Below are 144,179 nucleotides of genomic sequence, written 5' to 3' on the forward strand. Positions count from 1 at the left end.
CAGGGATTAGTGTGTTCCCACACTGCCACAGTCCCCCCCATTGGGGTCCCTGCCCATACTGGAGCTCAGCTGCACCATGTCCTGACCATGTTCAAAACAACAAGACAGTAGAACTGCACAGATCAGCAGAAAGATCATTGCCAATAGACCTCCACCTCATTGAGGTCTGACTTAGATGCTTGGTAGACAGTTGACTAATCAAGACAGGCTTATTGATTAAGTGTGAGAGAGACAGTGATCTGGCATCTGCCTCTGACACACATAAAGCCAAATAGAGAGCCAACATCTGGGCTGGCCCAGAATTCAACCTCCCACTGGACAACAGTGATGGTTAGGAGCAGGTATAATGCTGAGCATAATGCATTACAGAGGACCTAAACGCTGTAAAACATACACTATTCCTCCTTTGAGTGGCTCTCAGGTATATCTAATCCATTGGTAAAATAGTATGACAGGATCAGGTACATCCAGAGGGTCTGGACTCACAAAGGAGAAGAGAAGAAAGGTAAGGCTCATGATTGCCCTCTGCTGGTATCTGATGAATGTGCATGTATGTGGGTGCAAATGTGACTGTGTGAGCTTAGAATGAGTACACTTTCGAGGGGCTTAGGCGTAAACAACATCCTCAGATAGATTTCCATGTTGCTCGGTCAATGAGCTTAGGTCATTTAGTCATAAGAGGACGGGTGTTTGAAAGGAAGACAAATGCCACTTACGGAGCTGCCTAGCTCACACTCAAGCTCATTCAAGTGGAACTCAGCATCTATTCTGACAAGCCTCTCAGTACCGCAAAGCTGCTGCTTCTCAGATAACATGGAACTAGAGCCCATTTTGGTATTCAGACCATAACCTACAATATTTTCTAATCTGTCATGTTCTCCTCATGAGAGTATAATTTCACAGACTCAACAGAGAATGGTACTGTAGTATTCATAAATAGCCTCCAACCCACTCAACTCCCTGGGGAGTATACATTCACAGAAGAGAGTCAGTCATATGTCCTTAGTTTAGCATCCACCCACATTGGATTTGATGTTACAGACTTTCTTTGCCATGAAAATGATTTCACACCTTCATGAATAGGTGAGTGAAGTGGCTAAATGAATGAGTATATGGTCACATGGCTAAGGGAATGAGAGGACTTGATTTATTCCCTTCAGCTTCTAGTGGAGCAAAGGGCCTAAATAGTATATCTCCACTCTCCAGTGAACTCTGGTCTGGGTGGTTTTCTTGACCTCATTCCATGTGGTTCCTGACTTCTTCATCTCCTGCTCATTTGTCCTTCTCCATGTCTTCTGAGAATGAGAGGAGATCATGTCGCCAAACGTACCCTCGTAAAACTGACTATCCTACCGATCCTTGGCTTCGGCAATGCCATATACAAAATAGCCTCCAACACTCTACCCGGCAAACTGGATGTAGTCTATCACAGTGCCATCAGTTGTATCACCAAAGCCCCATATACTACACACCACTGCGACCTGTATGCTCTCGTTGGCTGGCCCTCACTACATAACCATATCCAAACCCACTAGCTCCAGGTCATCTATAGGTTTTTGCTAGGTTATCCCCAAAGCCAACACTTCATTTAGCCCCCTTTATTTCCAGGTCTCTGCTGCCAATGACTGGACCGATATGCAAAAATCTCTGAAACTGGAGTAATATTTCTCCCCCTCTAACTTTAAGCATCAGCTGTCAGAGCAGCTTACCGATCACTGTACCTGTACACAGCCAATCTGTAAATGGCACACCCGACTACCTCATCCCCATATTATTACTTATTGCTAAATTGTAATTATCTTCGCCTCTAGTGCCTATTTATTGCCTTCCTCCCTCTTCTAAATTTGCACACACTGTACATAGATTTGTTATGTACATATATTTTTAAATAAAGGTGAATTCAAAATGTTTTATTATTATTTTAAATCACGGTACAACGCATCATTGTTCTAAACTGCAATAGTGGAGCAAGTACAAGAGTATTTCCTTTCATGAGAGCTGTATTTGGTATTGCTACATGTAGATCTCTTTCCACACATTCCATCTGATCTCGAGTCTTGCCTATACCAAGTCCAAAAGGATTTAAAATTGTGGAGATTTCATGCCAGCAAAAACAGAATAGAATGAGCATTTCTGTAAATTGAAGAACTGGGAAAGGGTGTGTGGAATTGAATGCTTTAAGGGTTGAAGGTGAGGACACAGGTGAACTCCAAATCACCCCGTTCTATTTCAACAGAACCATCACTCATGTGGATAGATTGGTCCTGAATCTGAGCTGATGATGCCGTGCAGGAGAGATATGGTGTGCCCACAGTCCTCTATCAGTCAAAGCTCCTTCAGTTGTCATACATTTTTATTTTTTCTCTCCTTCAGCTCTCCCCTCTCTATAGTGTTCAGTTGTTTTGTGTGTGTGTGTGTGTGTGTGTGTGTGTGTGTGTGTGTGTTGTGTGTGTGTGTGTGTGTGTGTGTGTGTGTGTGTGTGTGTGTGTGTGTGTGTGTGTGTGTGTGTGTGTGTGTGTGTGTGTGTGTGTGTGTGCGTGCGTGCGTGCGTGCGTGCGTGTGTGTGTGTGTGTGTGCGTGTGTGTGTGTGTGTCTAACAGAAAGCTCACTGCCAGCAGCTAAAAGGTGATTAATGAAGCACCATTAAATCTTTAATCATCAAATAGGAGATAATTTAAGTCTAATGAGTCTATGAGCATAAACATCTGAACCAAAGGTAATACAAGGAGAGTAAAGACTGCATGGTGGAGGGTCAAAAATGTTTTTTTATTTGATAGTCTATAGGGATTTTAAAGACTACCTTACAATTTCACCGCAATACAGTATTTTAAGGAACGTAATTCCTTAATCTATACGCATTCATTCTGTGACATAGGCAACAGAAATTTAACTTGTTACATGGCAAATGACAGGTTCCTTATCCAGGCGTGAACAAAATGTCCTGTATTCAGTACCATGAATGTTGTATCTCTGTGCTTCGACTGCGAGCTGAAAACAGACAATCGTTGTGGGTTCATGTTTACTAGATTTCTTCTCTTGGCTGTGCGATGGGCCTCTATTCCCCCTGGCTCTTATAGGCAGGCAGCATCCTCCGGTTTTGACAATAAATCATCATTAGGTGATCCTCAACATTTTATTAAACTCACACATGTATATGCAATTAGAGGCATCCCCTAGGAGTGACTGCTTCACAGCAGAGAGCTGGGGGCCATATCTCACTGCTGCCAGAACCACACACACTCAGGCATGCCACACCAAGATAAATACAAACAACAGTTACAGTACACTCTATGTTCTCTGTATGTCATCCATTGCTCCAAGGCGTCAAATTCCCAGAGAAAACACAAGGCAGAAATTGAGAAAAAAAAGAAGGTAGCTGGGTAAAAAAGGAGAGATGATCGAGAAAGTAAGTGTTATGAAGCACCTTGGACGTGTCATCTCATGTCATTCCCAGAGATTACTGCCCATGGAAACCCCCCAGCAGGCTAGCAGACTCCCTCTGGAGCCAGTGCTGTGGATTAAGGCTAGCTTGCCCCTGCCTCACATCCCCCTCTCCTCACCATTAACCCAAGGACAAAAAATATATAAAAATTCACTCACCAGCTTCAGCATCATCACAGCCATGGCAGGGCTCACCGGGGTAATCAAAGGCTTTTGGCAGGTATACTGTATGCTGGAGGAAGAAGGACAGGTTAGAAAAGGATGGAGGGAATATATTGTCTTGGAACAAAGTGCTTCTTAAACAACAGACAGATGTTTTGCATAAAGATATTAGAAGTATCTGGCAACTGTCATTCTCTCAATGGCTGAGGTGAAATGGAGAAATGATTATTCATGCATTATTCCACCGTGGTGATTCTGAGAGCCTGGGTAAATGAATAGTACACCGTTGCAACATCGGCTTTGAGGCAAGTGGCAGCTAAAGTGAAAATAAAGAAGCGTCAATTTCTGTTTTGTCATTCATTTCATTTAAAAATGTAATCAGGCAGCCCTGTACATGGCTAAGTCTTTTCTTTGTGACTGTCTCTGTGACAGTCTCTGTGACAGTCTCTGTGACAGTCTCTGTGAGAGCATATCCTATTTAAAAGACTTCCTCGGGATGTTTCCCTGCTGTGCTCTAACAGAAACTAACATCAACATGTGTATTTGCTGTTTAGATTAATAACATCAGCATGTGCACAGCTCAACAGCAGCATAAACCGCTTGCAATTCCCTATGGTGAATTTTTTGATTAATGGAAGGAAATTATTCTTTTGGAAATCAGAATTGTGGAAGAAGTGAATTTCAGAAATAGGAAGCATAAGGAGAAAAGTCCTGGACTGGGAAGATACTTGAAAGGTCAGAGAGTGTGCAATTCCCTGAACTAAGACATTTTATTCAACCATTTGCATAATTAACATTTCATGTCAACGCACAAAATTAAATTAGCACACATTAAGGACCTTAATTTGGTGAATATCAATCTAGACTCGCTTGATAACATATTTCACGCATGCCTGTAATAAACCCTCATGGAATAATTACAAGATAATCTAACTGTTTTGATTGCAAGACATTTAAACTGTGAGTAACATTTATAAGACTTTTAGTTTCTCATTTGTGCTGGGCTGGCATGTGGTGCAGTTTGAATAGAGATACAGTACTGTGTGAATGTGGGTCCTTACTCTATGGTCCTTCTCACTCAGACTATGGTTCCATCTAATCTCATTCATGTAGAGGAGAATGTACAGTAGGGACACTTTACAAACACCACATCCCCTTGGAGACACAGACTTCTTATTCCTCGTTCTATCAAGACTCCAAATAGAGGAGACAATTATGGAAACAATTAATGATATATATCCTTCCTGTTTGGCCCTGTCTGGGGGTGTCCTCGGATGGGGCCACAGTGTCTCCTGACCCCTCCTGTCTCAGCCTCCAGTATTTATGCTGCAGTAGTTAATGTGTCGGGGGGCTAGGGTCAGTTTGTTATATCTGGAGTACCTCTCCTGTCCTATTCGGTGTCCTGTGTGAATCTAAGTGTGCGTTCTCTAATTCTCTCTTTCTCTCTCTCTCTCTCTCTCTCGGAGGACCTGAGCCCTAGGACCATGCCCCAGGACTACCTGACATGATGACTCCTTGCTGTCCCCAGTCCACCTGGCCGTGCTGCTGCTCCAGTTTCAACTGTTCTGCCTTATTATTATACGACCATGCTGGTCATTTATGAACACTTGAACATCTTGGCCATGTTCTGTTATAATCTCCACCCGGCACAGCCAGAAGAGGACTGGCCACCCCACATAGCCTGGTTCCTCTCTAGGTTTCTTCCTAGGTTTTGGCCTTTCTAGGGAGTTTTTCCTAGCCACCGTGCTTCTACACCTGCATTGCTTGCTGTTTGGGGTTTTAGGCTGGGTTTCTGTACAGCACTTTGAGATATCAGCTGATGTACGAAGGGCTATATAAATAAATTTGATTTGATTTGATTTGAATGATGTGATTAGCATCTTAGGAAGCTGAATCATATCAAATCATGATTGGCACAGTATCAAAACAGAGCTTGTTTCCCACTTCCTCCCAGGGAATCTGTAGGCCTATCAGCTACAGTGCCTTCAGAAAGTATTCCTACTGCTTGACTTATTCCACATTTTCTTGTTAAATAAAAAAATGATTAAATGTAGTTTTTTCTCTCACCCATCTACACATAATACCCCATAATGACAGTGTAAAAATATTTGTAGAATTTTTTACAAATGTATTGACAATTAAATACAGAAATATATAATTTACTTAAGTATTCACACCCCTAAATCAATACTTTGTAGAAGCACCTTTGGCAGTGATTACAGCTGTGAGTCTTTCTGGGTAAGTCTCTAAGAGTTTTCCATACCTGTATTGTAAAAAACACTTGCCCATTATTTTTTTCAAAATTCTTCAAACTCTATCAAATTAGTTGTTGTCATTGCTAGGCAACCATTTTCAGGTCCTGCCATAGATTTTCAGATAGATTTAAGTCAAAACTGTAACTCGGCCACTCATTCACTATCTTCTTGGTAAGCACTCCATTGTACACTGAGTGTATAAAACATTATGAACCCCTCCCTAATATTGAGTTGCACCCCCTTTTGCCCTCCGAACAATCTCAATTAGATTGGGGCATGGACTACAAGGTGTCAAAAGAGTTCTACAGGGATGCTGGCCCACGTTGACTCCAATGTTTCACACAGTTGTGTCAATTTGGCTGGAAGTCATTTGGGTGGTGGATCATTCTTGATACACAGAGGAAACTGTTAAGCATGAAAAACCCAGCAGTGTTGCAGTTCTTGACACACTCAAACCGGTGCAACTGGTACCTACTACCATACCCTGATCAACACTTAAATCTTATCTTGCCCATTCACTTTCTGAATGGCACACATACACAATCCATGTCTCAATCGTCTCAAGGCTTAAAAATCCTTATTTAACCTGTCCCCTCCCGTTCATCTACACTGACTGAAGTGGATTTAACAGGTGACATCTATAAGGGATCATAGCTTTCACCTGGATTCACCTGGTCAGTCTATAGCTAGGTTTCCATCCAATTTGCGATATATTTTCATGCAAATATTCAAAAATCCACATAAAGAAAATATGCAAAGTTTTCTACCAGTGGACCCCATTTTGCTCCACAATTCCAATAGGCAGAAATTCAAACAGGAAGTACCCGTGCTAAGGTCTATTCAACGCTGGTCTGACCAATCGGAATGCATGCCTCAGGATTGTTTTGATCACACGGACTGGGATATGTTCTGGGTAGCCTTGGATAATAACATTGATGTATACACGGACACGGTGACTGAGTTTATCAGGAAGTGAATTGAGGATGTTGTTCCCATTGTGACTTTTAAAACCTACCTAAACCAAAAACCATGGATAGATGGCAGCATTCGTGTTAAACTGAAAGCACAAACCCCCGCATTTAACCATGTCAAGGTGACAGGGAATATGGTTGAATACAGTGTAGTTATTCCCTCCGTAAGGCAATCAAACAGTCGGTGTCCGCGACATGGCTGTGCAGAGACAAAGTGGAGTGCAGTTCAACGGCAAAGATACGAGACGTATGTGGCAGGGTCTACAGACAATCACGGATAACATAGAGAAAACCAGCCACATCGCTAACTCCGACGTCTTGGTCCCAGACAACCAAACACCTTCTTTGCCTGCTTTGAGTGCCATCGACGTGGCCCGTTCCCAAGGACTGTGGGCTCTCAATCTCCGTGGCTGACGTGAGTAAGACATTTAAGCGTGTTAACCCTCTCAAGGCTTCCAGCCCAGACGGCATCTCTAGCTGCGGCCTCAGAGCATGCGCATCCCATTGTTCCTGTACCCAAGAAAGCAAAGGTAACTGAACTAAATGACTATCACCCTGTAGCACTCACTTCTGTCATCATAAAGTGCTTTGAGAGACTAGTTAAGGACCATATCCCCTCCACCTTATCTGACACCCTAGACACACTACAATTTGCTTCCCGCACCAATAGATCCACAGACGATGCAATCGCCATTGCACTGCACACTGGCCTATCCCACCTGGACAAGAGGAATACCTTTGTAAGAATGCTGTTCATTGACTACAGCCTTGCCTTCAACACCATAGTACCCTCCAAGCTCATCATCAAGCTCGGGGCCCTGGGTCTGAACCCCGTCCTATGCAACTGGGTCCTGGACTTCCTGACGGGCCGCCCCCAAGTGGTGAAGGTAGGAAACAAAAGCTCCACTTCACTGATCCTCAATACTGGGGCCCCACAAGGGTGCGTTCTCAGCCCCCTCCTGTACTCCCTGCTCACCCATGACTGCGTGGCCACACACGGCTGCAACTCAATCATCAAGTTTGCAGACAACACAACCATAATAGGCCTGATTACACACAATGAGGGCACTGGCGGAGTGATGGCAGGAAAATAACCTCTCCCTCAACAAAATGAAGGAGCTGATCATGGACTTCAGGAAAAAGCAGAGGGAGCACACCCCTATCCACATTGTCGGGACCGCAGTGGAAAGCTTCAAGTTCCTCAGCGTACACTTCACTGATGATCTGAAATAGTCCACCCACACAGACAGTGTGGTGAAGAAGGCGCAACAGTGCCTCTTCAACTTCAGGAGGCTGAAGAAATTTAGCTTGGCCCCTAAGACCCTCACAAACTTTTACAGATGCACAATTGAGAGCATTCTGTCGGGCTGTATCACCGCCTAGTACAGCAACTGCACCGCCCGCATCCGCAGGGCTCTCCAGAGGGTGGTGCGGTCTGCCCAAAGCATCACCGGGGGCACACTGCCGGCCCTCTAGGACACCTACAGCACAGGAAGGCCAAAAACATCATCAAGGACACCAACCACCCGAGCCACGGCATGTTTACCCCGCTATCATCCATGTGACGAGGTCAGTACAGGTGCATCAAAGCTGGGACCAACAGACTGAAAAACAGCTTCTATCTCAAGGCCGTCACTAGCCGGCTACCACCCAGTTACTCAAACCTGCACCTTAGAGGCTGCTTCTCTACAGACATAAAGTCACTGTTCACTTTAATAATGGAACACTAGTCACTTTAATAATGTTTACATACTGTTTTACTAATTTCATGTCTATACTGTATTCTATTCTACAGTATCTTAGTCAATGCCACTCTGACATTACTTGTCCTAATATTTATAGATTTCTTAATTCCATTCTTTTACTTTAAGATTTGTGTGTATTGTTGTGAATTGTTGTGAATTGTTAGATACTACTGCACTGTTGGAGCTAGGAACACAAGCATTTCACTACACCCGCAATAACATCTGCTAAATATGTGTATGTGACCAATAAAATTTGATTTGATTTGTTTCCACCAAACAAACTTGAGGATAAAAGTCAGTGCATGATGACGTAGCGCACACAAAAAATGTTCATGCACCAAATAAAAATCTAAAGTTCAATGCGTTTCCGTCATTTTGAACTCTACTGATAGTTTTTTCACAGAAACTGTTGTGTTAAATAGCAAGTGTGCCTATTCTGGCCTTGGCACATGCGCTCAACAACAGATACAGTGCAGTTAGGCTAGTCTTTATGATGAGAAAAAGTGAATTGCTTTGCCACATTTTTTGCAGTATTACTTTAGTGCCTTGTTGCAAACAGGATGCATATTTGGAATATTTTTTAATCTGTACAGGGTTCTTTTTCACTCTGTCAATGAAGTTAGTATTGTAGAGTAACTCCATTGTTGTTGAGCCATCTTCAGTTTTCTCCTGTCACAGCCATTAAAGTCTAACTGTTATAAAGCCTCTCTGTGAAATCCCTGAGCGGTTTCCTTCCTCTCCAGCAACTGAGTTACGAAGGACGCCTGTATCTTTGTAGTGATTGGGGCTATTGATACACCATCCAAAGTGTAGTTAATAACTTCACCATGCTCAAAGGGATATTCAATGTCTTCTTTTTTTAATATATTTTTACCCATCTCCAAATAGGTGCCCTTCTTTGAAAGGCATTAGAAAACCTCCCTGGTCTTTGTGGTTGAATCTGTGTTTGAAATCCACTGCTCAATTGAGGGACCTTACAGATAATTCTATGTGTGGGGTACAGATCGGGTAGACATTCAAAAATCATGTTAAACACTATTATTGCACACATTTTCTCCTTAAAAAAGGGGTTGAATACTTGACTCAAAGACATTTCAGCTTGTAATTTTTAATGAATTTGTAAACAATAAAAAAACATAATTGCACTTTGACATTATGGTGCATTGTGTATAGGCCAGTGACAAAAAAAATGTAAATTTGATCAATTTATAATTCAGGCTGTAACAAAAAAATGTGGAAAAAGTCTAGGGGTGTGAACACTTTCTGAAGGCACTGTACATCTAAACGTAATGCCCTATGATGACCGACATAAAGGTCTGTGAGACAACAGAGGAGTTTGGACTGAGGAGGCTGCATACTGAAAAACAGGACAATTAGAAAAACGAGAAGAAAGCAAATACAGGGAGAAGAGGCTATGGAAATGGTAATCCACTGACTGTCAACTGGAACACAGCATATTTACATGTGATTATATTTACCCCTTCCGGTGTGTAACTCATTTAGATTATTAACAGCACGCAACGTGGAGAGGAGGAAATAAAATGTTGAAATAATTGTAGATGGTGTTGGCTTTGTTTTATTGACACAGCCTCATAAATATTCATGTTAGTTTGTACATTTTTTTCATTTCAACTGTAAACTGAGACAACCAGGAGCATGAGGAGAATTCTCAATATTCTTCAGTCTCTCACTCACATTGATGATGAAAAAAACATTTCCAAGTCATTCATTGCAAACTGTGTATGCATATGGTCTTCTACAAGTAATCCAATTTTTGTTTGTTTTTAAACCATGTTTGGAGTGCATCCTGAATGAGGTGATGTGCACCCAGCTACTCACAGTGCTATTCAGCGACAACGGCCCACAACGAAACAGCTCCACTTTTTATTTTGTCCTGTGACAGTTGATTTTAATATACATGTAAAGTACCAGTCAAAAGTCTGGACACATCTACTCATTCAAGGTTTTATTTTATTTTAATTTTTTAAACTATTTTCTACATTGTTGAATAATAGTGAAGACATCAAAACTATGAAATAACACATATGGAATCATGTAGTAACCAAAAAAGTGTTAAACAAATCAAAATATATTGTAGATTCTTCAAAGTAGCCATCCTTTGCCTTGACAGCTTTGCTCACTCTTGGCATTCACTCAAGCAGCTTCATGAGGTTTTCACCTGGAATGCATTTCAATTAACAGGTGTGCACAGTTAAAAGTTCATCTGTGGAATGTATTTCCTTCTTAATGCCGTTTGAGACCATCAGTTGTGTTGTGACAAGGTAGGGGTGGTATACAGAAGATAGCCCTATTTGGTAAAAGACCAAGTCCATATTATTGACAAGAAAAGCTCAAATAAGCAGAGAGAAAGGACAGTCCATCATTACTTTAAGACATGAAGGCCATTCAATACAGAACACTTCAAAAACTTTGAAAGTTTCTTCCAAGTGCAGTCGCGAAAACCATCAAGCACTATGATGAAACTGGCTCTCATGAGGACTGTCACAGGAAAGAAAGACCCAGAGTTACCTCTGCTGCAGAGGATGAGTTCATTAGTGTTAACTGTACCTCAGATTGTAGCCCTAAAAAAAAAACACTTCACGGAGTTCAAGTAACAGCCACATCTCAGCATGAACTGTTCAGAGGAGATCGCGTGAAACAGGCTTTCATGGTCAAATTGATGCAAAGAAACCACTACTCAAGGACACCAATAAGAAGAGACTTGCTTGGGCCAAGAAAAATTAGCAATGGACATTAGACCGGTGGAAATCTGTCCTTTGGTCTGATGAGTCCAAATTTGAGATTTTTGGTTCCAACCGCTGTCTTTATGCGACACAGAGTAGGTGAACTCCGCATGTGTGGTTCCCACCATGAAGCAGGTGGTGTGATGGTGATTTGCTGGTGACACGGTCTGTGACTTCTTTAGAATTCAAGACACACTTAACCAGCATGGCTACCACAGCATTCTGCTGCGAAACGCCATCCCATCTGGTTTGCACTTAGTGGGACTATCAATTGTTATTTCATAGTTTTGATGTCTTGTAGAAAATAGGAAAAATACAATCCCTTGAATAAGTAGGGTGTCCAAACTTTTGACTAGTACTACATATACATAACATCTCATTTACATTCTTTAGATATAATAAAAAAACTAACCATTTTTCCTGCATTACAGTCATCAGTGGATATTAAAGGAAACAAAACATTTAAAAAATGCTCACATACAGTATGAACAAAAGCTATCACTTCAAGGTTTTCTTAATACTCTTTGAACACATCATGCGAAACAAACAAAAGGCACACAAAAGTTCAGGTTTGTCAAGAGAATGTACATATATTTTCCATGGCTTATGACAGAGGACATGATCACATCCCTATCATATTAGTGTTGCGGTTCATTTGGATCAGTCTGTTTCTCACCCTTAACGTGTAATCATTCAATAATATTCATCTTAAATTAAAGAAAAGCATATGACTTTTTTATTGCGATGACTAATCCTTCGACATATATTCATCATTTAAATGTCACCAAAGCAACCTAAATATCTCAAGCGTAACCAATGTATACGCTTGATCCAATGGGTAGGTTAAACGTATACCCAAGACTTCCTATCGTGTCCTATATTTGTCCTCACAGCGCTGAAACACACGGAAGACCTCTGAGCTCCCCTGTTCTGAGTCTGGGGTCAGTCCTTATATACCATTTATGGGTCAGCCATGCAATGTGCTCCCATAGGTTGGCATCTACACTGTAGTGAATATATGGGTGAAAACAGGTTTCTCAGCAAAACTGAAAAGAAACGGGTGAGAAATATGTGGATGAGATGTGTAGTGACAGTCACTATTGAAATGGGAGGAAAAACATTTGAATTCATGTAGTCATATCTATAGCCACAAAACACAACATTTCTTGAAAGTATTATTGAGGCCTCCAGAAGCAAAGCATGGTACAACATTACACAGTGTGCATTCAAAATCAAATAGAACACCAGGAAGCTCTATTTGTATAAGGCAACCAATGTCTGACACTTATAGTAAGTAGTGGAGTACATAGTGTGTATAGTAAGGAGTAACAATTATAGGACCAAAGGAAATTACACGGACACAAATTCAGTTAACTTAAAAAAATAATAATTCTGAATGTGTAAAACCAAAAAACGAAATTGTACATACACTTCTGTTTTTATGAGTCAAAACTTAGTGACAGAGCAGCTGAAGCAAGGCATTAGTCAAATTCATTATTGTCTGGTCAAACTGCTGTCCAAAACAGATCAGAGAGAGGAAGAACTGTGGTGCTATAATGTGAAGGAGGATAACTATAGTCTAGCGATCCAGATTTGGAAACACTGCTGCACCAGTGACCACAGTGGTAAGAACAGAGGCAAAAAAAAAGGCAAGTCTACCTCACAGATACAGTATATTATACACACTTAGAAAAATATAATTTCATAAAAAATATAACTTATTTTGAACCAACTGCATTCAAAAAAAGGGGAAAATCTAGTCAGTCAACTATGGGATAAATTATTTTAAAGATGTCGTGTTCATATGACTTACACCGCAAGGAAGAAACTCCAACACATACTTTAAGTCTGTCTCTTTCACAGAAAAACACTGTCTGTGGGTAAGCAACACTTTCCGTATTGCAATCTCTGCATAACAAAATGCCTTCTGAAGACTGAATGTGTCAGGCTTCTTAGCTCTCCTATAGTGTTGTCAGACACACTGCTCATGAACAAGACTATTTGAAAGCCCACCCGAGGGCAGTCACAAGTTTCAAAAACGTAAAATAAAATAATGTCGGTGTTAAACGAACAGTGTGTGGTAATGACATACTTTGGTGTAATTTGAACTGTATTGTTGGTTAAGGGCCTGTAAGTAAGCATTTCACTGTTGTATTCGGCGCATGTGACAAATACAATCTTATTTGTCAGTGTCATGTCTATCGCAACAATACTAAATGTACCATCTGCCCTAAGAGACAAAAGTTGGCAGATGTTAGTGTGCAGGGACACCTCGGTAGCTAACAGTAGCTCTGTCACTCTGCTTAGACGTAACAAAAAACATACACTAAAAATGCATAGAGAATGGAGTAGAGGGAACAGCGCATAACACTTACATGAAAGAAACATTTTGTTAAACAGATTCAACATTTTTGGGGTTATCTGAACATAACAAAAGGATGGTAAAATCACCTTCAGGTCAATTTCCACACAATAGATCTGAAGAGGAACACCATAAAAACACATGATTCTTCTAGCTTTGGCATAACAAAGATGATATATTCCTCGACTCCAACATACAGTACCCCCCACTTGGTATACAGCTGGAGTGCAGTAAAAGATAGCCAAAGCTTTCTTTGAGATTTGAGAGGTTTCATTAAAACTTGAGCCATGCTCTAAAAGTATGCCATCTCCATTTCAGATTTGAGGAGCTGAACTACACTTTTTAGTGCAATTTGCAATACACATACAAATAAAAATATAGCTATAAAATAAAGATAATGCACTTGCTGATTTACCAGCTCCATCAGATGGAAGAGGGGATGCTAAGCTATTTAGGCATTAACAAATGTACTGTACAAAGTATAGATTTTAATGACCCAAACGATTAGCATTTTATTTGCCGAATATTACATTCGTAGCTAGCGAGTCTTAGTTCTTCCACCACTGACATTCACCATGATGCATTTTATACAGACTTCTCATGCCATTTTATTTCTCAATCATTTCTTTCAAATCTACTTTGAAATGAAAACCAACATGATAGTTCCACAAGCAAATGGCATGAGTTCAACATTCACAATTCAATTGCACTTCTTCCATTTCTATCCTCACAAATAATATACTATATTTGTTCTGCAAAACAAACAGCAGAGACAATGTTACAGAACAGTACTGCTTTCCTAAGCATAATTAGTGTTGGTACTTTGCAAACTAGACCAAGTTTAACCAACTATTGCTGTCATTCAAACCACTGTCCATGAGTCCAGCAGTTTCCTCTTAACAGATCACAGATTAAACAAACAATGGAAGGAAAACATGGCCTACTTGTCCAACCAAGGATTACGTGAAGGAAGTGAAAAGCGTGGAGCAGCTGTGGGCAGTGCTAGGCTCACTGGTACCCCAACCACACCGGCAGCCCACACTGCCCACGGCTCTGACATCACATCTAAAAGAGATGACAGGTGTTGAGAGGGAAGCAGGTTATACCATAACACGTCAGGGTGGGGGGAGAGAGAGGGAATGGAGGAGTGAGGAGAGCCATGGCTGGCATGGTGGGCTGGGCCTGGGGGTGGACTGGAGTGGGTTAGTTGGTTGGCACCTCTCAGGGCGTCTGGGACCCAGACCTCTTGAAGCTGCCCAGCAGGCTCTGAACCCCCTTCTTGACACTGGAGCCCACACGACGTGCCACGGAGTCGGCCGGTGGGCCTGGCAGACAGGAGCTGGTACTGGGGGGCCTGGCGTCCAGACACTTCTGGTAGCGCAGCTGTCAAAAGTCACACAACATAAGCACCAAATCTGAATATAAAATTAAACTTGGACTCAAAATATTTGGTGCAACAAGGCTGTGCATGTTTAATATTACCGTGTAGTAAAACAGTCCAATCCCTGCAAACTCCTCCCATTTAGAAGAACCACTCACCTAATGTTTCTGAAAAAGTTGCCATATCAAATAGAAGTCCATTCACATTTTTAGTTGTGCCCACTGCCATTTCATTGGCTCCTTGCACATTGGCTCCTTGCACATCTCTCTGTCCATCTGGCTTACCAACATCCTCCGTTTCAGTGTCAATTTATTTGTCCACTTATCTGTGCTTCCATCCTTGGTACCATAGCTAGTTAGCTAACGTCATTTGCACTGTTTTGGGCATTTTTAAGCGAACTACACAACCAAGCATTAGACTAGCATGAGAAGGAAGCAAAATGACTTCATCTAAATACTCCATGCTGGACTTGTATGACATTTCTGTACATTCTCTTACAGGGATGTCTAGCAAAACACTTCTCCCCTGTGTGCATAGAGCTGTCACGAACTCACTGACATGGGTAGCTTTGCGGGGCAGCACCAGTTGATACAATGTTGAAAGTTTGCTAGCGACAGTGTGAGCTCAACACAGACAGGCGGAGTAGAGAGAAGATGTGACTGAAAGACAACCTGAACCAACCTCTGTGCATAGCCAATGTACTTTGTGGCGAAATCTGCACGGAGCCTTCACCGTGCGCTGCCACTTTAAGAGAGCATGAGCAGTAAGGAAGGAGGAAATAAAGACAGCTCTTTCAGCTCTTTTGGGAGGCGCGACAGTTTGAATGTGTGTGCTGCAGAAGTTTTGTTTGTTTTCAGCGTGTGTAGTTTATAAAGTATTTAACTCAATCATCGGTGTGATCGCTCTACGTCGTGGTGGTTTTCGTTTGGGACCGCGCCCGTTATGGATCGCATGGATTAGTAGCAACATTGTTGCGAAGCTTTAACATACAAACCAACAAACCATCGGACAGTACACCAGCACGCCTGAAGACCACAGCTAAGATCTCTCGTTCTTTCTCTTCCCTCTATCATCCCAGTGCTTTACACTGCAACAGACTCTCTATTTTTCAAATGTACTTCCCATTGAAGTTCATTAGAGCTTGACTATTATTGCCCTGCCAGAAGCATTTGGGTGGACATTTTACTTAAAAGGGAGGTTGCTTGCAAGTTGTGTATTGTTATGTGAACTGTATTGAGGTGAGGTGTACTAATGACATGTGGCCGAGAAGATTGTGGACATTTTTAAGGCCTTTGTTGTGTCTATGAACACCCCCCACATTCATACCCTCTGCACTCATCCACTGGAAGATAATACATATTATTGCAAATCCTGTTGATGACTGGGTTCTTTCTTGTATTAAGTTGCTGTTAAATTGCTCTGCCATTATTAGTATTATGATTGTATGAGGTATTTTTGTTGGGGTTACCCCTGTGCTGTGATGTGGGTTTTATATGGTGTGTATTCTCTTTTCTCTCCACTGGCTATCTGGTAAACAGGCTACACTCTAGGCAGTCTCTTCTGCTGATGTGTGTGGGTCTGGTAGTGGTACTCTCTCTATTCTACTCTTTTCCTTTCGGCATGGTTAATACCTGCCTGGCGTCCAAACAAAATCTTTCTTTACCCCTCTCTAATAAATACCGCTACAACTTTATAAAGGATATTTATTTTTATAAGGATATTTTCTGCTGGACAATGTGTCCGGCAAAGTTTTTATTTGTCTGCTTGAATGCATTTGTATTGGCCAAAAGCCGTCAATCGTTGGCTGACAGAAACGTTGCACTCACCATGCAGGCGGCCTGCACAGCCTCACTAAGGCTGGCAGCGTTGGGCTCACACCAGAACATGTGGCAGATGAAGTCCCCGGGGCCCTCGGCCATGATGAAGGCAAAGGTGTGGACGTCCTTCCCCACGCCTATGAAGGACAGGAACCGCACACGGCACTCAGAAAGAACCTCCTCTGTCTGCAGGGAACACAACAGAACACCTTGGGTCAGACTATTCCCACAGCAATTTAAACAACCTCAGAGCTTCATATTGGAAAGACATTAAAAATATATATATTTTTGAGATTGTGCATGTACATTTGTGTGTGTGACTATCTGTGTGTGTGACTGTGTGTGTGCTCACCTCAGCTGTGACTATTGTAAGTGTGGCTGAAGCCACGTTCACAGTAACTGGCGTCCACTCTTCCTTCTCTTTGGAATTGATTGCTGTGTTGAGGGCTACGTTGACTAGGTCCATACCTGGATAGGACATACCACTCAGGTTAGCTGCACATCTGAGTACACTCAATACCTGAGAATTTCAGGAAAAAGGATGGAATTACAGGAATTGTGTTAGTCATACTTCACAGAAAACCAAGTGTTAGGTAATAGCTCAATATCCCTAACAAGAGGATAGCTCATAGCAGTCGAGACGTCACACAATAAGACATCAGTATCACAACCTGTAGAAGAAATGAGTAGAACACATGCAATACTTTGAGACATTCAATAAGTCAATGTATATTAAGTGAACCCCAACTTAGTTGAAAGTCAGTATTCATTTAATTACAGTACCAACATACGGGAGGACAAGTGGAAGGTTAAATACAGGCAGTGACCGAGAAACATACACAAGTTTACCTGAAATGTAATTCAATACACACCATCACAACTCTAGGAAAGAGAAGAAAAAGCATTCCTTACCAAAGCGTTCCTTACCTACGGGTTTAGCCACCGGCACGTTACCCAGGTAACGTACCTGGAAGGACTGGACTAGCTCATTCTTTGGTGCAGGGAATTCTGTAGGGAGAGGAGAGAGACAGAAAACCACTGTGACATCCTATTAAAACCATACAAAGGACCTGAAGTTGCCCATAAATACATTTGGTTTTAGATTATACAGTTAAGTATATGGTCATACTAGGCTCTGGCAGTATCCAGATTGTCATACCGACCTTGTACCATACCAGGATATTTGGTAATACCGGCACTGAACACAAGGGACGCCGTTTTCAAACCCCACTGATAGCATTTCTAACCTTCAGATTACAGAGTAACAAGTATATGTAAAATCCCATACAGAATGCTAACTAAATGCTAACGAGCGCAAAGCAAACATTTTATAGCATCTGACCTAAACTATACAACTAACTCAAAAATGCTACTCACAGTTTGCTTGCACGCACAAAACAAATATTAGGCACCTGATCCAGGAAGAGATTTTCTGCTGTTACCAAGCGAATGCTTGATTTTGGAAGAAGCTAATCACTTAGCTAGACGGCTAACTAGCTACTAAATTAGCAGAACAAATGCACAACTGCAGAGCATTTAACACATTTTAGACAGTTAACTTAATTGTTATTAGATATCAAGCTGGCAACCATTTAGTTGTGAATTCTATACTGCAATTAGATCACATGGCGCATGCTGCACAACAGTGAGTGACTCACAAGGCTCCAGTCTCTCGTTATTCTGTGCTTGTAAACAAACACCAGGTGACTAGGGACTAACTCACAAACACCCCGGTATACCACCAAGCCTACGTCATACATCAAGTGCCAGTGTTTTACCCTGGAAAGGAATGTCCACCAGTTTAGAGGGGTCTATGTTGAGTCTGTTCAGAGAGGACTTGGATGATTTCCTCTGGGCCATTATCTACAGAAAAGGAATGACAGGAAAAACCTGATACAACATGTCAAAAAATAAAGACACAAACGACCCCTGAACCCCAGTCCCAAAGTTAGGTGAAAAAAGGGAGATTTCATTCAGGTTCAAAGTGGAGAGTATGGTGCAGTGAACCAAAGCAGATGGGCTTACCTTAGAGCAGATGTCATGCATGCTGGTGGCAATGTTCTTAGCAGGTGTATCACACCTGAACACATGGCACTTCAGAACATGAGTCAGTTTGTCTCTCGCCACGTAGGCAAAGTCCCTAAAGTTAACACAAACAAAGATGCTCTCTTGAGAGGCCGTTATAAAGGCTGATCATGACAATTGAGGCAGATGAAATGGACAATGCTGAAATCAACAAATTTTGATAATATCAGGATTTACTCAAGAGAACTAGCAACCTAATAGCATAAGCTTTCACAAATACAACAATGAACAAATGTACTAACAATTAAGACTGAGAAAACTTAGTGTTGTCAAACTATGATTAATAGCTAAGCAAACATTCTCGTCTATAGAAACTGATCAGAAAGTCAGGGGTGTGATTGAGAAATCATGGGTGTGATTGAACATTATGGGATAGGGGTGTGGAATCAATATGCTAACTATGAAAACCACAACTATGATCAATTCTATGTGACATGACGGAAGATGGTGGATACGACAATAACAATACACTACCTCTCCCTGTGTGCCCAAGTGCAGCCGGTTAGAGAGAGAACCCCAAATTAATCAATTCAACAGAAAAAGCAGGGTTCACAAAATAAGGCAACAAAAGCCAGACAAATAAAACCAAAATAAGAAACATTGTCTGTAGTAAACTGGCACACATATTTTTAGTATTCAAATATGAAGAAAATATAAAGAAATGTATACTGAAAATATAAACGCAACATGCAACAACTTTAAAGATTGCACTGAGTTGTAAGGAAAACAGTCAATTAAAATAAATAAATTAGGCCCTAGTCTATGGCTTTCACATGACTGGGAATACAGATATGCCTCTGATGGTCACAGAAACCTTTTTTTTTTAAGAAGGTAGGGGCATGGGATCAGCAAACCTGTCAATATCTGGTGTGACCACCAATTTCCTCATGTAGCACGACATCTTCTCATAGAGTTAATCAGGCTGTTGATTGTGGCCTGTGGAATTGTCCCACTCCTCCTCAATGGCTGTGCGATGTTGCTGGATATTGGCGGGAACTGGAACATACTGTCTTACACGTTGATCCAGAACATACCAAACATGCTCAATGGGTGACATGTCTGGTGAGTATGCAGGCCATGGAAGAACTGGGACATTTTCAGCTTCCAGGAATTGTGTACAGATCCTTGCGACACGGGGCCGTGCATTATCATGCTGAAACATGAGATGATGGCGGCAGATGAACGGCACGACAATGGGCACCAGGATCTCATCACGGTATCTCTGTGATCTCAAATTGCCATCGTTAAAATGCAATTGTGTTCGTGGTCCATAGCTTATGACTACCCATAACATAACCCCACCACCACGGGGCACTCTGTTCAGAACGTTAACATCAGCAAACCACTCTCCCACACAACGCCATACACATGGTCTGTGGTTGTGAGGCTGGTTGGGCGTACTGCAAAATTCTCTAAAACAACATTAGAGGCGGCTTATGGTAGAGAAATTAACATTCAATTCTCTGGCAACAGCTCTGGTGGACATTCACTGCCCGCTCCCTCAAAACTTGACATCTGTGACATTGTGTCGTGTGACAAAACTGCACAACCACAGCACAAGGTGCACCTGTGTAATGGCCATGCTGTTTAATCAGCTTGTTGATATGCCACATCTGTCAGGTATTATTTTGGCAAAGGAAAAATGCTTACTAACAGGGATGTAAACAAATTTGTGCACAAAGTTTGATCGAAATAAGCTTTTTGAGCGTATGGAAACTGTTTAGGATGTTTATTTTCAGCTCATGAAACTTGGGACCAACACTTTACATGTTGCGTTTTGGTTTTTGTGAAGTGTAGTTAGAGTAGCAGGGGACTGACCTGCCGTTGTCCCGGCCCACTCCCCACACTCGGATGCTGACGATAGGCTGGGTGTGCAGCAGAGTCTGGCCCAAAGGATCAATCAGGTTCAAGGTCTCATTCTCCAGAACAAGGAGCATGTCTTTTCCCTGTGTGAAAACACATTACAGAACATTCCTCTTAACATTGTTCTACCAACACTATCCAGGTAATATTCCCACACATAAGCCATTCTCTGACCTCTCCCCAGATCCCAGCCGTGTCGTGCAGGTTGTGTTTGTGGTAAGAGAGCTGTCTGATGCAGTTGTTGACAGCCACGCTGCTCTTCCCTGGAGCCATCTCCTCCTCTGATATCTCCACCCAGCCCAGAGACCGCACAGCAAAAACCTTTTGAGAGACACGAGGAGTGGGAAAGAGTGATTAAGAGCATGTTGAGTGTTAAAACAGAAAATAATGTGTGTGGGATGGGAGTGTAATGATTGGTTATGTCTATTTGTCTGAAGTAGAGCACATACCTTAGCGTCCAGGTCATTGATGAGTGAGCTCATCTTCTCCTTTCCTTCAGACTGTGAACAGCTGGATGTGAAGGGAATCAGACAATATAAGCATACAATGATAATACATTGTACCTGAAGGGTGGGTGGGGGACTCACCTGAGATTGATAGAGGCATAACGCAATGTGGCTCCTTCAAAATCCTTCAGGGTCTGATCAGCCATTGCATCTTCCTCCTGAAGACATACCAACAACAGTAAGAAGTCACATTTCCACATTTGAGATGTGCAAACCTCTGAAAAAAGGTTTGCAAACTGCATTGATGTTAGGTTTGTTTCAAGTACATTTGGCACTCACCTTCCAGAACTCCTCGTCATTAAACCTGTTGGGGCGGGTCTGGGTGAGACTACTCCACGTCAACTGAAGATACAAAAAAGAGACAAGGACCAATTAGAAGTAGGAAACTAAATCCGTTAGCAGTAGCAGTGGATGCTTAAAAGGAAATACAATGACGGTGTGACCCTAATTGCCACAGTCAGGCCAAAACCTAAAGGACTGTGTCCACAGACATGGAAGGAAGCTAAAGTAATTCCACTACCTAAAAATAGTAAAGCACCCTTTGCTGGTCTAACAGCCACCCAATCAGTTTGCTGCCTGTTCTTCGAAAACTGATGGAGAAAATTGTGTTTGAACAAATAAAATGCTATTTTTCAAACAAGCATGCAAATAGGAAAGGGCACTCAACTTGTAATGCACTGACTGAGATGATTGATGATTGGCTAAAATAAATGTATAATAAGATACTGTAGTTGGAGCGAGGGCTGTGGCGGTCATTACATTTTATCAGGCGGTTATTGTCATGCAAAAGACTGCCGGTCTTACGGTAACTGACAGTTAATTAAAATAAACACGTTTAGCATCTCCAGGCCTCCAAGCTGTATTCAAGCCACAGATGTGAGCCATTGAATCTAATAAAAAAAATTGAATAAATCAATTTAATATACACCATCAGAATAAATCCATGATTTATTTTAGGCAGGTCTAAATAAACAACGATATGAAGAAAATGTATTTCAGAAGAGCAGAATATGAGTTGGCCTACTGTATGTTACCTGGCTATGTGCCATGCCACTGGCTTGTCCACTTAGCAGACAAGATATGCTTATAAATCCTGTGCCATAATTTTATATTATATGAGTTTATAGTAAGAAGAATAAAACATAAAAAATATTTTTCCCATTCTGAGGCGAAGTGGCTATTTTGAACTCAAAAGTGATCATTTGAAAAAAGTCCTACATTTGAAGTTTACAAACACTTAGGTTGGAGTCATTAAAGCTTATTTTTCAACCACTCCACAAATTTATTTTTAACAAACTATAGATTTGGCAAGTTGGTTAGGACATCTACTTTGTGTATGACACAAGTCATTTTTCCAACAATTGTTTACAGACAGAATATTTCACTGTATCACAATTCCAGTGGGTCAGACGTTTACATACACTAAGTTGACCGTGCCTTTAAACAGCTTGGAAAATTCCAGAAACTTATATCATGGCATTAGAAGCTTCTGATAGGCTAATTGACATCATTTGAGTCAATTGACATCATTTGAGTCAATTGACATCATTTGAGTCAATTGACATCATTTGAGTCAATTGGAGGTGTACCTGTGTGTATTTCAAGGCCTACCTTCAAAGTGCCTCTACGCTTGACATCATAGGAAAATCAAAAGAAATCAGCCAAGACCTCAGAAAAACAATTGTAGACCTCCACAAGTCTGGTTCATCCTTGGGAGAAATTTCCAAACGCCTGAAGATACGACATTCGTCTGTACAAACAATAGTACCCAAGTATGAACACCATGGGACCATGCAGCCATCATACCGCTAAGGAAGGAGACGCATTCTGTCTCCTAGAGATGAACATACTTTGGTGTGAAAAGTGCAAATCAATCCAAGAACAACAGCAAAGGACCTTGTGAAGATGCTGGAGGAAACGGGTACAAAAGTATCCATATCCACAGTAAAACGAGTCCTATATCGACATAACCTGAACGGCCACTCAGCAAGGAAGAAGCCACTGCTCCAAAACCGCCATAGAAAAGCCAGACTAGCGTTTGCAACTGCACATGGGGACAAAGATCGTACTTTTTGGAGAAATGTCCTCTGGTCTGATGAAACAAAAATAGAACTGCTTGGCCATAATGACCATTGTTATGTTTGGAGGAAAAAGAGGGAGGCTTGCAAGCCGAAGAACACCAACCAAACCGTGAAGCACGGGGGTGGCAGCATCATGTTGTGGGGGTGCTTTGCTGCAGGTGGGACTGGTGCACTGCACAAAATAGATGGCATCATGTGGAGGAAAATTATGTGGATATATTGAAGCAACATCTTCCGACTTCAACTGTATTTGTTAGATTTATTTGGCAAATTTAGTTGTGAATGGTACAAACCTTAGAAATAAAAACATATGGGCTGCAAGATTTGACTATAGGCTATTGATGATTTGAGAAAGTCACAAAAAAAGCGCTCTGTTCCTTGCTTCAGGCTGCACACACCGTTCTCTCAAGTGATCATATTTTCACCCATCAGACTATTCTCAATTTAATCTCATCTTTACTATTAAGTCAAATCAGTTTAGATTTAGAATGACCCATTATGGGAAGGAACAGGGGCACCTTTCCAGGCGGTTCATTTTTCAATCATGCCGGGCAGGCTCCTCCGGTTATTTCACTCCATGCATCAACCCCTGTTTGAGGAGCATGCAGCCTCTCGTTTCATGACAGGTGATATTCCGCCCAATCTCTGTATGCCATGGGCTCTCCAACCCTGTTCCTGCAGCTACCCAGTGCTTAATTTGGGAAACCAAGTGAAATCTGTTCAGGAACATTGTTGTTATCACAAATAAACATATTTCTGTTGTCAGCCCCTCTCTCTGCAGCTCGAGAAAGGAATGAAGGAGAGAGAGAAGATGGAAACACATGGTAGTGAGATATTCTGTAGTTAAGGTAGTGTCAGCCTATTAATTATAAAAATATATTTGTTAATTGCTATTATTAGGCTATTCAAAATCAAATTCACTCTAATTGTAGGCTAACTAAACCAAATGAATCTTCGCCTTAGAAAGCACTGTATATTTTGTTGTGTTAAGCTTTGAAACAACATCCACAACAACCATGTTTTCCACTCAGTTTCAACCTGTTGTTAAACTTCTTTTTTCAAATTGATCAATAACTGTGCGGTGAATTTTAAAAGCATGTTACTGTTTTGATAGTGATAGTGTTTGATGTGATTTTCAATTGTATTTACACTGATGTCAAAGTGGTTAGAGGGACAATAGATCCCCATGTACCAGGCCATTAGCGACCTAATGGTCGTTAGCGCGTTGGGTACTACCAACACATGTCCAGAGTGCATAAGAAGAGATTACCGTGACTCAATGGTCAGGTGGAATTTTATTGTGGTCATGACTCATGACTGCCGGTGCGGCGGTAATACGGTCACCACAAAAGCCCTATTTGGAGATGTATTGTTAGATTTCAGTGCAGCCTTTGATGTTATAATTTCTTATTGAAAAAACAAACTTGTTGTTTCGGCTTTACGTCACCCTGCCATCACATGGTTGGAGAGTTACTTATCCAATAGAATATTCTTCAATGGAAACTTCTCTTATATTAGATATGTACAGTACCTCTATTTTTACAAATGATTTGCCACTTGTTTTACAAGAACTTAAAATGAGTATGTATGCTGATGATTGCACACACTCTGCACAATAATCAGGTCTTAAATACATCTTAAAGCATTGTATTTGGTTCAAAACATTCTCTAAGACCTAAACCTCAACTGGAGATGTGCATAAAGGGTGTGACCATTGAACAAGTTTAGGAAGCTGAACTCCTAGTAGTAACATTGGATGGTCAGTTATCATGGTTAAGTCTTAATGAAAAAGTTGTTGTGAAGATGGAGAGGGGTATGTCTGTTTTAAAAAGTGTTTGACACAAAAATCAACTGCACTAGTTGTTCAGGCTCTGATCTTGTCCAATCTTGATTACTTTCCAGTAATATAGTCAGATGCAGCAAAGAAAGACCTAGCAAAGCTTTTTATTTATTTATTTTAAATGTAATATCTTATAACTGTACTGTGTCATGTATTTGTATGTTTTATGTGGGCACCAGTAAGAGTAGCTGCTGCACGCGCAGTAGCTAATGTGGATCATAATAAACTAAACTATCTCTGCCCTCTAGCTCTCACCTGTGGCTCCTCACTGGGTGTGATGACAGGGGAGGTACTGGAGGGTCTCTCTGGGGCTTCTCCCTCCTCTAGGGGAGAGGGGGGCTCCCACTGGGTGGTGCCTGTGGGGATGTGCCAGTAGTAGGTACCGGACTCGTCTCTGACCCGCATCCACCCCGCAGGCAGGTCTGTGTCCGTCTCAAACGCACTGCGATCCCAGTAAGATTCTATACAACGAGGAGGAACAAGTGAGATAAATGTAAAGAGAGAACTAGGAAATAAGAGATGACAATAGATGCTCAAACCCGGAAAACTATTTGATTGTGTCACAATCCCTGTTTACGGCAAAAGCAAAGCGCAAGTCTTATACACAACCCTTTCACTCAAAGCCCATCCATTGTTAAGACATTTTGTTGCCCCTCTTACCTGGGTCACCATCTGGCGTGCTGTTGGCTGTGCTGCCCTGAGACAGTGACATACAGCTGGAGTCCTCATCACTGGGTGCTGCATTTCTGCCCTGAAACAGCAAGCAGGTTTCCTTGACTTCTCTACTGTCATCTCTCTGAGACTCACTGCTACTTTGCGCCTCAGACGAGTCTGTGTCCCTCTCTCCACCTGTTGGAAGAAGTAGAGGCTCTTCCTCATCTTCCTCTTTCCCATGAGGGGCTTCTGAGTTTTCGATCAGCAGAGGCTCATTCAGGTCAGAGCACAGGGACCTCAGGGTCTTAGAAGAGGGGTTCTGCTCACTGTCCTCCACCTGCTGGTCCACCACTAAAGAGTTCTGGTTGGGGTTTCCTTCTGGGCTCTCGTTGTGATTCAGATCTTGGTCAGAATTTCTATTCTGGTCCTGCTGCCTCTCTGCCACCTTGCGCAGTTGATTCTGATCCTCCTTGAGCCACTTGGCATTGGTCCCTGTGCTGTGCTGGCCCTGCTCGTTCTCCTGGTTCCGGACCCTCTCCTCCTCTCGCTGCTGACTGCACTCATCCTCATCGATGTCATTGCCACCCTTGGTGCCATTCAGCAGGTCCAGAGGAGTGGATGTGGCATAATTGTGGCGCTTCTTGGTGGAGGTGGTGCCTTTGGCCTTCTTGCTCAGGTCCGAATCAAGCAGAGCACTATGTGGGGAGCGGAGGTCAAGGGTCAGTGAGGACGGCAGACATGTGTTCTCATTGGCCAGATCGGAGGTCTTCTCCAAAGACATAGCAGAGAGCCACTTTTTGGGATGTGGGGAAACATAAACAGGAAATCACACAGAGGTAGGCCTAAAGGTGTTTGTTTACCACAACATACACAAATGTATGGAGACTGAGTCCATTTATCAGTGTTTAAATGGTCTGCATTAGATAGATCTCATCTCATTACAAAAATATAGCAGGCATATGGTTGCCAACCGTTAGCTAGCTACTGGCAACGATTGTTATGCAGTGATTTGAGCTCCTCCCACCAGGAATCCAAGGCTACAGGCAACACAAACTGTATGCTAGTTAGGTAAGGGCCCACTGCATATTAGCTAGATGCTACTATGCAATAAAAATGAGGGACAGAGGACAGCACATCTAGCAAGCTCTACAGAAGAAAATACAGTATCTTGGAATGTAGCCAGCTAACGTTCGTTTTCTAGGCTATCACTATTTATATCTCATCACGTGTGGCACACGTCTATCTATCTAGCTTTATAACTAACGTTAGAATGTGTATCATAGTTTATATGCGGTCAAAATGAATCGAGTTGGCAAGCTAGCTACTGTTTGCTAGCTAGTTGACTCATAACACCATTATTATCCCATTATAAACACACTCGTGTGTGCCAGCGACGCTCTCTAAATAACTTAATTGACCTGGTAACTTACCCTGAATTGTATTTTCCTCGCTTTAGTTTTCCTCCCACCTTTATTTCAGCGGTAAATAGATCTTCTTCGTGTGGCTTTCCGGCAGACTCGACGCAGTGTTGCGTATTGCTGCCTTTCGCAGGTCGGAGTGCGGATTGCACATTTTGGCAAAAAAAAAGCGATATGGGAAAAACTGAAATTTCACCACATCCCACTGCTTTGGCCCTAAACCAGTGGTATTCATGACCGGAAGTGTCATTCTAAAGCATATATCTGGATTTGATTAGAGCTTTGATCAGCTTGTAAAATCAAGTCTGATACTACTTGAGCCTGATGAGCCTTACAATAAATATATTTATTTTATAATCCCTACATTAAAGGCATTTTATGAGCCCAAGCCCAAAAAAGACCAAAGGATTGTGCCATTATCTATTTTTACCAATACATAGCCTATGATATGCTACCGCACATTACACAAGACTGAAAAACATAAATGCCCATAGATGTAGCTATGCTCTCTTGGGTAAGTAAATGAAACAAGCTCCAGTAAACAAATCTCTTTGAGTGTGGATTGATTAGAGTACCACAGTATGAGTCATAATTCCCATAAAACCTAGTGTGCAAACAGGAAATGTTTAAAATAGTTTTTCCACCATTCATTTTTCCCCATATGGGATTTTAGAAACACTTAAAATAAGGGCTGTGTTTCATGTAGGCTTACCCTGGCATGACGTTTTGATAACCTTGTAAATCTCTCTACAATAAGGTGACTTTTATCAATATATTCATCTGTTTTTACTCCCCCCAAATGAAATGCTATTTAGCTGCTAATGTGGTTATCATAAAGAACAACAAAAGCCATGATGATCTGGACGAGACTACGAGACTCCTGAATCGAGGCAAAGGTCAGATTCTCTCTAACTGTCTAATGTTAGCTAAATTTAATAATGATGCTGGTGCAGGACATACGGCCTACACAGTTACAATTAGGCTGTAAGCTGACGCATGTATACATTTCAAAATATTTTCCTTAACGTTGTGCAATGTGCGTATTAGCATACCTGTTCTTTCTCGATTGTTGCTTCATTATTTCCTTGCATTCAACAGTTAAAAGTTTTGTTTTCCAGATCTTCATTGTAATGACATACTTGAATAATATAGAACTAGAATAAGATGCAGATTACTTCCCTTTCTCTTCATTAAGATTGAATGGTTACGGGTCTGAACAAATAACTGCTATAGCCTACCGCCATCCTGAGTTCACTCTTCTTTCAAACTCCCCAGCCGTGAGTTCTATTGGCTGCTGTATTTATCATTCAGCTATTGTGTTTCAGGTAAGACCCAAATGCAGACTGTGTTGAAGTAACAATGTTTTTTAAAGCAACAGGGGCAGGCAAACGACAGGTCAAGGCGGGCAGGGGTCGATAATACTGAGTATTGGGGCAAAGGTACAGGATGGCAGGCAGGCTCAGGTCAGGCAGAGGTTGGTAATCTGAGTAGGGGCAAAGGTGCAGGCAAGGTCAGGGGCAGGCGGGCTCAGAATCAGGACAGGCAAGGGTCAAAACTAGGAGGGTGAGGAAAATGAGAGACTGGGGAAAGCTGAGCTGAGACAAAACACTGGTTGACTTCACAAATGAAACAAACTGGCAACAGACAAACAGAGAACACATGAATAAATACACAGGGGATAATGGGGAAGATGGGCGACACCTGGAGGGGGGTGGAGACAATCACAAGGACAGGTGAAACAGATCAGGGAGTGACATTCAGCAAACAAGAGCTTGCATCCTTCTTCCAACAGTCTATTAGTATAAGAGATGCTAAAAATAAATTCTTCCAGCAAGCTATTGTAGTCCAGCTTTTCCTGGGATTCCAAGAGCAAAGAAGCGTTTTTTAAGGAGAAAGGCCAGCAGAGCACATGGTGTGTAAGAGACAGAGGCTATGAGTTAGAAGCTTATTTATCGCCCATCATTCATGAGCTAAATATTTAATTTATTATCTGAAATTATTAGCTGAAAGAGGTAGGCTAGGATATATATATATATACTTTTTGAACAGGATTATCTATTTTGGATGCAATTTGAATGGAATTGATGGAGAGAGAGAAAGACAATGACATAGTGCTCCGGTGCACAATGATTTAAAGCAACAATATGCAAGTGGTATTCTGTTTTAAAACTATACAGCTAAAATAAATCAAAAATAATATTTACAATAAAAAAATTGGTTGACCCCCGAAAGTCAGATGGAGATGTGTAAATTAGATGTGCATTTAGTCCATATATTACTAGCATATGCTGCAGCAAATGTAGGGGCCACAATGGAAATTAGTCCCTGACTTTATTGTGCAATCCCAGTCACTTTTACAATGATTTGTTTATACTGTATATGTGGGTTTTTTTTACTGACAAATACAATCAATCAATCAATCCAAACTGTCCAGCTGCAATTTTATAATTGGAAAGAGACTAAAAAGTTTAATGACATTAAGAGATTGTCAAGCCAAGCCTTTGATACTTGGTAAGCCTAAGGTAGGAAGGGATGTGTTTTCTGTTTGTTGAGACAGTATATTTGTTGTTGTGTTGAAAATGAAAACCGTGATATTGAAGACCCGAAGTCGGTATGTTTTGTTTTGGTTGTGTGGTGCATTGGCACATAAATCTGTTGGTGGAAGATTTGTTGCATATACACTGCTCAAAAAAATAAAGGGAACACTTAAACAACACAATGTAACTCCAAGTCAATCACACTTCTGTGAAATCAAACTGTCCACTTAGGAAGCAACACTGATTGACAATACATTTCACATGCTGTTGTGCAAATGGAATAGACAACAGGTGGAAATTATAGGCAATTAGCAAGACACCCCCAATAAAGGAGTGGTTCTGCAGGTGGTGACCACAGACCACTTCTCAGTTCCTATGCTTCCTGGCTGATGTTTTGGTCACTTTTGAATGCTGCCGGTACTTTCACTCTAGTGGTAGCATGAGACGGAGTCTACAACCCACACAAGTGGCTCAGGTAGTGCAGCTCATCCAGGATGGCACATCAATGCGAGCTGTGGCAAGAAGGTTTGCTGTGTCTGTCAGCGTAGTGTCCAGAGCATGGAGGCGCTACCAAGAGACAGGCCAGTACATCAGGAGATGTGGATGAGGCCGTAGGAGGGCAACAACCCAGCAGCAGGACCGCTACCTCCGCCTTTGTGCAAGGAGGAGCAGGAGGAGCACTGCCAGAGCCCTGCAAAATGACCTCCAGCAGGCCACAAATGTGCATGTGTCTGCTCAAACGGTCAGAAACAGACTCCATGAGGGTGGTATGAGGGCCCGACGTCCACAGGTGGGTGTTGTGCTTACAGCCCAACACCGTGCAGGAGGTTTGGCATTTGCCAGAGAACACCAAGATTGACAAATTCGCCACTGGCGCCCTGTGCTCTTCACAGATGAAAGCAGGTTCACACTGAGCACATGTGACAGACGTGACAGAGTTTGGAGACGCCGTGGAGAACGTTCTGCTGCCTGCAACATCTTCCAGCATGACCGGTTTGGTGGTGGGTCAGTCATGGTGTGGGGTGGCATTTCTTTGGGGGGCCGCACAGCCCTCCATGTGCTCGCCAGAGGTAGCCTGACTGCCATTAGGTACCGAGATGAGATCCTCAGACCCCTTGTGAGACCATATGCTGGTGCCATGCTAGACCTCATGTGTCTGGAGTGTGTCAGCAGTTCCTGCAAGAGGAAGGCATTGATGCTATGGACTTTGATGCTATGGACCGTTCCCCAGACCTGAATCCAATTGAGCACATCTGGGACATCATGTCTCGCTCCATCCACGTTGCACCACAGACTACCACAGACTGTCCAGGAGTTGGCAGATGCTTTAGTCCAGGTCTGGGAGGAGAACCCTCAGGAGACCATCCGCCACCTCATCAGGAGCATGCCCAGGCATTGTGGAGGCCACACACACTACTGAGCCTCATTTTGACTTGTTTTAAGGACATTACATCAAAGTTGGATCAGCCTGTAGTGTGGTTTTTCACTTTAATTTTGAGTGTGACTCCAAATCCAGACCTCCATGGGTTGATAAATTTGATTTCCATTGATAATTTTTGTGTGATTTTGTTGTCAGCACATTCAACTATGTAAAGAAAAAAGTATTTAATAAGAATATTTCATTCATTCAGATCTAGGATGTGTTATTTTAGTGTTCCCGTTATTTTTTTGAGCAGTGTATTTTATATGATAAAATATGGCATCAAAATGTTGAAAATCTGATTCCCCCTAGCTGATCATTGTCTGCAACCGGCTTTGATCTTGAAGTAACGAAACAGGCAGGGAGAGTGAGCTCTTCTGTGGTTGTCAGCGAATCCTCAACCTTCTGGCCCGTAGCCCTGCATGGCACCAACTGTGCCACAAAAACATGCAGAAGTGGCAAAGTTGATATCCACATTTATAAACACAGGGTCACTAAAGTTATTATTATTTTAGTTAATTCCATTTACTTTACAGTACAAGGGGAGGGTCATGCATTTATGACACCTGGAGTTGAACCAGGTGAAAGCTGTGATCTGATTGATTTCACTTGTTAAATCCACTTCAATCAGTATAGCTGAATGGGAGAAGACATGTTAAAGAAGAATTTTTAAGCCTTGACAAGTGAGACATGGATTGTGTATGTGTGCTATTCTGTGAATGGGTGAATGGGCAAGACAAAAGATTTAAGTGCCTATGAACAGGGTATGGTAGTAGGTGCCAGGCGCACCGGTTTGAGTGTCTCAAGAACTGCAACACTGCTGGGTTTTTCACTCTCAACAGTTTCCTGTGTGTATCAAAAATGGTCCACCACCCAAAGGACATCCAGCCAACTTGACACAACTGTGGGAAGCATTGGAGTGAACATGGGCCAGCATCCATGTGGAATGCTTTTGACACCTTGTAGTCCATGCCCCGATGAATTGAGGCTGTTCTGAGAGCAAAAGGAAGTGCAACTTAATATTAAGTAGCTGTTCCTAATGTTTTGTCCACTCAGTGTAAGGTCATTGTAGTAGACCTACTTCCCTAAGTACAAGAAAAAGCAGATTTTGCAAACATGCACATCCAAACATGTTATGCATGAAGTAACTTGCACATATCAAAGATGATCTATATACTGAGGCTTCACCTCTTCCTCTCTACACATATTCAGTCGTCATGAAGGAGAGTAAGGCAGACTTGATCTTGGTCGCCATATCCAACATTGGCTAGTCTGTTGTTCACTTTGATGTAATCCTGCAGACAATATACAAACACAAATTACTGCATGGAAAGGTAACATTTTGCATGCCTAGATTGCCTCTTAAATACGTTTTTACAACAGAGAAGGATGGGAGATGCAAGGGGAACGGTAACTGAAAACGCCACACTCACTGCATCATCCTCCAGGATGTTCTCCAGGACACTGACTATGTCGTTGAAGGAGGGCCTTTGGGTGTAGGGCTCCAGCCAGCAGTCCTTCATCATCTGCAGTCTAGAAGGAAAGGGATATGTGGCATAAACACTGGTGTAACTCAGGCAGTTGTTGTTGCCATCCTGTACCTGTCCCGCAGGTGTGATGTTAGGATGTACCGATCCTGTGCAGGTGCTGTTACACGTGGTCTGCCACTGCGAGGACGATCGGCTGTCCATCCTGCCTCCCTGTAGCGCTGTTTTAGGCGTCTCACAGTAAGGACATTGCAATTTATTGCTCTGGCCACATCTGCAGTCCTCATGCCTCCTTGCAGCATGCCTAAGGCACGTTCACGCAGACGAGCAGAGACCCTGGCCATCTTTCTTTTGGTGTTTTTCAGTCATTAGAAAGGCCTCTTTAGTGTCCTAAGTTTTCATAACTGTGACCTTAATTGCCTACCGTCTGTAAGCTGTTAGTGTCTTAATGACCGTTCCACAGGTGCATGTTCATTAATTGGGAAACAGTGTTTAAACCCTTTACAATGATCTGTGAAGTTATTAGGATTTTTATGAATTATCTTTGAAAGACAGGGTCCTGAAAAAGGGACATTTCTTTCTTTTGCTAAGTTTACTAGCGCACCAGTATCATGCAAATACACATGAGCAGTCAGATATGCCTGGAAATATTCCATGTAAAAAAAGTATCTGAAGGGGGATAATTACTCACATCTCTGGCCTACATGTCTCTGGTTCTGAGTTCCTGTGTCCAGAGCAGATGTAGCGCACCACCAACTCTAAAGTCTCCAGGTTGGGATATGGTAAGGTCCCTAAGATTAAGACAAATCATTACAGCACTGTTAAAAAATACATGGCAAATGGAAATCCAGTATGGATGGTGTTAAGAGCTAGATGGGAGGGGTTGAATGGAGCTGAAGGGTGGGACTAATAACAACAAGATCACAAATGTAAAATATACTGTGTCTGTAAAATTGATATATTTTCAAAACTTTTGTGAAACAGCAAAGTTAAACATCTACAATGTAGAAAATAGTAAAAATAAGGAAAAACCCTTGAATTGATATACCCCTAAAAAATGAAAATTCATTAATAATACGTTAGTGAATACATTTTTCTCAGTTAATCTCAGGTGCTCTTTCCATTTTACCAAATGTTTGCATCTCCCACAGCACAATGCCAAATGCCCAGACATCCCCTTTGAAGCTGTAGTAGTTGTTTCTGAAGAACTCTGGGGGATACCAACGCAGGGGCACTTTTTGCTACGAACAGAACCAAATAAGAACAGCCAAGTTAAATTATGCTCTGGTCACAACATCTGGGTGACTCCAAGACAGTCCTCCTCACCAAGTGGTCTCCTTTGTGGCTGCTGCGACGGCTGCTCAAAAGAGTCAGGTCTTGGGCCAGTCCAAACTCCGCCAGCTTCACCTCTCTGGGGAAATGGTTAACCATGATGTTCCTCAGGGCTAGGTCACAGTGCACCACCTGTAGTATGAACAATTGTGCAACAGAGATTATGGGGACTGTAGTCAAATATGTATGTGTGGTGACCACAGGCAAAAGTGAAATATATGACATTGTTGATGGATTTTTCAAATGATTCTAATGTACCATTTTAGAGTGCAGGTGTCTCATTGCATGGGCAATGTGATATGCTGCTGTGGTGAAGTGCTTTTGCAGATCACTGTCTCTGCTCAGTTGGTGTTGATTCACTTGCAGGAAACTGCGCAGGGTCCCACTGCTCACCGACTCCAGGATCAGCATGTAAGGAGCTGGAGTAAAGGAAAATGAAACACACACAACACCACCTTAGTGTATAACTTTTTGCCATGGTCCAAATTTCAGAAACAATGAATGCTTAATAAACGAGTCTGTGACTCTTACCCTGTGTGATGTTCCAGTCTAGCAGCTGCAGCACGTTCTTGTGGGTACCCAGCTTCCTCATGATGTTCACCTCTCTGGCTACCCTCCTGTGGGTAACCCCTACAGAGAACAAACCACGCTTATCAACTGTTTTGGTAGGTATAAGCTCCTGGGTGCATTTCAAACAGTAAACCTCTGATGGTGAGGGCTGTGATTGGTACATGTATTATTGTGAGGTGTACAGTGCATTGTCTTTTTGGTATTGTCTAACAAAAAAATAAACGTCCTCAAACTGTCAACTGTGTTTATTTTCAGCAAACTTAACATGTGTAAATATTTGTATGAACATAACAAGATTCAACAACTGAGACATAAACTGAACAAGTTCCACAGACAAGTGACTAACAGAAATGGAATAATGTGACCATGAACAAAGGGAGGGTCAAAATAAATAATAACAGTCAGTATCTGGTGTGGCCACCAGCTGCATTAGGTACTGCAGCGCATCTCCTCCTCATGGACTGCAACAGATTTGCCAGTTATTGCTGTGAGATGTTACCCTACTCTTCCACCAAGACATTCCTGTCTAGCAGGAAATCACGCACAGAATGAGCAGTATGGCTGGTGGCATTGTCATGCTGGAGGGTCATGACAGAATGAGCCTGCAGGAAGGCTACCACATTAGGGAGGAGGATGTCTTCCCTATAACGCACAGCGTTGAGATTGCCTGCAATGACATCAAGCTCAGTCCGATGATGCTGTGACACACCGTCCCAGACCATGACGGACCCTCCACCTCCAAATCGATCCCGCTCCAGAGTACAGGCCTCGGTGTAACGATCATTCCTTCGACAATAAACGCGAATCCGACAATCACCTCTGGTGAGAGAAAACCGCGACTCATCGGTGAAGAGCACTTTTTGCCAGTCCTGTCTGGTCCAGTGACAGTGGGTTTGTGCCCATAGGCGACGTTGTTGCCGGTGATGTCTGGTGAGGTGTTGTTACACGTGGTCTGCCACTGCAAGGACGATCAGCTGTCCGTCCTGTCTCCCTGTAGCGCTGTCGTAGGCGTCTCACAGTATGGACATTGCAATTTATTGCCCTGGCCACATCCGCAGTCCTCATGCCTCCTTGCAGCATGCCTAAGGCACATTCACGCAGTTGAGCAGGGACCCTGGCCATCTTTCTTTTGGTGTTTTTCAGAGTCAGTAGAAAGGCCTCTTTAGTGTCCTAAGTTTTCATAACTGTGACCTTAATTGACTCCTGTCTGTAAGCTGTTAGTGTCTTAATGACCATTCCACAGGTGCTTGTTCATTAATTGTTTATGATTCATTGAACAAGCATAGGAAACAGTGTTTAAAGCCTTTACAATGAAGATCTGTGAAGTTATTTGGATTTTTACAAATTATCTTTGAAAGACAGGGTCCTGAAAAAGGGATGTTACTTTTTTAGCTGAGTTTAGTAGTAAGCTTGGTGGATTTGACATTACCCTCTTTGGTCATCTTGCAGGTGACAATGGAGTGACCCTTGCAGGTGCCATGCGTCATCTTAGCCTTGTAGTACACCCCTTCCCTCCCTGCTTTGATGAGTTGCTGCATGCCCAGCCCTGATGTGTTGAAGCAGGAACCCTGGGAAATTAAGTCCACGCTGTTACAACATTCTACAGCTAGATTTAAGTATGAGAATGTTATTTTACCCTGTAGCTTTTTCTTCAACCTGAGTTTACCGTTTGCTGTGGTCTCCAGAGAGACCTAGAAGCTGACTTGGTTGTCTGCCTGAGCAGGGGAGTGGGCGAGCTAGTGTTCTGATACTCCTGTCCCAGAGTGACAGACACAAGCTCTAGTGGGCTTCTAGTCTCACGCACTAGACACTTCCTCAGGGTTAGGGGACTTAGAGCTGGGGGGTTGGATGGAGGAGCTCTGCCCAATAGACCCTCAACACCCTGCAGCTCTTGAATGGTGTGAATCAAAGTGCGATACCTGGAAAGGGTATGAAGAAAGTTAGTTGTACTGTATATTACTGCATCCAGTATGGAATAAACACATCCGCCGCTGATACTGTATTAAGGAAAGGTACACGTTTGATATGTTAACAAGTAGTTGAGCTATAAACTTACTTCATTGTCCACAGAATGGCCAGTAAAAGGACAATGGTAACAGTAAACCCAGAAATACTGATTAAAATGTAGAACATCCCATTAAATTTGACACCATCTGAGAAAAGACATGTTCACCGTTACATCACAGCATGAGAAACCGCCATCAGTAAACATCTCACATGACATATGATTATATGACTCACCTACTATAGGATCTGTTGAGGATGTATTATCAAGATAATTGATTATATTTGAAGGTCTTGTTACGTTGTTGATGAGGGAGGTTTCTGTGTGATTGTTGCTTGTATTCACATATGACATTGTTCTTTTGAGTGCGCACATTGCCTTCATCTGAGGAATCGAGCAAAAATGTGAAATGATGAGCAAGAAGTTGTTCTAAAGTCCCCATCCACATCGATGGGACCACAGTGGAGAAGGTGGAAAGCTTCAAGTTCATCAGCGTACACATCACTGATGATCTGAAATGGTCTACCCACACAAACACCTCAGGAGGCTGAAGAAATTTGGCTTGGCCCCTAAGAACCTCAAACTTTTACAGGGGCACGATAGAGAGCATCCTGTCGGGCTGTATCACTGCCTGCTACGGCACCAGCAACCGCAAGGCTCTCCAGAGGGTGGTGCAGTCTGCCCAACGCATCACCGGGGGCACACAGCCTGCCCTCCAGCACCCAATGTCACAGGAAGGCCAAAAAGATCATCAAGGACATCAACTACCTAAGCCACGGCCTGTTCTACCCGCTATCATCCAGAAGGCAAAGGTCAGTACAGGTTCATCAAAGCTGGGACCAAGAGACTGAAAAACATCTTCTATCTCAAGGCCATCAGACTGTTAAATAGCCATCACTAGCCAGCTACCACCCGGTTACTCAACCCTGCACCTTAGTAGCTGCCCTATATACATTGTCATGACGTGTCCCTTTCTGGGTATAGATCGGGGCTTCCCCCTCTCTGTCTCTCCTACACCCAGGTTCGGTCATCTCAGGTCGTAATTCCTGGCGGAGACTCTCTTCCCCTTTTCATGCAGAGAGACCACAGAGTGAACAAAGGATTTCACATGGCCAAACCCCTAAATCCCCAAAATGGGAAAATGAAACAAAATGTCCACTTCTGAGAAGGTGGGAATGGTCCGTGGACACTTAACTTAGGGGGCAGCTTTGGGAATTTTGGATGAAAAGCGTGCCCAAATTAAACTGCCTGCTACTCAGCCATAAAAGCTAGAATATGCATGTGGTAGATTTGGATAGAAAACACTCTGAAGTTTCTAAAACAGTTTGAATGATGTCTGTGAGTATAACAGAACTCATATGGCAGGAAAAAACCTGGGAAAAAATCCTACCAGGAAGTGGGAAATCTGAGGTTTGTAGTTTTTCAACTCTTAGCCTGCACAGTGTCTATGGGGTCATATTGCACTTCCTAAGGCTTCCACTAGATGTCAACAGTATTTAGAACCTTGTTTGAGGCTTCTACTGTGAAATGGGGGCGAATGAGAGGGGATTGAGTCAGAGGTCTGCCAGAGAGGCACGAGCTCAGTCTCACGCATTCACGTGAGAGCGAGTTCTGTTCCATTGCATTTCTACCGACAAAGGAATTCCCCGGTTGGAACATTAGTGAAGATTTATGTTAAAAACATCCTAAAGATTGATTCTATACATCGTTTGACATGTTTCTACAAATTGTAATATGACTTTTCTTCTGGACCTGCCCGCGTGTCGTGAGTTTGGATTTGTGAATTGAACGCGTTAACAAAAGGAGCTATTTGGACATAAATGATGGACATTGTCGAACAAAACAAACATTTATTGTGGAACTGGGATTCCTGTGAGTGCATTCTGATGAAGATCATCAAAAGTAATTGAATATATACAGTGCCTTGCGAAAGTATTCGGCCCCCTTGAACTTTGCGACCTTTTGCCACATTTCAGGCTTCAAACATAAAGATATAAAACTGTATTTTTTTGTGAAGAATCAACAACAAGTGGGACACAATCATGAAGTGGAACGACATTTATTGGATATTTCAAACTTTTTTAACAAATCAAAAACTGAAAAATTGGGCGTGCAAAATTATTCAGCCCCCTTAAGTTAATACTTTTTAGCGCCACCTTTTGCTGCGATTACAGCTGTAAGTCACTTGGGGTATGTCTCTATCAGTTTTGCACATCGAGAGACTGAAATTTTTTCCCATTCCTCCTTGCAAAACAGCTCGAGCTCAGTGAGGTTGGATGGAGAGCATTTGTGAACAGCAGTTTTTAGTTCTTTCCACAGATTCTCGATTGGATTCAGGGGGGCCGAATACTTTCGCAAGGCACTGTATATATAATGTTTTTTCTGACTTCTGTTGACTCCAACATGGCGGATATCTGTTTGGCTTGATTTGTCGTCTGAGCGCCGTACTCAGATTATTGCATTGGTTTTCCGTAAAGTTTAAAAAAAAATCTGACACAGCGGTTGCATTAAGGAGAAGTGGATCTAAAATTCCATGCACAAGTTGTATGTTTTAGCAATGTTTATTATGAGTATTTCTATAAGTTCATGTGGCTCTCTGCAAAATCACCGGATGTTTTGGAAATACTGAACATAACGCGCCAATGTAAACTCTAATTTTTGGGATAGAAATATGAACTTTACCGAACAAAACATACATGTATTGTGTAACATGAAGTCTTATGAGTGTCATCTGATGAAGATTATCAAAGGTTAGTGATTAATTTTATCTATATTTCTGCTTTTTGTGACTCCTCTCTTTTGCTGGAAAAATGGCTGTGTTTTTTTGTGACTTGGCTCTGACCTAACGTAATCGTTTGGTTTGCTTTCGTCGTAAAGCCTTTTTGAAATTGGACACTGTGACTGGATTTACAACAAGTGTATCTTTAAAGTGGTGTAAAATACATGTCTGTTTGAGGAATATTAGCTATGGGATTTCTGTTGATTTGAATTTGGCGCCCTGCAGTTTCACTGGCTGTTGACGAGGTGGGACGCTACCGTCCCACGTACCCTAGAGAGGTTAAGGGACGGGTATGACAAGCGTGTTTCATTTGGTGACCTCAGAGAAGACAGGAAACACACATAACTACAGTTGAAGTCGGAAGTTTACATACACCTTAGCCAAATACATTTAAACTCAGTTTTTCACCATTTCTGACAATTAATCAGAGTAAAAATTCCCTGTCTTAGGTCAGTTAGGATCATCACTTTATTTTAAGAATGTGAAATTTCAGAATAATAGTAAAGAGAATGATTTATTTCAGGTTTTGTTTCTTTCACCACATTCCCAGCGGGTCCGAACTTTACATACTCTCAATTAGTATTTGGTCAAACTTGGGTCAAACATTTTGGGTAGCCTTCCATGCGCTTTCCACAATAAGTTGGGTGAATTTTGGCCCATTCCTCCTGACAGAGCTGATGTAACTGAGTCAGGTTTGTAGGCCTCCTTGCTCGCACACGCTTTTTCAGTTCTGCCCACAAATTTTCAATAAGATTGAGGTCAGGGCTTTCCTAAAAAGTACGATCTTTGTCCCCATGTGCAGTTGCAAACCGTAGTCTGGCTTTTTTTATGGCGGTTTTTGAGAAGTGGCTTCTCCTTGCTGAGCGACATTTCAGGTTATGTTGACATAGGACTTGTTTTACTGTGGATATGGATACTTTTGTACCTGTTTCCTCCAGCATCTTCACAGGGTCCTTTGCTGTTGTTCTGGGATTGATTTGCACTTTTCGCAGCAAAGTACGTTCATCTCTTGGAGACAGAACTCGTCTCCTTCCTGGGCGGTATGATGGCTGCTTGGTCCCATGGTGTTTATACTTGTGTACTATTGTTTGTACAGATGAACGTGGTACTGTCAGGCGTTTGGAAATTCCACCCAAGGATGAATCAGACTTGTGGAGGTCCACAATTGTTTTTCTGGGGTCTTGGCAGATTTCTTATGATTTTCCCATGATGTCAAGCAAAAAGGCACTGAGTTTGAAGGTAGGCCTTGAAATACATCCACAGGTACACCTCCAATTGACTCAAATGATGTCATGTCTTTAGAAGCTTCTGATAGGCTAATTGACATAATTTATCAGAAGCTTCTAAAGCCATGACATAATTTTCTGGAATTTTCCAAGCTGTTTAAAGGCACAGTCATCTTAGTGTATGTAAACTTCTGACCCACTGGAATTGTGATACAATGAATTATAAGTGAAATAATCTGTCTGCAAACAATTGTTGGAAAAATGACTTGTGTCATGCACAAAGTAAATGTCCTAACCGACTTGCCAAAACTATAGTTCGTTAACAAGAAATTAGTGGAGTGGTTGAAAAACAAGTTTTAATGACTCCAACCTAAGTGTTTGTAAACTTCCGTCCTCAACTGTATATCTCTGAATGTGCACATTTCTCAATTATGATGTTTCCATCTAATTCTTGTATAAAATGAATGAGTTGAAGATGAAACTATTTGTGAAATGATGTAATGTGATGTTAAGCCTTTAATGTGATAGAACTGTATTCCCTTTAAAGTTTAACTAAGTCATTGACCCGCCCCCGTGAGCACAGACATGATCAGGCATCATAGAACTGCCTTTTCTACTGTCCCCCCCGAGGAAATCCTCTTCAGACCATGCGTACCTCTGTGTAAACTGACGTGGCACAGGTTTGAGTACCAAGACTAAGCAAACCCACCCGCGTGAGCTGTGATTGCAAATAGTTATTGAATTCCTAACCATACCACGTGGAGCATTGGCTACACGGCTGGAAATGGTTCAACTCTGAGACTATCAATCCCTACAGAATAAGAGCAAATCTTAGATACTAATTACTAGTCTGCAGCTAGAAATTATGTAAACCTGGGATGCGAAGAGATCACGACGACACATGGGTGTAAATATATATCGATTGCAATTATTCCCAAATGAGTGAGTGTTCATGTGCAAAGGATTAGCATTTCAATAAATATAATTATCAACTGTGTGTAGTGATCCCTTTTGTCTTTCCCACTCTTTCTGTCCACACCCACTTCCCTTTGTCCACCAAGCCATCATATTGGATTAGCCCATTGGGGAATCTTCCCTATCCTTGTTAGCAACCTATCTACTGTTTGTTTGTTTATGCATTTCTGTGATTATTTAGTTAGTAAATAAATGATTAAGCCAATTGGTGTATAGATGATTCATAGTAAAGGCTGTGTTCGCGGAGATAACCAACAATTTACGACGTTTGGATTGAGACTGGTGTGAGGTAAAGAATAATTCATTAGTAGAAGACTAATTGATCAGATATTAAAATATCTGAAGAGTTATAATTTGGTAATCTGAAGATTTTCCTTAGTGCCCTGACTTCCTAGTTAATTACGTTTACATGATTAGTTTAATCACGTAATAATAATTAGAGAATTGATTTGATATAATAAATCTTCACTTTTAATGATGCCAAAGACACGACAGCATAGGCATGGAATCACTGGCCACTTTAATACTGGAACACTAGTCACTTTAATAATGTTTACATACTGCTTTACTCATCTTATATGTATATACTGTATTCTATTTTAGTCAATCCCACTCTGACATTGCTCGTCCTAACATTTATATATTTCTTAATTCCATTCTTTACTTCTAGATATGTGTATTGTTGTGAATTGTTAGATACTACTGCACTGTTGAAACTAGGAACACAAGCATTTCACTACACCCGCAATGTCTGTTAAATATGTGTGTGACCAATAAAATGTTATTTGAAGTAGGCATAGAGCTATAATTAGTTTTTAATTAGTTTTATTGAGCTGATATAGAGAGATCTTACCCATAGAGCCCATGCAGGTAGATATTCAAACACCTTCTATCCAAATTCATGTGAAATCTTTTCTATTGTGATCACTTTGTGGACCACCTACATATGTTCTTTACCTCACTTCCTGTTGTCCCTCACTCACAGGAAAGAGGAGCTTAGTCTTCAGCACCACTGTCTCGCTGCAACAATTTAGCTTTCAAGTCATCCTACAATCATGTACTAGTATGAGCTTTTGGGTGACAAAAGAAGTGGCTGTTGATTAACACTTTATGACGGGCCACTTATTGTTTTAAATGAAACATTAAGAGTTAAAGCTGGAAATTTGGCCATGTGTAAAAAAAAAAGAAGTTTCCATTTAGTCATCTCTGTGGTTATCAAGCATGTGTGTCATGGACTGCTTATGAGGTGGGAGGCATTTCCCTGCAGTGCTCTGATGTTTACATTCACCAACAGTTACATATCTCTAAGGGGGATGGGGGCCGACATGGTGTCTATGTTGTGGTTTCCTTATAGGAAGTACTTCTACAACAGTTCTTTGAGCTTTGCTTCTCGAACATATGTGGTCCTAAGGTTTATTAACTCCTGGGGATTACTATACAACAGACCATTCTGAGAATATTGTCTAGTTTAGGCTAGTTATGACATTGTTATTAAGTCATGACCATTATACATTTACATGACATTTTTCATGTTAACCATCCCAATTTTTAAAAACCTTTATTTAACTAGGCAAGTCAGTTAAGAACAAATTCTTATTTTCAATGACGGCCTAGGAACAGTGGGTTAACTGCCTTGTTCAGGGGCCAAACAACAGATTTTTACCTTGTCAATTTGAGGATTCGATCTTGTAATCTTTCGGTTATTAGTCCAACGCTGTAACCACTAGGCTACCTGCCGCCGAATAAGTCTGTACAAGAAAAAGGGAGACAGGCTGTGTAGTTCATTGGCTGCTTTAATAGTTACAGAAACTAATTCACTCCATATACAAGGCAGATTTTACAGTTCATATTCCAATACATCCTTTTTACAAAAGTATTTATGTACATTTAAGTTTTTCCTCAAGGGTTATTGCAAAATACATTTTAAATTTAAACATTTTACAAAAGTACATGAAATTAATAAATTAAAAAACTAAATAGACATAAAACAAAATAAATAAATAATTCAGTAGTATTCACTGCATCAAGCTTTTCGGGGGGACAATTCTGAAAATGACCACGGCAATAGCCGGCTAATGTTAAAAATGTAAAAAAATATAATTGTTATCAGGATGTGTATCATTCTACCATCATAGGCCAGGTAGAGTTGGTAGGTTTCTGTCCAGCTGTTATAATCAGTAATTGATTCACCAAATAAAGCATATACCTCAACAAGACTTAAGAAATGAGAGCTGTGTATTGTACTGGATATACTATAGCTCACAGCCTAGAGTTTGTGATTTTTTTTTCTCCATCTGATTAGATTCAATTCAACTCCTATGTGTCACATACAGTGTATGTCAATATAGTTACAGTAAATACATCTTTCAAAGCTCAGAGGGAAAAGCTAGCTATTCACTTGTTGAATAACGGTAAGGTAAAACTGCTCAAACTGTCAAATGTTCCACTCTGCCTAAATCAAATACCCCATACCCATGGCATTCAGAAAGATGCAACATTATTCACAACTTCTGCCCTTCGAATTTGTGATCTCATGACTTGCATTAGGGCTCCCGAGTGGCGCAGCGGTCTAAGGTACTGCATCTCAGTGCTAGAGGTGTCACTATAAACACCCTGGGTCGAATCCAGGCTGTATAACAACCGTCCGTGATTGGGAGGCCCATAGGGCGGCGCACAATTGGTCCAGCGTCGTCAGGGTTTGGCCAGTGTTAGGCCGTCATTGTAAATAAGAATTATCATAACTGACTTGCCTAGTTAAATAAAACAATGTACAGTTGAAGTCGGAAGTTTGCACTTAGGTTGGAGTCATTAAAACTCCTTTTTCAACCACGCCACAAATTTCTTGCTAAAACATTATAGTTTTGGCGAGCCGGTTAGGATATCTACTTTGTGCATGACCCAACTCATTTTTCCAACAATTGTTTACAGATTATTTCACTTAATCACAATTCCAGTGGGTCAGAAACGTACATACACTAAGTTGACTATGCCTTTAGACAGCTTGGAAATTCCAGAAAATGTCATGGCTTTAGAAGCTTATGATAGGCTAATTGACATCATTTGAGTCAATTGGAGGTGAAGCTGTGGATGTATTTCAAGGCCTACCTTCAAACTCAGTGCCTTTTTGCTTGAAATCATGGGGAAATCAAAAGAAATCAGGCAAGACCTCAGATTTTTTTTGTAGACCTCTACAAGTCTGGTTCATTCCTGAGAGGAATTTCAAAATGCCTGACAGTACCACGTCCATCTGTACAAACAACAGTACGAAGGTATAAACACCATGGGACCACGCAGCCATCATACAGGCCAAGAAGGAGACGTGTTCTGTCTCCTAGAGATGAATGTACTTTGCTGCGAAAAGTGCAAATCAATCCCAGATCAACAGCAAAAGGACCTTGTGAAGATGCTGGAGGAAACCAGTAGAAAAGTTACTATATCCACAGTAAAACAAGTCCTATATCGACATAACCTGAAAGGCCGCTCAGCAACGAAGAAGCCACTGCTCCAAAGCCGCCAGTAAAAAGCCAGACTACGGTTTGCAACTACACATGGGGACAAAGATCGTACTTTTTGGAGAAATGTCCTCTGGTCTGATGAAACAAAAATGGAACTGTTTGGCCTTGATGACCATCATTATGTTTGGAGGAAAAAGGAGGAGGCTTGCAAGCCGAAGAACACCAGCCCAACCGTGAAGCAGGGGGGGGGGGCAGCATCATGTTGTGGGGGTGCTTTGCTGCAGGAGGGACCGGTGCACTGCCTCATGATGCCATCTATTTTGTGAAGGAAAATGTGGATATATCGAAGCAACATCTCAAGACATCTGTCAGGAAGTTAAAGCTTGGTCACAAATGGGTCTTCCAAATGGACAATGACACCAAGCATACTTCCAAAGTTGTGGCACAATGGCTTAAGGACAACAAAGTCAAGGTATTGGAGTGGCCATCACAAAGCCTTGATCTCAATCCTATAGAAAATTTGACGGCAGAACTGAAAAAGCGTGTGCAAGCAAGGACTGAATTTAAATGTATTTGGCTAAGGTGTATGTAAACTTCCAACTTCAACTGTATACACTACCGTTCAAAAGTTTAGGGTCACTTAGAAATGTCCTTGTTTTTTTTAAAGGAAAAATCACATTTGACCATTAAAATAACATCAAATTGATCAGAAATACAGTGTAGACATTGTTAATGTTGTCAATGACTTGTAGCTGGAAACGGCAGATTTTTTAAATGGAATATCTATATAGGCGTACAGAGGCCTAACCATCACACCTGTGTTCCAATGGCACGTTGTGTTAGCTAATCCAAGTTCATCATTTTAAAAGGCTAATTGATCATTAGAAAACTCTTTTGCAACTATGTTAGCACAGCTGAAAACAGTTGTTTTTTTATTTATTTTTTATTTTACTAGGCAAGTCAGTCAAGAACAAATTCTTATTTTCAATGACGGCCTAGGAACAGTGGGTTAACTGCCTGTTCAGGGGCAGAACGACAGATTTGTACCTTGTCAGCTCGGGGATTCGAACTTGCAACCTTTCAATTACTAGTCCAACGCTCTAACCACTAGGCTACCCTGCCACCCCCCTGATTTCTTTTTTTTTCTGATTAAAGAAGCAATAAAACTGTCCTTCTTTAGACTAGTCGAGCATCAGCATTTGTGGGTTCGATTACAGGCTCAAAATGGCCAGAAACAAATAACTTATTTCTGAAACTCGTCAGTATATTCTTGTTCTGAGAAATTAAAGCTATTCCAGATCTCGTAGAAAGCTGTGTCCCTTCACAGAACAGTGCAAACTGGCCCTAACCAGAATAGAAAGAGTGGGAGGCCCGTTGCACATCTGAGCAAGAGGACAAGTACATTAGAGTGTCTAGTTTGAGAAACAGACACATCAAGTCCTCAACTGGCAGCTTCATTAAATAGTACCCGCAAGGCCGTCATTGAAAATAAGAATTTGTTCTTAACTGACTTGCCTAGTTAAATAAAGGAAAAATAAAAAATGTATAACATTAACAATGTCTACACTGTATATCTTATCAATTTGATATTATTTTAATGGACAAAAACAGTGCTATTCTTTCAAAAACAGACATTTCTAAGTGACCCCAAACTTTTGAACGGTAGTGTATATAAAGAATTGTGTTAAATTGAGCACAATGATACAGCCTGTTGGTGGCATACTGTAATGACACGACTGTTGATGTGATAACATCACAATGTTGTGGATGGAACAGACTGATATGTTGTTGGAATGGACCTGCACACAATTGGTACAAAGCAGGAAGATCAAACAGGAAGATCCTCTCAGATCGGTGAGAGTCTGAGGCTTTGTTCTTAAAAGACCTGACACGATAAACAAACACAAAAGATACATTGCAATGCAAATACATAAATGTAGTTCAGAAACACTGAATATAATCCAGGCCTATCGGTCTGGAGTCTAAATCATTTACATTTGAGGAGGACAACAAAAAAGGGAATTTTAGAATTGGGACATTGCATTTGACTCCTGTCCAAAGAAGGGTATGATGAGGTAGTGAACACTTGCTTCTTCTGCAATCATTTTTTTGTATTATTCAATGAGGGGATGTAACTGCAGTGCGTACCAATCAATGTGTCGAAACATTAATGGCATATTGCAACTGGCATTGGTTTACAAACAAAAACACACACTCCCACATTTGTCACATTTGGCCTAGGACCAACACCATGGGCCTAAGCATTGTCACTCCCCAAAACAAACCAATACACAGCCCACCGTTTTGTTTGACATCGCAAGCGGGAAATACACTTGAGTACCATTACTTGAAAAAAAAGATCCATCCACTATGAAGGTGTAAAAATGGTTGGTTGTCCACTTCTAACCACCAGGGATGATTTCTAAGCTTCAGCTCATCTCAACCTGAGAGATTTCAGTCAAATAGTAAGGTGGTTTTGTAGCACAAGCATGTCGATGAACCGGCAGCACATTGACACATATCGACAGACAGTCCATTACTGAAGAACACAGTACTTCTTATAGTCAGACTCAAAGTCCTCGTCCATGCAAGTTGTGTCGGCCATCTTTTTGCCGTCAGTTTTGGGCATGAACAGAGAATAATCCACTTCCTGCTGCTCATAGAACAGGATATAGGCAGAGTCTGCATCAATCTCCTCTGACTGCAACTCCTGAACACAGAAAACACAGTGAGGTTTGTTTATACTTGTGAACTTTAAATAACTGAGTTACAGATGACAATGGACACTGCATCACATAGCAGAGATATAAGTTCTGTTTTTGGCATACAACTTACCTTACAGCTACTGTCGTTGTAACAGTACCACTTTTCATTTGGGTTTTTGGCGTATGTCACATAGTGGCCTCCTCCTAGGATCCCTGAATGGCACTGCAAACCCAAAAGTGATTGGGGGTTAGAGGATATTTCAGATGGTAGATAGACAGTTACTTTACTCTCAGGCTTCAGGCTAGGACAGTAAAATTCTTACAGAGAAAAACAAATATTTGACCCACTTAATACTTACTGAAATTGCATACAAGTTGTACATGGGATCCAGGTCTCTTTGGCCCTGGGAGGCCTCCAGATCCATGCTGTTCTCAGTGTAGCCATTGCTGTTGAGCTCAGACACAGACTTTGTGTTGTCACATTCTCTGGCCATGTCCTCACCAGAGGTGGAGTCACTGAGGCCTTCTCCCATGCTCCCCATCCTCGTCCTGCTGGCCTCCAGCTCCATGGGGCTCTCCCTGCCACTGTCCAGGCTCTCCTTACTGAGGGACAGTTGGTACCTGCTTCCCGTGGGAAACACCAGCCCACGGCCCTGCCTCCTGCCCTCACTCTCAGGGCTGCAGTTGAGACCGACGTCTTTGCTGAGGGGGGTGCTGGCCATCCTCCCTGAGCACAGAGGGTCTGCAAACATACACATATTCATAGAAGACCACCAGCCTCCTTAAAATAATAAGTGGGATATGACAGGTACATCTGAAACCCGTCAAGATGTTATACAAACCTTTCCCATTGTTGAGAGTCAGGGCAGGGTTACAGACAGTGTCTCCACCCCCAGACTTTTTCACTCCTCCCTCTGTGTCATGTAGCTCCTCCCCCAGCTTATCCCTCCAGCTCTCTTGGCTTTGGTCTGCATCTCTTGGGGTCAGGAAAGCACTGGGGTCAAACGTCTCCATGGGAAACCTAACAATCTTCTGGGATTTGATCCACCGCCCATTCATAAACTGGAACCGTTTTAAATGAATTATCTGCAATTCAAATGGGCAGAATAAAGGAGTTTTAGAGTGGGTGATGTCATGTGCAATCTTGCACTTCAGACATAGCATTAAATGTTTGAGTTGGGGGTTATTCATGTATATTTCAACAGGTTTCAAATGTTGCCTATTGACACAAATATGAATAGGGAAAGGACAGGGAAGTTAACGCAGAGGGAATGAGCTCTATGTCTGACCAGGATGGGCGGCAGCCTCCACAGGTCCAGTTTCTTGGTGGCCAGGCGGTGGGTCTTGCACTTGGAGCAGTAGTAGAGCTCATCTTCTCCCAGCTCTTCCTCACTGGTAAAGGCCTGCAGACAGCTGTCCAGACTGATGGGCTCTGCCTGGGCCCTGCGACTCTGTTCCACACTGGGGTGCTCCTCCACGATCTGCAGGACAGACAAACATTACTTAGTGTATGATGTATATCCATTAGATATTGAATAAATACATTGATATGACCCCTAGGGTTCCATTCCATCCCCAGCCTCATGTCTCTCTTACCCTCTCCTGAGAGGTCTGGTAGCGGAGGTGCAGAGCAGTGGGGTCCCAGTCCACAGCCATGAAGGCATTTCCCACAGCAGCCCTCTCATCGTTACACTCCACTGTGCAGCCTCTGCAGAACCTGAGGGGGACAACAATACAGGGTATCAATGAACAGATTCTCTATCTTCAACCGTATAGTGATATGTTGTACTGTGTGAGACTCAATTACCTGTACCACGGACACCAAGCGCAGGAGTTGCCATCTTTCTGCACCACGCGCAGGGTGAAGGGATACTGGTAGCCCATGCTGTCATCACTGTGTTCACACACACATACACATCAGCATCACACACCTGTACCTTTAGGAGAACACTGCAAAGCCATCTGACAAAATACAGAGAGTGGTCTGGAGAGACTGACCAGTCCTGGGCGTGGTTGCTGGCCTCCTGAGGGGGCAAGGGACTGGCCAGGCGTGACACCTGGGTCCACACAGAATCATACAGGTCCCTGGTCCTGGTGCGGACTGTACACGGCACGATCAACGGCATCCCAAACAGGCTGGGGCGGTTCTTCTGACTGGACAGGAAGTATAACTCTGCCCGCATCTACGAAACAAACACAAATGACACATTGTTTAGAAGTGAGCATTATATAGACTTTGACTAATCTTGATGCACTGCTAATCTTCTCTCCATCTTTAGCCCATCCTGCAGTTCTTACCATCTTCCTGTGGATGGTGATAATGTACCCAGTGAAGGGGCTGTCTGATGGGAGCACCACGGGGCCGTCGGGGAGACCGTTAGCAAGGCTGCCCTCTGTGCCACAGGGAACCACAGTGCTGGGCATGCCCTTGGGGATCAGTCCCAGGTTCAGAGAGTTACTGTCAGTTACCATGGTAGCGTTCCCATAGGCTAGTGCTTGAGCTTCTGGAGATGACACGAAGAACAAATGTTATACGTTATATTTTCCAGTGTCAAAGTATCTACCTTTTTTCATCTGTTTAATAGAACCTGTGCATTTGTTTACATTCCAAGGTGTGTTTGGTTGCTACTTCTTTGGATTCTAAACCCCTTTCATCACTTCTTACGGATTGCCTTTGAAAAAGGAATGAAAAGAGATGAAACGTCGCTAATGAACAGAAGAACCAATTGGTATACCATCTGTTTGTGTGGGAGTGGACACCACAGACGTGGGCGCACTTGGCACCGGGATCTCAAACGCACACAGGAAGCCGCTCACCGCCTGACGCACTTTCTGGTTGTCCAGTGGAAAATTCTAAAAATAGGGTAGACAATCATTAGTCTACGTGCAGATTGTGATATTGACAGTGTGATGGATGTACAGTGTTGGATAATAGATGACTGCACCACCTTAATGTTGGAGGCATGTACTTCAGCCAGGAGGATCTGCTCAGGATTCAGGCAGCAGAGCTCACTCAGGAGTCTCTTCAGGCCTGTGTACTTCTCATCCGCATTGAGCCGGAGCCCATACCGCACTGGGCATGACCCATCCAGCTTAGTGACTGGACAGAGGAAGCAAAGAGCAAAGTGTTTCAGAGGCACAGGATCCAATTTACATTCCCTCAAAAGACAACAGGAACAAAATAGCTTTCTATTCAACACCACACTGTTACTGTAAAGCTCAGAGTCCAGTAAAAGAAAGGGTGGACAGGCGACAGACTTCCTGAGACATATCTCCAATATGATGCTAATGTTTAATCTTTTGGAATGTATTTTCTGGATGTTGCACTGTAGTACTGTATACACTGCATTTCACTACACCCGCAATAAGATCTGCTAAATATGCGTATGTGACAAATACAATTTGATTTATAAGGCTCACCTATGATCTCTACGTGCATGGAGTTATCCATGGGCAGAGGGAGAGAGAGGAAGTTGAAGGGATCAAAGCGTGCACTGACGTGGCCACAGGTCTTGCACTTGACCTGTGACCTGAGCTGGCCATGGAACAGGTCCACCACAATGGAACGGTTTCTCCTCAGGTGATTCTCCCACGCCTGGGGGAACACAATTTACCATCACACCAGACAATAATATATGGCATTTAGCAGACCCTTTAAGCCAAATCGACTCACAGTCATGCGTGCATACATTTCACGTTTGGGTGGTCCCCGGGAATCGAACCCACTACCCTGGCGTTACAAGTACCATGCTCTACCAAGTGAGCTACAAAGGATAACTTCTAGCAGTTGAAGATGATACAGAAATCTAATATTATACCTCCAAATCAACATTTATACTCCCAACAGCTACATGAGGTGATTCACCTGAGGCCTTATTTCTGGATCTCCCCACCATGACGATAGGAACAGTGTGTATGAACTCTGACCTCAGAAGCAACCTCCCAGTCTGGTCGTCCGTCGCTGTCCTTCAGCTCCACGTAGGGCTTCTCGTGAACACGGTTCAGGTCCTCGTGAAGGCCATCCAGCAGGAAGGCCAGCAGCTCCTGGGAGTCCTGCTGCTGGAAGCCATTGAACCGGGGAGCGTACTTCGCTATCGTCCACTGAGGGAAGAGACGGAGGACAAGGAGAAAATGGAAAAAGACAACCATTTGACTCTTATTTTTTAGGTTGAAAGAAAGTACATTTAGGTTGGACATTTAGGGGGGGTGTCAGTTGGAGGCTTGTTTGTGGACATACTCTGAGTTTCAGAGGGGCCAAGTTCTTCTGTGTTCCGCTCCACAACTCCTGAACCAGATCACCATAGCATTTGGCCATGTGACCCCGCATCCCAATTGGATTGGTCCTGTTATGGAGACAAACAGCACAAATTAAAAAGAAACTTGCACACTCATCTCTGCTAGCTGTGGATTTATTTGAACGAGTAAAGAGTATAATAAGCATGTATAATAATACTTTCTTGTATAATAAGCATGCATTCTTTTAAGTCTAAAATAATGCACACACATACCTGTTGAGTTCGTAAAGGTGGTTTCCTGAGGTGAAGTAGTCTGTGAGAGGCTTGGTGTTGCTCACACACTGGATACTGGAGTTCATGAAGCACGTGTTGCCAAGGTTGCTCAGTCCAGTGGCACCTTTCTCAGTAGGGACTGTGAACAACAGCAGGAGGCAACAGTCTGAGGACGCTATTCAACCATCAAAAGCTTCTACAGCAGTCAGTACGACCCCTTCAATATGTTTGGAGCCCACAAAACAAGTACTGTCTGACAGACTTATCTATAATACATCCAAGTAGCAATCAGCTCAGTTAATGTTAAATTATCAATAATGATTACATAATAGGAGTGCTAATGTTGTGTTGGTGCTGTAACTGTATGCAGTGACGGTCTTACCATTGTGTCTGTTCATCCTGTTGCTGTTTGCGATGAAAGACATCTCCTCTGGCCAGCTCATGTCCTTGTTCCGAACTGATGAAAACAAAAGTGTCTTCATCTACTCATCCTGACAATACATGACGGAGCCATTAAAAACACAGAGAGTCGTTACGATGCATACCTTCTATGACCATGTACTGTTCATCTGGGATCTTCAACCCCTCCAGGGAATGGTCTTCATCATCAAGGAGGGTCAGATAATTCTGTGGAATACAATGTTTTGAACTGTAAAATTAGAGTGTGTGTGAGTATTTGAGTTTGAGTGTTTACTGTGCACGTCTGTTTGTGCAGTGTAGGGTTCTCCCCGGGATTTGTTTAAACAAGGTGTTGCTGATGAATCAGTCGAGGGGGAGGTCCCAAGGAGGGCCGTGGCCCCCTTTGGACTCAGAGATGTGTGTTTTTTGAACACCTGTAAGTGCCATTTCCTGCAATCTAGAGCCTTAAATGATAACAAATAAAGCGGCACACACTGGTTAAGTGCAAAATAATTATTTAATATTCTTCACAGTATCTTTTCTAGAATTATCCTAGTAATGTCATTATTCAATGATCTACAGAACAGGGACCATAGGTATGAGGTCCAGGCAAGAGCAATTCACAGTGTGTGTGTTTACATTTTGTATTTATTTATTTGTGTTTATTTTTTTAATAGTGGCGCAGTGCCCCTCTTACATTCTTTGGGTAGAACCCTGCCGTGTATGTTGACGAAGGGTCAACCTTCTATGAGTCACACCAACCTCACTGTTGTAGAGCCAGAGGCGCATGTCTTCCTCCTTGATGCGGAGTCTCTGGGACAGGTATTCATGGATGTCCTTGATGGTGCCCACCCTACTGAAACAGCCCGTGTAGACCAACACACGCTTTAGGGGGGCACTAGGAGAGGGAACGTTACCTGGGGGAGTTCAGGGAGACACCACGGACACATTGAACTGCTCTGCACACATGATTGGTTGAAAAAAAAGGACAGGAACGGGTGTGGAAGAATATCCACAGACCATGTTGCGTTGGTCAAATGCTCTGACTTATGAGGCCCAGATCCTACATAGCCCATTTTATCTCACACTGCAACACTGCCTGGCTGGAGCTGTGCGAACGTGATAAGCGGAGTGAAAGATTTATTTTTAGAAGCGCTGCGCACAGGCATAAAAGTTGGTCTAATTTACTTAAAACGAAAGTCTGCTGAAGTGAGACTTTTTGTCCTTGTGTTTCTTGGCTATTTACATTGTTTTGTTGACAAGCTAGGTTGTTTTTCTATGTTTGAGTTTCAACAGCTAGGGAAGAGAAGACAATGCTTCTACTAGACAGACTCAATCTCACAGACACAAACATGACTCTAGTCATGCTACCATGGTAACCTCCCGCCCTTACAGGGGCATGTGGACATCTGTCGTCTCATCTGTGATATTTTGGTTAAAAGTGTGTCCCTGTGCTGCCCCAAGTCTTGTGACCAATGTTCCCTCTAAGTGCCTTCCTCCTCCTGGACTGCTGTGCAGAAGAAATGCCAGCCCGTGCAGAGAATTCTAGTGATTAAACTTTACTACTTTGCCCAGTTACATACTTCCTTAAACAGATCAACGCTTCCCTCTAATGTGGGAATTATGTTTGAATCAATATAATATCAGCCCCCTTCAATGCAACCACCCAAATCTAACTTGCAAGATTGAGTCGTGATTGTGTTGTAGGCAGAACGCATCTATCGCACGAGTGGTCTTTCAATCATCCGCAGTTGGGAGTGGACGTGCTTTTCAGATCAACATGCTGAATGGCCCTGGACACTCTTGGGCAGAATGTCACTAGGGCATTGTGCTATTCTTGTCCCTCCTTTGCTTTGTAACCTTTGGAGAAGCGCTGGAGACACATGCAGAGGAACCTCTTACCCATATTGACCCAGACGTTGTTCTGGGGGGTGCGGGGGGGGGGCTGCTGCTGCCTCAGGAAGAGCAGGTGTCGGGGTAACAGCTCCAGCTCAGCACAGTCTGTCTTGGTGTTTCTGATCACCTGGGAATGCCAACAGGAGAAGGGATGGGAATGTGCAGTTATCACAATGTCAGGATCAATAGGGATGATAATGGTGATGGTTTAATGGAAAATCCACAAGTGGTCCTGCTTTACAGAGTTGAAATGTACGTACCGGCCTGGGGAGACCCAGGTTGGCTCCGTACCAGTGGTAGAGTGACCTCCACACAGGCTCTGGCACAACCTCAAAGTCCCTGCCTAGAATCAGGGACGGGGAGCGCCTCAGTAGGCCCCCCTCCATAGTCAATGTGGGAGCCTGGGGGAACAGTTCAAGATGGACAGATTTAAAACTGAAATAATATGGCAAGGCCAGTTTGAAGAAGAGGAACATTTTAATCTCCAATTAGTTCATCCCCTTCCACAGTGTTGTTTGTGGTGCCTAACTTACCTTTAAGGGCTCTGATCTGACCAGAGGCTGGTTATCGATGGCCCCAGGCCTTAGAACCACCATGTTCCCATCAGCCCCCAGGAAGCACTGGTTGTCTGTGTCATCATGCTGACGGGCAAAGCAGATATCCGTAGCAGTCGAGCCCTGGGGTAGAAGGCCTGAGGAGAGCAAATTAATGGTTTTCAATGACATTCAGTTGTACACTCACTCTCAGCACACAGTATGCAAGGCCAGGCAGGTATAATGAGTGGTGCATTTCCTTATTATTAAGCTGTACTAGTATCCAACTGTTTTGCTAATACTAAGTGTTACGCGGGGTGCTGAGAATTCTTAGCCACTCACTGCCGCTGGTCGTCTCGGAGGCCTCTGATGCACTGGAGATGTTGTCTACGAACTTCTCCTCTGTGGAGCTGTGGGAGCTGGCCATGCTCTCCCCCTCTGGGCCTTGCTCTGCCCTGGCCTGGGTTCCGGCCCCTACACCACTCCTCACTGTGTCAAACACTAATGGCTGCTCCACCACAATATGCTTGTTATCCTGGAAGAGACGCCAACAACCACAATCACATCAGCAAAGAAATTATAGTGTAGAATGGGCACAGTATGATAAACAGATGGTCATGGTGTCAAGCAGCAAAAAAGCCTTCCTTACATATTTGACGTAGTCCCTCCACTGCTGCCACCATGGCACTGCTATGAGGAACCAGTAGTCTCCTGGCTGGAGGCCGTGTCTGCTCGCCCTCTCCAACCAGCCCCTGCAGACACAAGTGAGTGAGTTCGTGAGTGTTTGATTGATTGATGAGGGGGTAAGGAAGAATGCGTATGACAGCAGGAAAGGACACTGACATGGTGACACAGACACACATACCTGATTATCTGTCCCTCCTCTTCAGGGGAAGCAGGCCGCAGCCCCAGGACAATATGACACACCTAGAGACCAACACGATAGCAGAAGACTGGTGATCCAGCAGAACAAGAAAAGCACACACAGCACATAATGGTGACCAATGTAGAAACACATGGTGGCTGGCTCTTACCTGAAACAGCAGGTTGAGGAACTCATTGGCAAATGCACTCTTCACACTCCATATTTGGTAGTCCTCCAGGGTCAAATGCCCTTGCTAAAGAACACAACAACCACCAATAGCCAGTTTCAACATTTTCTGACAACTTTAAAGAAATCTATATGAATCCAAAGTCACGCAAGCAGTAAGGTAATACCTTCGTGGTGTCATGCTCCTTCAGGATGTCTTCCACAATGGCATGGACATTAGTGTCCGCTTCCTTAAGGGACAGAGGCAGGGTAAGGCTTAAGTAAGATCCCAGAGTAGTAATGGGACAGGTTAAAACAAAACAATCTAACTACAAACATTACAACAGTTATCATTATCTACAGTATGTCCAGTCTGGCCAAATTGTACTTACAGGTAGAAGGTCTATGCGATTGTCTTTCCACACCTCCAGTAATGCCCCAACCATTTCTGTGATTTCCTTTCGAGACAGAAGCCCATCATGGTCTACGTCAAACACTTTGAAACAGACTGGGGAAAAGAAACAAGAGGAAAGTCACCCATTGAAACTGACAATGTGATGAAATAATGACAAACAGCAAGGCTTAGTGCTTGTATCTACTTACACTTCTGTCTCTCTGCCAAAGGCCCTCTGCAGCAAGCAGATAGTCCACATGAGATTTCCTTAAAATCTATGTGATTGTCCCTGTTTTCATCAAAGGCATGAAACAAACCTGCACAGAAGGAGAAATGGATGTAACGACCGCCTTCAAAAGAAGTATCCAATAAATTAAATCCACATCCTGCGTATACTCTTACCTTCACTTAGGGATGTATGAATAGTGGGAGAAACTAAAGCGACAAAGGTTTCCAGGTCAAATCGTCCTGTCCGAGACTGAGCTTTCAGCAGCCAGTATCTCTTCTCCAGGTCAATGATATCCGATTCCTCTACTGCAAAAAAAATAAATCTATAAGTGGCATGACAAGACCCCTAGCCTAGGTTATTATTTAGTACATCTCCCAAAGGATCAGGATGACAGTCACTCACAGTGTGTTACTCCAGCCAAGGTCTGGTAGAAGGTGGGTGTGTCACTATCGTCTGTCAGGGTGACACACACCCCACTGGACAGGAGCCAGCGGGAGAAGGTGAAGGCATCCTTGTTCTGCAGGAGCCAGCTCTTAAATTTCTCATAATTTACCTTCTCACCCTGGTAAAGAAAATAACAGGAACTCCACTAAGCCTTGAACAAAGGTGCAAAACATACTGGAATTATCTTCCTGTGTAAAGTAACATTAGCGGCCCTGTGCACTTCTTTTATTGAACCTTTATTTTACTAGGCAAGTCAGTTAAGAAGAAATTCTTATTTACAATGACGGCCTACCGGGTAACAGTGGGTTAACTGCCTTGTTCAGGGACAGAACGACAGATTTGTACCTTGTCAGCTCTGAGGTTCGATCCAGCAACCTTTTGGTTACTGGCCCAACGCTCTAACCACTAGGCTACCTGCCACCCCAAACAGGTAACATAAGTTCTGTCAGCAGCTTACAATTAGATAAGGCTACATTAGATAAGGATCCGTGGCATGTTTGTAGTGAACAAATAAAATAGACCTGGTAAACATGTAATAGCAGATTTGCAACCACCCTGGTGGTCATACAGTTTGAAAACATGGCTGTCAAAATGTGTGTTTAAAACAGTAAAATACAGGTAACTGCTAAAATAAAGGAAATACTTGAGTAAATGAGGGATACAACGCATATTGAAAGCAGGTGCTTTTACACGTTTGGTTTGAGTTAATTAAGCAATTAAACTCCCATCATGCTTAGGGTCATGTATAAAAATGCCTAGTTGCTCATTATTTTGGATACCATGGCTAGAAGAAGAAATCTCAGTGACTTTGAAAGAGGGGTCTCAAAGGAGCTTAGGGAGGTTAAAGTGTGCGTGTGTCTCTCAACGACCAGATCTCAAACCAATTTAACACTTCTGGAGTGGCACCCGAGACAGCTTTTACCACAACCATCAACAAAACTTCAAATTATGGAATTTGTTGTGGAAGAACTCCAATAGAGTTCCAGACACTTGTAGAATCTATGCCAAGGCACATTGAAGCTGTTCTGGCAGCTCGTGGTGGCCCAAAGCCCTACTAAGACACTTCATGTTGGCGTTTCCTTTGTTTTGGCAGCTACCCATACATATTCATTCAAATAAGGCTTATGAGCTAACCTCAGAGAAACACTTCCTGAGAGAAAGTGGGATCTCTCCATCCACAGTCTGCAGCATGCTTTCCATGTCCTCTCGCGTTGCATGATTGCCCAAATCGCTGGCAAACAGACTGAAAATGTCTGAAGGAGATTCACAATTCACATTGTGATTCACAATGGGGGTGAATCGCATAAGACATTTTCAAGAATACAAATTAGATACCAGTACAAAAGAGGGGTCCATTTGTGTGAAGGTCTATTTGTTTGTTTTTATTCTCAGAGATCCTATTAAATTATAGATGTAATTATATGATTATTCTTGTAATTACATGGTCAACACAAGCATCTATAGAGGTTCCATAAGTCTGTTGGTTACAATACTCACATTTAGCTTTTTCTTCATCACGTCCTCTAGTCAAGAGAACCAGGCCAACAATTAGGTTGTTGAAGTGCAGGCCTTTAGAGGTCCCACCGAATGAGCTGTATATCACCTAGAAACAGGGGAAGGGAGCTGGATTCAATTCAGGTAAAAATATCAACTCATTCCGGTCGAGTCCTGACCTACTTGTTGTTGTAATTTGGAGAGTGAGTTCCCTTTCAGAAATCGCTAAAAAGGTATATTATCTCTGACAACCCTGTCAGGTGGACTAAAGCTGAATTCAAATATACAAGCTTGCCCAGGTTACGAAGCTAGTTAGACTCATATCAGAAGAGCACAACAGGCTACAGTCCCTCCTGAGTCATTCCACCTTAAAAAACACAAGAAAGAGGATTGACACCCACCATCTCAGATGGTTCCCAAATCATTTCTGTAGTTTGAAACAGATAAGCGTTCCTGAAACATTTTGTTGAAAGACCATTTGAATGCATTATACGGCCTGATATTACCAGGTTCTGACCACTAGACGGTGGTGTTGCTGCTAAACAGGCTCACTATTATATCCAGTTAGAAGTTGTCAATAAATAAAAAACATTCAATACAAATTAATGGTTAAGATTAGGATTGGTTGAGATTCGGATTGAGGACAGGTTAACCTCCCAATCAGAACAGCTGAAGTTGGGTACTACCCAGGTAGAGGTATAGGCGCAGGGGTTTTCAACCTCATGAGCAACATTTTATTGGTTGAGAATACATTGAGTATGTGGCCAAACCCCTCAAAAAAGGTTTGAAGCAGTTAGACCTTTTCCGGTGAACAAGCAAACCACTAGGCTACAGCAGTTCTAATGGTTCTGGTCTCTAAATGGTCTTCAAAAAGGAAAATACCCCCAAAGCACATTGTGTTTTGCAATAGTTTCTATTGGTGAAGGCTTAATTGTTTATATAATGGTTTATTGCGTAGGTTTAACGGTTTCTTATGGAAAATGTTCTAATTGGTTCTCTTTTTAATAGGGTTGTCATGCTCAGCATTTCAGTCACTTGCCAATTGCTCCAACGTTTTGGGCTAGTAGGAAACCCCTTAATGAGAATTGCACCATAGGGAAATACCTCTGAGAGTTGCCATTCAATGGACTATTCAAGGGCAGTTAGTTTGAAGCATGAGGTAGCTAAGAGGACAAACTAAAATTGTTTTCATGGAGGACAGGTTTGACTTGAGGATGACCACACAATTTGCAAAAGCTATTGATTATCTACTCAAACTTCAAAATAAAATGTTGTGATCCATTTAATAATCACAAGAAAGCAGTAAATAGATCACTCAGAAGTAAATGTGGAGGTAGCTAATAATTAAGGGACTGTTCAGTGGCAATGTCATCCCTGGAATTAAATTGTGTCCATGATGCCGCATTGCTTTCAATGAATAGTGACAATGGAGATCGACAAAATTCATCTGGTCATGATGTTGACAGTGAACAGGCTGCTAAAAGAATGAAGTCCTGTCTTGACTCCAGTTTAAGTGGCATTGGTGTTAATTCCACTACAGCTCAAAAGGAGAGGCATCTCATTCCAAGGTATCCTGTGCAAAAATAAATATTCATGTGCAGATCAAGATCAAAGATGCACAATACATCAGCAGGCTGCTCAAGCTGTCAATGTATCTCCTGAGGAACTGGCGCCTCAGAGCAGCCTGAGATCTTTAAAGAAATTAATAAAAATGCTGAAAATGCTGATAAAAATGCTGATCTTGACAGGCTCATTTACTTAATGAAAGAAAAAAATAATTATCACCCACAAAGTAAAAGAGACAAATATTAATAAATGGCTCCACCATTATGGTCTATAGTCAAAACTAAAGAGGTCTTTAATGTCAGTGTTTACATAAAGGCAGCAAGAAAACTGGTTTCAGAGAAAGGTATCATGGAGTTGCCAAACCAGAACACTCTTTGGCAATGATTTTCCAGTTGAGGATTTAGTCATTATATTCTACAATGACAATGTATATAGTAGAGTTTTGCCAGGAAAAAAGGATTTTGTCAAATTCTAAATTCACGAGCAGAAAATACTCATTCTGTGCAACCTTAAAGAACTGTATGCAGCGTTCAAAAATAAACTGCAGTCTGTCCGAAGCATTGTGTGGCAGTCGGCTCATCTGGAACACATTCTGTGTGTATGTACAATACATCAAAATGGCACTAACGTTAAATGCAGTAAAGGTGGACAAGGGCTGCCATGCATTTGTGGACCTGATGGTGTGGTGCATAGATGTGATGTGAAAGTGTTTTTCATAGAACAGGGCATGGAAAATGTGCGCATAGAACTCAGGGAAAGATATGCGAACACAATGACTCTGCCAGGACCCTGCAGCTTCCATCACTTTGTTCCACTCTACAAAAGCCTCACAGGTGCAGAGTTTCCAGTAACCAGGTTTCCATCCAACCACTTCATGCGGATAAATTACCTGACGAATGAAAAAAGTCACGACCAGGCTGATGGAAACAGGATACGCCAGTACAACTTCACATATGCCGACAGACAATTTGTTCATTTGACAAGGTGTCGGTAAAATTTCTTCCACTGCCATTTCTTGCATAAATGAGCAAATATTTATGCGCAAATATTGATATAATAAACATCATATCGAAGTAAACTTGCGTGGTCCTCCCACTACGACTAGGGAAACGATGCAGTTTATTAGACTACAGATTAAATAAGTTAGGATGAACTTCACAGGGTGGTGAAAGTTAATTTGATGTGCTTGATGCTCCTTTAAAAAGTGAGGGTCTTATTCTAGTGACGATGATCGATGCTTGGCTGCCTTTTGACAAATAAAAATTACATCGGTATATGCATAATATTTTCAATATAGGTAGCCTACCCGTACTGCATCTGCGAGCTGTTGGTTAGAGCGCAAGTGGCAAGACCAGAGTGGGCATGTTTGCTATATAATGCAACCGTTTGTGCCAAAACCATCAGTAGCATTAAATGCGATGAAACCCATTTAACTTGTATTTTCATTCAATACATAAGAATTTAACCGCAAAAGTTATTTTACGTGCACTACGTCAAAAGTGCATACTTTTATCCGCAATAAGTGAGTTATGGGAAAATATATGGTGTTAAAATGCACATTGTTTTATGCAGATTTTAAAATATTTGCATGAAAATCTGTCCAAAATTGAATGGAAACCTAGATTCTGACACAGATTATGCCATTAAGTTTGACTTAGTCCTCAGAAAATCCATAGATATAAAATGGTGAATGTGCGAGCATCTGATTTTCTAGTTTGCTGCTATGATGAATACTGGATTGTAATTGTGGATGATAACATGGACGTAAAAGGTGAAATTCCTGCATCCAAGTTATCCAGCAAGGTTATTTTCTTGGCCAAATAGAGAGGACACGTTATGTTCCAAATTTTGCACCATCTGCATCATTAAAGGGTTACTTCATGCTAGCAGATACCCATAGACTTTTAGTCATTGAGCTAAGGCTAGTTAGTGTTGGATCGCAAAACTACCTCAACTTCCTTCATACTGGAAACAGAGATATGGATTTTTTCCCCCACCTATTGACAGGAACAGCATCATCTAGTGGTCAAAATGTGGTAATATCAGGTTGTATGGTGGGCCATAAACCTAACTTTAATGACTAATTTCTTTGAACAGGGGGAAAAATATCAGATTAACAAGGAATCCATTACAAAGGATGAAGACGCAATACTCCCAAGCCACAGCTCCATACTTCTTGTCAGACATAAAGAACTGATATTGTATACTGGTTGTTATGGTGGGATATGTGGGTGGCTTATTGAACTTTGAATTCCTCATGTTTTAAAAAAACAAGTTTGGTCCAAATCGGATGTTCGGTACTATATTTATTGAATATTATGTGAATCGTATAAATGAAAATGGCCAATAGCTTATTTTCTCAGAGATCAAATTACATTACAGCATAATAATGTTGCAAGAATTAGAGGTCATCACGTGTCCAAAAAGGAGGAGGGAGAGACAACAACCAACCAAGCCAACTCGCGCTATAGTAGACTAATAGTTGCCATAGCTAGGTTATTTATTATCAAATATGAATACATAGCACAGTTAGCTAGCTAGGATAACTGAGGCTGCAGTGCATACACTTTCTCATCCTATGGTTGAGTGATAATTGCCCTCGAAGCCAGTGTTTGGAGGATATATTGGCACAGGTGTTGTGAGGCAACCCATGCCAATATATCCTCCAAGCAGCGGCTTCGAGGGCATTATCAATTTAATACAACGGGTTACCAAAATATTAAAATAATGACTGACATATTTTCATAAATAACCTTATTTTGATTAATATTATTTTATCCTTCCACAAGATGTAGTCCCAACACAAATTTAGGGTTGCTACCCAAGCCGGCTGGTCGGTCGTTCTATTCGTTCGGTTACTAGAGACGCATATCCTTCACCTTTAACCTTCAATTTCGTATTTTTAATTCTATCTTCTATTTACTAGATATCTATTAACTTTTGCCACACATGGAGTCGAGGCTCTATGGCTGTAGCCTATTGCCAATCTACAGTACCAGTCAAAAGATTGGCCACACCTAGTCATTCCAGGGTTCTCTATTTTTACTATTTTATACATTGTAGAATAATAGTGAAGACATCAAAACTCTGAAATAACACATATGGAATCATATAGTAACCAAAAGTGTTAAATAAATCAAAACAGATTTTTGATTGTTCAAAGAAGTCACCCTTTGCCTTGATGACAACTTTGGACACTCTTGGGATTTTCTCAACCAGCTTCATGAGGAATGCTTTCCCAACAGTCTTGAAGGAGTTCCCACATATGCTGAGCACTTGTTGGCTGCTTTTCCTTCACTCTGCAGTCCAACTCATCCTAAACCATATCAATTGGGTTGAGGTCAGGTGATTGTGGAGGCCAGGTCACCTGATGCAACACTCCATCAGTCTCCATGGTCAAATAGCCCATAAAAAGCCAGGAGGTGTATATTGGGTCATTGTCCTGTTGAAAAACAAATTATAGTCTCACTAAGCGCAAACCAGAAGGGATGGCATATTGCTGCAGAATTCTGTGGGAGCCATGCTGGTTATGTGTGCCTTGAATTCAAAATAAATCACAGACCATGTCACCAGCAAAGCACCCCCACATCATCCGTTCACCTACTATGCGTCTCACAAAGACACGGCAGTTGCAACCAAAAATCTAATTTGGACTCATCAGACCAAAGAACAGATTTCCACCGGTCTAATGTCCATTGCTTGTGTTTCTTGGCCCAAGCAAGTCTTCTTATTATTGGTGTCCTTTAGTCGTGGTTTCTTTGCAGCAATTCGACCATGAAGGCCTGATTCACACAGTCTCCTCTGAAAAGTTGATGTTGAGATGTGTCTGATGTGTCTGTCTTGAAGTCTGTGAAGCATTTATTTGGACTGCAATCTGAGGTACAGTTAACTCTAATGAACTTATCCTCTGCAGCAGAGGTAACTCTCGGTCTTCCTTTCCTGTGGCGGTCCTAATGAGAGCCAGTTTGATCATTGTGTTTCGTGTTTGCGACTGCACTTGAAGAAACTTTCAAAGTTCTTGAAATTTTCCACATTGACTGTCTATGTCTTAAAGTAACAATGGATTGTCATTTCACTTTGATTGTTTGAGCTGTTCTTGCCATAATATGGACTTGGTCTTTTACCAAATAGGGGTATCTTCTGCATTAAGAAAAACTGTTTAACAAGGCACACCTGTTAATTGAAATGCATTTCAGGTGACTACCTCATGAAGCTGGTTGAGCGAATGCCAAGAGTGTGCAAAGCTGTCATCAAGGCGAAGGGTGGCTACTTTGAAGAATCTCAAATATAAAATATATTTTGATTTGTTTAACACTTTTTTGGATACTACATGATTCCATGTGTTATCTTATAGTTTCGATGTCTTCACTATTATTCTACAATGTAGAAAATAGCAAAAAATAAAGAAAAACCCTGGAATGGGTAGGTGTGTCTAAACTTTTGACTTTTCACTCTCGTGAAATGCAAAACCATCAGCACAAATTATAAAATGTCTCGCTCTCTCTACTGCAGCAGTCACATTCGGCCTTCCAGACAAGATAGTTAAAATTACACATAGCCGATACCAGAAGGGTCGGAAACTTTCCGATAAATTTCCAGAAATTGTCCATGGGAAGTTAAGTCCTGGAATTAGTTTTTTTTTGCTTAAATTCATTAAAAAAAGTTAGCTTATAACAGTGACCCTTTTTTGTGAGATACACATAAGGCAATTCTAGGTCTTGTGGCATATTTTGGTTAAACTATCCCCAATTCAATGGAATCGCAACCCTCTGCAAGCACAGTACATTCTTCCATCACATTCGCAGTGCACTCTTCCATCACATGTACAGCTGATTCTCAAGATCTTGCACACTAATGAGATGCTATTGAGCCCACACTACTACACTGTCTGAGCCAAGGACAACATGCATTCTGTTACGTTTGAACTCTGTCATATCAAATAAATTCACCCCAGTAAATAGTAGCCTACAGCAAAGTGTGTTTAAATAATTTCTACCTTGTTAACAATTTCTGCTAGTTCGTTTTTGCTACCATGTGGGTTTTAGCTCGCTTGAGCCTGCTAACTGAGGAGTGTTAATTCCTCTGTTGACATACATGTTTAATTTTTTTAAACATTTATTTTACAAAGGAGTTGTTTAATATAACTGCTTAACTATTTATCTGTACATGGAATTGTATGTTGTTTTTTTAAAATCATTTTTTCAACTCTTTACAGGAAAATGCCACGGGCACTATCTGATGTGTAGAGACATTTCACTGCAGCTAATGTAGTGCCAAATCATGTAAAGAATGCAACAAAGAGGCAGAATAATCTGGCCAAGTGCATAAAGTTCCATCAGCACTCACAACAAGCAATCTCTGACAAATGTCCCTCTACCTCTATTCGAGGTGAAAATTATGAATCAGACACCTTATCGATAGCAACAGCTTATGGTCTTTCTGGAATCAGAAGTTTTTTTTGACTCAATGGAGGAACATAGTCAGAGAAATGCTGATGAATGTCTTGCTTGAGCTGTGTATGCATCTGTTTCACCTCTGATGCTCACAGGCAAAGTGTATTGGAAGAGATTTCTGAATGTTCTTCGCCCAGCATACACCCCTCCAACCAGACATGCTATATCTACTCATTTGCTGGATGCAGAGTTCAGAGTTCAAGTGAAGGTCAAGAAAATCATAGAGAAAGCAGACTGTATTGCAATTATCTCTGATTGGTGGTAGAATGTTCACGGGCAAGGACTAATTAACTACATCATCTCCACCCTTCAAACAGTATTTTACAAGAGCATAGACACAACCGTCTCTACACTGCAGATGAGCTGAAGGCAGTCAATGACCTTGGAACACAGAAGGTATTTGCACTGGTGACAGACAATGCTGCGAACATGAAGGCTGCTTGGTCTAAAGTGGAGTAGTCCTACCCTCATATCACACCCATTGGCTGTGCTGCTCATGCGTTGAATCTGCTCCTCAAGGACATCATGGCACTGAAAACAATGGATACCCTCTACAAGAGAGCCAAGGAAATGGTAAGGTATGTGAAGGGTCATGTAGTTATAGCAGCAATCTCACCAAGCAAAGACTGCTGAACAATTAATAAAATCGCCACCAGACAATTTACATTAACCCCCCCCCTTTTGTACACTGCTGCTACTCGCTGTTTGTGATCTATGCATAGTCACTTCACCCCCACCAACATGTACAAATTACCTCAACTAACATGTCCCGCCAATGACTCGGTACCGGTGCCCCCTGTATATAGCCTAGTTATTGTGTTAATTTTTTACTTTAGTCTACTTGGTAAATATTTGAATTCTTCTTGAATTGCACTGTTGGTTAAGGGCTTGTCAGTAAGCAGTTCACGGTAAAGTCTACACTACACTTGTTGTTTTCGGCGCATGTGACAAATAATGTTAGATTTGAAGTGAGAAGAATAAGAGCACCACATTGAAGCTACCCTGCAACACCCGTTGGGGTGGTGTTGTCAAGATCATGTTTGACAGTCTCCTGGGGCGAAGGAGTCTCCAAGAAATGGCCATATCAGTCTGCCGATATGGACAGCCCCATCAAGAGAATCCTCCTGGATGATATATTTCGGGAAAGAGTGATAAGCAGCCCGAAACTCCTGAAACCTATAGCAGTAGCCATTGCACAGATTGAGGGAGATAATGCCATCCTGCCTGATGTTCAGACTCTGCTTGCAGATGTAAGAGAAGAAATCCATACTGCCCTGCCCACTTCACTGTTGCTCCAAGCAGAGGAAACTGCAGTTCTGAAATACATCAAAAAGCGTGAAGACTTCTGCCTGAAGCCCATACACACCGCAGTGTACATGTTGGACCCCAAGTATGCTGGCAAAAGCATCCTGTCTGGTGCAGAGATCAACAAGGCCTATCGTGTCTCGCCACCTTGGCCTGGATGAGGGCAAGATTCTTGGCAGTCTGGCAAAGTACACTTCTAAGCAAGGGCTTTGGGATAGAGATGCAATATGGCAGTGCCAACATATCTCATCAGCCACCTGGTGGAAGGGACTTTGTGGATTTGAGGTGCCTTCCCCTGTTGCCTCAATCAATCATTCTCCAAATTCCACAAACATCAGCCGCCTCAGAACGCAAAAGGTCCTTGTTTGGGAACACACACACCAAAGCACGCAACAGGCTGACCAATACATGGGTTGAAAAATTGGTGGCCATCCGGGCAATTTTTTGGCTTTTTGAGCCTGACAATGTGCCATCCTCAACAGGGTTGGAAAGTGAGTGAAGATGAGGCCTCAGAGTCTGATGTTCAAGAGGTGGACATTGAGGAGGTCCAGGGAGAAGAAATGGAAGCCTGAGAGGAAGACAACCAAAGCTTTAGTTTCTAGACTATCATTTTATGGATGTATGTTGAAAACATTTTTGGGATCCTTGATGAGGCAGTCCATATCAGCAGATGCAATGGATCAGTGGAGATCATTCAATATTCCCTTTTGTTGTTCAGTGAAATCATCCCATGTGAAGAGTCAACTAATTTAATTAAAGTTCAATTCGTAACAAAAGTTTTTTTTTTTTTTTTTCTATTGGAAGGATTTTATCATTTGCAATTATGTCCACTATGATAAGATAAAAAGTTTTTATTCTGTCTCCATATGATATGGTAAATATATCCAATGCAAAAAACATCTACATTTAAATGGTATTAATATTAATTTGCATATATTCCCGTTAAATCCCACATCCTTATGTAATACATGTATCACTAGCCACTTTAACTATGCCACTTGGTTTACATACTTATCTCATATGTATATACTGTACTCGATATCATCTACTGTATCTTGCCTATGCTGCTCTGTACCATCACTCATTCATATATCCTTATGTACATATTCTTTATCCCCTTACACTGTGTTATAAGACAGTAGTTTTTTTTGGAATTGTTAGTTAGATTACTTGTTCGTTATTACTGCATTGTCGGAACTAGAAGCACAAGCATTTCGCTACACTCGCATTAACATCTGCTAACCATGTGTATGTGACAAATAAAATTTGATTTGATTTGATTTAGAAAGTTTCCACCTCTGAATATTCCCCAAAATGTGCAAACCGACTTGTGACATAGAATTCTGGATCCGGGAAAGGTGATCTCAGGTACAGGTGGATACGTGAAGACCTTTAGCAGGAATGCTCCTCTTATCTGTTTCGAACTACAGAAACTATATCAGAACAATCTGAAATGGTGGGTGTCACGGCTTGCGGAAATTACATTGAGACTCTCCCATCAGACCTCATGTAACCCTGGGGCCGTCTGTCTGTTGAACAATGCTCACCTCAGCAATCCTGAGTGGTACGACGTCTCCCAGCACCTCCCTGAGGAAGCACTGCTGGCTCATGTAACAGGACAGGCCACTGGTCCTCCGGAAGGCATCCTTCAGACGCTGGAGTTCCACATTAGTTACTGGGAGGGATAGAGACACAGAGATTGTGAAGAAGCTTTTCTGTGAATTAAAACATGGACTGTATGGTCAGGCAGAGCATTAAACCATGGTCAACAATACAATCTTAGGCAGTCTAAACCAAACCCACAATAGCTATTACACTGTATTACCATAGCAACTATCATAACTAATCAGTAATTGCGGGAAGGTATATGTCTGCCACCCAGCCAGATTTAGAAATGCTTGCAAGTGCTCAGCACTACAATAGGGAACTGGCAGACGCACATACACCACCACCATCATCAACAACAACAGTATACTGCTAGTTAGCTTCATCAGCTGTTAGCTACAGTGCCTTTGGAAAGTATTCTGACCCATTTACGTTATACACATTTTGCCTTTCCAAAGACACTGTAGCCTTACTATAAAATTGATTAAATAAAAATCCTCAGCAATTTACACACTCCATTATGACAAAGCAAAAACAGGTTTTTATTCATTTTTGCAAATGTATTACAAATAACAAAACATAGCTTCAAAATACAAAAGTATTCAGACCCTTTGCTATGAGACTTAATTGAGATCGAGTGCATCCTGTTTGCATTGATCATCATTGAAATGTTTCTACAACTTGGAGTCTACCGGTGGTAAATTCAATTGATTGGACATGATTTGGAAAGGCACACGTCTATATAAGGTCCCACAGTTGACAGCACATGATACAGCAAAAACCAAGCCATGAGGTTGACGGGATTGTCCATAGAGCTCCGAGACAGGATTGTGTCGAGGCACAGATCTGGGGAAGGTGTACCAAAAACATTCTGCAGCATTAAAGGTCCCCAAGAACACAGTGGCCTCCATCTTTCTTATTATGGATGATGTTTGGAACCACAAAGACTCTTCCTAGAGCTGGCTGCCCAGCCAAACTGAGCAACTTGGGGAGAAGGGCCTTGGTCAGGGAGGTGACCAAGAACCTGATTGTCGCTCTGTCAGAGTGACAGATTTCCTCTTTGAAGATGGGAGAACCTTACAGAAGGACAACTACCTCAGAATCACCCCACCAATTAGGCCTTTATGGTAGTGGCCAGAAGGAAGCAACTCCTCAGTAAAAAGTACATGACAGACCATGAGAAAACAAGATTCTCTGGTCTGATTAAACCAAGAATGAACTCTTTGGCCTGAATGCCAAGTGTCATATCTGGAGGAAACCTGGCACCATCCCTACGGTGAAGCATGGTGGAGGGAGCATCATGCTGTGGGGATGTTTTTCAGCGACTGAGAAAATAGTCAGGATGCAGGCAAAGATGAACGGAGCAAAGTAGAGAGATCCTTGATGAAAACCTGCTCCAAAGCGCTCAGGACCTCAGACTGGGGCGAAGGTTCACCTTCCAACAGGACAACGACCCTAAGCACACAGCCAAGACAATGCAGGATGGAGGCGAAGATGTATACTAGCAGTATACTGCTAGTACATCATCAGGGCCAAGCTTCCTGCCATCCAGGACCTCTATACCAGGAGGCGTCAAAGGAAGGCCCTAATAATTGTCAAAGACTCCACCATAGTCATAAACGGTTCTCTCTGCTACCGTACGGCAAGCGGTACCAGAGCACCAAGTCCAGGTCCAAGAGGCTTCTAAACAGCTTCTAGCCCCAAGCCATAAGACTCCTGAACATCTAATCAAATGGCTACCCAGACTATTTGCATTGCCTCTCCCGCCCCTCTTCTACGCTGCTGCTGCTCTTATTATCTATGCATAGTCACTTTAATAACTCTACCTACATGTACATATTACCTCGACACCAGTGCCCCCGCACAGTGACTGTGTACCGGTACCCCCTGTATGTAGCCTCGCTATTGTTACTTTACCGCTGCTCTTTAATTATTTGTTACTTTTATCTTTAAAAAAAAAGGTATTTTCTTTAACTGCATTGTTGGATAAGGGCTTGTAAGTAAGAATTTCACTGTTGTATTCGGCCCATGTAACATAAAACCTGATGAGTGGCTTCGGGACAAGTTTCTGAATGTCCTTGAGTGGCCCAGCCAGAGCCCAGACTTGAACCCGATCGAAACACTCCCCATCCAACCTGACAGAGCTTGAGAGGATCAGCAGAGAGGAATGAAACACTTTTTGCTTTGTCATGAAGGTGTATTGTGTGTTGATTGATAAGAAAAAACTAATATTGAATCAATTTTAGAATAAGGTAATGTAACAAAATGTGGAAAAAGTAAAGGGGTCAGAATAGTTTCCAAATGCACTGTATATGGCTTTTCAAGGTCCCTGATTGCACAAGTTCCAGCTCAAGGCTAGGCCTGAATATCATATATTAACTAGAAACATTGGCACAAAGGACAGACACCATGTCAACAATACAGTATTGGCAGAGACAAATACACCAACATCAGTATACTGCTAGTTAACGTTAGCTCTGTCAGCTAACTATACTGAAGAAAAAAATGTACGCAACATGCTACAATTTGAATGATTTTACTGAGTTCGTTCATAAGGAAATAGATCAATTGAAATAAATTAATTAGGCACTAATCTATGGATTTTACATGACTGGGCAGGGGCACAGCCATGGGTGGGCCTGGGAGGTCATAGGCCCACCCACAAGTCCTCAACTGGCAGCTTCATTAAATAGTACCCGCAAAACACCAGTCTCAACGTCAACAGTGACGAGGCGACTCTGGGATGCTGCCCTTCTAGGCAGAGTTCCTCTGTCCAGTGTCTGTGTTATTTTGCCCATATTAATCTTTTCTTTTTATTGGCGAGTCTGAGATATGTCTTTTTCTTTGCAACTCTGCATAGAAGGCCAGCATCCCAGAGTCGCCTCGTCACTGTTGACGTTGAGACTGTTGGCATTATGCATTTGGGCAGGTAGCGTTCTACTGGCATCCGCAAAACCCAGGTTCATCCGTCGGACTGCCAGATGGTGAAGCGTGATTCATCATTCCAGAGAACACGTTTCTACTGCTCCAGAGTCCAACGGCGGCGAGCTTAACACCACTCCAGCCGACGCTTGCCATCGTGCATGACGATCTTAGGCTTGTGCGAAGCTGCTCAGCCATGGAAACCTATTTCATGAAGCACCCGACAAAAACAGATATTGTGCTGATGTAGCTTCCATAGACAGTTTGGAACTCGAGGACAGACTATTTTTATGCGCTTTAGCACTCTGCGGTCCCGTTCTGTGAGCTTGGGTGGCCTACAACTTCACATCTGAGCAGTTGTTACTCCTAGACGTTTCCACTTCACAATAACAGCACATACAGTTGACCGGGGCAGCTCTAACAGCTCTGACTTGTTAGAAAGGTGCCACAATGAAAGTCACTGAGCTCTTGTTTGTCTATGGAGATTGCATGGCTGTGTGCTCGATTTTATACACCAGTCAGCAACAGGTGTGGCTGAAATAGCCGATGGGTGTCCAGAGCAAGGGGTGTCCATATACTTTTGTATATATAGTGGATCATGAATATTTAACATTTTAACACTGAGGGGGTTAAATTAAATCGCACCTGGGTGCCCTGTGTGTGTTTTGCATCTGTTGAAAGTTGATTTGGAACTGGGCTGCCTCCCAGGCATGAAGCAGGAGCCCCTTTTAAAGTCCACCTCGATGTCAGCTCAAAACAAAGGTGACATAATTAAGCACGTGTAGTCATTAGTAGGATTCTGTGTTATCCCATGCAAAAGTTATTGTTTTTCATAAAAACGCTTCATCTGCCTTCCCAATGAAAAATAGTTAGAAAATTGAAAGATTTAGGAAACGATGCACAAATTACTGTTAGATTTGAGAATGGCGCTCCTCCCTCCCATTTTCGCTCGATGACGTGACTGGCCTTTGCCCGGTGCCCCGCTCAGCATAATCGAATCCGCCCACACAGTACCACCAGGCACACACAATGTCAACAAACAGCGGCTACTTGGTGTCATTAATTTACTTCTAGTTGACCGAAGTGCAGATAGCTCTAGTTCTTAGTTTCCGGTCGTTGGCCTCTACCTGATCCCGAGGGCAGTAGCGGTTTTAGGGTCAATTTAAGATAGCCTGTTAATTTACCTAGCTAACCGCCTACCTGGACCCGCTGGTATATTTGAATTACACTTTAGTACAATTGACAAGGTTATCTAGCTAGTTAGTTGCCTGTCCCATTGTTGTTCGCCATCTAGCTAGTAACGTTAGTACTGTTAACACATTACCCACCCAACAGTTAGCTAGCCTTACCTTCATTAGCTAGCTGTCTATAACGCTAATGTTTACAGCTAGCCAAGGTTAGCAAATTATCAATTTTTACCTCTGTTGATGGCCTCTTCGTACGAGAGGAAACCTATCCTTGACTCTTTAGCTCCCATGTTTTTCTCATTTCATAGCAACATCTTAACAAATAAAATAGGTTGTTATGAACTGCTTTGTTGGTTTAGCTTATACACACACGGCAGTCATATCTAATAATGTAGCCAGCTATGCGTCTACTGACGCCTTGCCAACGCCAACCCCCCCCGGAGTCACGTGATCACCTGTCAAGGCCCTTGAATTATTTCAGGAATGTGCGTTTACATATTCAATACTTACTGACCAGCAATTTAGTAATCCTTGTAGTATTTATTGGCAAATAATAACGGACACAGAGTCATAATGTACAAACAAGTTTAATATAATTTAATGGTGGTGCATTGGACTGTGCAGTGGCGGAGTCCTAGCCTGGGTAGCAGTTTAGTTAGCTAACATTCCATTCCTTGCTACTGCCACTGGAATGTTAGCTAAAAAAGACTGCTACCCAGTCTAGCAGAGTTCTGCTGGAGCTTGCGTCACATACACAAGCCAAATAACGTTCATGAATGTAGCCAAACGTGCGCACTGTGGCACTAATGATGTCAATGTTTACATGTTAGTGCTTTTTGAGGTTGTTTCGGTTTAATTATAACATAATAATCACGGTTGTCGATGTTTTTTTTGTTACATTTAATGCATTATGAAATAATTAGTGAACATTCAATTGCCAAAACATTTGAAGTATTTCATTCTCTGTCAGGACCAAATAGAAAAATAGGACATTAGTATGAAATAAAATATTTCAGTTGTGTACATTACTTGGTTTTATTTGACTACTTTATTTTTTATTCCTTAAACTATTTTCATTTCCGCTCACAGCCTGGTCTCAGACTAGACATAACATAGTAAATTCAATTTCTCAAAATAGTATATGTTAAGTTTGATATGGTTACATAAGACAGAAGGTTACTTAAGGCAACTAAAGTAGGGTGGTTGGTCGGGGTGGGTGTATAATGTCTAGCAATACAAAGGTTAAGTGTTCAAATCTCATCTTGACAACTTCAGCATTTTAGAAACTCCTTTACTACTTTGTAGCTACTTTACAACTACTTAGAATGTTAGTTTAAAAAAGTTAACTAACCCAATTCCTAACCTTAATCCCTAGCCTAGTTAACGTTAGCCAGCCAGTGAACATTAGTCCAAACAAATTGGAATGATAACATGTTTAGAAAATTCAAAATAATATGGTATGTTTGGCTAATTCGTAACATAGCTTATGATTTGCAATTGGTAACATATGATACGAAATGGATGATGGATCTTCACAGACTAATACACACCATATGAAACGTAGCATACTAAATGGAAAGTTCGTATTTTCGTACAGAATAATACGAAATGCTCCGAGACCAGGTTGTTTGCAGGTAGTAGTAGCCAGCCAAACCATCTAACTTTATCTCTGTTCTCCCCATACTGTATTGTCTTTAGTAATCCTATTTAGGTAGGCTAGCCTACCTAAATCTGCAGCAGAGATGTCCGACAATCATTTCTCGTTTTTGAAAGTAGATAAAAGGCATACTTCACGAACTGTCTCCATCCCCCTCTCTCATCGTTGTGTTGTGTACATTCCCCTTGCAAGCTGCGGTGTATGCGTAAGCATGTAAGCACAGTTCCTAAACATACTCTACGGTCTTTGGTAAAAGTGTATCTAAGCAGGCAAATATACGCAATGGATTATGGTCATTGTAGCTAATTACAATATTTCTGTGCTGAAATAGTTTGAACATTTGCTTAATGAAAAACTACAAATCCCTTCAGCGAAGCGTCCCATATAGTTCTTGATTTCATTTCTCTAGTGAATTATCTCTAGAGAAACGGCGCGCTTAAAAAAAACTACTACATGGAATTCCAAGTAATTGAACCGACGTCTGTCAATTAGTTGTGTAATAATGAAACAAATTGTTTCATCGCTCTGCACTAATACGTCTTTAATTTTTAGACATTTTAATATTCATATTTTCTGAGCTTTGAAGAGAACAATATTTCCAATGTAAAATGTTAATGTACAAAAACATGGTAGCTACAGTGTTGACATGAAGCAAAAGAAGATGCTTGAAAGCCCTCATGTAATATTTTTTTTTGTGCGATTTCATTTTAAGAACCCATCCCATTACCGAATAATGGGCTGACCCACTGTTGCTAACTGTCAAAAATGGATTTGGAGGTACTGCAGAAGGCATTCAAATAATGGAGAGAATACATAAAATGACAACTATTTTCATGTTTTCAGTACACACATTACAATAATTTCATTTACCTTTCTGGGTAGACATGGACAGCATGAGGAACAACCACTAAGACCACTCTTAACTAGAGGACTGTATACACACCTTTGTAGCAGGCAGCAATACAACCAGTATGCAATGAATACATATCAAAAGATCACTTCAACGCACACCACAGTTCCTTAAACTCTGATAATGCATGCATGGAATATCGGCAATCTAGTTCTGCAAATCCTGCCAGATACTTCTCTCAGGGTCATACCTAAACTCAATGTGTCTACACTTGTAACACAGACGCACAGTACTTATACTCTTAACACATGTAGGAACAGTTTCACAGACCAAGATTAAATTATTGCAGGAGTTGGACAAATTCTCTGTTAATAATCACGACCTTTAAATGTGATTTCAAGAACATAGTTAACTATGGATTAAATACAGGTGATGCAAGCCTCTTAAAATGAAGTTTAGCCATCTCATCATAACCTTAATCAAAACTTTAGTCCAAGAGTGGCCTTAATGTAGGTCTATGAAACTTGCCCATATTTATACTTGTAGAATTGGACAACCTTCCATATACAGGAGAGTTTCAGAGTGAGCAATGGTTAAAATGTTAGTGTGGAAATAAATGTGCCGTAAAAAAAGGCTGGCGTATTGCAATGCATGTGAGAATATAGACAGCACATGTATAAAAACAAAATAAAAAGCTTAAATGGGCTGTACTTGCTCCAGTTCCAGTGGCAAACTTGTCTTGAAGAGAAACTCAACAGTTGTTCCACCTATAACAAACCAAGATGAAACTCCTGATTTAAGAGCCGTCTGCTTCCAGAGACACCGTCAATTAATCTTACTGCAGTCTTGCGGACATTGACAGAAAGGATAGGGTGTGTGCTGCAATCACAAATACCATATGATTTTTTAAGGATCCCTTCCAGTAACATTCACAAGAAACAATTAGAGCCTTGTAAACAAAACTAAGGACATACAGACAGCCATATAGCAGCCAGGATGGACCACAACCTCCGATTACAAGGTGGATCACCTCTTTCAACATCTAATTTCTTAAATCAACACTTTCAATTGTCAGATTTACACAGGCAAAACACTTGGGGGTGAAAGGGTTAGAAATCAAGATAACAACAATGTCTATTTGCTTCACTTGTTCAGATTATGACTTTGTAGCTAATCTGTCTGTCCCTTGTTCTGCAGTGTTCATCTTTGTAACTCGGTTCATCCTCATGCATCGCCCATGGTTCAATACTTTTCATAACAAAGCTGTTGAGGAAAGCTGGCTGACAAATGGGGCTAGTGGTCTTCACTCAGAAAGACTGGGTGTCCTTGATTTGAGGACAACATGAATTAGCTCGTCAAACAACTACAAATCTTGGGCATTAATATGGAGTTGGTCCCCCCTTTGCTGCTATAACAGCCTCCACGCTTCTAGGAAGGCTTTCTACTAGATGTTGAAACATTGTTGCAGGGACTTGCTTCCATTCATCCACAAGAGCATTAGTAAGGTCGGGAACTTATGTTGGACGAATAGGCCTGGTTCACAGTCATCGTTCTAATTCATCCCAACGGTGTTCGATGGGGTCTAGGTCAGGACTCTGTGCAGGCCAGTCAGGTTCTTCCACACAGATCTCTACAAACCATTTCTGTATGGACCTCACTTTATGCACAGTGACATTGTCATGCTGAAAAAGAAAAGGGCCTTCCCAAAACTGTTGCCACAAAGTTGGAAGCACAGAATCGTCGATAATGTAATTGTATGCTGTAGCATTAAGATTTCCCTTCACTAGAACTAAGAGGCCTAGCCTGAACCATGAAAAACAGCCCCAGACCATTATTCCTCCTCCATCAAACTTTACAGTTGGCACTATGCATTCGGGCAGGTAGGGTTATACTGGCATCCGCCAAACCCAGATTGGTCAGTTGGACTGCCAGATGGTGAAGCGTGATTCATCACTTCAGGGAACGTGTTTCCACTGCTCCAGAGTCCAATGGCGACGAGCTTTATACCACTCCAGCAGCCGCATGGCATTGTGCATGGTGATCTTAGGCTTGTGTGCGGCTGCTCGGCCATGAAACCCATTTAATGAAGCTCCCGACAAACACTTCTTGAGCTGACGTTGCTTCCAGAGGCAGTTTGGAACTTGGTAGTGAGTGTTGCAACTGATGACACACGATTTTTACTCGCTTCAGCACTCTGTGGTCCTGTTCTGTAAGCTTGCGTGGACTACCACTTCGCGGCTGAGCCGTTGTTACTCCTAGACGTTTCCACTTCACAATAACAGCACTTACAGTGGACATTGCAGCTCTAGCAGGGCAGAAATTTGACGAACTGACTTGTTGGAAACGTGGCATCCTACGACGGTGCCAAGTTGAAAGTCACTGAGCTCTTAGTACAGGCCATTCTATTGCCAATGTTTGTCTATGGAGATTGCATGGCAGTGTGCTCGATTTCATACATGAAATAACTGAATTCCCTAATTTGAAGGGGTGTCCACATACTTTTGTATTTATAGTGTATACACACTACCGTTCACAAGTATGGGGTCACTTAGAAAAGTCCTTGCTTTTGAAAGAAAAGCACAATTTTTGTCCATTAAAATACCATCAAATTGATCAGAAATACAGTGTAGACATTGTTAATGTTGTAAATGACTATTGTAGCTATAAACGGCAGATTTTTAATGGAATATCTACATAGGCGTACAGAGGCCCATTATCAGCAACCATCACTCCTGTGTTAAAAAACCCTTTTGCAATTATGTTAGCACAGCTGAAAACTGTTGTTCTGATTAAAGAAGCAATAAAACTGGCCTTCTTTAGACTAGTTGAGTATCTGGAGCGTCAGCATTTGTGGGTTTGATTACAGACTCGAAATGTCCAGAAACAAAGACTTTTCTTCTGAAACGCGTCAGTCTATTCTTATTCTGAAAAATGAAGACTATTCCATGGGAGACATTGCCAAGAAACTGAACAGCACAAACTGGTTCTAACCAGAATAGAAAGAGGAGTGTGGGGCCCCAGTGCACAACTGAGCAAGAGGACAAGTACATTAGAGTGGCTAGTTTGAGAATCAGACGCCTCACAAGTCCTCAACTGGCAGCTTCATTAAATAGTACCCGCAAAACACCAGTCTCAACGTCAACAGTGAAGAGGCGACTCGGATGCCGAGTTGCAAAGAAAAAGCCTTCTCAGATTGGCCAATAAAAAGAAAAGATTAAGATGGGCAAAAGAACACAGACACTGGACAGAGCTACTCTGCCTAGAAGGCCAGCATCCCAGAGTCACCTCTTCACTGTTGAGACAAGTTTTTAGCTGTACTAACATAATTGCAAAAGGGTTTTCTAATGATCAATTAACCTTTTAAAATGATCAACTTGGATAAGCTAACACAACGTGCCATTGGAACACAGGAGTGATGGTTGCTGATAATGGGCCTCTGTACGCCTATGTAGATATTCCATAAAAAATCAGTCGTTTCCCACTACAATAGTAATTTACAACATTAACAATGTCGACACTATTTCTGATCAATTTGATGTCATTTTAACTGACATTTTTTTTTGCTTTTCTTTCAAAAACAAGGACATTTCTAAGTGACCCCAAACTTTTGAACGGTAGTGTGTCAGGTCAAACATATGACCTTCCTGTCTCTCTCCAGTGTGGGTATTTGGAAAGCAAGCATGCTAAGAACCAGAACAAGAGCACCTTTGGCTGATCGTCCTTTAAGGCGAAGGCTTGGACTTCAGTTGAAACATAACAGCACATGTAACAATAACATCCATTAGACAGACATGCATTTGTTCAAAAACAAGGCAATAATTTCCATTGACCTAGTCGACACACAATGGGGTACTTACTACATTACTTTGGAATAGGTAATCCTTCACTAGGCAAATGGTTTCTAAAATGAAAACAAGGCCTATTCTATTGTTAATGGTGTGTTTGAGGACCCCTAATCTCGTTCCCAGACACTTCAGCCCAAATGCCCGAAGAGTCTGGTAGTCCAACGGGTCAAACTTGACCTTTGTTAGCCAGTACAGAATGCCCGGGAGAAACTCCTGAAGCATAGGCTTAATCTAACAACCAATCATCTCCCACAACCTCCCCCCTAACACTCCCCCGTACACTAGCATACCACAAGCACAGAGCCATGCCTCGCAGTTGTGTGATTCGCTAAAATTAAATGACAAATACTTTCCTCCGTATGGTCACTCCCACTAAGGCCAACTTTGAATCGATTTACCAGGCTTATATGCACAATAGCCTGGGAACGATGTTAGAGGACCTCCGTCTGGGCGTTTGCACTGGAACACAGGGAGGGAGTCATCTGAATAGCAGGTTTAAGCTCACCTGTTTTTGGTTTAGATATATGAAATTCTTTAGAAATACTTGTCATTTTAATTCCTAAAAAAGAAAGTACCCACGTACACTTTCAAATAAACTACACGTAAGTGCAACAACAACAAATCTACTGAGCACAATTGTGGTCAAATTTAATACACACACTGGTGCATTTCAAATTCATCAAATCATGGACAACCTTTAAGCACAAGCATAAAGACTGCGCCAACGTCTTTAGATGGAGACAAAAACAGGTGTTGCAAAAAGGAAACTGAAGATTTGGTCCATGGATGAAAACTCTTTTGTAAACTCCCTCATGACATTAGAACAATAAAATAAGGATTCCACCCACAAGAAGTAACTTGCTCTTTATAATTAGCCAAAGTAAAAAGGTGCTCCATCCATGCTTGTAGGGGACATCCCAATGGTCAACAAAGGGCAAGCGCTGACCAAAAATGAAGCCGAAAACAAACCAATTCCTATTCTAGAGCTAGAACACACTATGATGTCGTTGTTTTATTTTACCCCCTTTTCTCAATTCCTCTTACAGAAGACTGAAGGTGATGAAAGCGATGTTAGGTGATGCGAAGTGGATGGCAAGAGGTTCCTTCCATCAAATGTTCAATACCGGTTTGATCACAGGACAATGCCCCCGTTGGGCGCAAAAGTGAGGACAAAAACACTAGATTATATGCATTCCACAGGCGATAGTGCATTTTCCCATAGCCAACCATATAGCTTGATGTGGAGAGGGTGTGTTCAACAAATGTAAGTGAGCCGTGAACACCTTTAGCGTTTCTATCAGTATGTGGGCATGTGTGTGTCTGTGTGGTGAGCCTAAGCAGGTGGGCCAGCCCCATTGTTCTGTGACAGTAGGAAGGACTGCACCACCTCCCCGGTGGCCTGGGGACTGGTGTTTACGTCCTCTAAGGCATCAGCCACAGCAAACTGCCGGTCCCTCAGCCGGTTCCAATTGGATAAAATATTGTGGTACTCAAAGACTTTCTCATAGTTCCCCACAGAGTTGTAAAGTTTAATTAGGCCCCTGTAGTCGTATTCCAGTCCACTGTAGCCCTCCCCAAACAGCTTTTTACCTGCAGGGGGGGAAACACACACACACAAGTAAGAATATGGAATAGTAGAATGAGGAAGAATAGATTACAAAAAAGAAGAGTACACAAGGGAAGAATAGACCCCAATCTAGCCTGAAGACTGACCGATAGCAATGGAGCGCAGGTAAAGCCTCTCTGCATCTTCATACTGGTTCATGTCGTAGTTGTAGAGAGAGGCTAGGTGGCCCACAGACAGAGCCACCTCATAGTCCTCCTGACCCAGAAGCTGCTCCTTGATCTGGATGGCCTTGATGTGCATCTCCTCTGCCTCCTGAAACAAACAGGGTAAGTGAGACTTCAGTCATCCACAGCCTTGGGGTCTGCATTTTCAACTACCATAAAACCCCAGAGCCCCTGTGACATTTAAGCCTCCTTAGAAAGAGGATTCACTTCCTGCTATCAAAGTGAAATCACAGGGTTGGTAAACACTGTGGAGAAGATTTGGATGGAAGTTTACCAGACAGAGCATAGGATGACAGTATGTCAGATGTCAACCACTGCATGTTTTCTACAGACACTTGGATGAAAGGGAGGGATGATCTGACCTTGAACTTCCTCATGGACTGGTAGAGGCGGCCCAGGTTGCCATAGTGCTTCGCTGTCTGAACATTGAACTCCCCAAAGGCTTTCTTGGCCAGCTGGAGAGAGGAGAGGTGGAGGTCATGGGCATCCTGGAGCAGCCTCTCCTCTGTCTCCTTGTTGTGGCAGTCAATAGCAATCTCCTCCAGGATCAGAGCTGAGGGAACAGCACAACACAGTCAGAAAGAGAACAGAGTCAGATGGTCATCTGAACAAGTTAGTTAGGAAATGAAAGATATCTACTGATCCAATCTATTTATTCTCCAAATTACAGACCTCTCATCACCTCCATGATAAAACAAATCCTCTACATTAATTTACTCTACCGCAGTGGAACGTATTGGATACCCGTGAGATTCACAGACATCCATGTGCCCATCACAGAGGCCGGGGAACAGGAGTACACAGATAGTTGTGAAAGCCGTTTTTACCTTTGACTCTTTTGGAGGAGGCCAGCAGCAGATGATCCTCCGGGAGAATGTGAGTGATAATGTCTATGGCCCGCTCTGCATGGAATCTGTACACAAAATACCCAGAGGGCACAGCAGGGGAACAGATTGTACTCAGCGACACAGTTACATCAGAAGCTAAAGCACAAACATGGCCTGCAAGAACTTCAGAGGTTGGAATACAAGTAAGAGTACATAACATGAATGGAAACCAAGTACCTTGGTCTAAATTTAAGGTCATAAGAGATGGTGACATAGGGCTGAGCGACATGGCCTAAATATCAGCACAATATTGTTCACATTTTTTTTGAATTAAAGTTCTAAATATGCTTTATGAGTAGGGTATGATGGGGGTGGGGCTTGGTGTGTGTGGAATGAGGGAGAGACAACTCAAGAAGCAAACAGAATAAACTATAAAAATGGACATTACACGGGGCAGAGTGGCATTTACACACTTAACAAATCAAACATTAAAATACCATTATACAAGGTAAAGTAAAAATCCAAACCAGTCCGTGCATCAATACCGGTGTATATAGTAAAATATGGTATACTGCCGAGCCCTGTGGAATTTGTATTTATAATGGATCCCCATTAGCTGCTGCCAAAGCAGCAGCTACTCTTCCTGGGGTACAGCAAAATTAAGGCAGTATATTCCATTTGAAAAACATTACAATGCATTCACAGATTTCACAACACACTGTGTGCCCTCAGGCCCCTACTCCATCACTACCACATATCTACAGTACTAAATCCATGTGTATGTATCGTGTGTCTGTGTCTGTTTGTGTTGCTTCAAGGTCCCCGCTGTTCCATAAGGTGTTTTTTATAATCTGTTTTTTTAAATCTAATTTTACTGCTTCCATGAGTTACTTGATGTGGAATAGAGTTCCTTGATGTGGAATAGAGTTCCATGTAGTCATGGCTCTATGTAATACCGTGCGCCTTCCATAGTCTGTTATGGACTTGGGGACTGTGAAGAGACCTCTTGTGGCATGTCTTGTGGGGTATGCATGGGTGTCCGAGCTGTGCGCCAGTAGTTCAAACTGCCAGCTCGGTGCATTCAACACCTCTTAAATACAAGTAAAAGTGAAAGTCAATCTCCTCCACTTTGAGCCAGTAGAGATTGACGTGTATATTATTAATATTAGCTCTCTGTGTACATCCAAGGGCCAGCCGTGCTGCCCTGTTCTGAACCAACTGCAATTTTCCTAAGTCCTGTTTTGTGGCACCTGACAACACGACTGAAGAATAGTCCAGGTGTGACAACTAGTGCCTGTAGGACCTGCCTTGTTGATAGTGCTGTTAAGAATGCAGAAAAGCACTTTATTATAAGGACACCCTTCTCCCCATCTTAGCGACTGTGATATTAATATGTTTGACCATGACAGTTTACAGTCCAGGGTAACTCCAAGCAGTTTAGTCACCTCAAATTGCTTTATTTCCACATCATTTATTACAAGATTTAGTTGAGGTTTAGGGTTTAGTGAATGATTTGTCCCAAATACAATGCTTTTAGTTTTTGAAATATTTAGGACTAACTTATTCCTTGCCACCCACTCTAACTGTGACTCTTTGTTAAGTCTTTTAGTCATTGCAGTCGCTGTAGTAGCTGACATGTAGTGTTGAGTCATCTGCATATATAGACACTCTGGCTTAACTCTTTATCCACAATATAGCAGGGGGTGTAAAGCCATAACACATACGTTTTGCCAGCAACAGACATTGATCGATCACGTCAAAAGCTGCACTGAAGTTTAACAAAACAGCCCCCACAATCTTTTTATCATCAATTTCTCTAAGCCAATCATCAGCCATTTGTGTAAGTGCTGTGCTTGTTGAATGTCCTTCTCTATATGTATGCTGAAAGTTTGTTATCAATTTGTTTACTGTACAAGCATTGTCTGGTCAAACACAATTTTTTCCAAAAGCTTACTAAGGGTTGGTAAAGGGGACTTAGCGGAATTACTTTTGCTTCCCTCCAAGCCTGGGTGCACACACTTTCTAGTAGGCTTAAATTGAAAATATGGCAAATAGGAGTGGCAATATCATTCGCTATTATCCTCAGTAATTTTCCATCCAAGTTGTCTGACCCCGGTGGCTTGTCATTGTTGATAGACAACAATCATTTTTTCACCTCTTCCACACTAACTTCACAGAATTCAAAATTACGATGCTCGTCTGTCATAATTTGGTCAGATCGACTTGAATATATAGTGTCAGCATTTGTTGCTGGCATGTCATGCCTAAGTTTGCGAATCTTGCCAAATTAAAAAAATCTAATCAAATTTGAATTAGTCACATTAATTAGTCACAATTTTAATTAGTCACTGTGAAATTAAATGCTTACTTACCAATAATGCAGTTTAAAAAAAAAGAAATGAATAAGAAATCAAAGTAACAATTAATTAAAAGGCAGTAGTAAAATAACAATAGCGAGGCTATTTACAGGGGGTACCGACACAGAGTCAATGGGCACCGGTTAGTCGAGGTAATATGTACTTGTAGGTAGAGTTATTAAAGCGACCATGCATAAATAATAACAAAGTAGCAGCGGTGTAAAAGAGAGGGGACAATGCAAATGGTCAGGGAGTCTTATAGCTTGGGGGTAGAAGCTGTTTAGAAGCCTCCTGGACCTAGACCTGGCGCTCTGGTACCGCTTGACGTGTGGTAGCGGGAGAGAGCAGTCTATGACAACTTTTAGGGCCTTCCTCTGACACCGCCTGGTAAAGAGGTCCTGGATGGCAGGAAGCTTTGCCCCAGTGATGTACTGGGCCGTACGCACTACACTCTGTAGTGCCTTGCGGTCGGAGGCCGAGCAGTTGCCATACCAGGCAGTGATGCAACCAGTCCAACCAGGATGCTCTCGTTGGTGCAGCTGTAGAATCTTTTGAGGATCTGAGGACCCATGCCAAATCTTTTCAGTCTCCTGAGGGGGAAAAGGTTTTGTTGTGCCCTCTTCCCGACTGTCTTGGTGTGCTTGGACCATGTTAGTATGTTGGTGATGTGGACACCAAGGAACTTGAAGCTCTCAACCTGCCCCATCGATGAGAATGGGGGCGTGCTCAGTCCTCATTTTCCTGTAGTCCACAATCATTTCCTTTGTCTTGATCACATTGAGAGTTTGTTGTCCTGGCACCACACAGCCAGGTCTCTGACCTCCTCCCTATAGGCTGTTGATCAAGCCTGTTGATCAGGCCTACCACTGTTGTGTCATCTGCAAACTTAATGATGGTGTTGGAGTCATGCCTCGCCGTGCAGTCATGAGTGAACAGAGAGTACAGGAGGGGACTGAGCACGCGCCCGAGGGGTCCCTGTGTTGAGGATCAGCGTGGCGAAGGTGTTGGTACCTACCCTTACCACCTGGGGGGCGGCCCGTCAGGAAGTCCAGGATCCAGTTGCAGAGGGAGGTCTTTAGTCCCAGGGTCCTTAGCTTATTGATGAGCTTTGAGGGCACTAGGGTGTTGAACGCTGAGCTGTAGTCAATGAATAGCATTCTCACATAGGTGTTCCTTTTGTCCAGGTGGGAAAGGGCAGTGCAATAGAGATGGCATCATCTGTGGATCTGTTAGGGCAGTAAGCAAATTAGAGTGGGTCTAGGGTTTCTTGGATAATGGTGATGTGAGCCATGACCAGCCTTTCAAAGCACTTCATGACTACAAATGTGAGTGCTAAGAGTCGGTAGTCATTTAGGCAGGTTACCTTAGTGTTTTTGGGCACAGGGACTATGGTGGTCAGCATAAAACATGTTGGGATTACAGACTCGGACAGGTTGAAAATGTCAGTGAAGACACTTGCCAGTTGGTCAGCGAATGCTTGCAGTACACATCCTGGTAATTCATCTGAATTTTGACCTGGCTAAAGGTCTTACTCACATTGGCTGCGGAGAGCATGATCACAGTCTTCCGGAACAGCTAGTGCTCGCATGCATGTTTCAGTGTTATTTGACTCGAAGCGAGCATAGAAGTAGTTTAGCTCGTCTGGTAGGCTTGTGTCACTGGGCAGCTCTCGGCTGTGCTTCCCTTTGTAGTCTAATGGTTTGCAAGCTCTGCCACAACCGACGAGCGTCAGAGGCGGTGTAGTACGATTCAATCTTAGTCCTGTATTGGCGCTTTACCCGTTTGATGGTTCGTCAGAGGGCATAAAGGGATTTCTTATAAGCTTCCGGGTTAGAGTCCCGCTACTTGAAAGCGGTAGCTCTAGACTTCAGCTCAGTGTGGATGTTGCCTGTAATCCATGGCTTCTGGTTCGGGTATGTACGTATGGTCACTGTGGGGACAACGTCATCAATGCATTTATTGATGAAGCCAATGACTAATATGGTGTACTCCTCAATGCCATTGGGAGGAATTCCGGAACATATTCCAGGCTGTGCTAGCAAAACAGTCATGTAGCTTAGCATCTGCTTCATCTGACCGAGTCACTGGTACATCCTGCTTTCATTTTTGGTTGTAAGCAGAATTATGCCAAATGGAGGGCGAGCTTAGTATGCGTCTCTGTGTGTGGAGTAAAGGTGGTCTAGAGTTTTTTTTCTTCTTGTTGCATATTTAATATACTGATAGAAATTTAGTAAGACTGATTTAAGTTTCCCTGCATTCCTTTCCCCGGCCTCTAGGAGCGCCGCCTCCGGGTGAGCATTTTCCTGTTTGCTTTTATGGCGGAATACAGCTCAATGAGTGCAGTCTTAGTGCCAGCGTCAGTCTGTGGTGGTATGTAGACAGCTACGAAAAATACAGATGGAAAATCTCTGGGTAGACGATATTAATTGTTTGATTAATATTATAGTGTTTCTATTCCAAGAAAACCTGAGGATTGAAGGATTCTAAATTAAAAATAAAAGCCGCCTCGTGGGTCTCCCGGGGGTGGCCGGCACGGGTATCGAACCTGCATCTGTAGCAATGCATTTTGCACTGTGCCACTCTGGAGGCCCCATCCACAAAGTATCAAAATACAGAGAGGTGTTGTTAAATGTATATTGTCCTACTAATAGCCTGCTAATAACATATGGGCTATTATAATACCGTACATGGTGTCCGGGTCAGTTTAACTAAAACATTTCTTTATTAAAAGACGATCAGAAAGAATGTTGGTACGTATTTATTTGGATCCAGTCACTCGGCTTTATGTAGGTGCCCGCTATATGACTGTGCCATCAACTTGATAATATATAACGATATTTTGGAGGTTATTTAGCTTTCAAAAAAACAATACTGAGCGATTGTAATCTGAATAAAGGCCAAAACATTTTTCAGTTTTTAGAGGGAGAGAAACACTGGGCCAATTGTGCGCAGCCCTATGGGACTCCCAATCACGGTCGGATGTGATACATAAATAATATTAATACTTAGGTTCTAAGTTAACTTAGAAATACATTTGACGATAGAATTCTCCCTCTACCCTCCATCTATGCAAATATATTGTCCAGCTACCTGCTAAAACAGCGAGAACCTTTCCCTAGTCAGCGCCATTATTAGTGCAATGCCCCTTAAAAAGTGTTGCTCTATAGAGTGTGGAGGGGTGGGGGTCCACCCCCATCCTCCCTTCCCCATTGGCTAGGTCTGTCTTCTGTGCACGGCTCTGTGGCCCATCCCATGCCCCCTGCCCTCGTGCCTTGAACCTCGCGTGCTTTCAGTGGATACAGCTGGAGAACTGCAAGGCAATCCTATTGTGTGTCACTCAGGAGCCATGACCAATATACAGTGCCTTGCGAAAGTATTCGGCCCCCTTGAACTTTGCGACCTTTTGCCACATTTCAGGCTTCAAACTTAAAGATATAAAACTGTATTTTTTTGTGAAGAATCAACAACAAGTGGGACACAATCATGAAGTGGAACGACATTTATTGGATATTTCAAACTTTTTTAACAAATCAAAAACTGAAAAATTGGGCGTGCAAAATTATTCAGCCCCCTTAAGTTAATACTTTGTAAGCGTCACCTTTTGCTGTGATTACAGCTGTAAGTCGCTTGGGGTATGTCTCTATCAGTTTTGCACATCGAGAGACTGAAATTATTTCCCATTCCTCCTTGCAAAACAGCTCGAGCTCAGTGAAGTTGGATGGAGAGCATTTATGAACAGCAGTTTTCAGTTCTTTCCACAGATTCTCAATTGGATTCAGGTCTGGACTTTGACTTGGCCATTCTAACACCTGGATAAGTTTATTTTTGAACCATTCCATTGTAGATTTTGCTTTATGTTTTGGATCATTGTCTTGTTGGAAGACAAATAAATCTCCATCCCAGTCTCAGGTCTTTTGCAGACTCCATCAGGTTTTCTTCCAGAATGGTCCTGTATTTGGCTCCATCCATCTTCCCATCAATTTTAACCATCTTCCCTGTCCCTGCTGAAGAAAAGCAGGCCCAAACCATGATGCTGCCACCACCATGTTTGACAGTGGGGATGGTGTGTTCAGGGTGATGAGCTGTGTTGCTTTTACGCCAAACATAACGTTTTGCATTGTTGCCAAAAAGTTCCATTTTGGTTTCATCTGACCAAAGCACCTTCTTCCACATGTTTGGTGTGTCTCCCAGGTGGCTTGTGGCAAACTTTAAATTACACTTTTTATGGATATCTTTAAGAAATGGCTTTCTTCTTGCCACTCTTCCATAAAGGCCAGATTTGTGCAATATACGACTGATTGTTGTCCTATGGACAGAGTCGCTCACCTCAGCTGTAGATCTCTGCAGTTCATCCAGAGTGATCAGTCTTCTCCTTGTATGAGCTGAAAGTTTAGAGGGACGACCAGGTCTTGGTAGATTTGCAGTGGTCTGATACTCCTTCCATTTCAATATTATCGCTTGCACAGTGCTCCTTGGGATGTTTAAAGCTTGGGAAATCTTTTCGTATCCAAATCCGGCTTTAAACTTCTTCACAACAGTATCTCGGACCTGCCTGGTGTGTTCCTTGTTCTTCATGATGCTCTCTGCGCTTTTAACGGACCTCTGAGACTATCACAGTGCAGGTGCATTTATACGGAGACTTGATTACACACAGGTGGATTGTATTTATCATCATTAGTCATTTAGGTCAACATTGGATCATTCAGAGATCCTCACTGAACTTCTGGAGAGAGTTTGCTGCACTGAAAGTAAAGGGGCTGAATAATTTTGCACGCCCAATTTTTCAGTTTTTGATTTGTTAAAAAAGTTTGAAATATCCAATAAATGTCGTTCCACTTCATGATTGTGTCCCACTTGTTGAATCTTCACAAAAAAATACAGTTTTATATCTTTATGTTTGAAGCCTGAAATTTGGCAAAAGGTCGCAAAGTTCAAGGCGGCCGAATACTTTCGCAAGGCACTGTATATAGTCCTGCTAATAACATGGTTAATAATATATCTGTGAGAATATCCAAGGAGATTTAATATAATTCTAAATTAATAATAATAAATTGCTTTGTTTTAAAAAATATTTTGGAGATGATTTCGTTTTCAAATAACATAAAATGAGTGAGAAAAGGCCATTCTTCAACATGGGGTGAGACATTGTTACTAATTTGTAAGTAAAGCCAGTTTGTTATTTAATATTATTTCTGTTTTTAGAGGGAGAGAAACTAAAAACCTAGTCATCTCATGGGTCTCCCAGTCAAGGCCGGCACGGGTATTGAACCAGCATCTGTAGCAACACAGAACATTGTGCCACCCAGGCGCAGTACAACACGACCGGTCGGAAGTGGGCTACAGTACTACAGTAAGAGCAAAATATTCCTAACACAATAAAAACCTTAGTGTAACAGTTTTAGTAAATAATAATGAAGTAAAAACAAAAGTGCACAATTATCAGTTTCTATTTAGGTTTATGTCACCCATTCATTGTCAGTTAGATACACAGTAGGACCCAAAAGCATAATCAGTGCTCTAACTCCCCCTTGCACTGGTCTGGAGCAATGAAGTGGTGACACAGGGTACCGTACTAAACCACAGATTACCTCTAAATCCCACAGCATCATTGCAAAACTTGTAGTGGAGCAACCACTGTAGATAGAGTATCTCATGATAAGCTGTAGACCACACTAACTCAGGCGAGCAAAACCTTGAGACTCCTTAGATATTGTGCACCAGCTGTTATTTACAAAAATCCATAGTCCACCGCCCCTTGTCTTATCAGACGCCGCTGTTCTATCCTGCTGATACAGTGTATAACCAGCCAGCTGTAAGTTGATAATGTCGTCGTTCAGCTGCGACTCCGTGAAGAATAAAATATTACAGTTTTGAATGTCCCTTTGATAGTTTAATCTTCCGCATAGGTCATCGATTTTATTTTCCCAAAGATTGCACGTTTGCTAGCAGAATGGAAGGCAGTGGGGGTTTATTCGATCGTCTACGAATTCTCAGAAGGCAGCCTGCCCTCTAGCCCCTTTTTCTCTTCACGCAAATGACAGGGATCTGGGCCTGTTCCCGGGAAAGCAGTACGTCATTCACGCCGGGCTATTTAAAGGAAATAAAGGATTCTGTCTGTTCGTGGTGAGTAATCGCAGTTCTGGTGTCCAGAAGTTATTTTGAGTCATCAGAGACAGTAGCAGCAATATTATGTACAAAATAAGTAAAAAAATAAGCTAAACACAAAGAAACAAACAAAAAACACAATTGGATAGGAACACGTAAAATGTCAGCCTTCTTCTCCAGCGCCATCTTTTCAACATTAAAGTAGTTGGCAATATCAGTTGGTTTTGTGATGAATGAGCCATCTGATTAAAAGAATGATGGAGGTGAGTTTGCCTTTTCCCACCCCAAAATGTAATTTAACCTCTACAGGATTGGTATCCCGACCTCGGGACAGTTGAGCTAACGTAGGCTATTGCGATTAGCATGAGGTTGTAAGTAACAAGAACATTTCCCAGGACATGGACATATCTGATATCGGCAGAAAGCTTAAATTCTTGTTAATCTAACTGCACTGTCCGATTTATAGTAGCTATTACAGTGAAATAATACCATGCTATCGTTTGAGGAGAGTGCACAGTTATGAACTTGAAAATGTATTAATAAACCAAATAGGCAGTCTTGATACAAAATTTGGAACAGAAATAAATGGTTCATTGGATCAGTCTAAAACTTTGCACACACACTGCTGCCATCTAGAGTCCAAAACCTAAATTATGCTTGGGCTGAAAAATAACAAAACAACATGTTTTTTTATCTTTGTATTATCTTTTAATAGATCTAATGTGTTATATTCTTCTACATTCATTTCACATTTCCTCAAATTTCCTTAAAAGTGTTTCCTTTCAAATGGTATCAAGAATATGCATATTCTTGCTTCAGGTCCTGAGCTCCAGGCAGTTAGATTTGGGTATGTCATTTTAGGAGATAATTGAAAAAAAATGTGCAAATCCTTAGCAAATCATTCTTTATTTAATTTATCTTTGTTTCATAGTGTAGTTTCTTTTTTATTCAGTTTAGTCACATGACTTCTCAATCTGCAATTAGTTTGACAATCGGTTGTGCAGCCAGACTTATTTGCCATTCCTTTTGCCTCATCCCTCTCAACCATACAATTTTTCCATTCATCATCAATCCACAGGGATTTAACAGTTTTCACAGTCAATTTCTTAATGGGTGCATGCTTATTATTAACTTGAATAAGCAATTTCATATGTCAAGTGCATTGTCGGTTTTCTACTCATTACACACCACGGACCAACATCTTCTTTACATCCATAACATTTACATCCATAACATATGAATCACCTCTTATACACAATATTAGGACCAGCCTTTGGAACTTTGGTTTTCCTAGATATGGCTACTATATTGTGATCACTACATCCGATGGATCTGGATACTGCTTTCAAGCAAAAATCTCCAGCATTAGTAAAGATGTAATCAATACATATTGATGATTTCATTCCTGTGCTGTTTGTAACTACCCTGGTAGGTTGCAGGCACTGGTTACAGTGTAAAGCTTTTTCTTGAGTGGGCAGCTTGATGAAAACCAATATTTAAAATCACCCAGAAAATATACCTCTGTTGATATCACATACATTATCAAGCTTTTCACACGTTATCCAGATACTGATTGTTTGCACTTGGTGATCTATAGCAGATTCACACTAGAATGGGCTTTAAGTAAGGCAGATGAACCTGTAGCCATATTACTTCAACAGTATTTAACATGAGATCCTCTCTAATATTTACAGGAATGTGGTTCTGAACATAAACAACAACACTTCCACCATTGGCATTTCTATATTTTCTGTAAATGTTATAACCTTGTACTGCTTCAACTGTATCAAAGGTATTATCTAAGTGAGTTTCAGAAATAGTCAGAATATGAATGTCATCCGTTTCTAGCAAATGATTGATTTCATGAACCTTGTTTTCTAAGATACATATGTTTACGTGGGCTATTTTGAGCACTTTTCTTCTAGGATGCTTGCTTGCTTTATTGCTTTACTGGGAAGCTTAGCAGCAGTAGATGTGCTCAAGTTCTTTGTGTTAGTGCAGGGTGCGATTCACACAGTGGACTTCCTCCTAGGGCTCACCGGCTTAATGCTAACAGTATAAATCTGGTTCAAAGGCACATGATTACTGCATGCAATAGCTGTAAAATCAGTAGAGGCATTACGGCAGTTAAAGGGACATAAATTAGGTGACTTATATTGTGTCTACCGACGCCCCTGATATATTGCACATTTGCTAAAGCATTATGACAACTCTGCGTCACAATGGTAGGGATTAGCTGAGATGGGCTTGGGTCGTTGATAAGTCAGTCTCAATGGTGACAAAACGATTACTCACAGTGCATTGTCAAATTTGCCAGAGCTGTACAGATGCACATAGGAGGAGTATGCCAGGTCCTCGTGTGCTGTGGCCACATGGATATTCTTTCCCCCGAAAACCGACTGCCGGATATCTAGAGCCGTCTGCAATATTAACACAGTTTCAATATCACACATTTGATACACCTCCCCTCTCTGCTGTCTATCTACAGTTGAAGTCAGAAGTTCACATACATCTTAGCCAAATACATTTAAACTCAGTTTTTCACCATTTCTGACATTTATTCCTCATAACAATTCCCTGTTTTAGGTCAGTTAGGATCACCACTTTATTTTAAGAATGTGAAATGTCAGAATAATAGTAGAGAGAATGATTTATTTCAGCTTTTATTTCTTTCATCACATTCCCAGTGGGTCAGACGTTTACATACACTCAATTAGTATTTGGTAGCATTGCCTTTAAATTGTTTAACTTGGGTCAAACGTTTCAGGTAGTCTTCCACAAGCTTCCCACAAGAAGTGAAATAATCTCTGCAAACAATTGTTGGAGAAATGACTTGTGTTATTCACAAAGTAGATGTCCTAACCGACTTGCCAAAACGATATAGTTTATTAACAAGAAACTTGTGGAGTGGTTGAAAAACGAGTTTTAATTCCAACCCAAGTGTGTGTAAACTTCTGACTTCAACTGTACATCTCAGACCAACTCTCTCACCTGGTATATTGCAACTGATTGGCAGATGTTATCCACATTCAGCAAATAAAAACCATAATCAAGGAGAGTGTCTGAATACTTGGGATGCTTGTGTCCAAAATGCTCACTGCAAAACAATAAGGAAACAGACATTAGTGAAGGAGACAGACAAATACTAGCTTATACATTTTACAACACACAGTGTTGTGAAACTAACCTACCGTGCCAGGAAAACAGCATGCTTTATCAGATGCTCTGCCTTCCTGAACTCCCTCTTTACTACACAGGCCTGTAGGTCCAAACACATGAAACCACGCTAAGTGCCAACTAGTCTGAAGCAGCATAAATGACTAATACAGTATTACAGTGGCTAATGTGACCATATGGGAACATCTCAAAAAGTATTTGTTTATCCATTCATAGTCTAACACAGGAAAAGGGAGCACTCATACCTTGGAAGCCTGTCTTAGGACATCTACCACAACCTTAACAGGCAAACCCACTGTGATCTCTTTCATTGCCTCTATGCACCACCTGTAGGCCTGCACAAGACATGATATAGGTGATGATATCTACAGGAAAAACCAGAACACCAAAAAAATCTAACCACCACTTGATATAAAGTATCTCTTTAACGCAAAATACCTCATCATAAAGGCTCTTAGCAAAGAGCAGAGCACACAGCTCTCCATAGAGTGCAGCTTTGTTGGCCTGATGACCATGTTTGGCCAGTTTGTCCATGTACAGCTGGGCCAACTTGACAGTCTCTTCACCAAGATGGTACTTGCAGTTGCCATTCCGGACATGAAGCAACCTAAGAGAAAGTGTTGAGTCTAGCAAGCTTTTGTGGGCAAAAATAAACTAGGAGTTACCAGCCCTAGAACTAGAATCAGAACAGAATATACTAACTCTCTGGGACCAACTTACCTGACACAGCACTCCACAGCACGGTACCAGTGCAGAACCTCATCATGCAGTGTGCACAGCTGCAGACATGCCAGAAACACATTCTCTGCATCACCATACCAGCCTGCGTCAGACAGAAAGCCACCTACAGGACAGGGTCAACATTAGTACAACCAGACACAAAAGTTGAAGAAAAGTGAGGAAAGTTGATGGGTGCAGGGGCCTACCTAAAACAAAGCCAAAGTGAATGGCCTTCACTTTCACATGGGCATCAGACTCTGCAATGTAGGAGCAGCGACGGCTGAAGGAGTTGGCCAGGACGGAGGCGACTTTCACCCCATGATCCATCAGGGCCTGGAAGCAGTGGTGCAGGAGGTGTCTGCAGGCACACACACAAAGACAGGGCATAAAGACGTGATACAAACATACAGTTGAAGTCGGAAGTTTACTTACACCTTAACCAAATGCATTTAAACTCAGTTTTTCACAAATCCTGACATTGAATCTCGACACCACTATGCAGACGACACCATTCTGTATACATTTGGCCCTTCTCTGGACACTGTGTAAACAAACTTCCAAACGAGCTTCAACGCCATTCAACACTTCTTCTGTGGCCTGCTCTTAAATGCTAATAAAACTAAATGCATGCTCTTCAACCGATCGCTGCCCTCACCTTCCCTGCCCGCCCAGCAAATCAAATCAAATTCTATTTGTCACATACACATGGTTAGAAGATGTTAATGCAAGTGTAGCGAAATGCTTGTGCATCTAGTTCTGACAATGCAGTAATAACCAACGAGTAATCTAACCTAACAATTTCACAACAACTACCTTATACACAAGTGTAAAGGAATGAAGAATATGTACATATAAATATATGAATGAGTGATGGTACAGAACAGCCTAGGCAAGATGCAGTAGATGGTATAGAGTACAGTATATACATATGAGATAAGTAATGTAGGGTATGTAAACATTATATTAAGTGGCATTGTTTAAAGTGGCTAGTGATACATTTTTACATCAATGTTTCCATTATTAAAGTGGCTGGAGTTGAGTCAGTCTGTTGGCAGCAGCCACTCAATGTTAGTGGTGGCTGTTTAACAGTCTGATGGCCTTGAGATAGAAGCTGTTTTTCAGTCTCTCGGTCCCTGCTTTGATGCACCTGTACTGACCTCGCCTTCTGGATGATAGCGGGGTGAACAGGCAGTGGCCCGGGTGGTTGTTGTCCTTGATGATCTTTATGGCCTTCCTGTGACATCGGGTGGTGTAGGTATCCCGGAAGGCAGGTAGTTTGCCCCCGGTGACGCGTTGTGCAGACCTCACTACCCTCTGGAGAGCCTTACGGTTGTGGGCGGAGCAGTTGCCGTACCAGGCAGTGATACAGCCCGACAGGATGCTATCGATTGTGCATCTGTAGAAGTTTGTGAGTGCTTTTGGTGACACGCCAAATTTCTTTAGCCTCCTGAGCCTCATGCTGTCTGTGTGGGTGGACCAATTCAGTTTGTCCGGGATGTGTACACCGAGGAAATTTAAAAAAAACTTACTACCCTCTCCACTACTGTCCCGTCAATGTGGATAGGGGGGTGCTCCCTCTGCTGTTTCCTGAAGTCTACGATCATCTCCTTTGTTTTGTTGACGTTGAGTGTGAGGTTATTTTCCTGACACAACACTCCGAGGGCCCTCACCTCCCCCCTGTAGGCCATCTCGTCGTTGTTGGTAATCAAGCCTACCACTGTAGTGTCGTCTGCAAACTTGATGATTGAGTTGGATGCGTGCATGGTCACGCAGTCGTGGGTGAACAGGGAGTACAGGAGAGGGCTCAGAACGCACCCTTGTGGGGCCCCAGTGTTGAAGATCAGCGGGGTGGAGATGTTGTTACCTACCCTCACTACCTGGGGGCAGCCCGTCAGGAAGTCCAGTACCCAGTTGCACAGAGCAGGGTCGAGACCCAGGGTCTCAAGCTTGATGACAGGTTTGGAGGGTACTATGGTGTTAAATGCTGAGCTGTAGTTGATGAACAGCATTCTCGTATAGGTATTCCTCTTGTCTAGATGGGTTAGTGCAGTGTGCAGTGTGGTTGCGATTGCGTCGTCTGTGGACCTATTGGGGCGGTAAGCAAATTGGAGTGGGTCTAGGGTGTCAGGTAGGGTGGAGGTGATATGGTCCTTGACTAGTCTCTCAAAGCACTTCATGATGACGGAAGTGAGTGCTACGGGGCGGTAGTCGTTTAGCTCAGTTACCTTAGCTTTCTTGGGAACAGGAACAATGGTGGCCCACTTGAAGCATGCCTTGTTAAAATCCCCACCTACAATGAATGCAGCCTCAGGATATGTGGTTTCCAGTTTACATAGAGTCAAATAAAGTTTGTTCAGGGCCGTCGATGTGTCTGCTTGGGGGGGGGATATATGCGGCTGCGATTATAATTGAAGAGAATTCTCTTGGTAGATAATGCGGTCGACATTTGATTGTGAGGAATTCTAAGATCACATCACTACTCTGGACTAGAGGTCGACCGATTATGATTTTTTAACTCCGTTACCGATTATCGGAGGACTTAAAAAAGCAGATACCGATTAATCTGCCAATTGTTTTTATATATATTTGTAATAATGACAATTACAATAATACTGAATGAACAATGAACACTTGTTTTAACTTAATATAATACATCAATAAAATCAATTTAGTCTCAAATAAATAATGAAACATGTTCAATTTGGTTTAAATAATGCAAAAACAAAGTGTTGGAGAAGAAAGTAAAACCGCAATTACGTGCCATGTAAAAAAGCTAACGCTTAAGTTCCTGGCTCAGAACATGAGAACATATGAAAGCTGGTGGCTCCTTTTAAAATGAGTCTTCAATATTCCCAGGTATGAAGTTTTAGGTTGTGGTTATTATAGGACTATTTCTCTCTATACCATTTGTATTTCATATACTTTGACTATTGGAGGTACTTTAGTATTGCCAGCCTAATCTCGGGAGTTGATAGGCTTGAAGTCATAAACAGCGCAAAGCTTGAAGCAACGAGCCAGGCTGCCCAAACTGCTGCATATACCCTGACTCTGTTGCACAGAACACAAGAGAAGTGACACAATTTCCCTAGTTAACTTCTTTGGGGTAGGGGGCAGTATTTTCACATCCGGATGAAAAGCGTGCCCAGAGTAAACTGCCTGCTGCTCAGGCCAAGATGCTAGGATATGCATAGTATTAGTAGATTTGGATAGAAAACACTCAGAAGTTTCTAAAAACTGTTTGAATGATGTCTGTGAGTATAACAGAACTCATATGGCTGGCAAAAACCCAAGAAAAAAAAGATTTAAAAAATCCAACCAGGAAGTGGGAAATCTGAGGTTTGTAGGTTTTCAAGTCTTAGCCTATCCAATACACAGTGTCTGTGGGGTCATATTGTACTTCCTAAGGTTTCCACTAGACCTCAACAGTCTTTAGAATCTTGTTTCAGGCTTCTACTGTGAAGTGGGAGAGAATGAGAGCTGATTGAGTCATGTGCTCAGTCAGGCGCGCGCCCGTGAGAGTTAGCTCCGTTCCCTGTACTCAGACTATTCCAGTGTGCTTTTTCCGTAAAGCTTTTTTGAAATCTGACACAGTGGTTGCATTAAGGAGAAGTATATCTTTAATTCCATGCATAAGTTGTATTTTCATCCACATTATTGATGAGTATTTCTGTAAATTGACGTAGCTCTCTGCACTTTCACCAGATGTTTTGGAGGCAAAACATAACACGCCAATGTAAACAGAGATTTTTGGATATAAATATGAACTTTATCGAACAAAACATACATGTATTGTGTAACATTAAGTCCTATGAGTGCCATCTGATGAAGATCAAAAGGTCAGTGATTCATTTTATCTCTATTTCTGCTTTTTGTGACTCCTCTCTTTGGCTGGAAAAATTGCTGTGTTTTTTTGTGACTAGGTACTGACCTAACATAATCACATGGTATGCTTTTGTCGTAAAGCCTTTTTGAAATCGGACACTGTGGTGGGATTAACAACAAGTTTATCTTTAAAATAGTGTATAATACATGTGAGGAATGAGGAATTTAATTATGAGATTTCTGTTGTTTGAATTTGGCGCCCTGCACTTCCACTGGATGTTGGTCAGGTGAGACGTTAGCGTCCCACGTACCCTAGAGAGGTTAAAAGAAATTCATGTTAGCAGGCAATATTAACTAAATATGCAGCTTTAAAAATATATACTTGTGTATTCATTTTAAGAAAGGCGTTGATGTTTATGGTTAGGTACACATTGGTGCAACGATAGTGCTTTTTTCGCAAATGCGCTTCTTAAATCACCCGTTTGGAGAAGTAGGCTGTAATTCAATGATAAATTAACAGGCACAGCATCGATTATATGCAACGCAGGACAAGCTAGATAAACTAGTAATATCATCAACCATGTGTAGTTAACAAGTGATTATGTTAAGATTGATTGTTTTGTATAAGATACGTTTAATGCTAGCTAGCACCTTACCTTGGCTCCTCGCTGCACTTGCATAACAGGTAGTCAGCCTGTCTCGCAGTCTCCTCGTGGAGTGCAATGTAATTGGCCATGATCAGTGTCCAAAAATGATGATTACCGATTGTTATGAAGACTTCAAATCGGCCCTAATTAATCGGCCATTCCAATTAATCGGCCGACCTCTACTCTGGACGGTTCTGAATTAGAATATGTGGACAACCACAAATACCTAGGTGTCTGGATAGACTGTAAACTCCCCTTCCAGACTCACATTAAGCATATCCAATCCAAAGTTAAATCTAGAATCGGCTTCCAATTTTGCAACAAAGCCTCCTTCACTCATGCTGCCAAACATACCCTCGTAAAACTGACTTTCCTACCAATCCTTGACTTTGGCGGTGTCATTTACAAATTAGCCTCCAACATTATACTCAGCCAATTGGATGCAGTCTATAACAGTGCCATCCGTTTTGTCACAAAGCCCCATATACTACCCACCATTGTGACCTGTATGCTCTCGTTGGTTGGTCCTCACTACATATTCGTTGCCAAACCCACTGGCTCCAGGTCATCGATAAGTCTTTGCTAGGTATAGCTCCGCCTTATCTCAGCTCACTGGTCACCATAGCAACACTCACCCATAGCACGCGCTCCAGCAGGTATATTTCACTGGTCATCCCCAAAGCCAACACCCATTTTGGCCACCTTTCCTCCCAGTTCTCTGCTGCCAATGAATGGAATGAATTGCAAAGATCACTGAAGTAGGAGACTTATATCACCCTCACTAACTTTAAGCGTCAGCTGTCAGAGCAGCTTACCGAATCACTGCAGCTGTACACAGCCCATCTGTAAATAGCCCATCCAACCAACTACCTAAATCACCATATTTGTTTTGGTTTTTCTGCTCTTTTGCATTGTCCATTTGGAAAACCCATTTGCAACCAAGCTTTAACTTCCTGACTGATGTCTTGAGATGTTGCTGTAATGTATCCACATAACTTTCCCTCCTCATGATGCCATCTATGTTGTGAAGTGCACCAGTTCCTCCTGCAGCAAAGCACCCCCACAACAAGATGCTGCCACCAACGTGCTTCACGGTTGGCATGGTGTTCTTCGCCTTGCAAGCCTCCCCCTTTTCCTCCAAACATAACAATGGTCATTATGGCCAAACAGTTCCATTTTTGTTTCATCAGACAAGAGGACATTTCTCCCAAAAGTACGATCTTTGTCCCCATGTGCAGTTGCGAACTGTAGTCTGGCTTTATTATGGTGGTTTTAGAGCAGTGGCTTCTTCCTTGCTGAGCTGCCAGGTTGTGTCGACATAAGTATCTGTATCCACAGTAAAACGAGTCCTATGTACATTTCCATTTCCATGCATCTTCACAAGGTCCTTTGCTGTTGTTCTGGGATTGATTTGCAATTCTCGCACCAAAGTAAGTGCATCTCTAGGAGACACAACTCGTCTCCTTCCTGAGCAGTATGATGGCTGCGTGATTCCATGGTGTTTATACTTGCGTACTATTGTTTGTACAGGCAAACATTGTACCTTCAGGCATTTGGAAATTGCCCCCAAGGATGAATCAGACTTGTGGAGGTCTACAATTTTTTTTCTGAGATATTGGCTGATTTCTTTTGATTTTCCCATGATGTCAAGCAAAGAGGCACTGAGTTTGAAGGTACGCCTTGAAATACATCCACAGGTACACCTACAATTGACTCAAATTATGTGTTTAAAGGCACAGTCAACTTAGTGTATGTAAACTTCTGACCCACTGGAATTGTGATACAGTGAATTAAGTTAAATAATCTGTCTGTAAACAATTGTTGGAGAAATGACTTGTGTCATGCACAAAGTACATGTCTAACTTGTCCATGTCCAACTTGCCAAAACTATAGTTTGTTAACAAGAAATTTGTGGAGTGGTAGAAAAACTAGTTTTAATGACTCCAACCTAAGTGTATGTAAACGTCCGACTTCAACTGTACATGAGAACAGCAGCATAAAGGCTCATCTGTCAATGTGTGACAAGGGCATTTAACATTGGCTTAAGGCTCTTGTCAGATCCCTTTCATTTCACGTAATTGTGGGGTCAGATTCCTATTGCGTGGTGAGGAGGAGCTCCTCGGCTCCATGTCCAGAAGTAATTTATCCATTCATTGTAGTCATTGTGCTCTGTAGAGTCGCTATTTTTGCGTGTCAATTAACCTGACATTCCTGGATTACTCGTTATATTAATAAAGTCTGATATAAATCAGCAGTTTAGAAAAAATAAAGGTACAAGACTGTGTTGACAAAATCATATCACTACATATCCCATTGAGCTAAGCGGGGAGAGGATGTCCGTTGTCACAGTTCCAAGACCAGTTAGAAACATCCAGCTAACCCTACGCCAATGGATTTCAAAACTGAACTTGGATTCACGTCAACAAAACAATAAATCATTTTTACATTTATTTCAAGAATATTTCTTATTTACATGCTTGTATAACTAGTGTCATGACTGTCCTGATCAGGTCAGGTTACAGGAGACCACAACCGTACAGATTATCTCTCAACCCCAACAGAGGAGAGATCTAGGGGTCTGAAGATGTGGGGGTTTTATGAAACCTCACGTCCATGGTAAATATTAGGCCACAGACAACATTCCTGTGTCCTCTTCTGTCAGCCACAACGGTGGTCATGACGATAGATGGAATATGAAAATGTATGTCATTTTTGTTTTGTTATTAAAGGTTAATAGATGACGTAATTACGAAAACATTGTAACTGTAAGAGTTTTCCTAGGATATGCGTGGTGTTTATATATTGTACGTTGTGTGGAAAATTTCCAAATCAAAGAGAATGTTTTGCTAAAGATGAAATGTCAAGTTAGTTGTAGAGGTCGACCGATTAATCGGAACGGTCGATTAATTAGGGCCGATTTCAGGTTTTCATAACAATCGGAAAATCTGTATTTTTGGGCACCGATTTCCGAATAAATTACATTTTTACCTTTTATTTAACTAGGCAAGTCAGTTAAGAACAAATTCTTATTTTCAATGACTGCCTAGATACTGTGGGTTAACTGCCTTGTTCAGGGGCAGAACGACAGGGGCAGATTTTCACCTCGTCAGCTCAGGGGTTACAATCTTGTAACCGCACAGTTAACTAGTCCAACGCTCTAACCATTGCACTCCACGAGTAGCCTGCCTGTTACGCAAATGCAGTAGAAGCCAAGGTAAATTGCTAGCTAGCATTAAACTTATCTTATAAAAAACAATCAATCATAATCACTAGTTATATCTACTAATCCAGGTAAGCAGGCAATATTAACCAGGTGAAATTGTGTCATTTCTCTTGTGTTCAATGCACGCAGTCAGGGTATATGCAACAGTTTGGGCTGCCTGGCTCATTGCGAACTAATTTGCCAGAATTTTACGTACTTATGACATACATTGAAGGTTGTGCAATTTAACAAGAATATTTAGACTTAGGGATGCCACCCGTTAGATAAAATACCGAACAGTTCCGTATTTCACTGAAATAATAAATGTTTTGTTTTCAAAATGATAGTTTCTGGATTCGATCATATTAATGACCAAAGGCTCGTATTTCTGTGTGTTTTTATGTTATAATTAAGTCTGATTTGATAGAGCAGTCTGACTGGGCAGCAGCAGGCCCGTAATCATTCATTCAAACAGCACTTTCTCCAACACTTTGTTTTTGCATTATTTAAACCAAATTGAACATGTTTTATTATTTATTTGAGGCTAAATTGATTTTATTTGTTTTATATTAAGTCAAAATAAGTGTTAATTCAGTATTGTTGTAATTGTCATTATTACAACAACAAAAAAGTTCAAAAAAATAAAAATAATAAAAATAAAATAAAAATCAAATCAAATCAAATCAAATTTTATTTGTCACATACACATGGTTAGCAGATGTTAATGCGAGTGTAGCGAAATGCTTGTGCTTCTAGTTCCGACAATGCAGTAATAACGAGCAAGTAATCTAACTAACAATTCCAAAAAAAACTGTCATACACAGTGTAAGGGGATAAAGAATATGTACATAAGGATATATGAATGAGTGATGGTACAGAGCAGCATAGGCAAGATACAGTAGATGATATCGAGTACAGTATATACATATGAGATAAGTATGTAAACCAAGTGGCATAGTTAAAGTGGCTAGTGATACATGTATTACATAAGGATGCAGTCGATGATATAGAGTACAGTATCAACGTATGCATATGAGATGAACAATGTAGGGTAAGTAACATTATATAAGGTAGCATTGTTTAAAGTGGCTAGTGATATATTTACATCATTTCCCATCAATTCCCATGATTAAAGTGGCTGGAGTAGAGTCAGTGTCATTGACAGTGTGTTGGCAGTAGCCACTCAATGTTAGTGGTGGCTGTTTAGCAGTCTGATGGCCTTGAGATAGAGACTGAAAAACAGCTTCTCGGTCCCAGCTTTGATGCACCTGTACTGACCTCGCCTTCTGGATGGCAGCGGGGTGAACAGGCAGTGGCTCGGGTGGTTGGTGTCCTTGATGATCTTTATGGCCTTCCTGTAGCATCGGGTGGTGTAGGTGTCCTGGAGGGCAGGTAGTTTGCCCCCGGTGATGCGTTGTGCAGACCTCACTACCCTCTGGAGAGCCTTACGGTTGAGGGCGGTGCAGTTGCCATACCAGGCGGTGATACAGCCCGCCAGGATGCTCTCGATTGTGCATCTGTAGAAGTTTGTGAGTGCTTTTGGTGACAAGCCATTTCTTCAGCCTCCTGAGGTTGAAAGGCGCTGCTGCGCCTTCCTCACGATGCTGTCTGTGTGAGTGGACCAATTCAGTTTGTCTGTGATGTGTATCGAGGAACTTAAAACTTGCTACCCTCTCCACTACTGTTCCATCGATGTGGATGGGGGTGTTCCCTCTGCTGTTTCCTGAAGTCCACAATCATCTCCTTAGTTTTGTTGACGTTGAGTGTGAGGTTATTTTCCTGACACCACACTCCGAGGGCCCTCACCTCCTCCCTGTAGGCCGTCTCGTCGTTGTTGGTAATCAAGCCTACCACTGTTGTGTCGTCCGCAAACTTGATGATTGAGTTGGAGGCGTGCGTGGCCACGCAGTCGTGGGTGAACAGGGAGTACAGGAGAGGGCTCAGAACGCACCCTTGTGGGGCCCCAGTGTTGAGGATCAGCGGGGAGGAGATGTTGTTGCCTACCCTCACCACCTTCAGGAAGTCCAGTACCCAGTTATCGAGACCCAGGGTCTCGATGATCAGCTTGGAGGGTACTATGGTGTTGAATGCCGAGCTGTAGTCGATGAACAGCATTCTCACATAGGTATTCCTCTTGTCCAGATGGGTTAGGGCAGTGTGCAGTGTGGTTGAGATTGCATCGTCTGTGGACCTATTTGGGCGGTAAGCAAATTGGAGTGGGTCAAGGGTGTCAGGTAGGGTGGAGGTGATATGGTCCTTGACTAGTCTCTCAAAGCACTTCATGATGACGGATGTGAGTGCTACGGGCGGTAGTCGTTTAGCTCAGTTACCTTAGCTTTCTTGGGAACAGGAACAATGGTGGCCCTCTTGAAGCATGTGGGAACAGCAGACTGGTATAGGGATTGATTGAATATGTCCGTAAAACACCGGCCAGCTGGTCTGGCATGCTCTGAGGGCGCGGCTGGGGATGACCGTCTGGGCCTGCAGCCTTTCTGTGGGTTAACACGTTTAAAAGTCTTACTCTTGGCTGCAGTGAAGGAGAGCCGCATGTTTCCGTTGCAGGCCGTGTCAGTGGCACTGTATTGTCCTCAAAGCGGGCAAAAAGTTATTTAGTCTGCCTGGGAGCAAGACATCCTGGTCCGTGACTGGGCTGGGTTTCTTCCTGTAGTCCGTGATTGACTGTAGACCCTGCCACATACCTCTTGTGTCTGAGCCGTTGAATTGAGATTCTACTTTGTCTCTGTACTGGCGCTTAGCTTGTTTGATAGCCTTGCGGAGGGAATAGCTGCACTGTTTGTATTCAGTCATGTTACCAGACACCTTGCCCTGATTAAAAGCAGTGGTTCGTGCCTTCAGTTTCACACGAATGCTGCCATCAATCCACGGTTTCTGGTTAGGGAATGTTTTAATCGTTGCTATGGGAACGACATCTTCAACGCACGTTCTAATGAACTCGCACACCGTATCACCGTAAAAATCGACCGATTAATCGGTATCGGCTTTTTGGGGCCTCCATTAATCGGTATCGGCGTTGAAAAATCATAATCGGTCGACCTCTAGTTAGTTGTCTAAAAATGGATTTGAGTCAAATCTAGACCTTGCCTCTTAACTTGGTACGCCCAGAGAATTGCCCTAAAGGCGGTTACGCCCACTTCTGACCCGAGTGTATAAGACATCTGAGTGAAGAATTAACATATCAGACTAAGTGACCCGAGCTGCAGCCAAGGTCTAAAAAGTCAACGAACCCAAAACTCAACCCAAGGTTGAAGACAAATAAATATTTTTCTACCCATGCTACTAATGAGTAGCTGTGTCTAAGCAGGTGAATTCAAGCCAGACCACCTAACCTCCACTACCCATCGAATCGTGGTATCTACACGGTTTCATTCCTACGCTGTGAGCGCTGAGCTACAGAGCTGTCTGCCCTCAGAAGAGCCCTCCCAGAGCAAGGGTGAGGAATCAGACCAAAAGGACACGGACATTGTGAGGACGACCAGAGAGTTGTGCCTGAGAAGTGCGTCATTGAGAAGCCTAAACGACCCACTCGGAGCTTCCCATCTGATACCTCCCACACGTAATTACATCATTATATTCTGGCCCATAAGAGCGGCAGTTTGGGGCAAGGCTATGGTTAAAATAAGCATAGCTGACAAATGCACCCAAATTTATATTTCTCTTATGTACTTTCTCTTTTTCTCTCCCTTTTAAATCCCCATTTTGGGTGACACGCGCCATAGTGTGTTGGCCCGTTATACTAAGTTCTAATCAATAGCCTAGACTGTGTGTTGTGTATGTGTATCTTTTATCATCATTTTAGCTTTCTAGTAAATAAATACTCAACTAAGATTGGTGTGGTATGAACTCATTGGTGGGACCCGGGTCCGTGCAGATTCCCGGATTATGCGACGTTCAGAATGAGACTGTAGAGGAAACTGATTAATTAGCGACTGTGGTAAAAATCAATATTCTGATATTCTTAGAGTTCATTTGTGAAATAGAAACTCAATAAAACTAATTTTTCCATGGTGCCCCAGGTTAATGAGTTAATAATTGCTTGATTCAGTTAATCACGCAATTAGAGACCTTTAATCATTCGATAAGCAACAGTCGTCACATTAACTAATACAACGGCGCAACACTAGCAAAGGAGTTTTGAAGTTGAGGGTGCAGTATTCATGAAGTTTGGCAATAAGGACAAAAACTAGACATATTTAAGAATATATGCCCTGATATCGGGAGCTGACTTTAAAAGTTTGATTAAACAGTGAATATACAATCCCAAAATCAGCTCCAACTGTCAATAGTAAAACAAAGCTTAAAACTATGTTTGAGTGAACCCTGAATACAGAAAATTAATGGTGAAGTCACTTCCGGACACGGTAGACTCCTCCTCCTCACCACTCTATAGGTCATTATCAATAAAATGTCACAATAAGGTGCAGAGATTTTGATTTGCCTTCAAGGGGGCAAAGAGATCCCCAGCTCTGCTGAAACCATTGACAACTGCCTGCAGTTTTCAAGGGATCGCTAAATAAAAATATTATTTTGTTATAGTATCATCAACTGTTGATGAGCATAGTCTGAACGACAAATGTCTCATTAAACCATGCAACACAATTACGCACATTTAGATCTATCAGAGTTATACAGCAATTAACTTCATGCTTTTCAGTAAACATAATTTGATAATGTAATTTCAGATGTGTGGGTAGCCTCACAATATCGTTCAATATTGGCCACCATTAATTTGATATTTGAGTGAATTTAATTTATTTGGGTAAGAGAGATATACAGAAACATTTCAAATGTGGACCCAAATGATAGCACTTAAAAGTAAGAATCAAACATCTTGTTTCCAAAGTGGTCCTCGATGGTAAAAACTAACACATTATTATTAAAAGGAAATCCAAAATAACAAACAATGAATACAATAATGTATATTAACATCCTAAAGTGGCAATTTTCATTGCACTTTTCCATAACTTTAAAAAACAAAACATATTCATTACACATTTTCTAACCTTAAAAAACAATCGTACCCATCTTTCAAATAAATAAACCTGACCAGCAGTAAGGGCACAAGAAGACAGTGGAGTGGTTTCTCTTAGTTGGACAACCTTTGCCTGCTTTTTAAAGCTATTATACTTTTTCATTGCTTGATCTCCAAGGGGAGTCTATTCCATAGACAAATGTCTGCATAGAAAAAAGGTGCTCCTCGCAGTACTGTTAACTCTTGTGATTTTACAAGACATAACACTAGCTCTGGTATTGTAACTGTGCTGGTTATAGACCATATCAATGTGTTTTTTCATATAACTTGGAGCAAGATCATTTAAGATGTCAAACATATGATTGAGTTTAAGTCAGTCCACTCTGAACTCCAAAGGCAACAAGCAGGACTACCTATTGAAGTTAAGATTATCCCCTTTTCAACATTGTTTTCAAGAGTGTTTAATCCCGATTGCTGCTGACAGGCATGACTGATGGACCACGTCAGTTTGCAAATTGGCTAGCTAGCGAATAACAGATCATGTCAACATGGTCAGTTAAAAAGCTAACTTTCAGGTGATAAACTAGATGGATATATCCACATATTGTTTGATTTGTTTTCCGTCTAGTGGTGATGACAGAAGTCCGACTGCCAACATTACCAGGACTTGCCGATGTCAGGATCTTCCAAAAGCCTAATCTCTGATGAAGCAAGCTAAATGATAAATGGCATAAATTTGTTTAGCTAGATACATGCCAAATGGATGTTACCCTCACATATCTGAAATTACATGATCAATTGATGTTTACTGATCATGAAAAGCATGCTGTTACTTGCTGTATAACTCTAATAGAGCTAAATGTGGAATAAAATTAAATTCATAGATCTGTCTATGCTATTCAAGAGTTGATTATATTGAAACTAAATAGACCTAGTTATAACATTTATTTAACAATTCCTTAAACATCACGCAGTTGTCAATGGTTTTAGCAGAGCCAGGGGTCTCCATGCCCCCCAGCAGCCAAATGGAATGCTCTGCACCACATTGTGACATTTGATTGATAATGACCTATACAGAACCAAACAAGTACCTTTTATCAGATGCCCGTAGAACTTTGGCAAACACCTCCAGTTCACAAAACTCTCCCCCCAGTTGGCAGAGCCGACCCTGCTGGTACAGCTGGAGAAACACGAAAACAGGTTATGAAAGCAAAAAAAGGACAGGCGTGTCAGAGAATGATTATCAACATGTAGAATTTGAGTGTGAGATCCCACTAACTACTGTCCAAAACACAATGTTTTCACAGATCACAACATAGGATGTTTAGAGACACTCCCAATTAAAATCATGAACACATGTGCTACTATTTAGGACTTCAGCAAGAAATGCACTTTTAAGACATGTTAACAAACAATTTTTGTCGTCAGATGACTATTAGTCTTTGGTTTATGGTTAAGCTTGCTAAATAGCATGATAGCAAGTAATCGGTTGATTTGCTTTGCAAAGCGTTTGATAGCCAAGGTTAGCTAAAACGAGTCACTTCTCGCGAACATTACGTTATATAGTTAGCAAACTAGACTATGAACGTACCTTGTAATACACATCAAATTGAATATTCTCAGGGATGCAACGAATATCCCTTCGCGATCGACTGTAATTGTCCACCACTGCTGATATAGCAGTGTTGTACAGAGTCTCTGGGATCCATTCGAGCTCCAATGCCGCCATGTTGTTTTCCTTTTCTACAGCAAGCGACACCCCTTCTCGATCTACCGTAGCTAGCTAGCTAAACACCTTGCCAAGTTTGAACTCCTTTTTCTTGTACCTTCTCATGTAGCAAAACAGTTTTGAGTCTGTCATCGGTTTAAGCACCAGCATTAACTAATCATCGGCCATGTCCTAAGAGGATACGCCAGTCCCATCAGACAGAAACAGATGTTTCACCGGATGTATACATTTGAAGCATCCGGTTAGTGTAAACACTCACAGCTAAATAAATAAGTACTTCCAGGTCAAATGTTTTTTGGACTCTTTCGAAATAATTCCGTTCTGCATACATTGTAAATTAATAATTAGGGTAAAAATGATAACTTTGCACAATTGTCGATATATTTCGTACTAGTTATAATACAAATAAAATTCCAAGTATTTCTATGTGATTTATAAAAACAGTATATATATATATATCTACACAATCTACCTTTCAAAGGTTTGTCCATGTTTTTGAAAAAAATAAAAAAATAAACATTTTGTACATTAAAATAACATCAAATTGATCAGAAATACAGTGTAGACATTGTTAATGTTGTAAATGACTATTGTAGCTGAAAACGGCCTCTGTACATAGGCGTACAGAGGCCCATGATCAGCAACCATCACTCCTGTGTTTCAATGGCACGTTGTGTTAGCTAATCCAAGTTATAATTTTACAAGGCTAATTGATCATTAGAAAACCCTTTTGCAATTATGTTAGCTGAAAACTGTTGTCCTGATTAAAGAAGCAATAAAACTGTCCTTCTTTAGACTAGTTGAGTATCTGGAGCATCAGCATTTGTGGATTCGATTACAGACTCAAAATGCCCAGAAACAAAGACCTTTCTTCTGAAACTCATCAATCTATTCTTGTTCTGAGAAATTAAGGCTATTCCATGCGATAAATTGACAAGAATCTGAAGAGCTGGTACAATGCTGCATCCTACTCCCTACGAAGAACAGCGCAAACTGGCCCTAACCAGAATAGAAAGAGGAGTGAGCAAGAGGACAAGTACATTAGAGTGTCTAGTTTGAGAAACAGACACCTCACAAGTCTTCAACGGGCAGCTTCATTAAATAGTACCCGCAAAACACCAGTTTCAACATCAACAGTAAAGAGGCGACTCCGGGATGCTGGCCTTCTAGGTAGAGTTGCAAAGAAAAAGCCATATCTCAGACTGGCCAATAAAAATAAAATATTAAGATGGGCAAAAGAACACAGACACTGGATAGAGGAACTCTAAACCAAGAGAGAAACGACAATGAACAGTTCTGTCAGGTGCAGAAAACACTAAACAGAAAATAACTACCCACAAAACACAGGTGGGAAAATGCTACCTAAGTATGGTTCCCAATCAAAGACAACAATAGACAGCTGTCCCTGATTGAGAACCATACCCGGCCAAAACAAAGAAATACCAAAACATAGAAAAATGAACATAGAATGCCCACCCAAATCACACCCTGACCAAACCAAAATAGAGACATAAAAAGCTCTCTAAGGTCAGGGCGTGACAGTACCCCCCCCCACCAATAGGGAGGGTCTGGGTGGGCATTTCTCCGCGGTGGCGGCTCTGGTGCAGGACGTAGACCCCGCTCCACCTCTGGCTTGGCCCACTTTGGTGGCGCCTCTAGTGCGGGGACCCTCGACGCCAACCCCGGACTGGGGACACTCGTTGCGGGTCAGAGCAAATTTACAAATGCACCTAAATGTCCATTGAGAACGCACATTGACTATACCACTAAGCTAAACTAAGAATGACAGCAATAATCAGGTCAATAAACATTTTTTAGTTAGTTAGATAACATATAGTTAATATACTGGGAAGTTCAATGTATTAGTAGCCAACAAACATTAGGTAGCTAGGTAGCATACCGGTACATACTGCTGTAATGATATACTATGCGGTTTGTAAGGATAGCGTATCTAACAAATTGTCAGCCAACATAACATAAGGTAACTTATTTGAAAAATCATTACTTTATTACATTGCTCAACATTTTCTTAACATTTGTCATAATTAGTTAAAGCAATGAATTTGTATCTGCTCTCATTGGACTTCAGCTGCATATTTTATGCCATTTTCTTCAAATTGGAAAACGTTGTGAAACCACATCTATTTTCGGGAAGTATTGCATTATGGGCCCTAAAAGCACGGAAATAGCGTCCACTGCTGGTATAATTCATATTTTGGCGAATGTAGTACTACAGGAGGTGTGATGGTGTGTGGGTGCTTTGTTGGTGACACTGACAGTGATTTATTTAGAATTCAAGGCACATTTAACCAGCATCGCTACCACAGCATCTGCAGCGATATGCTATCCCATCTGGTTCCCACTTAGTGGGACTATTATTTGTTTTTCAATAGGACAATGACCCAAAACACACTTTCAGGCTATGTAAGGGCCATTTGACCAAGAAGGAGAGTGATGGTGCTGCATCAGATGATCTGGCCTCCACAATCACCCAACCTCAACCCAATTGAGATGACGTGGGATGAGGGACCGTAGAGTGAAGGAAAAGCAGCCAACAAGTGCTCAGCATATGTGGGAACTCCTTAAAGACTGTTGGAAAAGCCTTCCTCGTGAAGCTGGTTGAGAGAATACCAAGAGTGTGCAAAGCTGTCGTGACGTGACTTTCATTAATCTGCTGATTGCTATTTAGTCAATCCACTAACTATGTTTAATTGTTACCCAATTAAATTAATCATGTAACAGTTAACTCATTTGGATTTTGGGGTACCACGGAAGAAGTTGTTTATAGAGTTACCATCTCCCAATTTAAACTCTAAAGATATAGTTATATATTGATAATAGTCACTTATTAATCATTACCTTATATCAGTCTCATTCTAAACGTCGCAGACTTCTTGAATCCGCAAGAACCCCAGCATTTTCTGATTATTCAGTATTACACAAATTGATTTAATTATTGATTTACTAACTAAATATTAACACAGCATACACATACACACTTACATGAGACAAAAGTCCCTAGTGGACTGACAAGATATGACAGCTTGTTACACAGAGATGGAAAAAGGGTTGGGGAAAAGAGAGAGATAGATAAAAAGGGACATTTATCATACATTTGGAAACTATGCTCACAGTAACCATATACCTTACACACGAGCCAACGCCCATTTGGGTAAGACACATAATGTATTCACACTTAGATGTCTTTGTTCGTTGTCTCTCTGTTGAAACCAATCAATCCATTTATGGGGAATGGCTTGATTGGGTGTAAGGCTCTGGTTGTTCACCAGAGGTCACAATGTCTTTCTTCTTAGTTGTCCGGTCTCCAAAGGTGATGAGCTTCTTGCCTCTTTTCTCAGGTAGATAGTCAAAGTTCTAGGTCCATTTACATCTGCAGACTGTCAAATGTTCTGGACTAGTGAGTTTATCTTTTTCAACTCGTGTTGAGTTTCAGAATTTCTAACCATTTCAATGTGTAGCTACAGCTGCACGCTTTCTGGTCTGGGAGTTTCAACCATTTGTAACGTTTAGCTCACGCTCCACGTCTGCTGGTCTGCTAGGTGATGTCTTAGTGAGTCCTTTTAAACACTCTGGTCGAAAAGGGTGGTTCCATCACACTGACATGCTCTTCTGACCTCATTCGGGGCGTGGCTTAGTTAATGTGCAAAGAATGTGAACACTATAATCTCGTTAGAAAACTAAAATCACATTCCTATTTCACCAACAATTATTTCATCGTTCTTCATATTGTATTATTAACATCATATTGGATCGAAACTTAACAGCTGAAGGGGGTTTCCTTCCTAAGTTACAGTATTTGGTTCATACAGTTTTAAATAACATCACAAAATAAAAAGCAATATGACATGATTATTCTTTAGTCCCCACTGACAATTCTTAACATTCCAATCTTAGAAATATTGTTCACTCTTTGGACGTTAGAGTTTTTGGGTGGCAAAATGTCTCTGTAACAAAGACATTCCAATCATGATACTAAAAAGCAAGAGAGGTTTCCACGATTGGCGCGAGGTGTCATAAACCGTCACAGCCCCCCTTCTTCCGTGGGTGAGAGGGGTCTGGTCATGTAAGCCAATTGTCAAGCTGATCTGAGGTCTTAGATCCTTAGTCAAGAGAGTCATGACATCTGTCATCAAGGCAAAGGGTGGCTACTTTGAAGAATCTAAAATATATTTGGATTTGTTTAACACTTTTTTGGTTACTACAAGATTCCATATGTATATATTTCAAGCCTAAATGGTCAACAATGTTTTTTGAGTGTGTCCTCCTATAATTTATTGCACCGTACACAATTTTCTGTACTTTGTGTCAGAGTAAAAGGGGGGTCCATTCTACTCAGGAGCAATTATAGTTTCCAAATACACAGAGTTTACACCCAGAGGAGCATCGCTGCTCATTCTGCGGCCCTTAAAGAGTGGGCTATCAGCTGAAATGCAATACGTTTTCAAATTGGACATCCATATTGCACCGTACACAATTATCTGTACACAACAGATGACTTTGAACAAAAAGCTAGTCATAGGAAGTGGACTTTAACTGTGATCAAACAACATTATGTGGGGTGTATGGACACTATACGGTACAAATATAGCAATTTACAGGAACAACAATTGATTGTGTGTCAATCTATTCACTAGAGTCCCTAGACTACAAAACAGATGAGTTTGAACAAAATGCTAGGTCATAGTTAGTGTTGCTAGACTTTTACTGTGGACAAATAGGTTTGTGTGGGACTCCTGGACAAGTTATGGTACAAGTATAGTACTGTAGGAAAAATTATTTTTGTGTGTCCTTAAAACCAGGGTCCAGTTTGCACTTTTGTAGTGTCACTTTAACTCTCTGCTGACTGACTAATTCAGGACTAAATCCTAATGACAAAATAATTAATTAACTATTTTAGCTTACTCGTTGTTTGCTTCCAGTGTTAAATAAAACACAATTTTATACCAGGCTTGCAGTCTTGGCTTGCCATATAATGGAGGTGACAAATTCCGACAATTAGCAGGTGATTAGGTGAGAAGCTAACCGCTTAAGCGAAACATTGTGATCAATAGATGCCGCGTTAACTGATTGGCATACCTGTGAATGACCTACATTATCCTAAGGATGAGAATGATGCAGACTTTAAAATTTTAAATCAACCAGCCTTACGTGCCAAAATGTGGATCAGGTCAAGTGTTTTGGCTAGACAAATAAAATGTATTTTATGAGGCAGTATCCTAATAAGATCATGTTGCTACAGGTTAAAAATCACCCAATCATCACATATATATTTTTATTTAAATGATGTGGAAACAATGTTGATTCAACCAGTTTGTGCCCAGTGGGCTGACTCTACCTGAAATGAAGAGGATCTTGCATATCATTTGAAATGAATGTTTTACTGTTGATCAGAGGTGCCACTTTGGTTTTTGTGGGGGACATAACCTAGTGTGTGTGTGTGGGGGGGGGGATCCTTTTTGGGGAATCTAAAACGAATTTCCTGCATATTTACGCAATCCAATATCCCGTCTCCATTTAGAACAAAAAGTCAGCAAAAATGCCCACAATCATCAAGCTAGGTAAGAGATCATTATTAAAAATGTTTAATTGTAATTCAGTAATAAATATTGTGTTGCACCTTTAACCAATAACCTAACAAATTAAAAATTATTGAAAAAATACAGACTTTTGAGTAACTTTATTAAGATATCCTCCATATCAAATTTCAGCTAGACCAACCAGCCAGCCCGAGCCGCCTGTACACCTAGCCCACACCAGTCTAGTCAATAACTCAACTCTCTCCCAACACAATTTCCTTCCCAGTTCACACCTTTAATTATTTTAATTCCCAACAGAAAGGTTTGAAAAAGACAAAGAAAAAACACATACACATTAACACACATAAACAGCAATTCCTCCATATAATTAATATCATAGGACTAATAGTACTGTAGAGCTCTTTTTATTTGCACACAATATAGCTGGGTTACCCTGTCCTGTCCCTAGGCGTCCACAACCCTACAGTGTCCCAACCCAACACATCCCACTCAGCTTTAGGATTTTAGTGAAACAATCATTATTGGTTTCGGTGTGTTAGGCCAAAGCCAGAGTGACAACACCCAGGACGGCAGACCCCCACGGCCAGGACTGAGCAGCCTAGCAACTAGGGATTGCCTAAATAGGTATCTCCCATGACGTGGGCATGTTTTTTTTTAAATACAGCCTCCTTTAGTCGTACTGTTTTCCATATAAGGCATCCAGATGTTATGAAAGTTGCCAAGTATACCCTTAATCTTGGAATACATCAAATCTAGTGATACATAAATTGACATTGTGGGAGGATAACCAACCTTCGAATTAATGGCAAGGCATTTCTTAGCTGCAATAAATGCTTGGTTACACAGTATCTTCAGATAAGTCTCCAGTATCAACATTTCCAAGCAAACAAAAACAGGGAGAAGGGAAAATCTGTAGACCTGCTGAGATAAAAGAACATACTCGTTGCCAGAACTCTGCCAGCCTCCACAAGACCATAACGTATGCATGTCCCCTTTTGTGTTTTACAGCTCCAGCAGAGGAATGACATTTCTGAGTACATGTAATTCAGTTTCACTGGCATATAGTATGCTCTTTTGATGCCTTAAACTGCAGTAATTTATGTCAAACATATCTGTATCCAGTCATCATCAATAGCTTCTCCCAGGTCGTCCTCACATTTTTGTTTTACAGGTTTTGTGTCAGCGGGGAAAGCCTCGATCAACCCTTGGTACAGTTTAGAAATCAACTTTGGAGGTTTGTCAGACTACCTTAAAAAAGTATCTGGCTTGTCTAGTGTTTGCTGCACAGAGAGAATAAAGTGTTGTATCTGTAAAAATTCATCTCACCTCTGTCACAGACTGGTCTTCCTTGGCTGCCTGAGCATGCGGAGACCCCTGTCACCAACTGCTTACCTTGCTGTACATTTATACATTATATTATCCAAGAATATAATGAATGGTTCAATAACTGAAATTACTATTATTTCCTAGATTCCAGGCTGTAGATTTAAGCTTAAGTTGCTGTCCTGTAGCTACTGTAGGTCTCCCCATTAATTCAAGATGTAACTTTGTATCATTAACTGATATTGTTAATATACTGCAAAATTCACCTGAGCTCTGTAGACTGGTCTTCCCTGGCTGTCTGACTCTTGTCGTGACCTGACTTCCATTAATGTGATGACTGTTATTTTATCAAATCAATGAACTATGTTTAATTATTACGTGATTAAATGAATCATGTAACAATTATCTCATTAGCAATCTTGGGGCACCACAGGAAAAGTTATTTAATGAGTTAATATCTCCCGACTTGAACTTTAAAGATATAAATATCTCTTACATCAATACAAGTCAATTATGAATTATTATTACTTCATATCAGTCTCAATCTGAACGTCGTTGACTTCATAAATCTGCATGAACCTTAAGCTAAATTATGATTCAGCAATACACAAATTGGCTTAATTATTTATTTACTAACTAGCTCAATAATCATACAGAAATACATAAACAGACACAATATAGGTTGAATTGATTACTAACATAATGCAATGGAAAGTCCCTAGTGGACTAACCCGATATGACGGCTTGTTACACAATGAAAGGGGTATGGAAATAAAGAGCAGAAGGAGGAGAGACAAAGGAATTCAACTATCATACATAAAGTTGAATAAGACTCTCACCATAAATATGGATATTTAGCACCCTAACAACCGCTCATTCAGATTTAGAAATGCAACATATATTTATACTAAGATGTCTTTGTCTGTCATCTCTCTGTTGAAACCACTCGATCCGTCTGTGACGAATAGTTCGACAGAATGTCTCTGGTTGTGTAAGTCTCTGGTTGTCCACCAGAGGTCACACTGTCCTCAATTGTAGTAGGCACGGTGTTAACCTTTCTAGCGCAGGCGGAACCCCTTGACAACATTCCGCTGAAAAGGCAGTGCACGAAATTCAAAAATATTTTTTTGAAATATGTAACTTTCACACATTAACAAGTCCAATACAGCAAATGAAAGATAAACATCATGTTAATCTACCCATCATTTCAAAAATGCTTTACAGCTAATGCACAACATATGATTATGTTAGTTCAGGTTCAGAGCCAAGTCGAAAAAACACAGCCATTTTCCAGCCAAAGATTGGAGTCACAAAAAGCAGAAATATAGATCAAATGAATCACTAACCTTTGATGATCTTCATCAGATGACACTCATACGTAATCATGTTACACAATACATGTATGTTTTGTTCGATAATGTGCATATTTATATCCAAAAATCTCAGTTTATATTGGCGCATTACGTGCAGCAATGTTTTGATTCCAAAACATCAGGTGATTTTGCAGAAATACTCATAATAAACATTGATAAAAGATACAAGTGTTTTTCACAGAATTAAAGATAGACTTCTCCTTAATGCAACCGCTGTGTCAGATTTTTAAAAAACTTTACGGAAAAAGCATAATCTGAGAACGGTGCTCAGAACCCGAAACAGTCATTCCATCATTTTGGAATCAACAAAGTTAGAAACAATGATGATCTTCATCAGAAGGCACTCCCAGGAATCACAGTTCGACAATAAATGACTGATTTGTTCCATAAAGTTCCATCATTTATGTCCAAATATGTCCACTTGTTGTTAGCGTGTTCAGCCCAGTAATCCATCTTTATGAGGATCGAGCATTTCGTCCAGACAAAAACTCGAAAAGTTCCGTTACAGTCCTTTAGAAACATGTCAAACAATATATGGAATCAATCTTTAGGATGTTTTTAACATAAAACATCAATAATGTTCCAACCGGAGAATTCCTTTGTCTTCAGAAAAGCACTGGAACGAGAAGTAACTCTGTCGGGAGCGCAAGTCATGAGACCAAGGCTCTCTGCCAGACCACTGACTCAAAGAGGTCTCACGAGCCCCTCCTTTATAGTAGAATCCTCAAACCAGTTTCTAAAGACTGTTGACATCTAGTGGAAACCCTTGGAAGTGCAACCTCATCTATATCTCAATGTGTAGGCCAAGCTTTGAAAAACTACAAACCTCAGATGTCCCACTTCCTGGTTGGATTTTTCTCAGGTTTTCACCTGCCATATGAGTTCTGTTATACTCACAGACATCATTCAAACAGTTCTAGAAACTTCAGAGTGTTTTCTATCCAATACTATTAATACTATGCATATATCAGCATCTAGGACAGAGTAGGAGGCAGTTCACTCTGGGCATGCTATTCATCCAAAAGTGAAAATGCTGCCCCCTATCCCAAAAAGGTTAAGAGTGAAAAACATTTTTTTGTCTTCGTTCGAGTGTCCTAGACTACGTTACATGCAGAGCTGCAGGCAGTTCTCATTTAGAAGGGTAAAATATAATTTCATCTTCACAAAAGTATTCTTATACTTAATCATATCAGTTTCACAACATTTAGATGCAAACCTGGTCCCTTGAATGCATACACTTTCAGAGATCATTTAGTTTTACCATCCTTAATGATATCACAAAACAATCAACTTTTGAGAGGATTTATTATTTAGATCCACACCAACCATTTCCTACATCCTTTATGTTAGAAATATTGTTTCAATGTCCAATCTTCTGATGTTTAAGTATTGCAGTCTTTCTCTGTTGTAACACTCAGACATTCCATTCTCAATACTGCAACGGCAAGAGAGAGAACGTTTACGACCGGTCATTAAGACATAAAACCAGCCCAACTTCCCCCCCTTCCTCTCTGGTGGGAGAGAGGGGGTGGGGGCTGTATTTGATCCTCACCCAGGAGCGAGAGTCATGACAGTCCCCCTCTCGTGGTTTAAATCTTGTAATTATCCTGCAAGTTGCACACCACTATAAAAATGACCACGGGATGTCCTGGTTGTCTGAGCACAAACAATGGATCAAAGCAATCAATCTATCATTCATGTTACTCAATATTTATATGAGAGGCTGTAGAAAAATACCTTCATCAAGATCTTTGATTGTGAGGTCTGGAATGGCCTCAATCAGGTCCAGCAGGACATCCTCCTCAACCTCAGTTTGGGAATCATCAAAAATGTGCATTTGTGCTGCAGAGGGCAGTCCAAATCTATTTTGGACTTCAAAAAGAGAGACTAAACAGAATACAGAGAGATACATCACCAAGGTGGCAACAGAATAGGTCTGACCCAAATCAAGCACAAGGGTACAATTAAGAAAATACATCAGAGAGTTCATATATTCACCTTGATTGATGACATCTCCATAAGAGAACACAGGCTGCAACTTCATGAACTTCTTGCATTTTTGGTATTGGACAACCAACATGTTACCCTGCACTCCTACAAAATGCAATTACACACAATGTCATATTTAAGTTACATTTGGTTGCAAACATTTTATGGTGTAGCTGTACATATAGAAACAAATCGAATAGAAAAATACTTATTTTCCACCATATTTTGCAAATAAATTCATTAAAAATCCTACAATGTGATTTTCTAGATTTTTTTCCTCATTTTGTCTGTCATAGTTGAAGTGTACCTATGGTGAAAATTACAGGCCTCTCTCATCTTTTTAAGTGGGAGAACTTGCACAATTGGTGGCTGACTAAATACTTTTTTGCCCCACTCTATCATTTCTATTCATATGACAAGGAGTGAAAAGGATTTGCCAGTAGATTGTCGACGTGATTCATGATGATGACTGCTAGCTTGCTAGCTAAGATTTTGAAAGTATGATGTTGACATCAGCCTTATCAAAACTACGGAAGATACAGTGGTGAGGTCAGCATGTACATCTTGGTGGGGCAAACAAAAGAAATGTGGGATGCATGCCAACAAAGCCACAACACAACACTAAACAATACATTAATTGCACTATGACGATGCCAAAAGGTGCCCACAAACTATCAGGGCCTACATAAAGCTGTCCCAACAGCAGTCCCAACACCTTACCACAGCTACAGTTCATTCAGCCTCATTTACTGCCTATGGTCTGTTCTTACATATAAACAGACAATGAAATCTCTTACAATATTCAATGATTACATTTCTCTAAAACAGTTTACAGGCAAACAAGCACACGCCGATCACGAAAGATGTGTTTACAATACCGCGTTGGTGAAAATAGACCAGATTATTAGGGTGAGGCACATGGGCTACTAACGGCTTACTACACAACATACACATAGTATTACTTTATTAGCTACAGTATACATATCGCTCTGGCATCATACATAATTTATGAAGCAGTTTAAGACATTTTTGAACTCACGTGGTTGTGATGTGCTTGAAGAGGAAAGTGGCGCGGCGGATTCTTCATGGGAAAATGTTGTTATCAAAGAGAAAGACGACAGATTTACAACAATGAGTTAAATGACTGTTAAAACGCATTTTCCCAGCCGTACCTCGTTTATCCCAAGTTCCCAGTTCCCGTGAACTCACAGATAGCCACTGATTCCTTCCCAAATCACTCATAGTTGAATTTGCGATTTTCAACTTGTTGTGTAATGTTTATGTTCAATGGTCGATGAGCACCGAGATGTTTTATCTCTTCATATGACATATGATTGAAAAGGATTTGAGTGTCGACTTAATTCATGGTGACGTCTGCTAGCTAAAATTTTGAAAGTATGATGTTGACATGATCAGTCCAATCAAAGCTACTGTATATATAACGTGATGTCATTCTATCTGTGGCCAATGACCTTGAGCCTTCTTGGATGGGCACTTCTATGGCAGAACCCAAGGAGCAAACATCTTTGAGCTCTAATCTTAGAATTGGGGATGATGTACTATCCCATGAGTGAAAGAAAACTGAGCCAATCAGGTGCAACGCTCTGCATTTTCCGCTGGCTGCCCCACAACATAATGTATATGTAGGTGTTTCAGCCTGGCTGCCCCACCACCACAGAAAGCACTGAGCCAGGCTGAAACACCTACATTATGGAGCTGCCTTACTCAAGAAAGCAAAAAGAGACCATGTTTGTATAAGGCATTATTAACTCAATTTTATATATATATATATATATATATATATATATTTTTTTTTTACATTGTTTGCCAACTGATATGTGACACGTATTAATGCCGAAATAACCTGCAAAACAGGCATAAGAAAAAAAAAGAGTATTGGAGTAGGACTGGAGTAGGGGAGACCGGGGATGGTTGTAACAGGATCGTTCTAACACTTGCAATTCCTCCAACCAGGAGCGAGGTAGAATCATGTGATTCACTGTGCACATGCTCAGTTTAGTCATGAACCCTTATGTTAAAAAGCAAGTCCATGTGATAAATGTCCATCACAGAAATGTGCTTTTGAGGGAAGAAAGCAATTATTTTGACCAAATTTATTTTTGTGATGGTATCAACTGCTTTGTAGTTCCATTCACCAAACTTTTATCAGGTCTATAACCAGTCTGTGTAGAGATATTTGATGCAAGTTAGTAATGCTAAAGTTTGAACATTTAGCTAAAATGGAAGCTAGCTAATGTCTGCAAGGATCAGGGTTAATGGTAACAACTTGTGAGAAAATGTTATAACTAACCCTGAGTACAACTGGATGTTTTTGGTACATGTTTTCTTTTACTTTCAGCATGCCTAGATAAAGGAAAATAAAGGCAGACAGGGGAGTACCTCTCCACACTTTGAAACAAGCATATGTCATGTGATGCTGTACAGATTCTGCAAAGAGAGAAAGAAGCTACTGGAGAAGGGGTCGAGAGAGCTTCCTCATGTAGGCTACCGTAGTGGAAACAGGGTCTTCGTGGATGAGCAGGAGCAGAAGTTGTCAGAGTATCTCTTGAGGACAGCTGATTTATGGCCACTGTGCCCACTGCTATTATCCAGCCCACCTCTCCAGCTGCCTCCCAGCCCACCTCTCCAGCTGCCTCCCAGGCCACCTCTCCAGCTGCCTTCCAGGCCACCTCTCCAGCTGCCTCCCAGGCCACCTCTCCAATTACCTTCCAGGCCACCTCTCCAAGTGCCTTCCAGGCCACGTCTCCACAATGCACCTCCCCATATATATCAGACTGTGGCTGGGAAACACCTGATTATTCTTCTGATTTTAACCCAGTTGATGTACGCCCCTTCCCAAAAGCAGGGCCCAGGAAAATTACAACAAGGGTTAGGATAAGGAGAAAAACAGTGATTTTGTCAGATACACCAGTCAAGCAGGCACTGGAAGAGCAATAGACAGCCAAGCACTCAGAAGGCAGAAATAAAAATCGCTCTGCATAAAAAAAACATCTGGAAAGAAGCGAGGCAAGACAAATCACACTGAACAATAACAAAAAACTGTCCTGCTTAAGAAAGAGCCAAAACAAAGCACCTTGAACCAGAAGATTCTGATTCTTCCAACAAGGAAAACTTCTGAATTGTGAGCATGGAGCATTTTAACAAGTCCAAGGAGGTCTGGGTGCAATGCTTGGAATGCAAATTATGGGCCCACCAAGCCTGTAACCCAGGACAGCTATACCACTGTCACAACCGTCACACACTCAGACACGCATGCACGCAAACCACACACTCACACACCATGAACAACACCATGAATTTGCAGTTTGATTTACATATATAATAACCACACCAATTTGTAAAGGAAGGATGTAGGTTGTTTGTATCAAGTTTTGAATACACTACCATAAACAATATCTGAGAAACTGATGAAAGGGTGAAAAGTGTTACAACGATCCCTGGTCTCCACTACTTGAACAAAGTAAAAAATCCATCTTTAACCAGAGATCACATTTTGTTCAAATACTGTAAAACTATTTGGTCGAAATGTTGTCTTGAAGACAACGAGAACATGCTATGAATCATTTGTAAATGTGCATTTGCGGGGCATGACAAAAAAGAAACCAAGCAAAGAGTCACACCTCTGCTCCCTAAACGTCCTTTCCTCATTCAAGTCTGACTCACTCAATTGCGTTCTGACCGCAACCTCTACACATGCGTGCTGAGTGCACCTACATAAATAAATGCCTATAAAAACGGATGGGATACACGAGCTACATTCCTTGCCAAATAACGACAATTTTATCACAAATTCAAAATGGACTGATTATCTGAAGTATGGAAATATGTCAGAATCGAACTTAATATACAGAATCGAACTTCTGTATATCGAAAAGAAGACAGATTTTGGTATATAAACACTGAAAGATTTGTCTTTCAACTTGCAAATTTGAGCCCCGTTTCAAATGATCACTCTTTATAAGAATAACTGTTCCATATGCTAGAATCGAGAAAAAAATATGTAGCCTAATTAACAGCCAATGTTTACTTTTTTATTTGAGGCTATGGCAGTCAATTTAAAAACCTTGATTGATATTTGGTTTTAATTCAAACGAGAGCTTCACACAGATATGAGCTGGCGAAGGGTAGCCCACCATTACTTTTATGGTGCTAATTATTATATATATATTTTTTTAAGAAATAAGCTTTTCGTACATATGGAACATTTCTAGGGTCTTTTATTTCAGCTCATGAAACATGGGATCAACACTACATGTTGCGTATATATTTTGGTTCAGTATATTTCCCCTAATGTTATTAGCCTACCTCCTATTTTTCTCTCTATTGTTGATTCATTCCTTTCAACAGTTAAATTATATGAATTTAATTATCTTTATCTTCATCATTGTAATGACATGCTTGAATAATATAGGACTAGGATAAGATGCAGACGGCTTTCACTTCTCTTCACAAAGACTGATGCTTATGGGTCTGAATAAATAACTGCTATAGCCTACCGCCATCGCGCTTTGACTCTTCATTCAAACTACCCGTGAGTTATATTGGCTGCTGTATTTAACATTCAGCAAACAAGAGCTTGCATCCCTCTTCTAATAGTCTATTGGTATAAGAAATTATATTAAAAAAATGTCAAGCAAGCTATTCTAGGCTAGCTTTACCTGGGACTCCAAGAGCTAAGAAGTGTTTTTTTTAAAGGAGAGGCCAGTGGAGCACAGGTGAGTATTGTGCAAGAGACAGGCTGTAAGTCAGGGGTTCCCAATCTCGTTTGGCCAACGACCCCATTTTGATATCTAAAAATTCACAGAACCCCACCCATGTGAAAAGCTGGCGAAGGGTAGTCTACCAATAGTGTTATGGTGCTTTCATGACAACTGGGAACTCAGAAAAATATGTGATCAAATCATTATGTCCGTCAGTGATATTTAGGTTGGAAAGTCAGAGCTCTAGAAAGAGGCCCGAGTTCCCGAGTTGGATGAAGTTTCAAACGATTTTCACAGTCGGAGCTCGTTTCATCCTGAGTTCCCATTTGTTTTTAACCACTCAATAAGGAAGTCGGAGATTTCCGAGATCCGAGTTCCCAGTTGTTTTGAAAGCGGCATTCATGCTTAGAGGGAGACAGCAGGGTATACCTTTTGAGTCCCTTCGGCCTGCATCTCGGGCCTCACAGGGGGATGTTTGTTTTGGAGGATGTCTATTTTGATAAAGAACATGGGGAATGGCGACACCTAGAATGGGAGTGAGGTGACTGGCCATTCAGTGAATTGTGAATGAAAGTGTATCAGTGTGTGATTGACATCTGTTCAAGTGAAGTCCAACAGAAGAGCATACAAATGAACATTTGTTGTTATTAAAAACATTTGAAAGGTATTTACAGATGCAGAGAACTGTAAAAACAATAGACTATACAGCTGGTGAATTGAAACATTTAGCAGTGTCCTTAGGCTAAACCGTTAGCTTTTCCTGCTAGGCTACATTTAGGTTATTGTGATCACACCAAGCAATGTGATCAGTGTCGCTACCCTTATGGATGCTGTTTTTGCCCATTTGAGTAACAAAAAAATTCTGATGATGAGTGGGCCCCAATTTTTGTATTTACATATTCCCGAGGGCTTCTTTACTTTGTTAACAGAAGACCTGTGCATCTAGTTTGTGTACTGTTGATCCACTCAAAGCATCAGCTGTCTGGTGTGTTGGTAAGAGAAGAAACCTGGAGAGTAAGCAGATGTACAACAAATTAAAAGAATCATTTTTAAGTGGAGCTGGGGCTTTTTTAGGAGAAGGGGTGGGACTCTTTGATCTTCCCCTATTTTCCCTGTAGTGCTGTTGCAGTTCTGGTAATGTGAAATTGAAAAAACAACAATTAGACATAGAAAAGCTAAAAAGGCAGCTTTGGGGATTGGCTATGGTTGTTCATCTGGATCCAGTCCAGCCCTCTGGTTTAGGGCTAGTTGATGGATCTTGGTTAATTGCATATCTGCATCCTCTTATCATTCTGATTAAATTATGTTGACCAGAACTCCAGGAGTCGACCTGGAGGATGTCTATGTCATTCGCAGATAGATTAGACATGAAGGCATCCACCTTGTTTTCTCATTTATGTGTTGCAATAATCCTTAATTTCTAGAATCTACTCAGGGATGCTTTGTTTGCTACTTTTCAAGAGTAATGGAATGTAGAATGTTAACCTTTGTCTGTTCGTTTATCAGCCCTGTTCCAGCAGAGCTCAGAGTTAGACACTGTGCCCTCTGTGGGTGGACCTCTCCCCCTCCCAGCTCTGGAGTGGAGGAATAGCCTGTGTGAGGCTGCCCTCTGTTTCCATTTAGAGCCCCTGGCAGAGGTGGAAGCTCAGAAAGCTCCCCCAACAGACAAATCCTTGAACGTTTGTGCAAATGAAGGCACAGGGATTCCAGGGGTCTCGGCACCCTCCACCCCTCTTGTGAGGAGACCTTGTAGGCCCCCACACAGTCCCCTCTCCTCCATACCAGCACACCACAGCCTTGGTCGGTCCCCTCACAGTCCCCTGTCCCCCAGGATGCCACTCCGCAACCGGGCCCGTTCTCCACGCAGTCCTTTGTCCCTTAAAACGTCAGAACCCCTCTGAGGTGTGACAGGACGGGATAGAGACGCTCCTCCAATGTTCCCGTAATCCTAGCACAGAACCACAAAGCTGCCTTATGTGTGTGTGTGTGCTGAACAGATGACCTATATCATTCTGCATAGAGAAATGCACAATGGCAGCTTAACATTGTGTCGTCACAGATATCAACAGTATTTCACTGTTCTATTCATAGATTCAGTGAAGTTTTATAGTTTAGTCTGGTACCATCTCATATTTTTGTAAAGATGTCAAAATTGTATGTTTCTGTGTGTATATACCAACTTTTAGATCATTCTGTCACATTCTGACCTTAGTTCCTTTGTTTTTGTCTTTGTTTTAGTATGGTTAGGGCGTGAGTTGGGTTGCGCAGTCTATGTTTGTTTTTCTATGTTGGTTTTTGAGTTTGGCCTAGTATGGTTCTCAATCAGAGGCAGCTGTCGATTGTTGTCCCTGATTGAGAATCATACTTAGGTAGCCTGGGTTTCACTTTTGGTTTGTGGGTGTTTGTTTCCGTGTGAGTGTTTGGGCAACACGGTACTGTTTCGTTTGTTTCACTTTGTTATTTTGTATTTTGTAGTGTTCAGTTTTTTTTATATTAAAATGGACATATACCACGCTGCAAATTGGTCCTATCTATCTTACTCCTCATCAGAGGAAGACGACGAACATTACACATTCATGTTTTTATGATATTTATTTATTGTTTTAATGTAAAACATACTGTATCTGGTTTATATTTATTTATACCCCTTTATGTATTTTCCCAATATCAATGGAAAAAGATTACATACAATAATTTCAAAACTGTACATTCTATTTTCATACTTAGAAATATGCATATTTTCAGAAGGACATGTCATACACTATCTTTAAATCATAATGAATATGACTATCCTGAATTTCACCAGAGCTAGAATGCTTCTTGACTTTGGTGAGAAGCTCCACACCTCCTGTGGTTTGGCATGCAGAGATCAGGGTGCCTCATTTCCATCACTGGACAGGTGAAGAGCAGTCAGGAATGCCAAATAAGTGTGTTTTGAATGAGGAGGGATTCATGGATTGTTTTCAGTATCCACTGGAGGGCACCCACTGCAATTTAAACATGGTGAGTGTGCTGTGAGATTTACTTTGCATGTGGATAAATATCCCAGGTACATATAGTTAAGAACAAATTCTTATTTTCAAAGACGGCCTAGGAACAGTGCTTGTTCAGGGGCAGAACAAGAGATCAACCTTTCGGTTACTAGTCCAACACTCTAACCACTAGGCTACCCAGCATCTAGGCTAACTGGCTACTAGGCTACCCGGCTACCCTGAAGTGCTATAGTAAAATTGTACAGTACATATTAACCAAAACCAGAATTTTGGGTTTTACATGAATGTGGTATGCTCAGCTCTGTTTGTTGTAAAGTGTATAAAGTGATAGCTTTATTAATGGCCATAATTATTTGCTATTACATAGCAGTTTCCACTTTAAATCCATTACAGTGATAATCAACGTATGCCCAGTCTTGGAGAGACGTCCTGGCAATGTATGCCCTGCCATGAATGTGACTGTAAATATGTGTGTTGAATAAATACATTGTCATTTCAAATACATTTATGTTTTATTTATTGCTATCATTAAAGAGAGCTTGACCCAGAAACACTCGGAGGAGAGACATCCAGGCAGAGATGACAGAGAGCAGCCTCAACTGGTGGGACCTTGAAAGACTTGCCCCTAACTGAGTGAGATTGAGGACATGCGACAATGACCTATGCTCCTTATAGGAGCCATTAAGTCAAGTAAGTCATTGTTATTACTAAACAACAAACATAGCACACTGCATAAATTAAGTGGCTTTGCTCTTGGGAGTTGTATTGTCATATTCTCTCCACTAGATGCCAACAAAGACAGTAAATTGGCTTCATTAGATGATTAGGAGAGTGATGGATATAGTTCAAAGGGAGGTGCACACATTACACAGCACACTGTCACATCTAAAGAATGGCATGTGGATGACAAGTGCACATTTGAACCAGAGCCGTGTATGGTTTGAACCATTTGACGTAAATATATGTATATATTTGTATGTATATGTATATATATATATATATATATATATATATATATATATATATATATATATATATATATATATATATATACAGTATCAGTTAAAAGTTTGGACATACCTAATCATTCAGGGGTTTTTCTTTATTTGTACTATTTTCTACATTGTAGAATAATAATGAAGACATCAAAACTATGAAATAACACATATGGAATCATGTAGTAACAAAAAACGTGTTAAACAAATCAAAATATATTTTCTATTTGAGATTCTTCAAAGTAGCCACCTTTTGCCTTGATGACAGCTAAGCACACTCTTGGCATTCCGTCAACCAGCTTCACCTAGAATGCTTTTCCAACAGTCTTGAAGGAGTTTCCACATATAATGAGCACTTGTTGGCTGCTTTTCCTTCACTCTGCAGTCAAACTCATGTCTAGCCATCTCAATTGGGTTGAGGTCGGGTGATTGTGGAGGTCAGGTCATCTGATGCAGCCATCACTCTCCTTCTTGGTCAAATAGCCCTTACACAGCCTGGAAGTGTGATAGGTCATTGTACTGTTAAAAACTAATTATAGTCCCACTAAGCACAAACTAGATGGGATGGCGTATCGCTGCAGAATGCTGTGGTAGCCATGCTGGTTAAGTGTTCATTGAATTCTAAATAAATCACAGACAGTGTCACCAGAAAAGCACTCCCTCACCATCATACCTCCTCCTCCATGCTTCACGGTGGGAACCACACGTGGAGATCATCCGTTCACCTACTCTGCATCTCACATAGACACGGCGGGTAGAAGTAAAAATCTCAAATTTGGACTCATCAGACCAAAGGACAGATTTCCACCGGTCTAATGTCCATTGCTCATGTTTCTTGGCCCAAGCAAGTCTCTTCTTATTATTAGTGTCCTTTAGTAGTGGTTTATTTGCAGCAATTCAACCATGGCAGTCTCCTCTGAACAGTTGATGTTGAGATGTGTCTGTTACTTGAACTCTGTGAAGCAACAGGACAATGACCTAACATACCTACAGGCTGTATAAGGGCTATTTGACCAAAAAGGAGTGGATGGAGTGCTGCATCAGATGACCTGGCCTCCACAATCACCCGACCTCAACCCATTTGAGATGGTTAGGGATGAGTTGGACCGCAGAGTGAAAGAAAAGCAGTCAACAAGTGCTCAGCATATGTAGAAACTCCTTCAAGACTATTGGAAAAGTATTCCAGGTGAAGCTGGTTGACATAATGCCAAGAGTGTGCAAAGCTGTCATCAAGGCAAAGGGTGTCTACTTTGAAGAATCTCAAATAGAAAATATATTTAGATTTGTTTAACACTTTTTTTTGTTACTACATGATTCCCCCCAAAATTGTAAAACTAAAGAAAAACCCTTAAATGAGTAGGTGTGTCCAATATTTTGACTAGTACTGTATATATACACATTATATATGATTCTTGTCATGGAATATGACAGTGGTCATCATCTTTTGTGCTGATGTTTTAATTTCACCTGACATTTTTTTCATGGTTATGATGTTTTTTCCATTTTGGAATGTGTTGACGGTGAGACAATTTAAGTGTATGAGTGATAGTGAAGTGTTCATGACAGCCAGTGAGCAGACACCCTCGGTAATGGCGATAAATTGATAAGGAAACACTTCTCCCCCACATCTCTGCTGGAGCGTGTGCCTCTATTTACCTTGACTGTGCATTAATATCCCCACCTAAAAGGATGTCTGACTGGTGAGGGGTACGTCCCCACTGGAAGACAGGTGGGAGGATTTTCTGGGCTAATTGAGAACGTGTTGAGATGAGGTGTTGCTGGGAATGACATGTTCAGACACAGAGGTGAGGTGCTAGTAATGATGTTTTTACACACGCCTAAAGAAGGCCAGGACAAGGCACACACAAGAGGAATATTAGTCCTAGCCCATGTCATCAATTCAAATAATTCATATAACAGTTCAATAAATCTGAACTTCATGGTTTTCTTAACAATTCAACAGGTTTCCTGCCTAATTTAAGGCTGGATGACTGAAACACAAAGGGAGTCAAATCTATGAATAGGGGTTGAGGTTTGTGGATTGCCTGAAAACACAATTTCCTGTGCAATAGGGACACTGTCGAAATGACCAGGATTAGCCACCATGATTATGGTGTACTAGGCAACATCTGAATAGGTTTCTGAATTGTTTTCTTTGTGAACCATTGGGGAGCTATTGGGGATCTTTTTTTCTTCACGGTTTTCCTGTCTGCACCATCATTGAAACTAAGGGCTCCAGTTCAATAAAGTGCTATGCCTGTTCTCTGTCTCTTCTCAGTGGGTTTGAATGCTGCCTTTTTAATTCCAAAACCTTGCATAATTTTGTGGCCAGGAAAGATGAGTTAGTAAGTTGACAGGAAAGGGAAAGACTGGACTGATTTATTTTTGCCATATTTGTGCTTGACATTTCAGAGCCTAATCTGATCAAAGAGCCACTGTTGTTGTGACTTAGTTCTACTTCCTGCCGCCTGTAGTAATTCAGTGGAGGACACTACAGACAAGGGACTTCACAAGGCTTTTAAAGCAGAATAGCCTCTTTGTTTAGACTTTTGGATTATCCTGTGCCCTTCACGGGTACTCTGGAAACCGGCGGCAGCTTGGCAATGACAAGACCACCCTATAGGCGACACCACTTCCTGTAAGTTTTGACAATACACATACCTCAATTTCTCCACAGGTCTTTGATTCATTCTTTCATTCAATCAACATATAACATATTCCTATAATATGAAAGAAACACATAAAACACAGTGCACAGCTGTCAGGGCCATGAGCTACATCCATCATTCAGACCTCACAATTGTGGGCCCGCCACTGTACTTCTCTGGCCTAGATCTCTCAGCGACAGTGTTCCTCCTAAATCCCAACCCATTCCAGCCCTCATCATAGCCAAAGCAACGTGACATTGTCTTACTCTATGTGTCTCCTCAAACGACCGCATAAGAAATTACTATTTTGAATGAAACCACATCTGATGCTTTGGTCCTCTCTTCAGAGCAGGCCTTGGAATAACCAGAGACATTTCAACACAAGAGCTCGGAAAATAACCTTCTATTTCTGAGCCTCAAGAGGGAATTATCCTTTCCAAATAAACCAACTCATAAACTTGCAAAGGTCCTCACACAATTGAAGGTATAATCATTTCAAACTTTTGGCTTTTGTTGACCACTTAAAAAGATGCAGCCTTGACACATGGATGGAAAACAGATTTTAGCTGTGGGCCAATGAGGCTCTGTTGGGTTTACACGTTGATTTGTTCAGCTTTGGGCAAAGATTATAAGATATATGAAAAAAAACAAGGAAACTGAAAAAGTTAAAAAGCATGTGTGATGTTCTGTTTATCTAGAATTCATGACAATTGCCAATGGAAATATATTTCCTAACTGAGTAGAGTACTTGCACTATTGCTATCAATGCTTATGAATACTCATCACTGTATTAATAAATAATTTAATGTGGATAGCCATACAAATATGTGGGCATAGGCTTTGGGATTAAATGATTACCAAGGATTTTCAGAGATGTGCTGGTCTACTCTAAATTGAATTAGGACCAACTTGGTATTTTAAGGGGATGGATGTTTGTCTGCTTAGATATAATATAGTATGTGCCTTTGAGTAAACCTGAAACCATGTTCAAATCAGACCTGACCTTTTTACCATAGACAACGCTACGCTGATCTTTGTTATAAAGGGCAATGCTCTTGTGAAGCTCTCACAGCAAACTCATTTTAATGGCCCTGTATTTGTTGCAGCCATCACCCCAGTTTAATCCAATGATCTGTCTCCTGCTGGTCCTCTGTGATATCCAGTCAAAGGGCAATCAGATTCACCATAGTTGATACATTAATATAATGCAATCACACCAGATATTAGACAGGATCGGAGGATGCTGCTCAGGATCTTACATTCAGACATTATTCATAATAATCGCTGCAATCTAAATTGTTGCTTTTGTATCAGTTTGTGTAAATTACATTACAACTGTTAAGGGAAATTGTTCATCTGAAGAGGGGAATCTATAAACATTTGATTCAAAGCCCTAGTGCAAAATTACTGTGTCTTAGGCTACAAGTGGCATCTTCTTAAATCGTCAGAGCTGTCCTATAAGACATTTTACCATAGTGTAGCCTACTATAGTACTATAGTTTATGGGTGTGAGATGTATTTATTACTTTTACCTGTCTCAAGGGGCCTCAATTTCGGTTGTAGGCTTTTTTGAGAAGCTATAATAATGCAATTGTAACATTCGTCGTCCTCGTCTGAGGAGGAGTAGGAGAGATCGGACCAATATGCAGCGTTGTACGTGTCCATGTTCATATTTATTAAACAGAGAACAGTAAACAAAATAACACCGGCGAATGAAACAAAACAGTTCTGTAAGGTGACATACACTAAAAAGAAAACAACTACCCACAAATCAAGTGGGAAAAACAGGCTACCTAAATATGGTTCTCAATCAGAGACACGATTGATTGAAAACCATACCAGGCCAAACACATAGAAAACCAAAACTAGAACAACACATAGAATGCCCACCCCAACTCACGCCTTGACCAACTTAAACAAGAAACATAACAAAGGAACTAAGGTCAGGACGTGACAGCAATGTCTAAGAACCTATGAATTACTTTAATTATGCATGCAAGAATTTCCATTTACAGAATTACAGAATTTTAAATAGTCTGTGTATTTATTATGGAGGCAGCAGCTACTCTTCCGAGGGTCCAGCAAAATTAAGGCAGCAAAACATTTTTTAAAACATTACAATACATAGATTTCACAGCATATTAAGTGTGTGCCCTCAGGCCCCTACTCTACTACCACATATCTACAACACAAAATCCATATGTGTGTGTATAGTGCTTATGTTATTGTGTGTTTGTATGCATGTGTCTGTGCCTATGTTTGTGTTGCTTCACAGTCCCTGCTGTTCATTAAGGTGTATTATTGTCTGTTTTTAAATCTAATTTAACTGCTTCCATAAGTTATTTGATGTGGAATAGAGTTCCATGGAGTCATTGCTCTATATAATACTGTGCACCCCCCTTAGTCTGTTGTGGACCTGGGGACTCTGAAGAGACCTCTGGTGGCATGTCTTGTGGGGTATACATGGGTGTCCAACAGACAGCTCGGTGCATTCAACATGTCAATACCTCTCACAAATACAAGTAGTGATGAAGTCAATCTCTCCTCCACTTTGAGCCAAGAGAGATTGACATACATATTATTAATGTTCTGTGTACATCCAAGGGCCAGACGTGCTGTCCTGTTCCGAGCCAATTGCTCTTTTCCTATGTCCCTCTTTGTGGCACATGACCACATGACTCACAAAATAACTTGCAGAGCTTCGATGATTTTATGCCCCAAATATTCAACATTTTGTTGGTGGCAAGAATTCGATATAATAATTTTAGATGAAAAGCACGAAGTCTTGAAACTTGCGTTGTTTTACAAATCAAATCATACATCCAGTACCATGGAATCGGTACATCAAAAATCTCTTCCCAACTATTTTGCAATCTGTATGGCACAGTTGTCAACATCCTGGTCCTCAAATTAAACTGGTATACTTTCCTATTTATGCTATTTTTATTCCTCCGCCAGTTTTGATCCTTTATATTGGGCAGACAGACCAGTTCCCTACCTCCACCCGCTGCCACCTATCTCCTCCATGTTTGGGGTAATACTGTAATCAATTGGTTGTAAATTAATTTTGCACGCCCAATTTTTCAGTTTTTGATTTGTTAAAAAAGTTGGAAATATCCAATAAATGTCGTTCAACTTCATGATTGTGTCCCACTTGTTGTTGATTCTTCACAAAAAAATACAGTTTTATATCTTTATGTTTGAAGCCTGAAATGTGGCAAAAGGTCGCAAAGTTCAAGGGGGCCGAATACTTTCACAAGGCACTGTATTTTGTGATATGAATACCAAGTATGTCTACTTCACCATCAGCCCATTTTATAGGTAAACTGCAGGTTAATGTAAAAGTGGTATTTTTAAAAGATTGAATACGTAATATTGTACACATCATAATTAGGTTTTCGTCCAGAGAGTACAGAAAAGTTATCTAGATCTTCAATGAGACATTGCAGGGATCTAGCTTGCGGAATTAATAGAAAACTTGAGTCAACGACATACATGGACAGCTTTGTTTTTAAGCCTTGGATTTCTAATCCTCTAATGTTGTCATTGGATCTGATTTTAATAGCTAGCATTTCATTGGCCATAACAAATAGATATGGTGACAACGGACACCCCTGTTTAACTCCTCTTGACAATTCAAAACTCTCTGAGAAGTAGCCGTTATTTACTATTTTTCACTTGGGGTTGCTATACATTATTTTTACCCATTTTATAAGAGAATCACTGAAATTGAAAAAATCTAGGCATTTATAAATAAAATCCTGTTTTACATTGTGTCTTCCAACACCCCTGGGATAATGTACATTTGCTGAATGTACATCGAGTGATATGTTTTGCCCCCAAAGTTTATTGTACAAAATAATAATTAATATTTACCCCCAAAACAATGACTGTGTTTGTGTCTTTAGAACTTCTAGTCATGAAATCTATGCAGCCTACTCAATCACTTCTTATAGCTACTGTTTACAGTCCTTCTAGGCCATATACAACGTTCCTCACTGAGTTCCCTGAATTCCTATCAGACCTTGTAGTAGAGGTCGACCGATTAATCGGAATGGGCGATTCATTAGGGCCGGTTTCAAGTTTTCATGACAATCGGAAATCGGTATTTTTGGGCACCGATTTGGCTGCTTTAAAAAAAAGAAGTTTTACATCTTTATTGAATCTTTATTTAACTAGGCAAGTCAGTTAAGAACACATTCTTATTTTCAATGACGGCCTAGGAACGGTGGGTTAAGTGCCTCGTTCAGGAGTAGAACGACAGATTTTCACCTTGTCAGCTCGGGGGTTCCAGTCTTGCAACCTTACAGTTAACTAGTCCAATGCTATAACGACCTGCCTCTCTCTCGTTGCACACCACAAGGAGACTGCCTGTTACCCGAATGCAGTAAGCCACGGTAAGTTGCTAGCTAGCATTAAACTTATCTTATAAAAACAATCAATCATAGTCACTAGTTAACTACACATGGTTGATGATATTACTAGATATTATCTAGCGTGTCCTGCATTGCGTAAAATCTGACTGAGCATACAAGCATACAAGTATCTAAGTATCTAACTGAGCGGTGGTAGGCAGAAGAAGGCGCGCAAACATTCATTCAAACAGCACTTTCTTTGCGTTTTGCCAGCAGCTCTTCGTTGTGCGTCAAGCTGTAACTGAAGTGAAATGGCTAGCTAGTTAGCACGCACTAATAGCGTTTCAAACATCACTCACTCTGAGCCTTGGAGTGGTTATTTCCCTTGCTCTGCATATGTAACGCCAACACTTTGTTTTTGCATTATTTAAACCAAATTGAACATGTTTCATTATTTATTTGAGGCTAAATTGATTTTATTGATGTATTATATTAAGTTAAAATAAGTGTTCATTCAGTATTGTTGTAATTGTCATTATTACAAATAAAATAAAATCGTCCAATTAATCGGTATCGGATTTTTTGGTCCTCCAATAATCGGTATTGGTATAGGCGTTGAAAAATCATAATCGGTCGACCTCTACCTTGTAGTCATGGCAGATAATATACTTTTTGGGGGTGACTTGAATATTCACATGGAAAAGTCCACTCCAAAAGGATTTTGGAGCCATCATCCAATCAGTGGGTTTTGTCCAACATGTCTCTGGACCAACTCATTGCCACAGTCATACCCAGGATCTAGTTTTGTCCCGTGGAATAAATATTGTGGATCTAAATGTTTTTCCCCATAATCCTGGACTTTCAGACCACCATTTTATTACATTTGCAATCGCAACAAATAATCTGCTCAGACCCCAACTAAGGATCATCAAAAGCTGTGCTATAAATTCTCAGACAACCCAAAGCATCCAAGATACCTGTCACGCCCTGACCTTAGAGCTTTTTACGTCTCTATTTTGGTTTGGTCAGGGTGTGATTTGTGTGGGCATTCTATGTTCCTTTTTCTATGTTTTTGTATTTCTTTGTATGGTTCTCAATCAGGGACAGCTGTCTATCGTTGTCTCTGATTGGTAACCATACTTAGGTAGCTTTTTCCCACAGGGTTTTGTGGGTAGTTAATTTCTGTTTAGTACCTTACAGGACTGTTTTGGTTATTCTCTTGTTTATTTTTGTTATAGTGTTCAGTTTTAAGAAAACAAGCATGAACACTTACCACGTTGCGCTTTGGTCCGATGATTCCTCTTCAGATGACGAATACTGTTACAATACCCTTTCAGACTCCCTCCACCTACCCAAGGCCTTCGGAGTACAAAAATCGGTTAACCACCTAACTGATGATCTAAATGTAACCTTGCGTAATGCCCTAGATGCAGTCACACCCCTAAAAACAAATAAATATGTATCACAAGAAATGAGCTCCCTAGTAAATAGAAAATACCCGAGCCCTGAAGCAATCTGAAAATGGCACTCCACCAAACTGGAAGTCTTCTGAGTAGCTTGGAAAGGCACTACCGTGCAATATTGAAGAGGCCTCACTGCAGCTTGATCATCCTATTTTAATTCATGAACTCATTATCTTCTTCTTCGACGAAAAGATCATAATCATTAGAAAGCAAATTACAGACACCTCTTTGAATCTGCGTATTTCTCCAAAACTCAATTGTCCTGAGTCTGCACAGAATTGCCAGGACCTAGGATCAATGGAGAGACTCAAGTTTTTTATCCTATATCTCTTGACACATTCATGAAAATAGTCATGGGCTCTAAACCTTCAAGATGCATACTGGACCCTATTCCAACTAAACTACTGAAATAGCTACTTCCTGTGCTTGGCTCTCCTATGTTGAACATAATTAATGGCTCCCTATGCTCTGGATGTGTACCAAACTCCCTGAAAGTGGCAGTAATAAAGCATCTCTTGAAAAAGCCAAACCTTGACCTGGAAAACGTTTTAAAAAACTATTGGCCTATATCTAATCTTCCATTCCTCTCAAAATTGTTCTAAAAAGCTATTGCGCAGCAACTCACTGCCTTCCTGAAGACAATTTTAGACCCCATCATAGCACTGAGACTGCACTCGTGAAGGTGGTAAATTACCTTTTAATTACCTTTTTTCATTATGGGGTATTGTGTGTAGATTGATGAGGGAAATGTTTGAATAAGGCTGTAACATAACAAAATGTGGAAATATTCAAAGGGTCTGAATACTTTCCGAATGCACTCTATTGTTGTTTAGACTAAGATATCTAATCTTTACATACGAGTTAGCGTATATGTACATTTTGAAGTGATGAAGTGTTGATTCTTTGAAGTGAAGGGTTTAAACTTGTTTTAATTGTTAAACTAGTTATCAAAATGAACTAGTTGATTAATCACATTACAATCCTGCAATAAAGAGGGGAAGGGGGTCTGTCTGTAATGTTTCTGTGTTGTATTCTCAAATGTCCATTTTGTCTAGTTGTATTTGATTGTTACTCTCAGTATATCAGCTATGTGAATCCATTTTGCAGCTTATCATCTGGCATGCAACTTCCTATAGTATGATGGCATTACAGGCCTTATGGTCATCTAAAGCAAAGAATAGCTAAACTCACACATCGGTTACATGTTGAGCTATATGTTCTCATTTTAAAATGATACCAGTAGACAATATATACGAGACAAACCATATACCAGATTTTTTGCATGCATTTTAAGTGCTGGCATATAGAATTTTTTTAGTGAAAATCCAAACATTGTAATTTAGGTACGGTATGAGAATAAGGAGATGTCAGTTAGGCTACAGGAGATGAGGGTAACAGGCAACATTTTATGATGTTCATTTTATTTGATTCCTTTAGCAATGTTGTTTGCAGAACTGTTGTTCCCATAGATAGATACGACATGGTTGCTCTATGTATCACTGAACCTGGATAAGCTAGCGACAGGGCTAACACAGCTAATCTTTAAATTACATTTGGTTGGTTTTATAATCATGAGAGAATTTAACTAGCTAGTTAGTTATACCTAGGTAGCTTACAAGGTTAGTTGACTTTTCTCAAAACAAACCTCAATCTGGCTAGCTACTAATTGTCCCTCATGCTAACCTTTACAGCCAAATATGACTTCAGAAATGTCCAAATTAAAAATATTGATATGGCCAACATTGTAGACCATTTCTCCCCTCTTGCTGCAGCTTTAGCTCATCTCGAAATAACAGTGCAGTGACATGCAGTGAAAACCAGCAAACGTTTTTAATTGGTGAGCACCTTTGTAGTTCTGCCCCAAGCAAGGCATTTGATTGGTTAGATGTGTTGCGAGGCATCACTGACCGGGTTCCAACCAGTCTTTAGCTGATTTCTGCCATGAAACTTCCCCAGGCTTCCCGTTTTAGGCTACGGCTGGATAGGCTGTGCGACGAGGCTAATATTATAATAATTGATGTAGTGTTTTTGTGGATTGTCTTAAGCTAAAGTGTACTGTTAGCTAGCTAGCCAACGTTAGCTGGCTCCCTAGCCGGCCTTATTATTCGTATCCCAGAGCCATTTGCTTTTCTAGTTAGAGCTTAATGTTAGCTAGCTAACATTGAACCTGGTTGGTTAGCTCCCAGCACTGTGGCATTGTTGGCACTGTTCATTGTTGTTAAACTAGCTAACGTTAGCTGGCTGGGTCGTTAGCTAACGTTACGTGACGTGTGTTTAACACCCGTTGAATATGGCCGGTGTCAGTAAACATCTGCAAAAAAGCGTAATGAAATTGTTGCCATCAGAGCTAGTTTGGCTGTTTTCATGTTATCCATAGGTAAACAAATGCTCAGTTGTGCACTGGGGCCTCCCACTCCTCTTTATATTCTGGTTAGGGCCAGTTTCTGCTGTTCTATTCGGTGAGTAGTACACAGCGTTGTACGAGATCTTCAGTTTCTTGGCAATATCTCGCATTGGAAAAGCCTTAATTTCTCAGAACAAGAATAGACTAACAAGTTTTAGAAGAAAAGTCTTGGTTTCTGTACATTTTGAGCCTGTAATCGAACCCACAAATGCTGATGCTCCAGATACTCAACTAGTCTAAAGATGGCCCAGTTTTCAGCTGTGCTAACATAATTGCAAAAGGATTTTCTAATGATCAATCAGCCTTTTAAAATGATAAACTTGGATTAGCTAACACAACGTGCCATTGGAACACAGGAGTGATGGTTGCTGATAATGGGCCTCTCTACGCCTATGTAGACATTCCATAAAAAATCTGCCGTTTCCAGCTACAATAGTCACTTTCAACATTAACAGTGTCTACACTGTATTTCTGATCAATTTGATGTTATTTTAATGGACAATTTAAAAAAATCTTCTTTCAAAAACAAGGAAATTTCTAAGTGACCCCAAACTTTTGAACGGTAGTGTGTGTATATATATATACTGCTCAAAAAAATAAAGGGAACACTAAAATAACACATCCTAGATCTGAATGAATGAAATATTCTTGTTAAGTACTTTTTTCTTTACATAGTTGAATGTGCTGACAACAAAATCACAATAAAATTATCAATGGAAATCAAATTTATCAACCCATGGAGGTCTGGATTTGGAGTCACACTCAAAATTAAAGTGGAAAACCACACTACAGGCTGAACTTTGATGTAATGTCCTTAAAACAAGTAAAAATGAGGCTCAGTAGTGTGTGTGGCCTCCACGTGCCTGTATGACCTCCCTACAACGCCTGGGCATGCTCCTGATGAGGTGGCGGATGGTCTCCTGAGGGATCTCCTCCCAGACCTGGACTAAAGCATCGGCCAACTCCTGGACAGTCTGTGGAGCGAGACATGATATCCCAGATGTGCTCAATTGGATTCAGGTCTGGGGAACGGGCGGGCCAGTCCATAGCATCAATGCCTTCCTCTTGCAGGAACTGCTGACACACTCCAGCCACATGAGGTCTAGCATTGTCTTGCATTAGGAGGAACCCAGGGCCAACCTCACCAGCATATGGTCTCACAAGGGGTCTGAGGATCTCATCTCGGTACCTAATGGCAGTCAGGCTACCTCTGGCGAGCACATGGAGGGCTGTGCGGCCCCCCAAAGAAATGCCACCCCACACAATGACTGACCCACCGCCAAACCGGTCATGCTGGAGGATGTTGCAGGCAGCAGAACGTTCTCCACATCATCTCCAGACACTGTCACGTCTGTCACATGTGCTCAGTGTGAACCTGCTTTCATCTGTGAAGAGCACAGGGCGCCAGTGGCGAATTTGCCAATCTTGGTGTTCTCTGGCAAATGCCAAACGTCCTGCACGGTGTTAGGCTGTAAGCACAACCCCCACCTGTGGACGTCGGGCCCTCATACCACCCTCATGGAGTCTGTTTCTGACTGTTTGAGCAGACACATGCACATTTGTGGCCTGCTGGAGGTCATTTTGCAGGGCTCTGGCAGTGCTCCTCCTGCTCCTCCTTGCACAAAGGCGGAGGTAGCGGTCCTGCTGCTGGGTTCTTGCCCTCCTACGGCCTCCTCCTACGGCCTCCTCCACGTCTCCTGATGTACTGGCCTGGTCTCCTGGTAGCGCCTCCATGCTCTGGACACTACGCTGACAGACACAGCAAACCTTCTTGCCACAGCTCGCATTGATGTGCCATCCTGGATCAGCTGCACTACCTGAGCCACTTGTGTGGTTTGTAGACTCCGTCTCATGCTACCACTAGAGTGAAAGCACCGCCAGCATTCAAAAGTGACCAAAACATCAGCCAGGAAGCATAGGAACTGAGAAGTGGTCTGTGGTCACCACCTGCAGAACCACTCCTTTATTGGGGGTGTCTTGCTAATTGCCTATAATTTCCACCTGTTGTCTATTCCATTTGCACAACAGAATGTAACATTTATTGTCAATCAGTGTTGCTTCCTAAGTGGACCAGTTTGATTTCACAGAAGTGTGATCGACTTGGAGTTACATTGTGTTGTTTAAGTGTTCCCTTTATTGTTTTGAGCAGTGTATATACAGTGGGGCAAAAAAGTATTTAGTCAGCCACCAATTGTCAATAAAAAAGGTTTATCTCAATACTTTGTTATATACCCTTTGTTGGCAATGACAGAGGTCAAACTTTTTCTGTATGTCTTCACAAGGTTTTCACACACTGTTGCTGGTATTTTTGCCCATTCCTCCATGCAGATCTCCTCTAGAGCAGTGCTGTTTTTGGGCTGTTGCTGGGCAACACAGACTTTCAACTCCCTCCAAAGATTTTCTATGGGGTTGAGATCTGGAGACTGGCTAGGCCACTCCAGGGCCTTGAAATGCTTCTTACGAAGCCACTCCTTCGTTGCCCGGGTGGTGTGTTTGGGATCATTGTCATGCTGAAAGACCCAGCCATGTTTCATCTTCAATGCCCTTGCTGATGGAAGGAGGTTTTCACTCAAAATCTCATGATACATGGCCCCATTCATTCTTTCCTTTACACGGATCAGTCGTCCTGGTCCCTTTGCATGTTTCCACCCCTATGCATCACAGTAGGTAGGGTGTTCTTTGGATTCAACTCAGCATTCTTTGTCCTCCAAACACGACAAGTTCAGTTTTTACCAAAAAGTTATATTTTGGTTTCATCTGACCATATGACATTCTCCCAATCTTCTTCTGGATCATCCAAATGCTCTCTAGCAAACTTCAGACGGGCCTGGACATGTACTGGCTTAAGCAGGGGGACACGTCTGGCACTGCAGGATTTGAGTCCCTGGCGGCGTAGTGTGTTACTGATGGTAGGCATTGTTACTTTGGTCCCAGCTCTCTGCATGTCATTCACTAGGTCCCCCCGTGTGGTTCTGGGATTTTTGCTCAACGTTCTTGTGATCATTTTGACCCCACGGTGTGAGATCTTGCGTGGAGCCCCAGATCGAGGGAGATTATCAGTGGTCTTGTATGTCTTCCATTTCCTAATAATTGCTCCCACAGTTGATTTCTTCAAACCAAGCTGCTTACCTATTGCAAATTCAGTCTTCCCAGCCTGGTGCAGGTCTACAATTTTGACAGCTCTTTGGTCTTGGCCATAGTGGAGTTTGGAGTGTGACTGAGGTTGTGGAGAGGTGTCTTTTATACTGATAACAAATTCAAACAGGTGCCATTAATACAGGTAGCGAGTAGAGGACAGAGGAGCCTCTTAAAGAAGAAGTTACGGGTCTGTGAGAGCCAGAAATCTTGCTTGTTTGTTGGTGACCAAATACTTATTTTCCACCATAATTTGCAAATAAATTCATTAAAAAATCCTACAAAGTGATTTTCTGGATTTTTTTTCTTCTCATTTTGTCTGTCATAGTTGAAGTGTACCTATGATGACAATTTCAGGCCTCATCTTTTTAAGTGGGAGAACTTGCACAATTGGTGGCTGACTAAATACTTTTTTGCCCCACTGTATATATATTATATATATATTTTTTCAAAATATATATATATATATATATATATGTGTGTGTGTGTATATATATATGTGTGTATATATGAATATTATGCCTTTAAAAGTTATTTTTGTGTAAGATACTAAAGTTACCATAGATTACCTGTTAATTACCAAAATTACAGACAATTCCGGTAACTTTGGTAAATTACCGGTAGAGTTGCAACCCTAACTTCAGTATTTATACCATATTATACTATAGTATTTTTCAATGTGGGCAGTTACATTGCTTTTTATATTTTGGGTTTTTGCTACATTTTCGATAGCAATCGTGATAACCCGTTTTCACCACCACCAACGTGGCCACAGCCATGACTATCTCGTGAGTTTGATGTTCCCACGCTCAAAATTATTAGCCTTTCTCTCTGTAGGCCGACTTCAGCCGCTTATTCACCAAACTGTCGTGGTTCGAGTAGCCTATTAGAAATAGGCCTACACATGGGTTACTATCACTATACAGCCACCAGTTGTTTTACTATAGCCTACAGTTAGCCTACATCAGCGTTTCCCATACTCGACCCTGGCGACCCCAAAGAGTGCACTTTGGTTTTTGCCCTAGCACTACACGGCTGATATAAATAATCAAAGCTTGATGATCAGTTGATTATTTGAATCAGCTGTACCACAAGGGAACTTTTTTTCACCACTTGGGGTTCCCAGGACCGAGTTTGGGAAACGCTGGCATACAGTGTGTGTGTGCCTAAATGTGTGTTTGTGTGTCTTTGATGCATTAGCTCAGCAGAGCTCCATGCTCAGTTGTTGCAGTGGGATGGTAAAATTGATCACTCATGACAGTGGTTTCCCCCCTCTGGGCTTAGTAGGGTCACAGGGGTCAATATGTCTGCCAGTTAATCAGCACAGGAGCCAATCTCCAGCCACTGGCTAACTTGGCTGCCACTTAAGACCCTGTAATAGGTTTAGATGAACACACTTATTTTAATGGCTTCTGCCCTAATTGTCCCCAGGACACAATACATTGTCTGTCTTGCCCAAACTTGGTGTAATACTGTATCTGTCTGGTTGACCCAAGAGGATCACTGTCTCTGTGTGATGTGTATCTCTATCCTTACTCTTTCTCTTTTGCTCCAGTTGTGCCTGCATGGTGGTGGCGGGGGTCTATGATGATGGTCCATCCCCGGATGCTGCCCAGCCTTCGTGTCTGAAAAGTGAGTCTATCATGCTTACTTCATCAGCGGTCACTGTGACAGAATCTAACTGGCATACATAGAGTCTAACTGGCATGCAGTACATATGCAGAGCGTGAGTTTCAAGTTTTCTACTCATCTTGTTGGCTAAGACGAAAAGTAAATGTGGACACTTCTTCCAACATCTTCAATATGCTCCTTGGAATTTGATAAGGACTCACGCAGTTGCATCCCCGATGTGTCTGTCTTCTTAGCCTTTGAGAAGGACCCGATCACGTGATGGACATTGGCTAATAAGAATGGAGATATCTGAGAGAGCCATGTGAGTGAGAGGTGCTTCGGAGCAAGCAGCCGGGAGAAGGGAATTATAATTATTATATTTAGCCCAAGGGCACAATGGCCGCTGGACACAAAAGGCATGGATTTTTTTTTTGGGGGGGAGGGGAATTACGGCCACACAAAGGGGATGCCGCCGGGAAATTTGAGGCATTATCAAGTGCTTGTCAAATTGTGAATGGGAGACTGATGAAGTGTGTGCAGCCTGCGCAAAAAAACAAAGCAGAGTTCATTCCTCTCATGCAACTTTTTCAAATCTTCATTATAGTCATATCATGCAGCCTTAGAATAAAAAATCTAAACATATATCCCAACGTTTGTATCACAACTAAAGTTGCATAAATAACTCTAAATTAAGCATATAGGAGGACCTGTTAATTTGTTAACCGCTCAAAACTCCCTCATTGTTTTGGAGAAAACATTCTTTCTATTTTATTCAGCTATGTTCAATTGTATTCTTCATACTATAAAATAATATAAAACAATGCCATGGAATTCTAAGCAAATCTTGCCTGCTAAATGAACTCGTGTAGCCCACAGCCATATGGCATAGCCAGGTCAGGGTCTAACATAAGGACTCAGAGTATGCTATTCTGTTCTTCTGAAATAGACTACATTTTCTTTGTGTCATGTTTCTCTAGACCTGTCTAAAATAAATAATATATGTACGCTATATTACATGGATTTATTATTCTTTTTAAAATGTAGATGTTCCAAAGGTCTGCATCAGTGGCTTGTGGGCTATTGGTGGAAACCAGGAGATGCTAAATGTGTT

The 144,179-nt window shown here is 41.4% G+C and overlaps 4 protein-coding genes and 1 long non-coding RNA gene across 12 annotated transcripts; all 5 read right to left on the reverse strand.

Annotated features, from left to right (window-relative positions):
- Positions 1-11,796: 11,796 nt before the first annotated feature.
- Positions 11,797-27,482, reverse strand: LOC112257615 (amyloid-beta A4 precursor protein-binding family B member 1). 5 transcript variants are annotated; one of them, XM_024431316.2, is made up of 15 exons: positions 27,338-27,482; positions 25,914-26,700; positions 25,509-25,714; positions 21,612-21,674; positions 21,414-21,490; positions 21,276-21,336; positions 21,001-21,147; positions 20,782-20,909; positions 19,438-19,443; positions 18,904-19,018; positions 18,657-18,741; positions 17,806-17,886; positions 17,231-17,346; positions 16,888-17,064; positions 11,797-15,063 (listed from the first exon to the last, which is right to left on the reverse strand). In XM_024431316.2, the coding sequence occupies exons 2-15, from the start codon at positions 26,686-26,688 to the stop codon at positions 14,902-14,904; spliced, it is 2,199 nt and encodes a 732-aa protein (XP_024287084.1). In that variant the 5' UTR covers positions 26,689-26,700; positions 27,338-27,482; the 3' UTR covers positions 11,797-14,901. The 5 variants fall into 5 exon arrangements, with proteins under 5 accessions (XP_024287084.1, XP_024287087.1, XP_024287082.1 ...); XM_024431319.2 differs by having other exon boundaries at positions 17,791-17,886; positions 25,914-26,602; positions 27,338-27,481; XM_024431314.2 differs by having other exon boundaries at positions 17,791-17,886; positions 27,338-27,481.
- Positions 27,483-31,528: 4,046 nt separating this feature from the next.
- LOC112259332 (fibroblast growth factor receptor homolog 1) lies at positions 31,529-43,031 on the reverse strand. 2 transcript variants are annotated; one of them, XM_024434048.2, is made up of 13 exons: positions 42,510-43,031; positions 36,913-37,060; positions 36,728-36,824; positions 36,338-36,590; positions 36,101-36,239; positions 34,633-34,731; positions 34,360-34,520; positions 34,096-34,233; positions 33,899-34,010; positions 33,461-33,560; positions 32,716-32,815; positions 32,471-32,577; positions 31,529-31,714 (listed from the first exon to the last, which is right to left on the reverse strand). In XM_024434048.2, exons 2-12 carry the CDS (start codon positions 37,058-37,060, stop codon positions 32,491-32,493), a joined length of 1,434 nt encoding a protein of 477 aa, XP_024289816.1. In that variant the 5' UTR covers positions 42,510-43,031; the 3' UTR covers positions 31,529-31,714; positions 32,471-32,490. The 2 variants fall into 2 exon arrangements, with proteins under 2 accessions (XP_024289816.1, XP_024289814.1); XM_024434046.2 differs by lacking the exon at positions 31,529-31,714 and having other exon boundaries at positions 32,244-32,577.
- Positions 43,032-46,966: 3,935 nt separating this feature from the next.
- Positions 46,967-73,202, reverse strand: LOC112257616 (ubiquitin carboxyl-terminal hydrolase 32). The gene is made up of 34 exons (XM_024431320.2): positions 73,014-73,202; positions 68,615-68,742; positions 58,747-58,852; positions 58,384-58,502; positions 57,208-57,367; positions 56,979-57,110; positions 56,786-56,893; positions 56,575-56,690; positions 56,371-56,433; positions 56,187-56,270; positions 56,018-56,079; positions 55,802-55,904; positions 55,495-55,687; positions 55,153-55,310; positions 54,880-55,020; positions 54,626-54,746; positions 53,486-53,640; positions 52,870-52,951; positions 52,707-52,781; positions 52,325-52,463; positions 52,054-52,159; positions 51,744-51,917; positions 51,237-51,411; positions 50,765-50,916; positions 50,552-50,669; positions 50,115-50,320; positions 49,815-49,999; positions 49,624-49,710; positions 49,413-49,533; positions 49,106-49,297; positions 48,659-48,902; positions 48,176-48,558; positions 47,947-48,039; positions 46,967-47,821 (listed from the first exon to the last, which is right to left on the reverse strand). The coding sequence occupies exons 1-34, from the start codon at positions 73,069-73,071 to the stop codon at positions 47,648-47,650; spliced, it is 4,713 nt and encodes a 1,570-aa protein (XP_024287088.2). The 5' UTR covers positions 73,072-73,202; the 3' UTR covers positions 46,967-47,647.
- Positions 73,203-79,764: 6,562 nt separating this feature from the next.
- LOC112257617 (amyloid protein-binding protein 2) lies at positions 79,765-108,735 on the reverse strand. Its single transcript, XM_024431321.2, has 13 exons — positions 108,363-108,735; positions 107,863-107,951; positions 94,317-94,468; positions 94,111-94,234; positions 93,829-93,997; positions 93,636-93,725; positions 93,405-93,472; positions 93,205-93,310; positions 92,509-92,633; positions 81,752-81,837; positions 81,287-81,477; positions 80,847-81,012; positions 79,765-80,723 (listed from the first exon to the last, which is right to left on the reverse strand). Exons 1-13 carry the CDS (start codon positions 108,498-108,500, stop codon positions 80,467-80,469), a joined length of 1,761 nt encoding a protein of 586 aa, XP_024287089.1. The 5' UTR covers positions 108,501-108,735; the 3' UTR covers positions 79,765-80,466.
- A 7,137-nt stretch (positions 108,736-115,872) lies between these two features.
- LOC112259333 lies at positions 115,873-120,133 on the reverse strand. 3 transcript variants are annotated; one of them, XR_006084190.1, is made up of 5 exons: positions 119,953-120,133; positions 119,783-119,824; positions 118,753-118,848; positions 118,492-118,641; positions 115,873-116,472 (listed from the first exon to the last, which is right to left on the reverse strand). It is a non-coding gene; the product is annotated as an uncharacterized LOC112259333 (long non-coding RNA). The 3 variants fall into 3 exon arrangements; XR_002954821.2 differs by lacking the exon at positions 115,873-116,472 and adding an exon at positions 117,808-118,189; XR_002954820.2 differs by lacking the exon at positions 115,873-116,472 and having other exon boundaries at positions 117,808-118,641.
- Between the last annotated feature and the right edge of the window lie 24,046 nt (positions 120,134-144,179).

The sequence above is a fragment of the Oncorhynchus tshawytscha genome, linkage group LG09 (assembly GCF_018296145.1).
Source record: "Oncorhynchus tshawytscha isolate Ot180627B linkage group LG09, Otsh_v2.0, whole genome shotgun sequence".
Lineage (NCBI taxonomy): Eukaryota > Metazoa > Chordata > Actinopteri > Salmoniformes > Salmonidae > Oncorhynchus > Oncorhynchus tshawytscha.

Bases quoted from the DNA above. Each gene is read 5' to 3' on its own strand.
- LOC112259332 (XM_024434048.2), bottom strand. From the start codon at position 37,060: ATGAAGGCAATGTGCGCACTCAAAAGAACAATGTCATATGTGAATACA. The intron at 36,240-36,337 runs GTAAACTCAGGT...TTAATTTCCCAG, and splicing joins TCTGGAGACCACAGCAAACG to GGTTCCTGCTTCAACACATC. The intron at 32,816-33,460 runs GTGAGTAATTAT...CTTTCCTTCTAG, and splicing joins GAGACATGTAGGCCAGAGAT to ACTGCAGATGATGAAGGACT.
- LOC112257616 (XM_024431320.2), bottom strand. From the start codon at position 73,071: ATGGGAGCTAAAGAGTCAAGGATAGGTTTCCTCTCGTACGAAGAGGCC. The intron at 56,894-56,978 runs GTAAGAGTATAC...CCTTCTGTGCAG, and splicing joins TCATACATCCCTAAGTGAAG to GTTTGTTTCATGCCTTTGAT. The intron at 52,464-52,706 runs GTAAGACCGTCA...TGTTGTTCACAG, and splicing joins CAGGATGAACAGACACAATG to TCCCTACTGAGAAAGGTGCC.
- LOC112257617 (XM_024431321.2), bottom strand. From the start codon at position 108,500: ATGGCGGCATTGGAGCTCGAATGGATCCCAGAGACTCTGTACAACACT. The intron at 92,634-93,204 runs GTGAGAGAGTTG...TTAATATTGCAG, and splicing joins AATCAGTTGCAATATACCAG to ACGGCTCTAGATATCCGGCA. The intron at 81,013-81,286 runs GTCAGATCATCC...TGTTTGTTTCAG, and splicing joins AGTCCATGAGGAAGTTCAAG to GAGGCAGAGGAGATGCACAT.
- LOC112257615 (XM_024431314.2), bottom strand. From the start codon at position 26,688: ATGTCTTTGGAGAAGACCTCCGATCTGGCCAATGAGAACACATGTCTG. The intron at 25,715-25,913 runs GTAAGAGGGGCA...CTCGTTGTATAG, and splicing joins CACGCCAGATGGTGACCCAG to AATCTTACTGGGATCGCAGT. The intron at 15,064-16,887 runs GTGAGTGCAACG...GACTTTTGACAG, and splicing joins CTGTGCAGGCCGCCTGCATG to CTGCGCTACCAGAAGTGTCT.